The sequence below is a fragment of the Adiantum capillus-veneris genome, chromosome 6 (assembly GCF_014529385.1).
Source record: "Adiantum capillus-veneris isolate H3 chromosome 6, ASM1452938v2, whole genome shotgun sequence".
NCBI lineage: Eukaryota > Viridiplantae > Streptophyta > Polypodiopsida > Polypodiales > Pteridaceae > Adiantum > Adiantum capillus-veneris.
In genome coordinates this window covers 106745223-106889401 of record NC_140936.1, presented here as the reverse complement: position 1 = coordinate 106889401, position 144179 = coordinate 106745223, and the positions used below count along the sequence as shown (strand labels likewise).

The 144179-nt window shown below is 42.7% G+C and overlaps 3 protein-coding genes and 2 pseudogenes across 6 annotated transcripts; 2 read left to right on the top strand and 3 right to left on the bottom strand.

Annotated features, from left to right (window-relative positions):
- Positions 1-20905: 20905 nt before the first annotated feature.
- On the top strand, positions 20906-22536 carry LOC147456040 (uncharacterized; annotated as a pseudogene).
- A 7035-nt stretch (positions 22537-29571) lies between these two features.
- LOC147456039 (uncharacterized) lies at positions 29572-30256 on the bottom strand. Its single transcript, XM_086513796.1, has 2 exons — positions 30173-30256; positions 29572-29898 (listed from the first exon to the last, which is right to left on the bottom strand). Exons 1-2 carry the CDS (start codon positions 30254-30256, stop codon positions 29572-29574), a joined length of 411 nt encoding a protein of 136 aa, XP_086369922.1.
- Positions 30257-30705: 449 nt separating this feature from the next.
- On the bottom strand, positions 30706-31571 carry LOC147456038 (tropinone reductase homolog At5g06060 pseudogene; annotated as a pseudogene).
- A 4243-nt stretch (positions 31572-35814) lies between these two features.
- On the bottom strand, positions 35815-38672 carry LOC147456037 (uncharacterized). Of its 3 annotated transcripts, none has more exons than XM_086514614.1 (10): positions 37851-38672; positions 37673-37772; positions 37402-37553; positions 37222-37317; positions 37073-37135; positions 36924-36992; positions 36734-36836; positions 36544-36615; positions 36368-36456; positions 35815-36248 (listed from the first exon to the last, which is right to left on the bottom strand). In XM_086514614.1, the coding sequence occupies exons 1-10, from the start codon at positions 38121-38123 to the stop codon at positions 36132-36134; spliced, it is 1134 nt and encodes a 377-aa protein (XP_086370740.1). In that variant the 5' UTR covers positions 38124-38672; the 3' UTR covers positions 35815-36131. The 3 variants fall into 3 exon arrangements, with proteins under 3 accessions (XP_086370740.1, XP_086370739.1, XP_086370741.1); XM_086514613.1 differs by having other exon boundaries at positions 35815-36231; positions 37851-38670; XM_086514615.1 differs by having other exon boundaries at positions 35815-36231; positions 37673-37767; positions 37851-38669.
- Positions 38673-80147: 41475 nt separating this feature from the next.
- Positions 80148-132435, top strand: URH2 (uridine-ribohydrolase 2). 2 transcript variants are annotated; one of them, XM_086514611.1, is made up of 9 exons: positions 80150-80306; positions 113474-113589; positions 113759-113818; positions 114294-114479; positions 114596-114700; positions 130718-130814; positions 130900-131007; positions 131195-131330; positions 132029-132435. In XM_086514611.1, exons 1-9 carry the CDS (start codon positions 80264-80266, stop codon positions 132141-132143), a joined length of 966 nt encoding a protein of 321 aa, XP_086370737.1. In that variant the 5' UTR covers positions 80150-80263; the 3' UTR covers positions 132144-132435. The 2 variants fall into 2 exon arrangements, with proteins under 2 accessions (XP_086370738.1, XP_086370737.1); XM_086514612.1 differs by lacking the exon at positions 130900-131007 and having other exon boundaries at positions 80148-80306.
- Positions 132436-144179: the final 11744 nt, after the last annotated feature.

Below are 144179 nucleotides of genomic sequence, written 5' to 3'. Positions count from 1 at the left end.
TATTCACTTATATCATGATCTCAACAATATCTTCAATTATAGACCTACCAAATAAGGTCAAGGTTATGTGGCATGCATGCATGCACCATGGGGAGCTCACTCTTGGAGGTATTCAAAAGAATCATCCAAAGAACGATCTCACAAGGACCTTGTGCAGTGGAAAAAACATTCGGTTTTGCTGAATTTCTAAAGATCACATGCTCCCCGAATTTGAAAAGGTGATACAAATAAAAGTTGTAGCTCGTGAGCTGAACTTTCACCTAAAAGTTTTTCATATTTTTTTGAGCTACGAGCTGTGAGCTATGATTTTATTGGTGGACCCCAGTTTGCCCATGCTATGCAGCCACACTCCCTCTTCCACTTTATCATTTTCCTCTTTCACACACACTCCTCCCTCTCCTTCCCACTCCCAAACCTGCAACTCCCATGTCCTAATTCACCCTCTTCACCATTGCCACATCTCTCACACCTCCATAGCCTTCATCCTCCATTTCTACACCCTATGTGTCCCCCTTTCTCTCTACATATATGTCCATATTACCATACTCTCTTCAACTTTGTAAAGAACTTCAAAAAATCAGCAAAAATCCAAAGATAACCTCTACAAATGAAGGCTTTTATCATGAATTTTCCAAGGTTTGAAGATAACATAGCTTCATCGACACACGCTACTTCGCCATGCTCACCGCTTCTTCTACCGGTGCTGTAAAGAGGTGAATGTCAACTTCTCCAAGCTTCAACCTTGCTTTACAAGCTTATCCCTTCTCTAACTTTTCTCATCATATATCTCACCATTTGGTGAATGATTTTGTAAATATTTTTTAGTGATAATTACTAACTACTAACCACTAACCTTATTGTAAAATGCACCCTCTACTAGAGTAGGCACTCCCAAATTATTCACTCAATCCTCTCTCCTTTCATCCTCAATAATTCTCTTCCCTTGAGCCCACATCCATGTGACTCAAAGGACAATAGAGACCCACCCTCATAAAAAAAATAAAAATATGCATAATCTTTTATTCCTTCAAATAAACTTGATTAGGCATAATCCTAATCGGGGCTTCTAAAACCTATAAATAGAGCCTTTCTCTCCCTTGTAAATCATCACATGATCACACTACACCACACCATTCTCAACACATAACACACCACTCTTCAAGCCTAGTTGTGTAGAGTGTGCATTGTGAGTGCTCTATTCCATCACTACACATAGGTGCATGGAGAAGCTTGAAGTTAGTTATGCCATCTAGAGGAGTGGAGTGATACTATACTCTGCAATCACACTTGTAGCCTACTCTTGTTCATAAATAAGATTCATAGTTTTGGGTGCAATTGTATGCTGCAACTACGACTCTTCTCTCCAAATTGACTTGATAAGTTGGCTCATCAGGTGGTTGAAGGTATATTGTCCTTGAAGTTTGTTGTGCCATTTCATGCTTGGTGGTTTGAGGGCTTGTGGAATTGTTTGCCTAAAAGGTAAATTGTAAGAGGGTGCTCGGTGAGAGGGCTCCCGTGACCCTAAGACAATTTGTGTATTGGCAACAAGGTCAAGTTCTGTGTTGTCTCTCTATTTCTCATCGAGCTTTGTATGCATCTAGTCTTTAAGGCTAAGACTGAGTTGCTCAAGTTGATTTGTGCTCTTTACCTCTCTCTGGCGTGGTGAATGTTTGTGTTTGGTGTGTGTGGCTATCTTGCATTCCCCTCTCTTTGTGCGTTTGAGTACAAGGAGATATCACATGCGTCCTAGTTCGCATCTACAACTAGGTGGTGCCCCTTTTCTTGTCTGGTTTCTGGTTGTGGCTTGTTGTTGTCTCTGATTGTGCTTGCCCCAGTCCCAATTGAGCAGCACGGGAGCCTCGAAGGGTGTTTAGAGGCCGCTCTTCTTGTCCCCGCCCCGAACCGCCTCAGCATCAAGAACAGTCTGCACAAGGGAACTATCTAAAATGACTTCACCTGCAGAAATAAGTTGCACACCAGCAAGGAAAGTGTCCATATCATCTTCCTCATGCATAATTTTCGCCTCGAGCTCTTTACACAGCAATGCAAATTTAGCCTCATTGCGACTTGCATAAAGACCAGCCAGAATATTCCAAGCCTGTTTTGCAAATTTTACTGAACGAATGTGAGGAGTAATGGTGCGCTTCACAGACAACGGAATCAATGCATGAGCCTGCGCATCATTTAGATCCCAAAACGAGCTTGTTCTGCCATAGGCAAAACAACTCTTACAGCAGCAATCTGTACAACAAGACCTGCAACATCCTCAGCATCGCCTACATCCTCAGAACCAGGGCGTACATCAATGTCCTGCACAATATTCCAAACGCCCTTTGACACAAGAACATGTTGCATCATGTAAGCCCACATAGGGTAATTGTCCCCATCCAATCTGTCCTCAATAATAGTAGCAAACATCTTGATCTTTGCTCGTCTCCTTTTCTCAGATGATAGATCTCTCAAACCTCCCTCCCTCCCTCCCCCAATTCTAAGCTCGCAAGCCAAGTATAACCAGGCACTTGCATTTTCCCCAAATTTTGGGATATTCTAATATTGATATAGGATACCAATTTTTTCGATTATGACTATGCTAAAGTAGAGGATGATGAAGACTCTCTGAAGTCCTCAAGTCCAACACTTTCAGCACCCTGCATAGATTATCTGTGTGTGTGTGTGTGTGTGTGTGTGTGTGTGTGTGTGTGTGTGTGTGTGTGTGTGTGTGTGTGTGTGTGTGTGTGTGTGTGTGTGTGTGTGTGTGTGTGTGTGTGTGTGTGTGTGTGTGTGTGTGTGTGTGTGTGTGTGTGAGGCGTGGACAGAGTATCTTGCAGGGATTTTGTACAGAGTAGTGTAGTGGATTTTGCCTCCTTGCTTTGTGTGTGTACGTGTGTGTGGGTGTGTAAAGAAGTGACGGTTGGTTTCGCGTGTAGTGAATCCTTCTGTCATTCATTTGTTGCACTATCCTACCTTGTGGAACTCCTACATTGTGCAAGCCTTTTAAGCACGCCAGTGGTCGAAGATGATTTTCACCTGCATGCGGCCCTTCTGTCAGATTCTCGTGTGAGTGACACTGGTTGTGTCTGTGTACTTACTTTAGCAAGAGGCTCTTTTTGTCAGTGTGTTCAGCAAAGTCCTTGCGAAGAAATCCTTTTATATTAAAAAAAGTATATAAATATATTGATTGGGTGTTAGTCTTGGGTGTTAGTCCAGAGAGTGCTCTAGAAAGTGAAGCGTTGATTAGATATGGCAGAAGAAGCTATATTTAAGTGTAGGAAACAAGTGGATTGAAAGGGCGGTGGTAATGCGTGTGCTAGTCTCCACCCAACCGTGCTATCTTATAGCCTCCCCCTAGCGTACACACTGTCCGGCCGTGCCGGTGGCCTTGCCCATAGGACCCATGTCCTTACATTACCCCCCCCCCCCCCCCCCCCCCCCCCCTTGGAGAATCGTTTTCGTCCTCGAAAATGAATGTAGGAAAACGTTTCTTAAGTGCGGAGACATTCTCCCATGTAGAACCTTCTTCAAGTCTATCTAGCCATTTTACCAACACCTGTCATCTAACATGATGTCTGGTGTGAAGCTCATGAGAATCCAAAATCTTTTCGAACTCATGAGAAATGCTTGGCGGTTCAATAAGGTCAACCAACACACCTGTGTCAATGACATTATCATTCTGTCCTAGCTGTTTTCGTAAACGGCTAACATGGAAAACAGGATGAACTCGTGAGTGCTCTGGAAGAGCTAACTTATAGGCCACTTGACCTATACGTTTGAGAATGGTAAACGGTCCACAATAGCGTGGTGAAAGTTTAGTAACTTTTCCCGTCTTCAGACTTTTTGAATGCTCCAGAACTTTGAGGAAAACATTGTCTCCTTCTTCGAAAGTAGAAAGACGTCGATGCTCATCTGCGTACTTCTTATATGGATCTTGAGCTTTCTTGACATTCTGTCAAGCAACTCAAAGCATGTCAAAATGGTCTTGGAGAAAATCTTTCGCTTGTTGTATCTTCTCCTTAGCCAACCCCACCGTAACGGGTGATCTAGGTTGAAATCCATACAAAAGCATAAATGGACTAAACCCTGTAGTCACATGCTTTGAACTATTATAAGCAAATTCCAATATAGGTAAGTAGTCTTCCCAATTGGTTTGCTTCTTGCTAACGTATGCTCGTAGCATATACTCTAGTACTTGATTAACTCTTTCTGTTTGACCATCCGTTTTTGGATGATCAGTCGTACTTAGATTAAGTTTAGTTTCCAACTTTTGGAACACAGCTCTCAAGAAGTGATTATCGAACTTTCGATCTCTGTCACTATACTAGCTGGAAGACCATAGAGTTTATATATATGCTCTACAAATACCCATGTTAATTCGGTGTTTTAACCGTAGTCTTAGTGGGAATGAATCGACTCATCTTTGTGAGACGATCTACAATTACCCAAATGGCATCATGGCCACGATTTGTAGTAGCTAGTCCTACTACAAAATCCATAGAGATACTCTCCCACTTACCTTGTGGAATCTCTAAAGGATATAAAAGTCCACCTACCTTGAGGCGCTCTGCCTTATTAACTTGGCATTGTTGGCAGTTTAGTACGTACTCTTGAACATCATGATGTAAGTCCGGCCAATAAAATTGCCGTCGAACTAAGGCATACGTCTTACGGATACCTGGATGACCAGCACTTGGACTATCGTGACACTCAAATAAGATTTGGCACCTAGTGTCTGAGTCCTTTGGCACACATACTCTACCTTTGTGAAGTAAGTAGCCATCATCAATGGAAAAATTCTTCCATCGCCTAAGCTCTTCCTGAGTAGGGGTGGAGCTCTGTATGTTGGAGTTTCTATATGCTTGTGCAGAGACATGTTGATCTGGCTGTTCAGAGACATGTGAGTGTGAGATATCCCTTTTTAAAACTGCACTCTACACTTTAGCATATGAGTGATCTTGTGCACACTTGCCACGTAATGACTCCAAAAATTCACTCTTTAGTTCCATGAAATCAAGTGAATTAATATGAGGCATCCGACTTAGTGCATCTGCTACTACATTATATCCCCCCTTGCGATATCGTAGCTTACAATCATAATCTTGAAGGGTTTCTGTCCATCTAGCTTTACGGCCCTTCAAGTGTGTTTGAGTATTAAACCATTTGATACTCTCATGGTCAAAAACTACTTCAAACTTGGCACCATATAAATAGTGTCGCCACTTTCGTAAAGCGTGAATTATGGCATAGAGCTCTCTCTCATAAACAGAATAATTCTATTGAGCTCTATCTAACTTTTTACTTTCAAAGCCTATAGGTCTTCCCTCCTGGAGAAGTATCGCACCAATGGCTTTATCACTAGCATCAGTCTCTACCACAAACGGCTTAAGTGGGTCGATGATTGCTAGGATGGGAGCAGTGGCTATAGCTACCTTGAGATGTTCGAAACTTCGTTTTTGGGCTTCTTCCCAAGAAAAGGTCTTACCTTTTGCTTTAAGTTGATCCGTCATAGGAACAGTGATTTTGGCATAGTCACGGATATACTGTCCATAAAATCTAGCCATGCCTAAAAATATTTGTTAGCTCCTCAACCGTGTTGGGATGTGGCCATCGAAGAATGGCAGCGACCTTGTCGGTGTCCATCTTAATGCCAGAATAAGAGATCACATGACCGAGGTAATGTATCTCTGTTTTTAAGAAATCGCACTTGCTTTGCTTAGCATACAGCACATGAGCTCGTAGCTGTTCAAACACTAATCGTAAGTGTTCTATGTGTTCATCTTCAGTCTTACTGTAAATGAGAATATCATCAAAGAAAACAACAACAAATTTTCCAAGATAGGGACGTAAGACACTATCCATGAGTGTCATAAATGTAGCTGGAGCATTGGTTAGACCAAAAGGCATAACCAAAAATTCAAAATGCCCGAACCGTGTTCTAAAGGTAGTTTTGGAGATATCTTGCAGTAGGATACGTACCTGGTGGTATCCAGAACAAAGATCTATCTTTGTATAGTATCTTGCCTCGTGGACTTGATCAAACAACTCATCCACTCGAGACAGAGGATACTTGTTCTTGATGGTTATCGCATTTAATCCGCTATAATCTACACACATGCGCATAGTACCATCTTTCTTTTTTACCAATAGAATTGGTGATGCCCAAGGCAAAGTGCTAGGTCTAATGAAACCACGAGCAAGGTAGTCAGCCAACTGACTCTCAACCTCCTTGGCTTCTTTAGCACTCATACGATAAGGTGGTTTACTCACCAGTTTAGTGCCTAGCAAGACATCTATGCCATGCTGCACATCACGTGTAGGGGGTAAACTCGGCGGTAAATCACTTGAGAACACATCACTATACTCCGTGAGTAAGTGAGTCATCTTTTGTCGTGCAAAAGGAGAAAGTAAACTAGAGTTATGTTGGGATGGAGAATCTTGTAATTCCTGTAATGTTTGTTTTACAGCAGTTGCACGTTGCTCTATAGAATTAAAATCGAGAGCACTTTGCTCGTTAGATTTGTTAACACTTTGTTATCAGTAAAATTCATTGCACTTCGCATACCATTACTAGAATTCATTGGACTTTGCATACCATTACTAGAATTCATTGCACTTTGCATACCCTTACTAGAATTCGCCGCACTTTTCTCTTGAGAATTCACAAGACTTGGAGACAAACAGTAACACAAAAAGACTTCATCTATTAAATTTGCTTTCTACAAAATAGAAATCTTGGATGTACATATAAGAGGTGCAGATGGTATATTTTTCTCACCAAGCAAAAGCATATGTTAACATTGGCCATAAAGGATAAGAAGTTGTGTTCATAACTAGTGTGCAATGTGTTTCCTAAACCATGCAGCCACTCCCGTCCTAAAACTACATCAGCACGATCCATGTTCATAACTTGGAAGTCAAGGGTCATCGTATGATCTTGAAAAATAACCTCAACCCCTTGAACTACCGTGTCCCATACTTCTTTATCATTCCCAGACATCTACTTCACCACATACTTGTGAGAGCAGGGAGTCTGTGTAAGCTTCAATTTCTTGACTAGCTTATAGTTCAAGAAGTTATGAGTTGCACCATCATCCACTAAAATACGAACACATTGTCCGTTAATAGTGCCATGCATGCAATTCAAATCATGGGGACCAAAGGTGGGCTGCCACATTGAAGCAGGCACACAACACTTGTGCTTTTCTTCCATATGAAGAACCTCTACAGCACAATATTTAAGAGATGAATCTAATGTGAGGCGTTGCACCGTGTGCATGGCCTTTTCTTTGCCTTGCAAAAGTGGACAATCTTTCTTGTTATGTTGGTCCGAAAGACATCTAAAACACAAATTGTGTTTCTTTGCACGCTCAAAATCAGCAGTGCTGAGAGACCCACGCAGAGTATCTCATGATTCTTAGGCTTCTTAGCCTCTTGTGGGCGTGGAGAGGTATATTGTCTCTTGTTCCTCTTGGAACATGTGGGAGATCTACCTCGCCATTGGCTCTTAGCCACATTGCTCTTAGCAAAAGTATTCTTAGATAGGGAACATTTCCTTTCCTCTCTTGGTCATCATCATATCATTGTGCATGACTAATGGCTTCTTCCAAAGTTTTTGGATGTTGGGTCTTGACATGAAGACGATAGTCTTTGTCAAGACCCCTATTAAAACCCCGTATCTTTTGGAATTCATCTAGACCTTTTAATATGATTTCCCGATACTTTGAAAGGTACTGTGTGAGAGAGAGGCCAGACATGCGGCATGCATCCCATGCTAACCAATTCTTATCTTCTTCATTGGAGTCCAAAAACTCTTTGGAGAAAGAAGCTTGAAACGCAGCCCAAGACGGAGGACGAGCATCTATTGGAAATGTCATCCACCACTTATAGGCCTTGCCTTTAAGAGATAGACTTGTTTCACAGCCGTCTTTATATCCGGGGTGTGTCTCAATCTATGAATATCACTCCATTTATGTAAGAACGTATTGACCGCATCCTTGTTGCAATCACGCTCTTCCCCGTGAAACTCAGAAATGGTGATATTCTTGAGTAATGCATTGCTACCTTCTGCATCTTTTGCAGCACTTGTCTCTTGGACTCCTTGAGTTGTGCGAGCTTGGTTCCCTTGAACCGTGCCACTTGTGGCTCCTTGAGTTGTCTGTGAATTCATAAATTTCACAAGTAACTCTATAAGATTGGTAACATTTGCATTGAGTGCAGAGAGGTTTCTTTCAAGTACGCTTTGGCGATGTTCCAAAGTTTTGAAAGAAGCCATATCTACAAGCCCATGATCTCCTAGATCATCATCATCATGCATATTAGTATCAGTAGCACCAGTGGTGCCCTGATTTTAATCTACGTGCTCAAAATCAAATGTGTGTGTAGGTGGATATCCTCACTATCCATGGTAAACACACACTAATGCAAAGAGAGAAAAAGAAACGACAACTTGTACCTTGAGAAATTGAAGTCTTTGTGTTTTGTATGCTCCGCGATTTGCGTTGCATGCGAACCTCGCCTTGTGGGAAGTTGAGCGCTTCACTTGTCGTTCCTTGTAAGAACACCGTTGATGATTCTTCACAAAAACTTGTCGTTTTTGTGAAGGCTTTTCTTCACTTTGAAGCTACCTCCTTGAGGAAAAAAGAATTTTTGGAGGAAAACTTGCCTTCCTCCAAGAAGTGAAAAGGAAGGGTAAAGCTACTTCCTTGAAGTTTGAAGCTTTCCCTTTCCTTCTAGTTTTCCTTTCAACACAAGTAGACTATCTTTCTTTGTTATACACAATAAGGGCCAATAGCTTGATGATAAAGTGTTGGCCTCTTATCCTCATGGGGTGGGTTCAACCCTCCTTCATGCAAGGGTTAAGCGGGCCTTCCTACACGCGCAACCAACAGAAGCCTTCGGAGCCTCGGTGCTGTCAAGTTGACGGTCGAGTTTGCCTTGGTCGCCTACCCTTAGTCGTGCGTCGTGGAGGCCATAGATGGGGCGGCCGCGGTCGGAATGCTTGGGAAGGTCAACAGCCAGCTATCAAAGTGGTTATTCCAATCAGCAGCTCATAGATCTGGTAGCACAGTATGCGTTGAATGCGTTCATCTTGTTCTTCACTGGCAAGATGCCCTCGCCACAGGATGTAGTTCAATGGGTTCATTTCTTGTTGAAAAGACAAGCTGTCCGAGGAGTGTATTTTGGTGCTCGTGGCTTTTATGAGGTGTTACTGACAGACATGGAAGCTCGCTCGCAATTATTGGAAATGTCTCCCTTGCTTTTTAATATGCAAATGACACATGTATTGCCTTGGGCGCTTACTAAAGACTATCAAAGCTTAATTCAACATAGGTGCCCAATTTGGGTGGAAATAGTTGGATTTCCACGAACTTGGAAGCATTTTTTGCCTCTCCTAGCTGCTCAGTTGGGCAAAGTGATATGCCCCCCAAGTTTGGATACTAATTCCAATAGATTTTTTGTGTTGTGGGATATGGATATGCCGACACCATCAAGGATAACGGTCGACTCTGGTGATTCGATGGTAGGCAAAAGGCCATTTAAACTCAAATGGGAAAAATTTGCAGGTGCATGTTTCAATTGTGGAAAATTTGGCCATATGCAGTCTGAATGTCAGGAATCTTTGTTGAAACTACCGCCTTCCACTGTTCCGGCATCTGGAACCCATGTTGCCTCCCCCTCCTCTTCATTTGTGAGACCAAAGATGGGGGATGCTAATGGAAGCATGCAAGCCAAACAAGGGAAAGATCAAAATAAAAGCATGTCTAATGTGCATTCTACTACAAAGACGGATACCAAGGTAAAGCTAAAATGATAGATTCTATTGATGGCTGGCAAACTCCAAAGAAGCCAGTTAAGCCCCGTGTTTCGTCTATTTTAAGAAATTATGTGTCTGCTTTGGATGCAAAAAGTGGTGGATCTTCCACATCTACATCACATAATCATAAGTCACCCGTTGAAGCGGGGACAGAGTGATACACTCATATAAATATGCTCTTCTTGGACCGACATCTGGGTCGTTGCCTCTACATCGAAATCCTCACCAAGGAACGCATATGGAGTCCGCTTCATTGACTGTTAGTATGGAGGCGGATGTGCCCATGGGCAATACCACTTGATGATAATGCCTCATGCTTCTCTTGTAAATAATGTACAGATGCATTCTCCTCTTAGATGCTATACATATAATGTGTGAGGTTTGTGCAACCATGACAAGTGGAAGTTAATTTGGCATTATGTACATACAAATAAAGCAGATATAGTGGTGTTACAAGAGCATAATCAACATGATTTTGTGGGTCAATCTTCGTATTATGCGAGATTTTGGATTGCTTATACTGGTACTGGTTCTTTCTCGGGTGTTTATGCGTCATGAACTACAGCCGATTTTAGCACATAATGATCCGGTAGGGCGTTAGATGGTAGTTCAATGTCTTGTTCAAGGAAATTTCTGGAATTTATTCGTATACTACCTCAGCACAATGAAATCGTCTTTGGCAAGAGTTGGTCAAAATACCCCTGGCATTCGCATGCTTTTTGGGGAGGGGATTTTAATAATGCACCCGCAAACACGGACAACACAACCGGTCATTCGCATACGTTGAGCTCTGAATGCTCTTCTTGGGATGCCATGGTCAGTAATACAGGTGTCCTAGATCTATGGGCCAACACGCACTCTTCAAAGCGGGGTTATACATTTACTCATAATGCTCACTCTGGATATAGAGCACGTTTGGATTGTTGATATGTACTGGGCACTCCGCAATATGATATGTTGGCTTGTGATATGAGGATTGATCGTTCTTTCACCTTATCTGATCATTTTCCTCTTTGGTTCTGGGTCTATTTTGAGGCAGTAGATATAGACTCCTCGCTCCTTTGTAAGCGATTGTTGCATATTAATAATGCGTATCTTTCACCTTCCAACATTTAGAACTTTGATTGAAGCAGTAATTCCTCCACTTGTCTCTCAGATGTTTATTGATGTGGATGTGGCCTGGTATCGCATTGTCATGCATATCCAGGCAGTCATAAAGGATTATGGTTGCAGAAAGATAAGGCGATATGTCAAGCCTTGGGAAGTCTTGCAGATACTTAAAGGCTTACTGGCTCAGAACAAGAGGAATTATGCGTAGCTAAAACCTCATTGATGCGTAATGATAACAGAAAACTTGAAAAATGAAAAATTAGATCTAGGCAATATGCTTTTATGGATAAAGGTTGTTCATCGAAACAATTCTTTAAGTATTTGCATCATTCAAGGACTTCTGCCTCTATCAAAAGGGTTAAAGATGAAATTGTGCAATGGACGACCAAGAAAGGTCAATTGGCGGATTCAATGGTGGATTATTTTCAACGTGATTTTGCCAAGCCTGAAGCCTCCTCGACTAAGTTTTTGCAAGCCAGACAGTTGCTGTTGTCGTATGTACATCCTATATTGACAATGAATGATGTAGAAACCCTTGAGGCGAGTTTTACTGAGGATGAATTGCACAACAATTTGTTGCATCTTGGTCGTTGAAAATCGCTTGGGTGGGACGTGCTTACGGTGGAATTTTTTCTTCACTTTTGGGAATCCCTTAAGCAGCCTCTCCTTTTCATGATAAACCATGCATGGACCGCGCAATCTTTGCCGCAATCGTGGAAAGAAGGACTGGGAAAATTTTTGCCTAAGTAAGCATTGTGTGAATACTTTTCACATTGGCGACGTATTGGCGACCAATAACGCTTATGCCGTTCGTTTACAAGTTGTTGTCAAAATGATAGCTACTCGTGTTGCTGACCATTTGTTTTCCGGCATACATCCGGCTCTGTATGGCTTTATTCCTCGTAGGCAAATTATGGATAATATTGCCAATGCTTTTATTGGAATTGAGTATGCAAAATATACTGGATAAGATGTGCTTATCATGCAGATTGATATAGAGAAACGGTGTTTGACACTATTCACTGGGACTTCATTGCTCAGATCATGACGGCTTTGGGCTTTGGGCCCAGGATGTGCCAAGTAGTCTATTTTCTTTACGAAAACAGTCAATCTGCCGAAATTCTTGACGGTGAGCTGACTCGGTTATGGGATCTTGGTCAATCGGTCAGGCAAGGATGCCCTTTGAGTGCTATGTTGTATGCTATTGCTACACATCCTCTACTGTTGTATTTGGACTCCTTAACAGCATCTGGTCAGCTACATGGACTGCAGCTGCCAGCTCTTGATCATTTTGTGGCACAAGCATAAGCGGATGACTCCATGTTCTGGCCTAAAAATCATCCTGAGGATGTTCGTTGTATAATGGAAGCTCTGCATATTTATGGATTGGCTGCAGGTCTACAAGTGAATTTTTGAAAATCTAAATTGTTGTCGTTGCATCAAATGGATTGGCATGCTCTGTTATGGCCAGGTGAGATAGTGAAGCCTGATCAAATTGTGATACATCTTGGTTATCTGTTGGCTTGGTTGGTTAACAATGCGAAATTGGTTGAGAATAAACTGAGATCTAAATTGCAGTATTAGAAATTGTCTACCTGGCCGCTCCATGTAAAGCTCAGAATAGTGCAATCTATTTTGGTGGCATACATGCAATTTTTCCTTTCGTTGTTGCATTGGCCACCCGTCATCTTCGGGATTTCATGTCTCGGATTCTGGAGCACTTTTGGTCCACTTCCTCTCACAAAAAAGGCTTGTGATTGCTTACGATGGATAAGCTATGTACTCCAAAACATTGTGGTGGTATGAATATCCTTCATTTGTGTTCTCAAGTTACAGCAAGGAAGGCTACTTTGTTGTTGGTGTTGGTTGAGCAAAAACAACCTTGGACGCAGATGCTTGCATTTTTGTGCTCTCATGCGGTTTCTATGCCAGCCTTCAGCCATTGGCAGCCGTCGTATTGGGATGTGGTTTTCGATAAATTTGAAGCTACAATTCCGGGATGTCCCTTTGCTTCTAGTTTAGTGTCGGATTGGAAGGTGGTCACAAAAGAATTGTTGTGGAATGGTAGAGATGAGGTCTATGGAAATTCACTTCGATTGGAGAGTTTGCATTGAAGTAGAGTTTTTGCTCAAACTCTTGTTCAACGCTCCCCTAAACAGGCCTACTTTCTCTCCCACAAAGGAATTGACAAGATAGCAAATGTCATAGATGCTGAAGGACGGGTGCTCTCGTTCAGACAGGCTACTCATACCTTTGGACTTGGGTTACACTACAAACGCATGTGGGACATTATTAAGGAATTGGTCGATTCTATATCTCCCATCCCGTCGCTAGTTGAAGACAATCGAATTTGTGATTGGCTCTATACTGGTTCTTCGCTTGGTTCGGTATCGGCAAAGAAGTGTACTATCATTTGCAGTCGTCCTCTTGGATCTAAGAACACTGTAACAAGGCATGGAATATGAATAAGAGTGTTACTTGGTGGCGGAGTAAAGTTATGAAAGTGTGGCATGCTAAGCTACCTCTCAAGGAGCGATTGTCTATGTGGAGATGTATTGTTGGGGTTCTCCCCACTGGCAAATTACTGCGCTCTAGGAGATTGGCCTCTTCGAGATGCGTTCGCTGTGGTGCAGGCATTGAGGATATATCACATCTTTTGTGGTCCTGTTCTCGTACGCGACAGTTTGTCGATAGCATCTCTTCAACTCTTCGCTCGCGTTTCCCTGGATCACAATTTGGTAAATTTTTTTGGATCTTTGGAGTGCTTTTGCCTTTGCTTCAGCTGTATGCATACTTTTTCGGCTGGGTTAGATTCTGGGTACTATGGACAATGTGAAAAGCACGGAATTCCCTCATGTTTCAACAGATTCAAGTGGAATATGTTTCTTTCTTCAAGATATCTCTTAAACGGTCTCTTCAAGTTGCCTATCACTTGGATGAGCTCCCTATTAGCCATTAACAGCTCTACTTTGATTGTTTCTGAGTTCCAGCATGTAATACTTTCTATGGGTTTTCCTCGCTTTGAGGTTTCCCACTTGTATTTCAATCTGACATTACAAAAAATTTAGTGATAACTACCCAATACTAAGAGCGGCAGTGCTCACGAAGCACCAGGCCAGAGTCCATATGAGCAACAACACGTAACAATGGAAGGGGAGAAGGGGGTGGGAGGAAGCCCGAGGACTTGGCATGCAACACCTCCACCACTGTATCCCAATGGCCAGATGTTCAGGGTGACGTGGGCCCTGCTCCAGATCTTGCACAACCTCATTGGGCAATTTACGGAGGGCTCACAAAGGGGTGCCAAGTCAGCGACGTGGACGTTATTGAGGTTCTGGGAGAGGAGCAGAGGAGGAAGGCTGAGAGCGTTTTGTTGGTGACGAGGGAGTGCTTTAGGAGGTTGAGTGCGAGGGAGACAAGGTCGAAGGACTCTGCCCCCCACCAGAGAGTAGGGCTTAGGGTGGGCAGCTTGGGAAGTTGGGGTCGAGCTCCTGAGTCTTGAGTCTGCAATCAGACAACGAAAATAATGCACTACAGGCAGACACGCGTGCAAAGCCGACCTAGAGCAGCAGATGGCAACAGCCAGCGACAGATGAGGGCGAAGAGAACTGCGTTAGCCATGTTGCAACAAGTCGGAATGCAGGGATGCATGTAGAGGGTTATGGCTCCATCAGGCACGGGCTTATAATCAGGCACATGGTGTACAGTGCAGAGCAAGGGGTTAGCCTTGGGCAGGGGCCCCTTCGTGGGCGTAGTTGGTGCTGCCCAGAATGGAGGTGAGACCGGCTATGGCAGCTCACGGAGAAAAGCACAACAGGGATGAAGAACGGCAATAGGCGTGGGAGGTGTGGTGTCAGATAGTTTTCTGTAGGGGCAAGCAATTCGTCCAGCAGCTACAGTTGCAGGGGCAGTTATGGCATTCCAGAACATGAAGGGGGAGCAGGGAAGCATGCGCGGCGCGCGCACGAGAGAGAGAGAGAGGGGGGGGGGGGGGGGGGGGATATGTATTGAGTGCTAATAGAGGTTTAAGCTTTTGAGAGTATCAAATCTTCTACTCACACGATGGCAAGAAGTTGGATGCTTAAAGAAATTCAATCATAGTTGTCTTTGCGATGAGTTTTTTTTGGCGTGCGGAAGGCCATAGGGTTTGGGCTGCAAAGTTGTTGCAATTTTTTGGCCGTTCGATATATTCACTGGATGAGTGCCACGTGGCTCTAGGTTCATTAAAGGTTGTTTGAGACAACCTGCAACGTCTTTTCTTGCTGCGGCCTGCTCTTGGTGGGTTTTGTCGGTTTTTGCCCTGCTCCTAGCAGAGAAGGCGACGCGTGTAGGAGGTGTCATCCTCCCGTGAAGGTGGGACGCAGCAGGTACATGTGTTTTCGTGCTACTCCTGCCAGAGGACGTGTGCAGTGGTGCGGGTCTTTCACACGGCAGTGTTGTGTGTTCAATGCTGAAGGCAAGCGCTGTCTGGATACTTTTCGAGGTTGTGGATCCGTGTGATTTTAGGGGCGACTGCATTCAATGGCGTCAGCAAGTGTGGCCTCAGGTACTGAATGGCGTTCTTCTTCATTCTCTGTGCCTGAGAGCACGTGTTAGGATGCAATGCTTAGAATATATTAATCCAGATGCTCATTGTAGCTTGTATAAAAGATGAGAAAAACGCAGTGTCGTAAGAAGCCCCTGTCTCAGCCGATCGTCATTATGCTGTGTCGTGGTTTTGTACATGTAGCAGGAATTCTCAAGTTTCTTTTACTGTTCGAGCTTTTGAGCTATCTATCTAGTGGAAAATTCTCTCTGTCCTGCCTCTGTAAATATGCCAGGAAGTCTTTTGTAGATGTAGCGACAAGTCTCAAGTCTTTTTTATTGCTTCAGATTTTGATGTATCTATCTACTGGAAGATTCTGTGTGTCCTGCTTTTGTAAATATGCCAGGAAGTGCTGATCTTTGCTTCGATGTTTAAGCCTTGAGCTATCACTATTTGGCGGAAGATTCTCTTTTCGCTATCCAATTTCTATGTGCTGATATGTTGGAATTCCAAATTTAAGTTCACTTGAGTCACCATATGTGAACGAACGTTTTCTTTTGCCGAACTCTGTTGAAGAGGTTGCTGTTGGTCGTGAGCAGTTGAAATTTGTCGAGCATCTCCTGCGGATTGGTTTGAGGGTTGTGTGTTTTGCTTAAAGTATCTGGATCCTTTATTATCATGGCATCGGATGCTGGTATTGCTGGTGGCGGTGAAGGGAGCGCAAGCAATGCCTCGCCTAGCGGTGGTGAGAGCATGGACTTCTCCGGAGGTTTGTTTCCCTGCTCGCTCAACGGTTTCGTGTACGCTTATGTATGCCGATAATTGTTGATTTGCTTGTGCTATGCTGGTGTTGATTTTGACTGTCAGTCCTAGTTTCTTTTTGCTTGCAAGCGATGCACTCGAAGTGTTTCTTGTGCTGGTGTTCTTGCTAGTCCTGCTTTCTTTCGGCTTGGTGCACCTGATGAGGCAACAAGAGCATGACATGACGAGCCTAATTCTCGGCCTTAGTTGCACTACGAGTTTCAAGTCCTCAATAGACCAAAATATATTACTTGTCTGTACTTGTTATTAATAAAAGTAGTTATGCTACCCTTGTTCCCTAAGCCCTGCAGTATACTGTATATCTCAGTCTTGGCCGGCTCTTGGTTATATGGAATCTTGCAATGAGAGAGAGAGAGAGAGAGAGAGAGAGAGAGAGTTGGACTAATAATCATCTGGCACAGCATCTGTTGCTGCTCTTTGTCATGCCCACTAAAATTGTTTCGAGATTATGTGAAGTTATGTATGTCGATAATTGTTGATTTGCTTGTGCTATGCTGCTGTTGATTTTGACTGTCGGTCCTGGTTTCTTTTCGATTGCGAGCGATGCACTCAAAGTGTTTCTTATGCTGGTGTTCTTGCTGGTCCTGATTTCTTTCGGCTTGGTGCATCTGATGAGGCAACTGAGGATGACATGACGAGCCTAATTCTCGGCCTTAGCTGCACTGCGAGTTTCAAGTCCTCAATAGACCAAAATATATTACTTGCCTGTACTTGTTATTAATAGAAGTAGTTATGCTACCCTTGTTCCCTAAGCCCTGCAGTATAGTGTCGATCTCAGTCTTGGCCGGCTCTTGGTTATATGGAATCTTGCAATGAGAGAGAGAGAGAGAGAGAGAGAGAGAGAGAGAGCTGGACTAATAATCATCTGGCACAGCATCTGTTGTTGCTCTTTGTCATGCCCACTGAAACTGTTTCGAGATTATGTGAAGTTCCTTCAGTCCTTTACCACGGCAGCAGGGGACAACAGAATTTCCAGCGCTTCGGCAATGGCCGAGTGGCGGCTGGCAACGACAGCTGGCTGGACACGTTGCATTATTGTTCCCGCCATTTCAACAATGATGCCCAACTCATCCACCACTGCAATTACACATTCAATCTCAGAATCAACCTTGGATTCGGGAGCCTGAAGCTTGACTTTGACGATGAACTCGAACCGGGTGGCGTTTATAACCATCATTCTGCGCAAGGCCAATGCAATTACACTATAGGGGACATCGGCAAGTAAAGTTGTGAGTAGCATGAGGAGTGAACTTGTCACATGTACATCGACTTTTCCCCCCACTACTCAGCCGCGTCAACTCCTTGACTAAAGGATCAATCATCGTTTCCATGTGCAGACCTTTTGCATGACGCACCCACGGATGTTGCAGTTCCAAAACTAGAACCCTACTTCTTGCTAGCGATTTCTTTGCTTTCTCCTCCCTGCTTGATCTGAAGCTGCTGCAAATTGAGAACATGTCGTCTGTTCTGTAAGTATTGCATGGCTCAGCAAATGCCACCGATGCATCCTGTTCCAGGACAGCATGCTCCGACATTGTCATTGTGTATGACAATGAGTAAGAGAGTGAGAGAGAGAGAGTGTGTGTGTGTGTCTTACGTCTAAAAGTCTGCTAGATCTTGTTTTTTAGGATCCATTCAAATAGATAATCAGAATCAATGTCCAAAATAAGGTATTTAGAACTATATTTCTCAAATTTTGACCTTGGAAATCAAAGGTTGAATTAAATTGAAACCGGGAAATCTACGCTTCAAACTGGGATATGTGAGCATTGATTAACTTGAGTAATGGGGCTCGGTCAGTAAAGGATGCCCTTCATACTTTCTATATTTCTGTTGGGATGGGATGGGTGCAAGCAATGTAGACTCCTTGTCAGCATGGAGACCATTGCAAGGCTGTAGTCATTCACACACCTAACTCCTTGTTGCCATACCATACATGTCATGTGTAGCGTGTCACAAGAAGCACGAGAATTCTCACAGCGTGACTTGCCTCAACATCATGAGCTTCTGTGAGGGGGGCACCGTATACCTGGCTGGGTACGATTCGGGGCAAGGGGCTTAGCAGTAGCATCATGCGCACGCAACAGCTGTCTCATATCCCACAGCCCCACTCTTCTTATGCTCTGGTTATACCTTTTCCGAGCTATCTCTACATGCAACAGCTCACAAGCCTCGGCAAGGCCAGGCTCGGGCATCAGTCCTTCATTAGCTTTTGACTTATGTATCTCTACACATGCTTGCATCTCTCGCTCGCCTGAGGGGAGTGAATCAAGAGGCTCGACCTGACGCTCTTTATGTTCATGCTCGCTTGAGTAACTTGCAATGTTGCTTCCTGGATCGGAGGCCTCCATATATGTTGCCTCTCGAGCAGAGGCTCATGATGTTATACATTGTATGAAAAACATTGAGAGAGAGACTCTGTTTTCTTGGATGAGAAAATTTCTAAATCTTCTTGTGTATGCAACCTGGCGAGGGATTTGAAACGTGACATTTTCCAAGATTAAATAGCTTGTTTGCTTGCTCACCCAAAAAGAAATCATATTCCATGCAAGTTTGTTCGCATCCTTTCAATAAGTTCATTTCCGCGCCTCGTTCTTCCTTTGCTTTTGCGAGTGTGCTGCTTGTAAGATCTTTTTTACTCTCTCTTTGCTTTCCTCAACTAGTCAATGCTATGGTTAATTGGATTCTTGCTTTTCTTTTCCTCTTGCAGAACTGCGTAGGTTCGTTGAGTCTCCTCCATGTCCTGCAGGCAAACGTTCATCGCAGCGGGTGGTGTCAAGCTCTGTCGGGTCGCCGCCAGATCCGGCCTTCGAGGAAATCGCAACTGGGAAGAGGTGTAGGCGTGCGTTGCTTCAAGGAAGCCCTTCTACCGATTCCGTTGGCAGTGCAGGTATCGCCGATGCGTACAATCATTCTTTGTGGAACAGCCTTAACGTGTCTACGGTGTTCTTCGCTACAGTGCATTCTTGAGTGTCGAGTTGCGTTAAGATGGTGCTCTGCTTTTTTTTGCAGGCAAAGGATACTCTCCACTAGGAGAGGAGTGCGCACAAGCACCGTCTTCTTCTCAACAACAACTTCCTTGCCCATCTCGCGAATTAGGGAAAGCTGTAGCCTCATTTTCTGAAGTTGGCCAATCTTCGGCTGCTCAGAATGTCTTGGACAGTGGCAAGCTATTGGACAAAGGGAAAAGCTTGTTAGTCAAGGAAACCTTGCCGCTATTCATGATCAGTGATATAGATGAGGATAGTAAACCTTTTTCCATAGAGGGGAAAATCTTGAATTGGTATGGCACGTACCGTTCCATCTCGTCTGGGCAAAAGAAAAATGCACGTTACTTCAAGTTCGACATCGTCGATGCCGAGTGCATCGACACGATCACGGTCGTCGTTGTGGATTCCTTCATTGAGACCTACACCAAGGAGCTCAAGATCGGCTTGTTCGTCAGGCTTGGCTGTTCTCTTGTGAGGGCTAAAAACCATAACGATGCTGGGTCAGCTTTGTTCTCCTTGCATGTCGATGCGTCGACAACCATTAGACCTTGTGACCCATTCCCTGTTACTTTAGCTTTCTATCCTGAGACCAAGATAAGCACATTTCTTGCTGACGCTGCAATTTCCAAGACTACTAGCCCACGTCCGCCCTTAGCGACACTGGCGTTTGTTGTCTTGCAAAGTCATAATTTCCATCAAAGAAACTACATTTGGGGATTTGGTTGTTGTTGATGGCCCGACCCCAGACGACAAAGCAGTTGTACGTATCAGAAGCATTGGCTCCAGCGTTTTTCTTTTGATATTGACAAACCTTTTGTCATATGTAGGTCGGCTTTGTCAACTCTCGAAAGCAAGACTACGATCGGGTCATGGCCCAGATGGCTAGGGAGGACAATGTTATGTTTGTGGCTAGGAATATTGGCCTCTTTGTTGGCAAGGTGCGCACATTGTCTGTTCTGGATGTCACAAATTTGGCCCCCGTGCGAGGATCACGTTTGAAGGAAGAATTGACCATAGCATTTCATAGACAGTGTGAGACTCTCGGCTACAATAGAGAGGTGACTTTGCATGGTTTGCACTCAACCGGATGAAGTCATCAACACGACGCTCAGATTGGAGGCACAGATTCGAAGCAGCATTGACAAACGTGTTGTGGCGGTTCAAGTGTCAGGATCTATGGTGGATCGTCTTCTGGGCTTGCCAAGGAGCCTCAAGGAGGTGTACATGGAGAGCATTCCAGAGGCGAGGGATATTTTATCGACATCTGTTGTCGAGGGTGTGTTCAAAATTGGCACAAATGGGTCTATGATATCTTTCACTCCTCTGTTGGAAACCTAGATGTTTTGAGAGCATGTATTTGAATAGCTTTTGGCCTTTCACCACGAATAACTATCCTTCCTTACCTAGATCCCTCTACAATTGATGAACTAAATTTTGGCTTGTCCATTGTATATCCCGTTTCAGAACAAAGTCCGTGGTGTCTCTCCATAACTCGCTCTCTACTCTTCCTTCCTCTCCATCTTTTCAACCTTCCAAAGCACAGACTCTCTCTCTCTCTCTCTCTCTCTCTCTCTCTCTCTCTCTCTAACACACGTACATAAACAAACACACAAGTTGACTTAATGTTTACAATCTTTGTGTGTCTTTCCAATGACTCTCTTGGCCGAACACGATGTCGATACCGTTTTCGCGGCACAGTTTCCAAACAATTTAGACATCTTCCTCGTGCTACACCATCTCCAAAACTCAACAGGTGCATCGCATGACCTTAGATCAAATTTTCTCAACGACTTGTTTGAGAGCTTCTTGCATGACAGACATGTTGTCCCGGGTGCATGCCTCTTCTTCCGTAATGATGGGACCACTAGCGCAATGACAGTCACAAAATTCTCGTCTTTGTATTCAACATCCACCAACTCACTTGCCCTTAGCCTCGACATATTAACGGCCTTCGCTCGCTCTGTGACTTGTAGGTTAAATGTGTATTTGAAAATAGATGGAAGCGTGAGAACAATCATCTTGGGGATTCCATCGAAACCATTTCTTGCAAAGGGCATTCTGCTCTCCGAAACAAGCAACGGCATCACATACCTTCCCACCTTCACAACGTGCTCAAACCGTGCACGTGTTCGATGGGAAGAAGATGAGGTGGCCACTTTACATCAACTATCCTTGTTGCATGAGGCTTTGCCAGATATTGAGGTCGTCCACATGTTCCAAGCCAAACACCCACACACGTTGCACACAACCCAAGCCGTGAAATGCAAGCTTTCACGCTTGAAGAACGAGAAGGGCCTGTCGGTGCTCAGATACGACGCACCCATGCCAGGTTGAGCAAGGCAATTAAGAGATACAACAAAATCATCAAGGACAAGCCCATTACACCCTGCGAAAAATGTGGACGCTTGCTGTTCTGCCGCCAGCTAACACGTCAGCTTCTACCTTCAGTTGCGGAATCCACTTCAAGGAAGCGAAGACGCTATGCGGATGTGTACATCTGCAACCAGTGCAAGAAACACTTGACAAGCGATAGCAAGCGCCTGTGGAGCTTGCAAGAGACAGGGTTCAATCCAACGCTTCCCTTTGTGTCATATCTAAACCCCGTAGAGGCACGCTTGGTCTCCATTCGTATTCCCTTCGCCAAGATACGTGAACTCACGTATGATGGTCAGTATGGGCTTAGAGGTAGTATTGTCAATGTGCTTACCAACTTGGAGAAGAGCCAGGCTGTCCTGCCTCGCTTCATTGAGGATGAGGCTTCTGTCCTTGTGGGCATGAAACGAAAACTCAAGTATGATAGATGTTACCTAAGCGGTGTTGTGTGACCCTTGCTCACAATGCGTGCAACCACTACGTTGCTCTCCACACCACTCTACACACGAGAAGGTGTCACCATCAACGACAGGTGGCTTGCACACCTTTCCAGTCTAAGTATGGCTCCTGCAAATACCCTTAACGACAATACGCACGATGTTGAGCTTGAGGATGATCAGACTGATGTCATGCTTCATGGGGTGACAAGTGCGGCAGAGGTTGTCGACTACAGTGGCAAGATTCTTCATGTTTCACCGTTGAGCATCTTCACGGACGAGTATTGCTTCCCGACTCTTTTCTTCGGGTCCCCTAGAAGATATAGGGAGGCCGCGACCAAAGATTATCAAGCGATCGCAAAGTGGGAGCTCCTAAACGTCGATAGAAGATTCGCTCTGGACATCGAGAATTTATTTTTCAAGTCTATCAAGATCATGTCACAACAAGTTGCTTCCTCTGTTTGGGTGTGAATGCGCAAGGGAAAGCTAGGAGGTGCAGTGCTAACCGCAAGGCAGGTTGTAGAAGACACAAACATAGAGAGGCTTCTCAACTCAAGATTAGGCTTTAGAGACTTCGAGGCGCTGCGCACGTCCCCTGACTACAAGGAAAAGATGAAAAAAAATGCCTTCGCAATGATCCAACAACTTGGACCGTCTACATTTTTTGTCACGTTCTCCTCCGCAGAACGAAGATGGAAAGAGCTTCTTGCTGCACTTGAGAAGTTAGTCCCGCTGAGCCAAGAGCCTCACGAGAGTCTGAGCTCATATCAACGTCGCCTCGTTCGTGCCGATCCCATTACAACTCTCGTTTCTACGTCAACAAGTTCAACGCAATGAAACGGTTGTTGCGCACTGATTCCTCCATATGTGGCAAAATATGGGACTTCTTTTTCATCACGGAGTTCCAAAGTCGCGGTAGCCAACATGATCATGGTTTATTGTGGCTAGAAAATGCTCCATCACTCACAACACACTCAGATCAAGATATTGTATTATTTCTAGATACCCACATTAGCACAGATAGATCCATCTTGCCCAATGACCTTTCTGAAGCTTACAAGCACAAGCATCATAAGACTTGCCAAAAGAAGAGCAAAAGTTGCCGTTTTGGATTTCCACGTTTTCCCATGCCATTCACAACTATTATCCGACAAGGAATACTTGAGGCAAACATAGCTAGACAAGGCAAGCTTTACTTGCAACAAATCGAAAAACAACTCAGTCAAATTGATTTACAAAATGCCCCTACGTTTGAAGAATGGCTAGAACAAGTACAACTCTCCATGGAACAGTACTTGCTTGCATTGCAAGCAACTATCTCAATACCCACTATTTTCCTCAAGCGCAAACCAAGAGATATATTCACAAACAACTTCAACAAATCAATGGCTTCACTTTGGAAAGCAAATACAGATATACAGTTCGTGCTAAATGCACATGGAGCTGCGAGCTATTGCACCTCATACATGACAAAAATGGACAATACATTATAGGAGCAATCAAGTCACAAGTTGATCACTGTGTCGCAAACAATGCAACAACGTTGGAGAGACTACGAAATGTTGGTAGCACAATCCTTAAGACACAGCAAATTAGTTCACAGCAAGCTGCTTACATATGTCTCTCGCTTCCATTGCATAGCTCCTCTAGAGAATTCATATACATAAATACTAACCCACGTGAAGAGCGTGCTCTCGTTCTCAAAAAGAACACCCTACAAAAAATGCACCCCGACACAACAGAAATCTTCTCTCCCTCCATCATTGACAAATATGCCTCCAGACCACACTCGTTCTTTGCCATGTGCTTGGCCCAGTTCGCTTCCACAACCAAAAATCCCTCCAGGCCTGATAAGTTGCTGTAGAGGGCACGCATCGTACGATACGTCAGATACAATAAAGCCAAAGACCCTGACAACCACTATAGATAACAATGCCTTCTCTTCTTGCTGTGGTCAAGGCATGAGAATGAGCACCTACCCGACGGTTCATCTTGGATCGATGTCTACACTTCGAACATTGAGACAGTAAAAAACAATGAATCACAGTTCGTTGTCGAACCAGCTCCACTTGATAGACTCGCAGCAGCTATCACAACCTCACGCAACACGAGAAGTGTAAGTTCCTTGAACGATTCCAACAATGCCAGCGTGATGATCAACACCCCATCAAACCAACCAAGGAAGAAACCATTTGCTTTGCATTTTTCCAAACATATTGGCATGACCAATGAGGATTTCCACACATCAATAAAGAAACTAAACCCACAACAGTGACTCATCCTCGATGATGTCATGCTTAAAAAACGCATAGCGCCATCCGAAAAGATACATCTCATCCTCACAGGTGGAGCAGGCACTGGGAAAACATTCACGCTGCTCTTGCTGGTCGAAGCCCTCATTCGTTTCTACACGTATAAGTCGGGCCACAATCCTGACTTTCCTAAGGCACTCCTGATGGCATATACAGGCAAGGCAGAATTCAACATTGGTGGTACAACTATACACTCAGCTTTACATTTGCCTTTGATAACTACGACACACACAAGCCTCAGAGCAGAAAAGCTAGATGTATTGTCCTTACTTTATCAAGATTTGGAGCTTGTAGTGTTTGATGAAGTCTCCTTGATAGGATCAAGTGTCTTCTCATTGGCCGACTCACGTCTTCGTACCATCAAGAGAAAACACGACCAACCTTTTGGTGGCCTAGATGTCATACTTTGTGGTGACCTCTGCCAAGCTAGCCCAGTCAAAGACTCTTCGATATTCACAACCAAGCAACCTCTTCTCGAGGCGGTTGCACCTTCGTACTGGCATGAATTCCTTAAGTGCTACGAATTAACGATGACAATGAGACAAACCGATGGACAGTTTATAGAGGTGCTCAACCGAATGAGAACTGGCTCACACACCAGCAGCGACCTTGCATACATTAACAACTCCTTCCACAGAGAGTTGCCTGCTGACATAACCATATCACACCTATTCTACTCTAACAATGCAAAGGATGAACACGATGAAAAGGTCTTCGCACAATTGCCCGGTGAGCCACACATATTCAAAGCAATTGATAAGCGTGCCGCCTCTTGCAGCAAAACAATAGCAACTCCATTGGATGCCAGACAAACTGCGGGTCTCCAAGCAACATTGTGTCTGAAGCCGGGCCTAGTGGTCGAGCTATGTGCTGGAAATCTGGACATTCCCGAAGGCCTCGTCAACGGTGCAGAAGGCGTCTACAAGCTCTACACTACATTCTCCGACACGACATGCCTCTGGATTCATTTCACCAACCCTAGCATAGGGCAAAAACAAAGGTACGACCACCGTCATCTTTGCAACCCACTCACATTGCCTAGTTGGACGCCAATTCTTCGCATCACACGCGAACTCCAAATTGGCAAGAACTACTTCAACACCCTCACACGCAAGCAATTCCCAGTTCAGCCTGCTGCGGCCCGCACGATTCACCAATCGCAAGGGCTTACACTCAAAACACTAGCTTTCAACCCCAAAGGGATTAGGTCTCACGGCCTCGCATACACTGCTCTCACACAGATTCGTGACACTGCAAATCTATATTTGATGGAGAGCTTGCTGCCCTGCAACATTCACACCGACGCGTCAATCCTCAAAGAGCTCCACAGGTTGAGAACAGAAGCAACTTATTTCCCCGTCCAAAAGCAACTACATCTCCACCAAGATACACATTACATTGTCCAATCACTGAACGTCGTCTCCCTTGCAAAGCATGCAAATGATATCATCCACGAAAAAAGCCTAATGGCCTCCGATGTCCTCTGCCTATAAGAGACTCAACAACATGCGACAACCATTCCAGGCTTCCGCAGCATATCCTCAACACAACTACACGGCATCTCCATTCTGCATAAAGACAACCTAATACCTACACAAATACACATCTGCATCAATCAAACACTTGAAACGATCCATGCAACTTTCCACTGCGCCAACAAGTGCCTAGCGACAGTCATTTCACTCTACAGGGCACCGACATCATCGCTCCCACGGTTCCTGCATAGCATCTCCAATCTTCTTGATTCAACCCGCACCATGCGACCACTAATCATAATGGGAGATTTCAACATTAACGCACTTGAGGAAACCAGCACATATAGAACCCTTTCCAACCTCATTCTCGAGCACGGTCTCCACCAATTGATACACCATCCAACCACAGTACACAACTCTATGCTGGACCACGTATGGGTTAGCAATGACCTGTCACAAACCATGTCCGGCACTAACTACAACTACTGGTCCGACCACTCCACTACATACCTCCTCATCGCCAAAAACTGACCTTCCCTTGCTTTCTGCAGGCCACTATGAGTTCTCACCTTGTTTTTAATGCAGTCTCCACCAACCAATCAACATTTTTTGCCTATCAAAAAATGCTTAGAAATACAACAACTTTTTTTCCTATTTTAGTCGGCAAAAAGAGAGAGCGTCTCTATAGCCTTTGCCCTTTGGGCAGGCCAAAAACGGCCTAAAAATTAAATTGCTTTGCGCTTGGGGCTGAAGATCAAATCCCACTCCCAAACTTTTTCCCTTCCTGGGAACACCAAGAGAATGACAACCCTTCCTAGTGAAGGACTCCTTCGCTAACATGGCCTTTAGTGGGAAGGTGTGCAAAAGATTTGCCGGTAGGCATATGCAGGGCTACAGGTAAAGGAAGGGTTGCTATTTTCAGTGCTCCTTAGTAGGGATGTCCATGAGAGCTTTTGAGGCGAAGAAGGTGTATTGACCCATACAACTTACATCAACTTCTTGCATATATAACCATAGAGTGAGTGCGTTGCTTAGATGATTACTACGTTACTTATCTAAATGCTTTCAAAAACCTGGCACCTCATTGATCCACGTGGTCTAGCTTTTCAAACATGATATTGTCCACATGATGAATATCTTAAGTTTTGGAATGATATTTTCCACATGATGAATATCTTATGTTTTGGAATGCTTTTATTGCATGATATGATATCTTTTCAAACATGATATTTTCCACATGATGAATAATCTTATGTTTTGGAATGCTTGTATTGCATGATATGCCCAACATGGTTGTGACAAGGAAGCATTGTGTTGTTTTCACTGTTGTGGAAAAGGAAGCAATGTGTTATTTTCGTTGGATGTTTAGGAAAAACTCGCTTCAGATACAAGCACGTGGGTGGAGAATTCACATTGAAACTTGAGATTGCTAGTCAAATGCATTGCAGAAAGATGTCATGCTTGGCGGTGTGCTTTGGTCAATATGTATGCCAAATGTGGTGCCCTCACCAAAGCTTGAAATGTTCTGAATATGCATCCTCTCTACAATGACATCACATGTGGAACATGTTTAGTGTAGAATATGTTGGTTGTGGTAAGGAAGCTTTGAGTTATTTTAACTAGTTGGTGATGATGAACATCCTCTTTGGGATGTCATTTCTTGGAGTGCATTGAATGGAGGATATACCCAACATGGCTATGGCAAGATGTTTTAACTAAATGCAAACGGAAGAACTTTTTCCAAATGCAATCACTTACGCTTGCACCTTGAAGACATGTGACCTTACGCAAGGCATCGACATGGGTGAGAGAATTCATGATGAGATTGTTGGTCAAGGACTCTTGGACTAAATGTTGTGACCTTATGCAAGGCATCGACATGGGCGAGAGAATTCATAATGAGATTGTTGGTCAAGGACTTCGGGAGAAAAATGTTATGCTTGGATGTGCTTTGGTCAATATGTATGCCAAATGTGGTACTATCACGAAAGCATAAAAAGTTTTTGATGGGGCATGCTCTTTGGAATGCCATTACTTAGAACATGTTGATTGTAGGGCTTGCCCAAGATGGTTGTGATAGGGAAGCTGTGGGCTATTTTGTTAAGAGTTTTGACATCTCAAGTGAACTGCCCAATGTGATCCCATTATTTATTTTTCCCTTTAGGGATTTATTTCACTTAATTGTCGAAGTCTAGGTAGGGCAATTTACTGAGGTGGCTATACAAGCAACCCTCAGGCCCTATTGTATTGTACATCTGTTATTCATTGCCAAGATTGGTTCGGGAGACTCTCTCTCTCTCTCTCTCTCTCTCTCTCTCTCTCTCTCTCACTCATTTTTTAAAGCAATCACAGCTTGCTGCTCATAATGAGCTGTGTAGCTGTATCCAATCCTGTATCAGAAGCTAGAAAGTCCTCCATCATCCGGTTCCTGATCATAGACCATGGCAGATTGAAACTAGTGTATGTGGAAGTGTTGAACACTGCTAAATGTCAGACTGACCATATAAAGGAAAGCATCCATATTCTCAAAGACAATAAGCAATTTGTCATTGCACTATCAGCATGCTGCAAGACCCAAAGGTAAGCTTAAACTTAGTCACTTCAATTTTCCATGCTTGAAGCCAGCTGTCATACAAGCCGATCCACCAAGAATGCACAATAGGACAGTTCCAAAACAAATGTCTCAAGTCTATCGCATCTTTGGCATGACCCTTTGCCCATATTCTTATTAGCCATCAGCTCCTCTGTAGGTAGTGCTCCTGTCAGCACCCACAAGAACACCTCATGCTTGTGCAAACAATGCATCTACCATAAGGATTTAGTCCTGGTAAGCCACCATTCTCCTGATCTGCTCAATTTCCACATCTTGCTGCATCTCTGGGAGATCCTTGGTTGAGGCAGCAACTGACCATAAAATCTCTTGGTTGAAGAAGTCCATCAATTTGCACTTGTGGTAGGCAAGCTCTAGTCTTTAAACCTGTCTTCCACATTTTGATTGCAGGGCACTGCAAGATTATGAATATGGGCATTGACTTGCCCCCATACTCCTCTGTAGGCACTAGTCAAAAGCTGAAGGTTCTCCTGATAACCCTAAATGAAAGGGGAATATTGTTAGAATCCAGACACTGTTTTATGGTACTCGAGCCCTTCTTATGAAGGGCAAGGGCTTTTTTCCCAATAGCAAGGCAGGGGGTTTCTTAAAGACAAAACTCCAAAACAAATGTTCAGTTCCTAATGAATTGCTTGATATCGAGCTCTCCCAGCCCAAATCAGCCTTGCACAAGCCAATTTCCAAGATTTAATGACCATGTTTGTTGTGTCACCCCCTAGAATCACGGGAACTATTGAGAACAATTTATCCCAAGAATTCATATGCTAAGGGCCATGAACACCACAGACAAGTCCAACATCTCCCACAGAATTCGAGCCCAATATGTATCAGCAGCCAGCATATGTTTAATTAGTGAGGCCCTCTTTGCTAAGACATGTTGCTTTAAGTTCAAACATCCAAGTCCCCCCATTCTTGTTGGCAGAGCAATGAGATCCCAAGCAATCCATGCCTTTTCAGAATTTCCCCAAAAGAATTTCCTAAGAGCAGATTCAAATGTCTGCAAAGATTTAGCACTCCAATCCAGCAAAGGCAAAAAATACATCAAGTAAGGTCCCATTATAGACTGGATCATCCACAATCTGACATGCAAAGGCCATTCTGAACAGTTTCAAGCTGCCAATTTTCCAGTAATTCGATCAAGAACCCAGCCAGTCAACTGTTTCTGGGAGCAATCTAGTCCCATTGGGTAACCAAGATGCTTAAAGATAGTGTCTCGAGAACTCCTTTGCTCCTTCCAAACAATACTAAAGAAGTTGTCAGAATTTACATCAATCAATGAGGAATTTCCCAAATCTAAATGCAGTCCAGTAGCCAGACAAAATAATCCAATATAAGAAAGACATTTAAAGACCTTCAGATTTTGAGCAGCGAGAAAGACCAAGGTGTCATCTGCAAAGCCCAGAGCAGTCAAATGCTCCTGCTTAATCTTCAATCCCTGTAGATTTCCATGCAGGAAGCAAAATAAGAGATGTGTACATACAGCAAATAAGATTGGTACAAAACACCAATATAACACAATTTGATGCAAATATTATATTGCTTTACCTAGGCATGCTCTTGGCGGCGCCGCAGAATTCCCCCCTCCCGTAAGCGTTTTTAAACGATGTGATCGACGGCAACCAATAGAACCCCCACCTTTCTTTCGCGTTTTAAAACGCTGCAGGTTGAGGGCTTTTGATTTCCCCTTGGGCCATTGAAGGGAGTCTTACCATAGCCTGAGCGAGATTTCTCGAGCGAACTAAATCCGAGCAAATATCAAAGCTTTCTTGCATTTCATTCCATATATTGAACATGTGTTTGAGTCAATCTTTGTAGAGAGAGTATGAATAGGAGCCATCAAAAAGTTTCCCAAAGTTAAGTATCCACAATACATATATTTGCCCATTATGGTTGTCTGTCTAGTACTATCTTGCAAGGAAGGGAATAGGTTGCAGAAAACTCTTAGACATCAAGAATGGCATGAGAGAGAATGATACTTCAATGGGAATTGTCCTACTACTATTTTTCTTTATTTATAAAGCATGGAGCTTTTGCCATATTGATGGCTGCCATTCTACTATGAGTTAACCCACACGATGATGCATGGAGATAGAGATAACTGAAGGGTGCAAAAAAATTTACAAAATTACCTACAAAGTGGAATATTTTTAGAAAGTGGCATTGTCATGGTAGCACAATACATCACTCTCTCTCTCTCTCTCTCTCTCTCTCTCTCTCTCTATGGACATTGAATACTCAGCAATCTCAATCATATGTAGAGAAGAAGCCATTTACAGACATATCACCATCGATTGTGATAAATTGACCACTCTGAAATCCTGCAGCGGGGAGACAGAAGAATGCCACTGCAACAGAGGAAACTTTGAATGGTTCTCCAACTCGCCTTAGAGGCGTCCGGCATATAGCTTGCCTTGTTAAGCCCTCGTTTTTAAGCACAAGGGAGCCAAAGTGGTTACTTGAATGCCATCCTTGGCCCACTCATAGGCAAGATTCTTTGCAATATATTTGATTCATATAACCTTTACTTGCAACATATAGAGAACCAAAACGAATTGCAACAACACCAGGCTGCTACTGATGAAACAAAAACAACATTTCCCTTTTCCGATGTTTCTAGAAGAAGATGGGCAGCTGAGCATTTTGGATAGGATGACTGGAAATTCATGGAAATGATCAGAGAAAAATCTTCTGCCGTGTACTCCACAGTAGGTTGTAGGCTTTCTTATATTCATGCCCACATTATTCACCAGAATATTGAGCTTTCCATTGAAGGCTGAGAAAACATCACGAAATAAGGCCTCTATCTGCTCCCGAGATGAAGCATCTTCCTCGGGTGGATCCGTTAACATTTAAACAAGCAGCTTCCCATTCTTCCTCTAATCGTGCACATTTGTACACACTCGCTCCGATACTGGCCAGCTCTTCAACTATTGCCCGTTCCTTTTTTGTTGTTGGCCTCTGATCACTATATTGACTCTGCTCTTGTGAAACCTGCTGAAACCAGTCCGCGCCGGCGCGGAACGGTTCCAGCAGGTTCACCAATCTAGCTCCTTTCTGCTGCACTACTTCAGCTTTATTGCAGGAATCAGCTTCAGCCGACCCATTGCACGACCATCAGACCCCGCAGGTGACCGTGCCGCTAGGTAGAATATGAACAGTGGCAACAGGACCCAGCCCATGGCCATCTTCAAACTTCCAAAAGCACAGCAAGCTTGTGGTATAGTATTCATGAGATTGTGTATCATTATGAGCTTCAGGGGCTGCAGACGCCATCTCCAAAAGTAGAGCTTGGATCAGCCGTGCACCCATTTCCCACTGCTGTGTAGTAGGTGAAGGAAGCGGCGCCTCCTTCTGATGTACAGAAAGATGAGTCGGTTATTAAGGTCATTAAGGTTTAGCATGTGACAAACGTGAAAAAGCATCAAAAGGTACAAGGCCGTTGCGCAGCTGCAGCAAGGCACGTCGCGGCCGGTCAAGCACGGCATGCGGGTTCCAGCAGGTTCACCAATCCAGTTGGTTTTTTTTTTAATATAAAATCACCTACGACGCACACAGAGAAGCCAGGGGACTGCCACCACTTTCAAGACCAAAATAATACTTATTTTTTCAAAAACAGGCAGAGAAAGAGGCACCACAGACAGGCAGATAATTCAATTGTGTGCCTCTTGGGAAAACGATGGCAAGATGGCATGACATTGAGGTGTTGACAACGAATGTTACTACAATGACACCTACAATGTGATGGCGAGCAATGCAAGGGATTTTTTTTTCACGATTAGAGGGACTAGGGCATAGGACCAAATGATCAAATCAAGCTTCCTTCTGGAGGTCCCTGCAAGGCACCTATTCAAGCTTTATTTTAACCTTAAAATTTGCAATTAGAAGGTCTCAACGAATTAAGAGATAGCTTATAAACCAATGTTACACAAGTTGCGAGGGAACTCAAGCGAGACAATAACTTTTGGTAACTAGTAAACTGGAGCTTGCCACAACCCTTTTACCGCCTCTTTGCTTTTAACTTGGACTCCTCCCTAAAATATTGTCTAAGACCTCATGCATGTCAGTAGCTATGTTCATAAATCTAGAAGACAACAATCAGATCCATGATAGCTAGACATGTTAACCTCTCGATCAATTTAGCTTTCTTGTACAAGCACCTGCTAAATTTAAGAAATTAATTTCGTTTTACTCATATTTTCTGCTATAACTATGATTGTATTAATTTCTCTCTCAAGCATAGATATCCAGTTTCCTTCACAAGTATTAACTTCGAAAGGAACACTCTCAATGTGATGCAACAATTTGAAAAGAGATGACAACCTACTATGCTTCCTTGGTTGATTTCTCCTATTTCACGGTCTTGTCTATACAGACATGCCCCAATTTGCACTTGCAAGCTTCCCTTAAAGAATGTTGTTGTCTGTAAATTTGTTTGAGTAAAGTAGACTTTAGAAATTTGTTTTTTTCACAACTAAGCAAAGCAACAACTAATCACCTACCTTTTTCACATGAGCCTCATAGAATGGGCCCTTCTCTTGTGTTCTTAGCAAATCTCAACATGGATTAATTGTCAAGTCTGGTAGCAATCAGTAGAAAAATCATACCTCAAGAATTTCGTTGAGATGGTCATGAGGCAGTTGGGTATGCTTAAGCTCATCATGCATTCAGTGAGCAAATCACTTCATCATTGCCACTACATGTGCGATTGATGTAGTTGCAACGGGTGCATCCACACCTTACTGCTCTCATTTCCTCCATCATTTTAGTGTCGAGCTAGCAAGAAGAAAGGGAGGGCCGCTCAAGGGTGATGCACTATGAAGCTGAGAGAGAGAGAGAGAGAGAGAGAGAGAGAGAGAGCTTGTTTTCGCTTGCTTTAGGAACTTGTTTTTTCTTGCTTACAAAGTGGAGTTGTTTATGCTTTAGGAGGTTCTCGGATAGTATTGTAAGATTATGAGGTTACTTTTTTGCAAAATCTAGGTGCCACGTTTTTGGTGGGCTACTTTGAGAGGAGGTATGCCACATGGAATTGAATTATATATTTATCGAGTATGAAGAGATTGCTTGTGTCTCGAGTATTCAATTTTCATAAGGGTTATAAAATCTCATTTTTTGTCATTTAAGTGTCAGATTTGTGGTAGTAAAAGTAATGTGCATGGCATAATTTTTGTCTTTCACCATTGTTGATCTTGTATCAATTTGCTTAGATTTATCTTGACTCGGTTTTTTTTGCTCGATGATTAGAAACCCCCCATTGAAGGTAACCCCCCCTCTAGTCATCTTGCATTTTTGAAGTGCATTTGCGGAGTTATGTCCCCTACTTATTAGCCACGACGGTGGCCGCCGACAAGTGGGGCAAGTGGTCATCGTCAAGGATTTTGAGTTGGTGGGTTTGAGCGCCCATTGGACATTGGAGGAGACACCCCTCGAGGTGGATTGTCTTGGGCATTTTGATGTGGAAATTCACGGAGCGGAGATCTTCTTTCTTGGAGACTCTTTTAAAGAAGTTTCGAGAGCTTTTGGAGCAGCTTGGAAGATAGATTGTGAAGCCCTCTGTGCAATGTGTCTAGAGCGGCTTGGTGCAAACCTTGCACTCACCTTTGAAGTGAGGACGAGTTTGGGGAACTACTTTGTGATTATTTTGCGGCTTTGTTAAGGCACATGCATTTGGCAAGGAACCAATCAAGCATATCTTAAATACAATGGACGAGTGCACACCAATCCATTATTGTTGGTCAAATTAAGGAGAGAATGTGTTCCACAGTTCATTATCTTGGAGTATTTTGAATGTGATGTGTTCACAGTTCACGAGTGGGGATTCTTGGACTAGTATAGTCTACAATTCAAAGTTTCAAGAAGGCAACTAATGTAGGAACAAAGTTGAGGGTAGAAAAATCAATGGTGTATCCAATAGACAGATCATTTGCTCTGCTGAGGTGTCCATGGTAGCTTCTTCATCAACTTGGTCTCACTATTTATGTCCACTATGAGCAAAAGAGAGAGAGAGAGAGAGAGAGAGAGAGAGAGAGTGCTAGAGTTTAGACATCTCAAGTGAACTTTCGAATGTGATTCCATTATTTATTTTGGCTTTTCACGCTCTCCCCTTGATCTCTACTACACTACCCCATCATCGACTTTTGACATATTTTAGCCGTATGAAGGCCTTGCTCCAAGTGCATTCACTAATGTGCTCCACTAATTGCACATTAAAGGCATGTGGCATTGATCAAGTCTTTCACAAACGCGTGAGAGTTCATGATGAGATTGCGGCTATTGGAGCTTGACAGGGCTTTGATCGATATGTATGCCACCGATGGAATCTTGACAAACATCATTCCCGGGACGTTCTCTTGGAGTGCGTTGATTACAGGATATGCCTAACGTGAATGTGGCAAGGATGTTTTAGAAAGATGCAAAATGAGGATTTCTCGCTACATGAAGTCTCTTGGAGTGCTCTTCTAGGAGTGTGGTGACTGGTGTCCAACAAGGGTTTGCCCAAAAAGCTCTGAACTGTTTTTGCAAGGGCTTACTTTGAAAGCGTTGGACTATTTTTACTGAAAGAAACGAGGCAAACTCCCGAGAACAGTCATTGGCTGCACGATGCATGCAGACCTGACACATGCAAACAGTCAAGTCTGCTAGGTTATAGCATATGTCATTATACTGCACAACACACATTCATTTTCGGGTCGTCAAGAGATTGTTGGTCCGGGGATCTTAAAAGAGATGTTATATAGACTGGCCAAGATGATTGACATACATATGTAGAAAACGGTCCTCTTGGAATGCATGGATCTAGGATACACTAATGGAAGGAGGCTACTATAAATCTTTGGGAAGAACTGCATAACCTCACCGAGGTAGGCAACTTGCATGTCTTTCTTTTCGTGCAAAGAAACAATATTAATAGAAACTATTGTAGAAGTGATCCAGGGCATAACTTTTGTAAACTCTTTCCTTATGGTTCTTATGCAAGATATCAAATAAAAAACAATGGTCTGATGAAACAAACCACTGAGAATCCAACAATGATAAGATTCAACTTGAATTTTCCATTTTTTTCTTTGCAAAAAAAGGTCAGCCTAAGAGGTGGTATGTAAAGGGTATGTGAAGCTCTCAGTCCCTACCTGCAGGTGTCTCATTCCCTTTATCATTGAGTATGAGCGTGTGCGCACACGCGCACATTTTAAAAGTTCCATCAGAAGTTCGTGTTTTTCTTTTCACTTCCACCAGTTCACTAATCAATCCAGGATCACCTCAATTCACATTGTAAGTTTGTACTGCAACATTCCCTTTCCAAACTTAGGTGATCAAATTCCATCCAAATTTAGAGAATAGAAAGCACTGGTGAACATTTTGACTCAAAGATTCCAGTGTAAATGCATCTGGAATTGCTATTATTAGCGTATACGATACATATAGCAAGGCCATGGCTGAGCTCCAGAAAAGAGGATAAAATTCTCAGGTGCTCAGTTCCTTGGAATGAGAAGACTCCCCCCTCTCCCTATCAATATCAACTCATACTCGAAAACTTAGGTAACATCATTGCACCACATGATACACTAAACTTCACAAGCAGAAGCCCACAACCCAAGCCCAATCACTTCTCCACCTTAGGGCGAAACTCAGATACTACTGTTTCCCTCTCCCAGAAACTCTGTGTCCTTTGCCTTAACTTTTCTCTTCGATCATGTATCCGTCGAAGTCCATTTCCCACAACCACAGACGAATAGATGATGTGAGTGATGATGGGAGCAAGTATATTGCCGGTCTGTACATCACAAGCACCTTGTTCAATGTCAGTTCTCAAAAGTTAGAATAGACTGTGCAATGTAGCAATATATGTAATACATGTATTGCCCTTCTACCCTTGCAAATAAGCCTTTACTGAATGTGGAAGCTCTCACCTGTAGCCATTCAAATCCAAGATACAATGCCAACAATGAATCCAAAAGGGGAGAGTATATTCTCCTTAATTGTCGCCTTTCATACCATGCTAGGTCACCAATGATCACAAATAAGAATGAAACACAAACAGGTGGAAAGCCACGTTAACACACTCAACATGTTAAAATCCCAATACCTGCAAAGCTCTTCTTCACTTCCATGGGAGATGAATGATCTCGATGGACACGGGTGATCACATAGGCTGGATCTGATCTCACAAAATAGTAAATTAAAAATAGGTACATAAGGACTAATGGGAGAGTTCAACAAGGCAGAGCTCAAAAGCTAAAGACAAGAGCTTTGCAGCTCTTTAAAACCCAAATTACCTTGAGGAAATGATGTTACAAATAAGATAGAACCAGTAAGAGCGGCAGTCAGCACAGCAGCAAGTCCATGTGCAAACGGGGCAAAGAAAGGAAATACTCCTGTCTGCCATCCCCAAAGCATGAACTTCACAATAAGAAAAATCGAGGGCACATGGCATAACAAACTAACCAACTCTCAGTGATAACTCACCAAAGCTGCAATGCCATCACTTGGTCCACTAAGTTTTCCATCACTCAAAAACATATGCGCAATTCCACCCTGTCAATCACAAGACACTGAGATATCAGTGACAAGGACTCATGGCTGAAAGCTGATGCACATTGTTACCCGACTCTTACCTGAATTGCAATCCTGAAAAACAGCTCCTCTGCAACAGCGTCCATCGTGACTACAAACAGAAGCTAAACACGGAGAGGAACCGAGTCACTTGAATATAAACCTACAATACATGAAAGCATGTAATCCACAGCCAATTGCAACGCCTTACCTGCCAGGGAGACATTCCAACAAAGAATGTCATCAGCTCCTCGTCCTCAACATCGCGGATTGCCCTAGCAGCAGGGGATTTCTTCACCACTTCATCCTGAATAACCACCATAACATGTACTCGGTAAGTGGAAGGATGCATAAAGCTACTACTTCCAAGATCAGAAATGTGCTCACTCACATCTAAAATGAACAGAAGAGCCAACATAGGAGGGATTGCAAAGCCCAACCCTTGCATGGCCACGTCTGGACACATCTCAAATCCCCCAGACTTATCCAACCCAGCAAAATGGCATATGGCCTGTCCTGCTAGGGCCATGACAAGATATACACCTGCATAAAATGTGCCACATGTATCAATCTAGTGCCAACGACTGGTCTCAGACCTTTTGGGAAGATGTACAGTGACAGCAGAAACGAAAGGACTGCCTACTACCACTGCACCAGCTTACCCGCAGCGTAAGTGATCCGCAATCCAGCACCAATCTGCTCCCAGAGGGGATCACTCTCATCAACATCACTCACAGCATTACTACTTAGCCAAGCTCTGCTCTGCCAAATCCATTTCCAATGAGAAAAACAAACAGACAAGCATTGAATGTGAACCCAGAAAAACATTAAGCACCGCACCTGAAATGCGGGGAGGTCTGTTGAGCCAAGCTTTCCAACTTTTGGTCCATCATCAGATGCTCTCCTTTGAAGAGCTGTCACTCGCAATGGATGATATGGTCGGTCACTAGGATACGAGGTATTAGCAGAGCTGGACAAGCCGAAAGTTTCCACACTCGAACCCAAACTATGCCGCATAGAAGAGCATCCCTGGAGACACCTAGATGCAATCACTTCACCCAATGAGGAGACAGCTGCTGCCGTCCTGGATAGTACAAAGGATGCTTGCGCCATAATGGGAATGTGCCCCCTAAGTAAAATTGATACACAGTTGGTAAAGAGATAAATCTCTAAAAGTGGGCAATGGCACAATAATTGTATTGCCGGCGTGCAGTCCTGCAATATGTGCGCAAGTCTGAAGGCATGGCTACATTAAAGACAGGTCGCGCTTTGGGGTGAGTGATGAGGAGAGCGGCAAGGAAAATCAGGCTCTCCACGATGGAAATTCTCAGGGGAAGTATATCAAATTAATCAGAATTAGCGGAGCCCTTTCGCAACTTCACTGCGTGTTTTCCACAGTTGAGGCTCTTCGTTCCGGCACGAAAACTTCTGTATCGAACTCGGGTCCTCTGACAGAGGCCTTTAAACGACTCTGACACAACTTGCTGTTGGGGGAGGCTTTATATTGGAGAAGAAAGAGGTCTCCAGGCAGCTATGGCGCGGCCCCAAAAGCTGCAATGGAAGTAAGTGGCACAAGTGTTGCGTGGAATAGGGACAGTTGTGTGGCTCGCAGCGAGCAACAGAAGTGGGTGTGGAAGACGATATCTGGTGAGTGTGCCCACCTCGCCTATGAAATTGCGATCAGGTTTGAAAATCACTCTCAAAAATATGCGTAATCTCGTAATTGTGCAATCCCCTTATCCTATCTTTCGAATATCTTTGATTCTTTTATTGAGCCCCCCCCCCCCCCCCCCAAAACCCCAAAAAAAAGTTTGCAAAATAGATGGACCATACTGAAGACGTTTACACACTAATGGGAAGGCGCTCGCCCGAGTTTGGGGGTGGCCGGGCGTGCTTTACACACCAGCCTGCCCTGTTTGAAGCAAAAGTTAAATAAACCATCAGCTTATCAGCAAAGCTTTCTCAGCCTATTGGTTGCGTCAGATACCTGACAACCTCGCGACGAGGGATCCACCCCCGCCCAACAATGGGCAGGGAGTTTGGTTGTCCTTCTTTTTGGGCATTGGTCCTTTTGCTCGACGAATCCGCGTTCGCAGGCTGAAATCCACGCGAGGTGTAACCAGCCCGAGTCTCATCAATTGTGGAATAGGTGTTGAGGATATATTTGGGGGTTGTACCAACCATGGAGGTGCTTTTAGGGTAATTAAAGCACACCTCAACTTAGATCCAACCGCAAAATCCACATCTCCCCTTCTTGCTCCAAGCGATGGTATGCACCTACTTCACTAGATGCTTGGTGGGCTCCTCTAGCATTTTTGTTTTCAAAAAGTGGAGCTATATACTATGTATTTAAGAGACCTCTAGGGATGCTCAATGGGCCTATCTCCCATGAGCTCCTCTAGCATGTGTATGAGGATCTCTCTCTCTCTCTCTCTCTCTCTCTCTCTCTCTCTCTCTCTCTCTCTCTCTCTCTCCTTGCTTGGTTGGCCTTGCCAAAGAAGTTTGTTGAGACTGTTTAGTATTGATGTGTTGATGTGATGTTGCGAGTTAGAAACAGTTTGTCTACATATAGTAGATTGTAGTGCAAAGAATTAACTTGGACTACTAACTTGGTAATCAAGCAAGCATCTCATCTAAGTGTGCAAGGCAGAGAACATTGTTTTTTCAAACTAAAGGAAAACCATTTGAGTAGTTAAACTTTGCATCATGCAATAAGGAAATGACACAAGCTATAACCTATATATAGTGCATGTCATAAAGTGCCATACAAAAGTATGGTGGATAGTCAACACTATGTCTCTCCAGAAATTACGAAACAGATCAAGCCGTGCCCTACCCGTAGTCTAGTTGTGCAGTCCAAGTAAACACATAGATATCGAGATTTGGATCCAGATGGCAAACCTTTACAAGTTGTTGACATAGAGTTTTGTTTGCTGGATTGTGGACACTCTATTGTGATTTGCTCATGTTCTTGTGGACTGATCTAACCAGCTCATTTCTCAACCTAGAAATGGAAAGACTTTGTATATGCTCCAATATTGATAGCTTTGACCCTTGGCCACAAGTGGGTGCCTTACCAAATGCATCCTTCTTCCACTTAGCATGTGATACACAGAGAGTCCTACACCATGAAGTTCTTGAGCACAATGCCACTCTGTCATTTCTGGCACAAAATCTTCTGTAGGATGATTCAAATCCTTTGGGATGGAACCAAGCATGGTCCTTGTGATTTCTCTCGCAACCCTCTCTTCTGTTTGGCTAAAGAAAATTGTGTCATTGTAGCACTCTGAAATGAAACCTCTTTTATTCCTACAATTTTCACAGGTGAAACAGCCATGGGGTACCTTGTTTTCCCTCTTAAGAAGGCTAGTTCATCCTCATTGAGCTCAATTTGAAGCTCCTCTTCAACGTCTTCTTCTTGATACAAGGGTCTAGATTCATCAGCATCATCCTTGGTGTATTCCCTCACATCCAAGACTCCTTACATTATTAGCTGCTCTATGAAGAGCCATTTTTATCCTCCTCTATGATGAAAATCATAGAAATCCCTTTGCAACCTATTGATTGTTGATTCATACTAGGGGATAAGATTCCAACTCAAGTTCCTATGGTTGATACCCTTTTGAAGAGCTAGGGCTTTGATCTTCTTAATCCCTCCCTCTCCGATCTTTGCGTTCATCATTAACATCACTGCAATCATATCCGGTGTATCTATGCGTTCGTCGTTGTTTTTACTTGATGCCCTTTTGAAGAGCTCGGGTTTCTATAATCTTGATCCCTCATGCTCCAGTCCCTATATTCATCATCGTCATTGTTGCCAATATAGCCATTGTATCTATCCGTACAATCAACATTCTCTTTGTGATTCCTTCAATCACCATCTATGTGGCTACGATCCCTTCTATATTTATCATCTTTATCATGGCCTCTTCGTTTTTCATACCTACTCTCATGCTTGGTTGGCCTTGTCATGATAGTTAATGTGTGAATCAATGGTAATGCATAAATAGTATTGATACTAGTTAATGTGTAAATATGATACTATGGGTAAATTGAGTGATGAGCTTTTTTCTAAACAAAAAGGAAAAATCAAAATAAACCTAGAAGATTTTTTGAGTGTCTTCTAACCTTATGAGTAATGTCTTCGCTAGAACAAGTTTGTACATCAAAAATCTTGCCTTTGAGGCGCTACAAAAGTAAAAAGGAAAACATCAGTTAAACTTTTTGTACTAAGGAAATTTAAAAAGATATCAAAAGAGTAGGTAGTGCATGGTCTATGTGGGTACCATATCCAAGTATGGTTGAGAGTCAACACAGTTGCTCCCCAAAATATATAAGAAACAAAAGCCATGCCCTAGCCCATTGTCCATTCTTACTATACAAACATGGGGGTATTTAAGAATAAGATGACAAATTTGAATTTATCTCCAATAATTTGGTATGCAAGTTGCTTCGCTTCTCATCTCTCAGGTGAACTCATTCTCTTTAGCGGTGGTCGCTTAAAAGATCCATTTTTATTTTCCTCAATGATGATAATCTTGGAAAGCCCTTTGTGACCTATTGAAGGGTAATTTATAATGGAGGGATTAAATAACTCATTGAAAGAGCTACTTTTCATTGATAGAAGATATTGCCCTATCTTTTGGTTCACATCCCTCACGAAAAGGCTAATTTTATTCCCAATCATTGAAACAACCTTAACCCATACCTCTTTATCTCTTTTGACAAAATCTTTTGCATTAGCAAACATACTTGAGGCAATTTGTGACACATGCACAATCATTTCCTTTCAATCACGAAAGCTCGCAAGTTACCCAAATTAGCAGCCATGATCCATGACACGTGAAACCCTTTGTCGAGAAGCCTGAATGCATATATTAAAGACATGAGGCTTACCAAGTAAACATTGAATTTTTTTTCTCACTCTCATTAGGAATAGAAAGCCCACGAAAGGTAATCTAAATGCTCACTTTTGTGTTTCACCTTGTCTATAGCCTTTCTTTTAGGCAAAAGAGCAGAATGAATGATGTTGTGAGTAAACGTTTGAAGTTGAAGTAGTAATCTCAGTGCCATTCCCTCTCTCATCAAGACAAAAAGCCTAGGGAAGATTGAATTTGATTGTTTACTTTGTGTTTCACCTTGTCTGCAGTCTTACTTTTAGGGGTGATAATAATATGAATGCTAGTGAGTAAACTTTTGACGTAGTCAGGAAGTTCAGTGTCATTCTCTATGTTGTTTCCTACTCGGCTAGTCAATGATGAGCGCTACGAACACTTTGTCAAAATAGTCGATGTTTTCATGTCCATCCCTAGTTGTGGCGATAGCTGCCATAATGGCATCTTTTGGTGTAGTATGGCTTGTAGATGGGGTGCCTGAATGAAAATAGCCATATCAACAAATTCAACATGCTTCTCATGCAATCGCACGTGTCTATGAGGGTGCAAGGGCTGGGTGGGATCACTTGGAATTAGGCCAATGAGGAGATGATGCATGCTTGAAAGGCTAGATCACCTAGTACATTGTGTACAAAGTTGCAAGATTGCGGACGAAAATCAAGTGCATGTTTAGGACCGTGCATTACGTTTCTACTCTGCACAAGTTGTTGTCCACTTTGTTGCATACTTTTCATTTGTTTCTCCATGAGAGTAAGTGCTTGTGTAGGACCGTGCTTTACATGTCTACTCTGCACGAGTTGTTGTCCACTTTGTTGCATACTTTTCACTTCTTGCTCCATGAGAGTAAGCCCTCCACATGCCACATCACTTACTGAAATGGGATGCATCACTCTCACTCTGCAAAAGCAACCCCATGCTATGCATCAAACTTGATAGCTTGACGGGTTCCTTGGGTGATAAGTCTCCAAGTACTAGCAAAAGTCTAGTAAGAATTTGGAAACACATCGAGAATAGTCTGCACAAGTAAAATGTCAGAAATGACTTCGTCTACATAAATGATTTTCTCATTAATTCCAATGAGATTGCTCAACCATAGGCAAAACAACTCTAGTAGCAATAGACCTGCCAGAACCTAGAACATCCTCAACAGATTTTGTATCCATGGAAGAAGGACATACATCAATGCCTTGCACAACATTCCAAATGCCCTTTGATCCACAAGAACATGTGTCATCATGTAAGACCACATTGGGTGTTATCCTAATCCACTTTATCCTTAGCAGAGTGAATATCTTGAAAACATCTGTGTTGTTGTCAATCATGGTGAGTGATTGTACTTGATGTGAAGGCTGCCCCAAAAGAGGAAAGCAAAGCAAGACTAACACGTACTATATAGCACAACCCAAAGAGGACTATAAGAGACGTGTTCTGCAAGAAGTTGCACTGACAAAAATTATACACAAAAGGACAAAATTGCATGCGTAGTACTACTTGTGGTGGAAACGAAGGCCGAAATGAGCTTGAACCAAAATTTTGAGCAAACAAAGCTCTTTGAGCTTACCTAAAGTATTAATCTCATCAAGGCTCACCCAAATTGGAGAAAGTGAGCAGGCAGATGTTGGCAATACTGGTGACTATGCCTGGCAGGATGCAACCTGCTCTGATACCAATTGGTGGAATCATGATTGCAAGGATGCACACACAACTTGTGGAGAAGATGAAGAAGATCAAGGCACACAACAAAGAGTGTATTGCTTCGTGCACAATAGAAAGATAAGTTAGCCCTAGAATGATGGATGTATGTACAATGCATGGGGGGGGGGAATCTCCTAGTGAGGGAAAAAAATACTCGAAAGTCCTAAGTGACATCACTACCACATATATGGTAACACGTGCAAGGTCTAGTTTGCTACCAAACACATTAATGGTGAGTGGTAGACATTAAAAAAAAACTTATTACCTGATAAGTAATGCCAACATTTATTTATCAAATAAATTATTCTCAAGGATTTCTTTCTATGAACAAATAATTACACTCATCCACATCATCACATCAGCAACAACCTTTACTGAAGAGACATGCATGTGACACACAATAAAATGATGTTTATCATTGTAAACAAAAACAAGAGTAAACAAGGAATTTTAATGATTGATAAATTTTGATTTGAAATAATCAACTTTTTTTTGGAAAAACTTACAATGGTGTGTAAATTATATTGACACAACCACAAGCCATGCTCGTAATAACAATCCATGACATGTTCAAAGGATCATAGATACATTGATTGACAAGGGAGCCACCCCACAACAATGGATGAGCCCACACTTTTATCCATGCAAGTCCATCAAAGTGATGCCCATGGTCCCGTTCCATTCCTCAATGTTCATCTCTTTTCCAAGGGCGATGATCGTCCCCCTACTTTCTTGGATTATCTCTGTGAACTTAGGTTTTTCCATGGAGTTCTCAAAGATTCAACAATTCCTTGCCTTGCAAATATGGTTGAAGTAACAAAATCTCACGATTTGTGTTGCAATGAGCAGCTCTTGGCTCTTGAACACCTGTCGTCCCAAGAAAATATCGTTCTTGAAGAATATCCTATTTTTCAGGTCTATTTTATCCTTTCTTCATTCCAAGCATCTATCTGGTCCAATTCCCCTAGAACCTTCACCCCAGTTGGTATGGCTCCCCATAGTACCTTCCATAAGAAGACCTTCATCCCACAATTGATTGTAAATTTGTGTATTTTTTTCGAATCTCACAGTATGTGAAAGGTTATATTAAGAGTAAACCATTACATTAGCACCATGCTCAATTCCAGCCATGGTCACATACATTCCATAGGGAACCGATGACCAGGCTTTTCACCAAGAGCCCCATGAAATAATCAACTTTAAAGAGTATAGCTTTAAAAGACATTAGATCATGAAAGGTTGGGATTGAAGTCTATGGAAAAGACTTGGACATGGAAAAAGGATTAAGGAATTTGGACCTATGACATATCAAAGCCTTGGATAAGATTTACAATCCTATCCTTGTCAACTGCTCTCTCCTGGCTTGAAGCAATGCTTTCGTAGCCAAATGAAGTTGCAAAAAAAGACTGGCTAGCCCAAGTAAACTAAAACAATATATTTTCAAGAATATTCGCTTTTATTTTCATTTGTAGGATTACCTTGGCCTTATTCATTTCTCAATGGCGTCTTTGAACCTTCCACCACTTAGCATGTTAAAAAAATCGTTACATTGCTCCACATTAATTGATGCTGGGTGACATATTGGGTCAAATTGCCATTCATTAATTAATTTTGAAGATTCGATTCCAAATCGAATCTTGAACTTGAACGAAAACTCATTGCAACACATTCTCGCGTGACATGTTCAGACTTGTACGCAGCGGCCTTGCTGCTCCATCTCTGCCTACCTCATTTCGACATGTACGCAGCGGCCCTGCTGCTCGATCTCCGCCTCACCCTATCATCCCAAGCAGGGAAACACACTGCCTCTCAACTCTTCTCGCAGGGCATGCGGTTGCCAAGGGCTGCCGTTGCTCTTTTCACTGCTGCCCAACTCCCTCGCATACCCATCAGCGCTCGCGAACGCAGGGCATTGCCCAAGGGGCTTGCAGTGGGACATCGCATCCCACCCCGCCTGCACCACCCTGAGCTCTTTGGCGTGCTAAACCACCACCTAGCCTCACCCTGCAAATGAGAGAGAGAGAGAGAGAGAGAGAGAAACTCTCCCTCCTACGCAGTTCCCTCGTCCGCCTCACAAAGCGAAATGCAGGCTAGACATAATTTAAAAAAATGATCGTGCGCCGCCCTCCCTCCACACTCCAGCTCCTGCTCCTGACTGCATTTCTCTCTCCTCCACGTGCCCCATTTTTGTTTTTTTCCTTGGTACACATGAGAGCATCTCAACAGATACCCTCTGAATTGACTTGCTGCCAAAATCGTGGCAACATACTTGTATGGCTAAAGTAACAACCTATCAAGAGCCTACCAATAATAAGTTTCGCTATGCAAGTAGACAAAACATGGTTAAGTAAGAAAGAAGCAACACATTCACTTTCCGGGTTAATATACCACATCCACTCACAATTGTGAGTATGCCCCCCCCCTCCCCCCATCGCTCCAAAAAATAAATAAAATCATTCAATACCAAGGTTTTGTATAGTAAAGTGTAACAATGCCTAGCTAGTGTAGAACACTATATATAAAGAATGTGAATCATTATCAAGTTTGTTGCATCTTTTGCCTTAGAAAATAGAAAAATGTTTTCTATAGTAAAGTGTAACAATGCCTAGCTAGTGTAGAACACTATATATAAAGAATGTGAATCATTCTCAAGTTTGTTGCATCTTTTGCCTTAGACAAGTAAAGCAAGTAGACAATTAATAGTACTAATCTATTAAAACAAAGTAGACAATTAATAGTACTAATCTATTAAAACAAAGATTGCTGACACCAAAGCTTAGAAAAAGATCATATGAAGACAAGTGAAAAAATCACAATGGCTTTTTAAAATAATTAATACGTGATAAAATCTGTTGGGATTAAAACTCAAGTGGTCTCTTATACGGATATGATCGTCCGCCCGTTTAACTCATTTATCACTAACTCTTTGTATATACTCATTTATACTTTTGTGCATAATAAGGTAGATAACCTTTCAAATGACTTCTCTGCGTACTGTGTAAGCTCTCTGTGTATCTGTGTGTGTGTGTGTGTGTGTGAGTCGATCCACGCTCCGCTCCGCGACTTCAATTGGTATCAAAGCCAAGTTCAGTGCGGTTTTGCGTAATCGTGCGCGCGTGCACTTTTTGGGCAGATTCTGGATCCGGGGCTTGGAAATTCACACTCAGCGTTCCGGGAGTATTTCCATCAGGTGACGTGGAGTTTTACCCCCCTTTCGAAGCCGTTTATGCCCTCAGAATTTCATTTTGAGCACTACATCAGAAGATAGGTTTCAGCCGCAAAGAAACCCGTCTTGTGTAGATTGGCAAGCAGGAGGTGGTCGGCATCAATATTGGCATCGACATACATCACTCATTCGTCTTCAAAGCATCGTCTACGGACCAGGTACACATATATATCATCAGATATATATATTGCACTCTGCATTGCTACTTCTTGTGCTTGCCAGGTTCCAGGGGAGGTGTGGCCATACGAAGGCTTGACACCACTGGCATGTATTGCAGATTGATGTACTGTGATTGTGGGTCTGCTAGTTGTGAGTCACGCTAGCAGACAGACCGCCGCAGCGGTCATAGGACAATGATTGGTCTATTGTAGGATGTATGCTAGTTATGGGCAGTTTGTTGAGCCATCTGTAAGGGTCGTGTGTAAGGTTTTTTGAAGCCAAGCACTGGGGGCTGGGTTACCCAGTGTGAGGTGGATTAGGTTGCTGGAGTTACCCTCTACACGCATCCTCTTCGACGACTTTTATCCCATAGGATGTATGACTTTGTGTAGACACTGGATTGCATCTTATGCGTCAGGCCGTTGAGGCATTGTTTAGGGTTCAGTCTTGAGACAGAGACAGGTTCTGTGATCGCCGAGACAGGAGACAGTGTATGCTTACAGGATAGCATATTACAGAGATTCTTAGATTTGTCAGTGGTCAGCTATTTATGGTTGTTTTTGAGCTATCTTTTGGTTTCCAAAGCTCAGTTTACAGGGGAGACTCTGTCAAAATTTTTCAAAATACTGACAGTTTCTGAGGAAACGTGTTCAGCTTGTTGTTTACAGCTTGTTTATTGTGTACAGAGGCCAGTTTACAGGAGAAACTCTGCCGAATTTTTCCCAAAAGTAAACTATTTGGCAGATATGGCATCTTCTCAAAGTGAGACTCTTTACAACATAAAGAAGCTGGATGGCACAAAATTTCGATTCTGGAAGAAGCAGATTTGGCAAGTTTTGGTTCAGAAAAAAACAAGTGAAGCCACTGAAGCTCAAAGGGGAGAGACCAGAAGGTATGGCTGAAGATGAGTGGGAAGATCTTGACGAGTTAGCTTGTTCAAAATCATGCTGACACTGGCAAAAAATGTTTACTTCAACGTAGCGGAAGAGACTACAGCGTATGGCGTATGGCAAAAGCTATGTGGTATGTACGAGAAACAAAGTGCTGCTTCTCAGATTTACCGGCTCAAGAAATTGGTGGATTTGAAGATGAAGGAAGAGACAGCCATGTCAAATCATCTCAATGAATTTCACACAATTTTCAGTCAGTTAACAGCACAGGGGATAGTCTTTCCAGATTCAGTGAAGGCTGTGTTTCTCTTAATCACTTTGCCAGACAGTTGGGATACTTTTCGTACAACGTTAAGTAATTCTGTCCCGCCAGAAGGTCTTACAAGTGCCAATGTAGAAGACAGCTTACTCACAGAGGAAGTGAACAGGAAGAACATTGACAAAGGCAAAGGCAATAGTGCTTTGGTCGTTCGAGGGAGACAACAGTCTAAAGAGAAGAAGGGTAAGAAGGCACAAAACCGAAGTAAGTCTCGTGATTCGAAGTCAAAGGATGACATAGAATGCTACCATTGTGGCAAGAAGGGTCACATGCAGCGAGACTGTACGAAGTGGAAACAAGAAAAAGGAAAAACAAAGAAGAGTTCAGTGAAGATTGAAGAGGTGAATGTCACAAGGTCTGGTTCAGACAGTGATTCTGGTATAGCAGCTGGTGACATCTTCCTCACAAGCAATCTTGATTCTATTTTCTTGACTGCAGAGGATGGACATGCTATGAGTGATTGGATTATCAACTCAGGGGCATCTTTACATGTTTCTCCGCACAAAGAGTGGTTTATATCATATGTGGCTACTAAAGATTATGTCAGACTTGGCAATGAGCAGGTTTGTGACATACTTGGAGTGGGAGATGTGCAGTTGAAGTTTCAGAATGGCTCTTCTTTATGGCTCAAGAATGTCAGACATGTTCCAGCAATCCGAAAGAGCTTGATTAGTACAGGGAAGCTGGATGATGCAGGTTATGTGACAGTTTTTGGGAATAGTGCTTGGAAGATCTCCAAAGGTTCGATGGCTGTAGCGCATGGCAGCAAGTCAGGAACTCTATACACTTTACATGTTTCAGAGGTTAAAAACCATGTAATTAATGGATTGAGCAGCGAAGTGTGTCACTGTGGCATCGTAGGCTGGGACATATGTCAAAAAGAGGAATGGAAATACTTTCTCATTATGGTTATTTGCCTGGTTTTTCATTTCAAGATTTCAAGTTTTGTGAGCATTGTGTTTATGGTAAGCAAACAGAGAAACCGCACAGATCAAAGAGGAATCGTAGGGACGAACGGTTAGCTCTTGTGTACAGTGATCTATGTGGACCAATGCCTAGTTTGTCACTAGGGGGAGCAGCATACTTTTGTACCTTTATAGATGACTATTCTCGCAAAGTATGGGTTTACTTCTTGAAGCAGAAGGATGAGGTGCTCAAGGTCTTTAAGACATTCTTGCAGCTTGTAGAGAATCAGAGTTGTCAGAAGCTGAAGTGCTTAAGGACAGACAATGGTGGAGAGTACGTTTCCAAGGCTTTTCAAGACTTTTGTGAAGCAAAAGGGATTAAGCGGGAACTTATTGCACCATATAATCCTTCACAGAATGGGGTTGCAGAACGTATGAATAAGACCATACAAGAGAAGGTCAGAAACATGTTGTCAAATGTTGAGTTGCCTGATGGATTTTGGGCGGAAGCAGTGGCTACAGCAGTCCATTTGATCAACAGGTCTCCTAGTAGGGTTCTAGATAAGAGTGCAGTGGGCGAGATGCTATGGACAGGCAAGGCACCTTCGTATAAGCATCTCAGAGTCTTTGGTTGTGAAGCTTATAGCCATATTCCTAAGGAGTTCAAGAATAAGTTAGAACCAAAGAGCAAGAAGTGTATATTTCTTGGCTACTGAGAATCGGGCGAGATGGGTTACCGGCTTTGGGATCCTGAGTCCAGAAAGCTTATTCGTAGCAATGATGTGCATTTCAATGAAGCCAAGTTTCACACTAAGCCAGAGAAGGCAGAGGAGATTAGAAGAGTTGTCTTCAGGGAAGATGGACCTAGTGCTAGCACATCAAGACAGCATGGTCAAGCTCAGGAACAGCCTATAGTGGCTAGAGAGGCAGAATCAGCTGTGGTGAGACGTTCTGAGCGTGTCTCCAAACCACCTGATTGTTATGTGCCATCTCTAAATTATATCATACTCACATATTGCGGAGAACCATCTTGTTACAAGGAAGCATTACAAGTGGTTGACTCGAAAAAATGGCAGTTGGCCATGTAGTCAGAGATGACAGCTCTGCATCAAAACCAGACATGAAAGCTAGTTAAATTACCACAGGGCAAAAAGGCTCTACCTTGTAAATGGGTTTACAGGTATAAGATCACCGCTCATGATAGTCAGCCAAAGTACAAAGCAAGGCTTGTTGCCAAGGGCTTTAAGCAAGAACAAGGCATTGACTTTGATGAAGTCTTCTCTCCAGTGGTCAAGATGACTACATTGAGATGATTTCTTGCATTGGTTGCTATATTGGATTTGGTGTTGCACCAAATGGATGTCAAGACAGTGTTCTTGCATGGTGATTTAGATGTGGAAATTTACATACAGCAGCCAGAAGGGTTTGTTGAGAAAGGCAAGGAAGATTTGGTATGCCAGTTGTTAAAGAGTCTTTATGGCTTAAAACAATCACCGAGGGCATGGTACCATAAGTTCCACTAGTTTATGCTTTCTCAAGGCTACAAACGTAGTGAGTTCGATCACTGTCTATATACAAAGAAGGCTAAGGATGGCAGTTGACTGATCCTTATTTTGTATGTGGATGACATGTTGATTGCTGGCAAACACTTGGAAGAAATTCCAGCTTTGAAGTCAAAGATGGCAAAATCGTTTGACATGAAAGACATGGGTGAGGCAAGTCATATACTTGATATGCGCATTGAGAGAGACAGATCAAAGAAGTTGGTTTGGTTATCTCAAACAGAATATATTGACAAGGTTTTGCAACGTTTCAATATGGAGAAGGGAAAGGAATTGAGTGTTCCATTGCCACCATATGTGAATCTTAGCAAACAAGATAGTCCTATGTTCGAGGGTTATCTCCCAAAACCTTATTATCCACAAAAGTATAAGTGCCGCCCGCCTAACTCACTTATCACTAACTCTTTGTATATACTCACTTATACTTTTGTGGATAATAAGGTTTTGGGAGATAACCCTTCAAACGAATTCTCTGCGTACTGTGTAAGCTGTGTGTGTGTGTGTGTGTGTGTGTGTGTGTGTGTGTGTGTGTGAGTCGATCCACGCTCCACTCCGCGACTTCAAAATCATTAGATTGAGTTTAAGTAGAATCAGTGTTCAAGAAAGGATTGCCTTAGCTTAGCCTTGAGCCGGTTGAAAATGGAGACTACCTGGTTGTAAACGTGATAAAATCATTAGGTTGAGTTTAAGTAGAATCAGTGTTCAAGAAAGGATTGCCTCAAATTAGCCTTGAGCCGGTTGAAAATGGAGACTACCTGGTTGTAAACGTGATAAAATCATTAGGTTGAGTTTAAGTAGAATCAGTGTTCAAGAAAGGATTGCCTCAGCTTAGCTTTGAGTCGATTGAAAATGGAGACTACCTGGTTGTAAACCATGGTAAAGGGAAGAAAAAATCGTGAAATATGTGAGAAAATAGTTTAAAAATCTTGCAAATTTTAAATTTATGCCAGTATTTCCGGTTTGCTTCTTTGTAGAAAGGAAATTCAGTCGGCCATTTAATAAAATAAACTTTCCTGAATATTGACTAGAACTAAGTTATAGAATGTAAGAAAAGTCAAGCCATGTGAAACTGTGAAATGAAATGTGAAATTAAAAAAACTCATTAATGTGTGTGTGTGTGTATTTATAGAATTTATTAAAATTATGCAAGTGAAGTTTTACTTTAACATTCTAAAAAACAATAGAATGCAAAAAAAATCAAGACATGTCAGGATATGAAATGAAAGTGAAATAAACATTTAAAGTAAGTCTCCATCATGCACTCAAAACAATCAGACTCCCTAACCCAATACAACACTAAGGTTTCTTTTACAAAGCAAAAATTGAATCATTCTCACCTTTGTTGCAAATTCCTTCCTCTCAATTTATGACTTAGTATTCTTTTACTTAGCTATATAGCTCTTTCACCAATGTTGACGACTTGAAAGATTATATGAGGTTGAATATGGTGAAGAAGGTGTTAAAACGGAGCCAAATTGGAGGGAGACAAAAATTTTAATTTGCAACAGAGAATAATAGGGAAGTAAGACTAAAAGGGAGAACCTTTTGTGAAAGTGACATTTCTTTAAAATTAAAAAAAAAGGAATTTTAACGTTTAGCAATCATCAAGTGTCACATACTTTTGATAATGAACACCAAAGCACCAAGGTAAAAATTAAAGATACATTGTGATATTCTTTAATCCAAAAAGTCTCTATCATTTTTGGCTTGTACAAAAAGGTCTTTGAGAGCAAGGGATTAAGGAGTCCATTCATAGGAGTTTGATCCTATGATGCCAGGTATTGAATTAATGAAATTTTCTTTAATATATTACTTTTTGAAAGAGTCATTTAATTTAGGGACCTCATAAGGTCCGTTTCCTTACAATTTCGTATTATTTCTTATGCTTATTAGACCCACCTTTTCTTATGAAAGCATTGAAATATTCTTTTGTTTTAGTTTACCACTATTTCTTTATTTTATTGTTTTAATTTTTATTCTTTTTTATTTCATTTTGTTTTAAAATACCAATGTATGTTTTTCACCTTATTGTTTAAGTGGGGCCCTTTCTAACATGTAGGGAATTTGTGATTATGTGTGTATAATGGACAATACAAAAACACAACAAAAAAGACATATGATTGCAGGCACTCGTTTAGAACTAATTCCCATAACTCTCATCCCCCCTTAACTTCAAGAGGCCTTCGTGACTACTCACCTTGTCTAAAATGCGATCAATATTTTCTCTCTAGCATCTCTTACACGGCAAAAAAGTGACCTCAAACTTCCCTTAATGTAAACCTCTCCTAATGAGAGTTTAAAGTACCATGATCACCTAAGGAAAAGAGAGAACGACAATTACCTTTGAAAGATAAGCACTTCCCCAAAAAATCACTCTCTACATTTATACCCCAAAACCCTCGACAGCTCATGCATATCTTGGTTGAGCAAGAAGTAGCCTATTGTGGTCACTACTAGTTGTAAGGTTAAGTACATGGTAGCTTTCAGAGAAACTATCAAGAGCATTTGGGTTAGATTCCTTCTGAATCAAGTGTTGGCAACAGTTTGCCACCACTATCTTCACTGAAAATCAGCTCTTTAGCAATTGTGAGAAACTTAGTGTTCCATGGCTACACAAAGCACATCAAGGTGCATTATCATGATGTCAAGGAGAGAGTCTGTCAAGGAGAGACTCTCTCTTAGAGAGGTCACCTTAGCTTATGTGCCCACACAAGACAACCCTCTACTAATCTTTTCACAAAGGCTCTAAATCATAAGAAGTTCAAAGATTTTCAAAGCTTTGGGATTACTCCACTTTCTAAATTGATCCTATAGGGTCAAGCTATTTTCTACACATGAGTGTCATCTCATGTTCAATGCATCACTCCCAAGGGGAATTTGTTACCATACTATAGTAGTGATGTGTTCACTCCTAGGGGTCCTAAGTGTGTTTGTACACACTTAGGACCCCTATGACACTTTTTTCCCTCATCACATGCTTGAATGCCCATCATTCTTGGGCAAGCCTTATCTTTGTATTAGCACACTCAATAATACTACTTCATGTGTTATGTGCTCTTAAGCTTCTCCTTCATCTTCTCCATTTTTGTGTGAATTCGTCTAGCAACATTTCCACCATTGATGGAGCTACCTCCCATAGTTCTTACACTTAGGCCATGTTCCTTTATGGTAGTATAGAGAAACACGTGAATTTGAACTCCCTAATTTTTTCCTAGCCCATTTCAACTCTCAAAATGCTCACAAAAAACCATAGAATTCTCCTAATGACCTATAATTCTTACAAGCATGACTTAACATTTTTCTAATATGTGATAGATACTTTTCCCCTTGGGTAGGTTGATGTACATTTGTAACATAGTTTTTTGGTAGATCTAGAATATTGGAGTTGATAATTACACTATGTCCATCCGTTGGAGGCAGTGTTCGGGAAAAGTGTGCCTCAACTTAGCCTTGAACCGATTGCAAAATCAAAGTAGCCGGTTGAGGGGAGGGCAAGAAGGAGAAAATTCCTCTTAAAATACATGAAAAATAGTGTAAATTTGCAAAAATATTGACAAGTATTGTTAAATTTCTGGTTCAGATTTCTCTTGGAGGGATTTTTGTATATTTTTGAAAATGATTTTTCTCGAACACTGATTGGAGGATGATAAGCAAAATAAAAACTCAATTTTGTGCCAAAATATTCAAATAGGCCTTTCTAAAGGAGATCTACTATTTTTATGGCTCTATCACATACAATCCTAAATCAACTTTGACAAGCTTTGTTACTTGAAAATTTGTGAGAAATGAAACGACCATTTGATGGGCTTTTATTGTGTTTCTGATAGGTATGAAATGAGCTTGTTTACTAGCCCCGTTTAATTCATGATGTGAAATATGGACTCAATGAAGTTTTCCTTAATATTTTAATTTGTAAAAGTGTCCTTTCATTTAAGGATTTCATAAAGGTCCATTTCGTTAAATTGTTATATTATTTTCTATGCTTATTAGACCTACCTTTTCTTATAAAAGCATTGAAATAATTTTTGATTTAATTTATCAATTGATCTTTTAATTTTATTTTTTTAATTTATTTTTTATTTTGTTTTCTTTTTAAATGTCAATGTGCGGCTTCACCTTGTTGTTTAAGTGGGACCCTTCGTAACATATATAAGGCATTTGTGATTATGTGTGTATAATGGACAATACAATTTTATATGAAAACAAAACAAAAATGACATGTGATTGTAAGCACTCATTTAAACCCACTCCCCATAACTCTCATCCCCCTTTAACTTTAGCGGGCCTTGGTAACTCCTCGCCTTTATGGTTGATATCTCAATATTGACTTGCTACAATTTTGAGAGTCCAAAAATGAAATTCACTCCAATACTTTTCCGTAGGCTTATTAGAATAGACAAGGTCAACATCATGCACTCAAAAACATATTCTGGAATATATTTCTTCATTGTTGGCTAGTAGAAATAAGTCTCAATAGCATTTTGAGTAGCTACAATGCCATGATTCCTACATAAAGAGGAGCTTGGAACTCATGGTTTTTCTCTCAAATCATGTCACACGTAGTCATGACCCATGAAGAAAATAACCATTTTTAAAGCAAAAAATTATTATTGTGTCTTTGCTATATACAAAGTCCACATTTATACCATATGCATTCATCCTAATGGGTACAATCATCAGGATATGCTAAAAAAACATGTTAAACTTGATCTAGTCAAGAGAGAGTGTCTGCTCCTAAATTGTCATCAATATGGACTAGATAAGGAAAAAATTCCAAGGGCTTTAATTGATTAGTTTATTTCATTTTTGGCCAAGGAGGCCTTAGCAGGGTGGTAGAAAGATGGTAGAGAAAACGTACAAAGCTATCACCATCCAATGGTCACAATCAAAATAACTTTTATTTTTGACATATTTCAAATAAAACTCAAGTCTCACACCATATAATTTTAATAGATGATGATTCACATTACTTGGTCTACGCTACAAAATTTCAATTAATCATCCATGAGATTTGAAGGAATCTTTGAACTTGAAAGCAAAAGAAAATTAATTGTCGTCGTCATCCTCGTTCTTCGAAGCCCATCATTACGTCTGTGTGTGTGTGTTCGTCATTAAACTCACTCTCTCTCTCTTTCTCTCTCTCTCTCTCTCTCTCTGCCTTCGCACACAGCATCTCTATCTCCAACAAGTGAACCTAACAAGCAAGCACAACAACTCAACAGGCAAACCACAACTCAATGATTGGAAAATATGCATATGTCCTACCTCACTGCTCTCGGTCATCATGCCATTTTGGCACTCAAAATGCAACGAAACGTTACGAGGAGGTGTGAAACACCTAAAGCAAAGTTCTACCAAGTTTGGTTGCAATCCGACAAGGTACCAAAATCACGTTCATCATGATCAAGGTCTCGAGAACTACAACAAAACTATCCAGAAAGGTCACTTTATGGTCTAGGAACACTCTCCTATGGTTAAAACTTCAAAAAGTGGTGATTTAAGTACTCAAATTTGAATATTAAGCTCACTAACATGTAGTCATGAACCTCAACAAAACTAACAATTCTTACACTTGAATGAAAGAGCATGGAAAGAGGAACACAATGCAAGTTTTGGAATTGAAAACAGATTCCCCAATCATTAGGTGCGATGGTTACAAGTTGGAGCTTCGTGGTCACTTGAGCATACATACAGTACAGCTCCCTTCTCTTCAAAGGATAAGCCTCCTTTCACATTACTCGGCTATGAGTGAGAGTCATTATCCATCATACATGCTCTTAAAAAGAGCAAACACCACATATATGGTGCCACTTTTGAGGCCCGAATAGAGCATGAAATTCTAAAATGTCTTTCAAGTCAAAATGAATTGAAAGACAAAATAGCTCGGTGGGAAAAAATCCTACAACAAGAGTTTGAGCTTCGAATTTCATTATGATGTGGAAAATACAACGTAGTGGTGGATGTGTTACATTGCATGCCATCCATCAACGAGCTGAGTTTCACAGTCTTCAAGAATGATTTCTTGTATCTGAAATGTGGTTTATGTGAGCATGAATTGTCTTTCACTGAAATCTAGTATGTTGTACACGACCGCACACTTATTTCACAATGTCTTTATCCCTCATTTAAGCAAAATGCTAGTTCAAAGAGACTAGCTGGCATCTCAATGAGAAGAGGAGCAAGTGTTAGTTCACAGACACTAGTCGGCTCTCCTAGGTACGTTAGTGAGCCAGAGTGCTCAAGGGTGGACCATTCACATCCTCTGAGCGCATTGCTTCAAAGGGGGGTGATGAAATTCGGCACAAGGAGAGATTTCACAAGGACAATGAGTACCTTCTCTAAAAGGGTAGAGTTTGTGTCCCTTCTATTGGTGACTTCAGGCACCACATTCTTGTATTAAGTCATGATAGACCAAGTGCACGTTGTGACATATTTTTGCATGGTGTGAGCCATTCCAAAGACTTCAAGAATTTTTGTTTGTGCTTTTGGGACCCTTGACTGTAAATAAAGCATGCTTGTACAAAATGTACAAAGGGAGTGTGTGCCAGCTGTCTCTACGCATGCGGGCCAATTGTGCAGGGTGCATAGTTTTGCTATTTTTTTACATAGAAGTGTCAAGGCTTAAAAGGGTAAATAAGGGCATTAAAAATATGAAGAAAAACTGGAATTTTATCAGCTTGGGGTTGTTAGTGAAGAGGAATATTCAACGGTGAAGAAGAAAGCCTATGTTGTTGCAGCTTGCGATGAAGGGTGTGGGTTTTGATGTAGGAGTGACCCTCTTACCTTGCAAGAGTATGGGGTGGTGAGTTGATAGTGTGTCTCTCATCAATGGGCTGATGAAAGTGGGTGCTTAGCTCTACATATTGACCTCTCTTCATCTTGGTTTGAGGTATGGCAGCTATGTTGTGTGCAGCCCCCCTGTGGTACAACTAGTCGAGGGTAGACTATGTGTTAAGATTCCTTGCTTGTACATTTTCAAAAGGGCAAGTTTTTACCCAATATTTTCATCACTTTCTTATCGGGCTTGATTTGGGTGGATTTTGGTCAAGCTATGTGTATATATGGGAGCGCCTATGGAGTCTCTACTAGCACATGGAAGTGTGTTTGAAAAGAAGTGAAGCCCTTAGTTTTATAAGCAAAAGTACATGTGTTTTCATGTTTTTTTTATCTCATCTTTTTTCTTTGGTTTTATTTCCCTCCTTGTGTCTTTGAGTGCAATGGAGTATAATGAAGCGGTAGAGAGAGAAGCTAATTGAGGCTAGTCGGGCTTGTGTGTAGGTGAGGTTGAGAAAATTTGTGAGTTGAGATCAGCCCTTTTCTTCTTGAGTGAGCTATTCTCTTTGTCCTCTTTCCTTTGTGGTGGTTTGAGATGTTGTAGAGGCCAATCCCCCAATCCTTCACATAAATGGGTTCCCCCATTGAGGAGAAGAGAATGCTTCTCACAAGGTTTTGATATACAGATTGGAATCCATTTGAAGATCAACTCAAGGCCTATGGCAGGAAATGCATATGAAGTCTTCAAAGGTGGGAAAGGTGAAGATGTGGACAAGAAAATTTAAAGATGTGGACAAATTCATTGCATTGAAGAACAATGGGGACAATGGTGCATTCAAGGTACGTCTTGTGAGTTTGCTACTTGAAGATGAAGCATGCGAATGGTATGAAGACAAGCTTGAAGATGATGTAAAGGGAATTTAGAAGCTTCTTTATCATGCCTTGAGAGAAGATTTTGAGAAGGATGGTGATCTTGAGTATTTGTGAAGATAACTAAGCAAGCTGCAACAAGGAGAACATGAAGACATCAATGTACACATGATCAGTTTTGAAGCTTATTGGAGAAGCTTTATAAAGGGACTTGAAGAGATCAAGTGCCCCCTGATTTCTTGAAGAAAGTTAGGTTTGTGATTCTCTTGCATTAAAGCATTAGAGATAAGATGGAGCTCAAGGACCCAGGGACCTATAATGAGGCAGTTAAGGTTGCTAAAGAGCAATGGAGAAAGAAGGCGAGAAGACATGAGATGACAAATAGGGAAAGAGAAGCAAATGTACATCAAAGGGATTCTTATGTACCAATGAATAATGTGGTTGAGCCTTTGCCTTTAGATATGCATGTTTAAAGGGAAATCCAAGTGGAAGCTCCAAGAATGGACAATAGAGGATAGGAAGCCCTTCACCATGACATCCAAAGATTGATAGAGCAAATAGGCAACCTCAACCTAGCTATGCAAACCATGCACCAAGAAGTAAGGAGACCTCAAGGAGAGCGGCCTCAAAGGAAAAGAGGTGATAATGTAATGTGTTACAATTGTGGGGAGAGAGGCATATATCAATTAATTGCAATCAACCAAGGAGAGAACCACGAGGTATATATCCTATCATACAAAGGTAACTAGGTAATGAAAGTAATGTCAATGGAAATGTGCAACCACTTCAAGGCGAAGGACATGAACAACAACAGGGACAAAATCAAGCTCAAGTGCCTCCACAATTCAATGGCTAATTATTGTCCACACATATTATCCATTCATTACCCTTTTTTGGAACTATAAACCACAAGGGAAACCTCACTCTGCATCATCCACAAGGTAAATAAAATCAGGCCCTTCGCAAAAGGAAACAGAGAAAGACCCTTTTCTTTAGACTAAACATGAGCAAACATCTTTTGAGGATGTTAAGGAAAAGCTATCTACATTACCTTTGATGATGCCTCCTTGTTGGGATGAAATGTTTTACTTGAGCTTGAGTGTGGGTGAGCATGCTATTAGTGCCATATTGATGCAAAAAGGAAGAAAATAGTATTCTATGAGTCCAGTTTACTACATAAGTAAGGTGAAGAATGATGTCAAAAGATCTTGGCATGAGATCAAACAATTGGTTTGGGCTTTGGTATATACAACAAAAATGTTGAAATCTTATCTTATTTGTAAGCCTTTTGTGCTATTGACATCATGTAGTTTATTGCCTCATACACTAAGGTATCCTAAGGATAGTCTTGAATTGCAAAAGTGGATACTTAGCTTGCAGCAATTTGACATGAGCTTTACGAAAGAAGATAGTGTGAGAGAAATTATGGAGGATATGCTCACTTTTAACGAGATTCATGCAAAGAGTGAGTTAAAGAAAGATTTGGAAAAGAAGATAGTACCAAGACCAACTATGCATGCAGAGCTTCAAGATGTAGAAGGAACCTTAAATTTTGATAGGGTTTTTAAAAGAATCATTAACAAGGGCACTATTGGTTATTTATTTACATATAAAAAATGGCATTGAATGTTGGTTTGGAAGCCGAGAAGTGGATGTAAAGAGAAATAATGAGGCTGAATATGCAAGCCTCTATTTGGGCTTGGAAGAATGTGCCAAAATGCATGTAAGGCGGCTTCTAATCAGGCAAGTGCCCCAAAATATGAATGTAAGAGCTCATGAGTTGGTAGAACAAGTGTTCACAAAGGATGTGCATGCATTGAGAATTAGAGAGCAAGGATATCTTGGAAGGGAGTCCCTTTATGAATAAGAGCATGTGTTGTAAATGGGCTTCTCAACAAAGGCATGCAATCACACAAAGAGCTATGAGATATGTCTTTATTGAAGAGCACATGTATCACAAGGGGACTTATGGTTTTTATGAGAAGAGTGCTCTACCATGATGAAATTTTTTATTACTTAAAAGCATGTCATGAGGAGATATGTGGAGATTCTTTTGAGTGGAAATTTCAAGGAGGAAAGTGAATGATCATCTTATGTGGCCAAGTATGAATAGAGATGTTGTGCATTGGTGCAGGAGCTATCATGAATGCCAAATGTATCAAAAGTAAAAGTTGATGTCTGAGCCTGTGAGCCATATTGTAAGTTGTGAACCTTTTGAAAAGTGGGTTGCAGGTCCTCTTCCAAGCACCAAGAATGGGAAGCACTACATACTTAGTGCAGTTGATTACATGACAAGATGGCTAGATGACAAGGATAGTAGAGGGGCTACAAGCAAAGATATATGCAAGTTTATCTTTGATTGCATATGTTATAGATTTGGAGTGCCATTAATGCTTGTAAAGTGATCAAGGAAAAGGAATTAGAAATGATCTTATCACTGAATTGGTGAAGACATTGGAGATCAAACAGAGGTATGCTACCCCTTATCATCCACAATGCAATGGGTTGGTAGAGGCATTCGATGGTGTTTTACAAAAGATATTGTTCAAGATTGTGGAAGAGCACTCAAAAGATTAGGATATGTGTTTAAAGAGTGCATTGTGGGCATGTAGAGTGACTCAAAAGTCAACCACAGGGTTCACTCTATTTCATTTAATTTATGGAGAAGAATGTGTTATGCTGGTTAATTTGATGCTTCCTTCATTGGAGTTCATTTTGAAGAATAGTTTGTTTGAGGAGGGGCATGTAAAGGAGAGAGTAGCATCTATGCATAGCCTCTTGTTGGATAGGGAAAGTGCTATTAGACACTATGAGGACTTGGGAAGAAGAAAGGCTGATGTATTCAATGAAAAGATAAATGCAAAAGGGCTATGTAAGAGCATGTTGGTTGAGGTAAAATAGTGCTTTGGACAACACCTTTCAAACAAAGTTCAAGGCAAAGTGGGAAGGTCAGTGAAGAAGCCCTTGGTTTTATATGAAAAATTGCAGATATTTTCATGTTTTTCTCACCTTTTTTTCTTGGTTATATTTCCCCCTTGTGTCTTTGAGCGCAATGGACTATAATGGGAGTTGAAGCGGTAGAGAGAGAAGCTAGTCGAGGCTAGTTGGGCTTGTGTGTAGGTGAGGCTGAGAAAATTTGTGAGTTGAGATCAGGCATGTTCTTTTTGAATGTGCTATTCTCTTTTTCCTCTTTTCTTTGTGGTGGTTTGAGGTGTTGTAGAGGCTAAGCCCCTGATCCTTCATAAAATCATCTCAAGATATAGAGAGCACTAGTTAGTAGGTAGATTTATTCGCCTATTTTGTTCCAAAACATTCAAACCTTTATGATGCAATGCAAAAGCGTCAGGTCAATAAACATGAACGCCTTAAAGTTGGAGGGTTTCTCCATCCTTTGGGATATTTTTCAAGGGAAATGAAAAAGCATTTTCATGGATTTCATCTCACAAGATTTCCTAAAATAAAAGAAAATGATTCAGTTTGGGTAGGTGGATAGGTTGAGTAAAATGGAAAAAATCATAACTACTCGAGAGGATGTGAAAATGCATGAAACTAGCTAAGTTATTTGTTGAACATCTCTAAAAGCTATATGGCTTACCTGCAAATATAGTGTCAGATAGGAGATAGAAAATTCTACATTCACTTATGGAGGGAAATCTTCAAAAAGTTAAGACACTGCTTTGAGTATGAGTACAATTGATCATCCATAGTCTGATGGTCAAGGTGTGTAGTGAGGTTCATAGAGCAATGGAGAGCTTCAATTGGAGTTAATCTTGAGGAGAATGCAACAAGCTTGAGGAGGGAAAGGAGGTTCAACTCTCTGTTGCAAGAGATTTTTGGGTGGGAAAAGTGACATTGAAGAAAGAGATGAAATTTGCAAGGTGGAGTGAAGAGAAGTGAAAGGAAGGAGAGAGAGAGAGAGAGAGGGAGGGAGGGATGACCGTCACGTTTTTGAAGGGACTTCCTTCTAGAAGAGAGGGGGAAGAAACTGGTAGCCACTAGAGAGAGAAAGGATTGGTTTTTACCCCAACTTTTTAGGGAAAAGTTCAATTTTTTTATTTTATAAGAGATTTTCTTTTTATATTTTTTAAAAAGAGTATCTATGCCTACAAGTTTGACCACTCACTTTTAGGCCCTGCCATACCCACCATGTGGTTTATCTTTTCAAACCACATGATATTCACCCATTTGCCCATTCTAGAATCTCATTTTTAATCCCAAAAGCAAATAAAGAGGCCCCTTCCTAATGACGGTCATGAGCGATATAAGGAAAAGAAAATTTGTTTGAACCCATTCAAGCCAGTATTCATGTCTAAAAAGGCCAACTTCTAAGACATATTGTTTCTAGAAATGGTATTGAAATGGTTGAAGATAAAATCAAGTGTTCTTAGCAAGCCATAGCATCGACAAATGTATCTAAATTGAGTTTATTCTTGGGATATGTCAACTTTTATTGTCAATTCATTCGTATGTTTGCACTGAAGGCCCTTCCATTGTATAAATTGACCCATAAGGGAAAGCATTTCATCTAGACCTAGGAATGTGAGGCAAGTTTCCAGTACTTGAAGAAGGCCATCAACAAGAAACCAATCCTTCGTCAAACTAGTCTAGGATGATGTTCTTGATGGAGTTAAATATTTTTCACAAGCCAAGCAAGACTCACTGTGGTGCTGATTTTCTATCAAGAAGTATAGAAGGCATCTCAGCCAAATCGATGCGAGACAATCTGGTAGATGTTGAACTATTTTAGAATACAACAACAGAAGGGCCACACCCAGAGTGGCAGGACATTTATGATTTCCTTCAGTTTGGGGGATTTCCAGAGGATTGATTGGATTTCTAGAGGACTGGTCCCAAGAAAATAAGAAGGCACTGATACTCAAGAGTCTAAAGTTTACCATCATTGGAGGTTCTCTGTATATACAAGGCATTGATGGGGTACTTTGGAGGTATGTGCCTATGCAAGGGAGAATTCAAGTGATCACAAGATCTCACAGTGGGAGTTCAAGAGGTCATTTTTCCACTGATGTCACTTACAAGAAAATTTTGCAAGCAAGGTTATGGTGGTAGAGTATGGTGGATGATGTAAGGCAATTTTGTAAGACTTGTGATATTTGTCTACAAAGGCCAACAAGAGAAAACATGACGCCTCTAACTCCCATACAATCATTAGGGGTGTTTATGAAATGGGGATTAGACCTCATGGATCCATTCAAGAAGTTGACTCCCAAGAAGAAAAAATTACATTGTAATGGCAACATGCTATGTCACTAAATAGGTTGAGTCCAAAGCACTATCTAAGAACACTAATTAGTCAAGAACATGGTTCTTGTATGAGCATGTTATCTGTAGATTTGGTTGTGTGATTGAGATCATTTCAAATCAAGGGACTCATTTCGTCAACGAGACCATTTAGAAATTGGTAGAAATCTTATGGATCAAGTGCTAAAAATCAACTCTGTACTATCCTAGATGCAATGGACAAGCCAAAAGTAGCAATAAGACGATCAAGTCCATACTAACAAAGATTGTTCAAAAAGAGGCTCATCATCGGGACGACAAGCTTCAAACAGCATTGTGGGTATACAAAAATGCTCACAAGGTCACAAATGGAATGACTCCGTTCATAATGATTTATAGGAAAGATGCAGTCATACCCATGGAATTTTCAATTCCCAGTCTAAGGATGGCCATTGAACATGACATGGATTTTAATACAAATCTAAAGAACGGGCTGGATGAATTGCGAAAGCTGGATGAAATCAGAAAAAGGGCTATTCTAGTGCAGGAAGTAGTCCAATGAAGAAGGAAACAGTGGCATGATAGCAAGATAAGGTTTAAGAATTCAAAAAGGGGGGATTTAGTTTTACTCTATCAGTCACAAACCTAGGCCCAAAGAAGCCTAATGTGAAGGTTGGATGGTAAGGTCCATATGAAGTTGATTGTGTCTTCTCCAATGGAAGGTAAGGCTTAAGGATTTATCAGGATTATTGTTTCCAGGGATCTATAATGGAGCTAGAATCAAGCTATGTTATTCCAGATCAGCAAACGAATCCCCAATTCTAGCACCCCACAACATGGTAAATTCAGAATCACATGAGGAACCTCTAGACTTATTCATATCATGTGAGAAGTATTGGCAGTAGAAGAAAGTCAAAAACCAGTAGAATTGTTGGGGATCATTTCAATTTAGGGTCGGATCAAGGAGGAATCGAAGGAGTCTGAATTGCATAATGGTAATTGGTAAGACATTAATGATCAAATCCTTTTGGGAATCTTGCCAATAACCATGACATTGAGTGACCAATGCATGTGCGCCACATCAGAGGCTGAAGAAGCATGGTGCATTCATGTCTCAAATTAGAATAACTATGCAACGAGTGCACGATCCATCTTTGGTCCTCAGCGTCTTGCACAACTTGCACCCTATACCCTCGTCTTCATCATCATTGTCCACATCACTCATTGACCGTGCATCGCCATCCCTTTCATCGCCTACAATGTTTGCTACAAAATCAAAGACTCTTGAGTGCTCCTGTTTTGACTTGTTATCCTCATCAAGTGAATTTTCTTTCTCTATACAATATATTTTGTAGGGTTTAGAGATGGGGAAGAACAAACAATCGTTGTTTCATGCCATGCAAGGGGAAATTGATGCTAAAGTTTTTGGAGCTTGAAGAGTGGCTACATCCAATCAAACAAGAATGTTATGTACCACACCATAAGATAGGGAAGTATGTATTCCAGGTGAATGAGAGGAAGTTACTCACATTGTGGGGCATGGAGGTGGTGCTTGAGGTCACCAAAATTAGTTTTGATGTAGGGATTATCCAGCAGGCCGTGGATGCATTCAACCCAGACACTGGTGCAATTGAGATCAATGGGTTACAAGAGCAACAACCACAACACTGGCAGCCATGTTCGACCACAACACTGGCAGCCATGTTCGACTAACGAAGGTGCATCCATGTTCGACTGACGAAGTAAGTGCATTTCTAAAACAAGACAACCAGGCAAAGAAAAAATGAAAGACTGGAGGGCAAGGTATCTCAATGTCAACTCAAGAATATAGACTAGCATATAGTTTTGTAGTGGAGGCTATTGGTCTGAAAAACAATGCGACATTTGTTTCAGAGAAACTTTTCAGCATGTTATTAGCAAGGATCAAAGATCTCAAAAATGATATTAGCCTCTCCAGTTTCTTGCATAATAGACTAATGCAGCAAACTACCAAGGTCAAAACTTGGAATCCGTTCAAAGCGTGGTATGCATAGCAAATTTTTTATTGGGCCACTTATATTTCACCTATGTGAATGCTACTACGGCTCAGTGTGGAGGGAACTCATGAGAATCAGAGCACTGAACATGAGACACAAGAGGGCTAGGCATTTGACTTGGATTTGGTCACAACTTGTTCAAAAAGGACAGTAGAATATTCAGAGGCAGACACATTTTAGGGTTCAAGCCAGCTGGTCAGACAACCATCACATTGAGCATACTAATGTTATGTATTCTTTTGATCATATAGGACAATAAGGAGTAGTGAGTTATTTCAATCCTCACTAAGAGCTCCACAAACACGTTGTGTCTGCTCTTATTCTCTCTCACACTCCACATGCATCGGGCACTCTTCAAGTGGTATCAGAGCTGAAGGTTGTAGCGCTACTCCTCTCTTGATGTTTTTCTCTTCTCAACGAGCTTCACATCGGCAACATATCGAAACTCAGAGATTCCATAGCTATGGAGGCATTGTGAGCTCTATGCATTGAGCTCACGCATCAAAGTGGCAGGGGACTAAACACCACAAGTCACAAGAGGTGAGAGATTAAGATTTCTATGAGCTGTGTGTGTGTGTGTGTGTGTGTGTGTGTGTGTGTGTGAGAGAGAGAGAGAGAGAGAGAGAGAGAGAGAGAGAGAGAGAAGCAGGTTTCTCAGTTTAAGGTTGATTGAAAGTAGATCATTGTTTTTCTTATAACTTGAGTTACAAAACTTGGATTCAAATTTTTAAAAAATCAAAATAGAGATCTCTTTGAGGTCTATGACTTTGTAGAAGAGCTTGTCAGTTGATTTGTAGTGTAGGTGTGTCTAAAATTGAAAGCACAAAAACAGTTTCTCAAGACAAATTGTGCATTCGAACTGAGTAAGAGGAGAGAGAGAGAGTGTAGAGAGAGAGATAGAGATAGCTTCATCCCAACTTCAACATTGAGGGCCTTGAGGACACACATACACTCTTGGCATCACCAAGTTCTCCCCTTGGTATTCGGTGAGTTCTCCTCTCGGTATCGGATGTACTTACACACACTCCAATTTTCAACATCGACAACCAGCTTTTGCTGCTTGCAACATCGTATTCTCCTCCAACATCAATGTGCATGGGTGAGGTGCCTTCCCATAATGACACTTGGCACTCGGATCAACATTGGCATCGACCTCGGTGACATGGACTACATGTTTTCACATGCTCCCGCCATTGTAGAGAGCGACATAGGGAGATAGGTAATAGATTTCCATTGGTAGCAATTCCATGCAGTTTTGAGAGAATTCTTGGATTGCCATATGAATTCTTGGCATTGATGTATTCTATATGTGGTTTTAAAGATTGATTTTATCTGATTGATTATACATAGCCACTGAAGACTTCTCAGAGACAGCTCTTAGACACAATTTTCCATGCATAAGGACAGTCACATGTTTTCTTGACATAGTAGATTTGTAAGCATCTTTTGATAGTGATAGCCATTACATTTTGAGTGAGAATTTGGATGCATATGATTATGTGCAGCTAGCACTTGAGAGTGGTTGTGCTCTGTTGAGAGCATTTTAATCCCCACAGGGAAGTTGGTTATGTGATTTTTCTTTCATACTCATTGGCGCATGTTTGCGTGTGTGCCCTATGGTTTTGCAATTACATTTTGGATGTTTGTTGTGTTGCGAACACTACCATTGTACGTCATTGTGGGCCAATTTTGGCTAGTATTGACAGTCTCAACCATTTTTTGAGACTTGGTCCAAAAGAAGCCTTTCTGAGACTATGGCTATTTGTGTCTCCATAACATTTTGTAAGGGTTGTTGTGTGAGGTTTTTTTAAAGCCGAGCATTGGGGCCGGGTTACCCACTGTGAGGTTGATTAGGTTGCTTGAGATCCCCATATGTGGCCTCGCTATAGGATATGTATAGATAGATATAGGTGCTTTGACACCAAGTTGGTATTCATTTGACAGTTTCTTTCAGCTATTTATGAGATTTTATGGCTTGTCAACACTCTTTGTAGGTTGATGCATTGTTTTTGGCTCAGTTTTGCTTGAGATTTTGATCTTTGTACAAAGGAGACTCTACTTGATTTTTTTGCAAGTCCTCTAGTTTGCCTATAGCACTCTTTTGCATTCACCTTACAGTGATTTTGTTAAGTTTCTTTTCGAGATTTTAATCTTTGTTCAAAGGAGACTGCCAAAAATTTTGCAAAAAAATTCCATAATTCTTAGTCTCATCCTCTCGCATTTGCTCTTGTCAGTCATGGCTAGATCTTCTAAGAAAGAAGAGTATTATATCAAGAAGTTTAATGGCACAAACTTCACGATATGGAAGTAGCATATGCTTGATGTCTTGGCCAATAAGGGCCTTGCAACGCCATTGAAAGAGTGTAAAGATGGTGCTTATATTGATGATGATCAGTGGGAGGATATTGATGCTCGTGCTATGGCGACCATTCCCTAGCACTTTAGTGAGTCTATTTTCTTTATGATTATGGACAAGACTACTACAAAGGAATTATGGGAGTCATTATGCTCATCTTGAGGTGGCAAGAATGCCTCAGATAAAGCTTTTTTCATGAAAAAGCTCATGTGTTTGAACATGAAAGAAGGTAGCATTGTCAATTCACACTTAAATGAGTTCAATAGCTTGTCTACACAACTTACATCAGAGGGGCTTAGTTTTGATTATGAAATGAAATCCATTTTCTTTCTATGTTATTTGCCTACACGGGATACGTTTAACATTGCAATTAGTAATTCTGCCCCAAAAGGAACACTTGTTTTCAGTGATGTTACTAGTGCTTTGCTCACGGAAGGGATTTGATGTTAGTCTCTTGAAACTAGTGGGCATGGTTATGTGTAAATGGCTAGTGGAAGTAACCAGAGGAACAATCAAAGTCAGAGAGGTCATAGTCACAGTCGTCGCGGTCGTTCTCAAGGTCGCAAGAATATACGTAGCAAGAGTTGTGGACGTGATGCAAGCAAACATTGAATGCTACCATTGTCATGAGAAAGGACACATGAAAATGGATTACCGTTTGTTGCAAAGATAGAAGGTAAATCCATTTTCATAAGTCGTGCACCTCCTAAGAGCAATGTGAAGATAGAGGAGCTCAATGTCATTGAGTTTGTGCATGTTGATGCTGTTATTGACATGCCATAGCCATTATATGTACTAGTCTTCACTTCTGATTGGCTCTTGATGAATGCTATGCATAGAATTGGATTATTAACTCAGGTGCCAATTTTCATGTTACTCCTCACAAGGAGTGGTTCTCCAATTATGCTTCTATACATGGTTCAGTTAAGCTGGGTGATTCTCATCAGCTTGAGATAGGTGGCATTGGAGATGTGAAATTGTGTATGCACAACAACACTAAGTTCATGTTGCGAGGTGTTAGACATGTGCCAAAGCTAAGTAAATGCTTGACGACGGAAGACGGCTCCGACAATTATCCCCGGTTTTAGACTTTGACGGTCATCTCCAATTTCAGCTTCGACATCACATATCAACACATATGACTCTGAGGGACCATCCCAGAGAGGAGGTTTTTCATTGAACGCACACAGCTCTTGGATAGCGTTTCCAATGAGGTAGTAGTTGCCAGTTTCTTAGCGGTTTCGCTCACAGGTTGTAGTGCGGCTTGTGTGGAGCACTAGAGAGAAGTTTTTTGCACAGTTTTGTGCAGTTTCAGGCTATGTATGCTTATGTGGATACAGCTTGACCTAGGTATAGCTCGCAGGTAGCAGATTTAGAGGTTTACAAGTGTTTTTGGACAGGTACATGTCCATAGAGCCACTCGGTCAGGAGTGAGCCAGTTTGTCAAGCTTTTGGTAGTGTATGTAGACCATTTGAGGATCTGTAGAGCGCACACAGCTCTTGGATAGCGTTTCCAATGAGGTAGTAGTTGCCAGTTTCTTAGCGGTTTTGCTCACAGGTTGTAGTGCAGCTTGTGTGGAGCACTAGAGAGAAGTTTTTTGCACAGTTTCGTGCAGTTTCATGCTATGTATGCTTATGTTGATATAGCTTGAGCTAGGTATAGCTCGCAGGTAGCAGATTTAGAGGTTTACAGGTGTTTTTGGACAGGTACATGTCCATAGAGCCACTCGTTCAGGAGTGAGCCAGTTTGTCAAGCTTTTGGCAGCGTATGTAGACCATTTACTGAGACACTACGTGTCTAGTTTTCATGCGATTTGGTGAGCTTTTTTGAGTTTTTGCTCAGTTTCCAAGGGAAACTCTGCTGGATTTTTTCCAGATTCTTGCCATGGTTTGCATGTATTCACAGTTTACTCTCTAATGGTTTAGTGGTCGAGTTCACTCCCACTATGGCAGTTATCTGCAGTTTTTTGGCTTGCGGTTTGCCTTGAGTTTTGACTCATTTTGCAAAGGAAATTCTATTCATTTTTCCCCGTCTTCTCGCCATAAAAGTTCGTAGTGTTATGCCATCTCGTAAAGTGGTCAATATATTCCCACTTTGACAGTGATCAAGTGCTTACTCTCACTTTGACAGGTTTTGTCAGTTTGGACACAATTTGGTGTTCTTGTACCCACTCTTGTAGGAGTGAGGATTGTGATTGTGTATGCTCGTGTGGCTACAAATAGACAGTCAAAGATTTCACAGGTTTTTGCAGATATTTTGTAGGCAGTTTCTCTCGTGGGATGCATTTTGAGCTAGTTTGCTCTCTACTTGCGTATATGGTTATGCGCTTTATGCTCAGTTGAACAGTTTCTCCTAGTTTATGCTTGCAGAGTTTGAAGATTGTGGAGTTGCTTTTAGGCATATGTGGGTGTCAGTTATGCGATTGATCATGCTTTTGAGCATTGTGTAGTGGTCGAGTTACCTCCCACTTTGTTGCTAGTTGGCATGGTTTATGGTTGAGATTGTACTTGAGGTTTTGCTCAGCTTACATGGCAGATTCTATCAAATTTTTCCCAGATTTCTCGCCATACTTTGGTTCTTAGCCATACATTTATGGTATGCTCATAGTGGTTACAAGTTTCCTTTGATTTTTCTTCATGTTCTCACATCGACACATATTCTGAGCGTGAAACTATAGCATGCAGGTTAAAGATTTTCACTATTGAGCTATTGGTTTGTTGACATTTTGGCGTTCACTTATGGCAGCAGACATGTGTGACATTGAGAGACGGCGGTCTCGTACTTGCCGATACTTGCGTTGTTGGCATTGCGGTCACACAGGGCACATTAGACGCCGTTGTTTCAGACGTATGAGACAGCAGCGGAGATGTATGCGTAGTGCAGAAACGGCTTTGACAGATGTTAGAGTGGTAGTTCCAGTGGCAGTCTATGCTAGTGATGGTGATGTCATGCTTGCCTCAAGTGTACCTCTTGCAGATTTGTCTATGGATAACATACTTTCTCCATAGTGGTTACTAGATAGCAATGCAATTTTCCATGTCACACCATGTCGTGAGTGGTTTAGCACATTTTCTAGTGGGAGACCTGGTTGTGTGCACTTGGCCGATGGTTTGGCGTTTGACATAGAGGGTGCAGGAGATGTCTGTTTGTCATTGCCCAGTGGTGTGTCATACACGCTACGACATGTGCGCTACGTTCCTCAGCTGAGACAAATCTTGATCTCAGTGAGATAGTTGGCAGCTTTTGGTTGTCAGGTACTGCTTAGAGAGCAGTCTTTCCAGATGCATTGCGGTTCATTAGTGATTGCCAAAGGAGCCCGCAGTGGCCTGGTATATCATATGCATGTGTATGAGGTTCGTGATGGCGTAGTCTCAATTTTGTTTAGCATGCTTTGAGCGAGAGGAAACGTGTCTTTTTTGCCAGTGATCTCCATCATGCTCAGGAGACGGAGCATTTAGCTGTGCAGGACATGCTAGTAGACTCTATAGAGACAGAGATAGAGTGGCACTGCTCTAGTGAGACACAACAAGTGTTGTCAGATTTTGTGTAGGTAGAGGTAGAGCATGTCTGCTCCCTAGAGACACAGACAGAGTTGACAAATATGGATTTCTTTGACATGCTCATGTTACAAGCTGATGAGTTGGTTCTAGGATGCACACTTTTGTCTATGGGTGAGAGGGATGTAGCTTCCCCAGTGTCCGTGTTGACACATCTATATGCGATGGGTAGTCCCGAGGATGCAGCTTTTGCAAATAGCGCAGGGGAGGTGAGTACAGCCACTCTTGTGCAGATTTTGTCAGCGTTCGGGCGTCTCATGTTCGACTTGTTACTGTCAAGGCCCGACCTAGCAGCCGCAGCAGGGATTGTCAACGGTTCGGTGGCTGACACTAGCATGACGCTTTGTGGAGCTTTGTAGACCATACAGAGTTGTCTGCGGGATTTATATGCAGGCTCTAGCGTGGGTATGCACACTAGCCTACCACCAGAGTCAATACGACTGCGTGTAGATCGACAAAGTGAGCCAATGGGCGTAGGTTCAGAGAGTCTATCACCTAGTTTCTTGTACATACTAGTAGTTTAGCTAGTAGGCCTCACTTATCGGTGCATCGCCTTTAAGTGGGAGATTGTTGGGGTAAAGGCGCTATGCTTTTTGCCTGTCCAAACGTCCAGTGTCCGACCGCCCACCCACATGTGTACATATCCTTATTTTTCATTACATATGAGAATAAGGAGCTCCTCATCTTTAGTCTTGTGATGCTGCTCCACCCACACCGCACCGTGCAAACATCTGCGCACATAGGCACTCATCAATGTGGACATGCAAGAAGCCTAATTATGACAGATTACATGTGTTTGGGTGGTGTGAGGCATTCTCACAATTGGAGAATAGAAAGAAGTTGGATCTTCATTGGCTATGGTGCAGACGAAGAAATGGGTTATCGTCTCTAGTATCGAGAATCTCAAAGAGTTCTTCGCAGCTCACAAGTGATTTTTAATGATCAAAGATCCATAGACAGCCTATGCAAGAGGTTGAGTATTGTAAAGTGAGATTCAAGGGTGTAGCCTCAAGTCAAGTTACCCCAATAGCTTAGTCTACTTGTGATGTACCTACCACTAGTAGTGCTCTAGAGAGAGCTATTGATGCTCGTGAGAGAGCAAAGTCCAGCAATCAGACAGTGAGAAGATCTACATGTGTATCTCATGGCCCTGAGCAATTTCAGCCAGGATTAGAGTATCTATTTGTCACTGACTGCGAAGGGCCTACCTGCTACCAAGAGGCTATTGAAATGGAAGATAGCATGAAGTGAAATCAATCAATGCAATCTAAGTATAGCTCAATTATGGCAAATGAGACTTAGGAATTGATAGAGTTTTTAAAGGGCAAAAAAGCCTTGCCTTGCAAATGGGTGTGAAAAGTATACAATAGAAGATCTTGAGCCTAAGTACAAAGCTAGATTGATTGCTAAGGGATTCAAGTAGAAGAAAGGCATGGATTTTGATGAGATTTTCTCTCCAGTAGTCAAGATGACTATATTGCATCTTGTGCTTGGACTATAGCCACAGAGGATATAGAACTTGTGAAGACAACTTTCCTTCACAGGGATCTTGATGAAGATGTCTACACGAATCAACCAGAGGGTTTGAAAGGATCCAAGAAGATCACTGATTGTATGCTCAAAAGTTAAAAATTGATTCGCTTATCATCATCAGAGCAAGTTGTGGCCTCCCAGGCATAGTTGTCAGGATCACCAACACCTGCCTGCTGACTTTTTGCAACTTGGGTAAGTTCAACGAGCTTGTTGTGCTAAAATTTTGGTTCGGGCTCCTTTCGACCTCTGTTTCCATTACAAGCAGTACTGCACAAGCAATTTTATCCTTTTGTGCATAATTTTTGTCAGTGCAATTTTCTACAGAACAGGTCCGTTACACTCTTCTTTGGATTGTGCTACATAACACATGTTGATCCTACTTTGTTTTTCCACTTTTCCGATAGCTTTCACATCAAGTGTAGTCACTTGCCATGGCTGACAACAACAGGGACGTTTTCAAGATATTTATTGTTGAGGATAAACTAGATGGGGATAACTACCTAATGTGGGCTTACATGATGACCCATGTTCTTGTGTCAAAGGGCGTTTGGAATGTTATGCAAGGCATTGATGTACGTCTGCCTTCTGTGGATACAAGCTCTATTGAGGATGTTGCAAGTTCTCGCTGGTCTATTGCTAGAGTTGTTTTGCCTACGTTTAAGCACTCTTGTTGGAATGTTAGAGATGTGGAGTCTCATGTATTGATTACATTATCTGTGAAGCGCACTATTACTCCTCACATACACTCATCACGTTTGCTTAGAAAAATCAGTAAAACTGACTTGAGATACTCTGGTTGGTGGTCTTTATGCAAGTCGCAATGAGGCTAAATCGCATTGTTGCATAAAGAGCTGGAGTCAAATATTATGCAAGAGGAAGATGACAAGGACACTTTCCTTGTTGGTATCAACAAGGTTATTAATGAGCAACTCATTTTTGCAGGCAAAGTCATTTCTAGCAATTCACTTGTGCAGATTGTTCTTGATGCATTGCCAGTTTCTGGTCAGACTATTGCTAGTACTTGGAGTCTTATGACCCAAGGAAACCCTCAAGTTGTCAAATTTGATGCATTATGCACATTGTTGTTGCAAGAGTCACTTTCAAGAAAGAACATGGCTAAACAATGTGCAATTGAATAGGCTTTTGTTGCTTCTCAAAGAAAAGGTGATAATAGTAATACAACTACTTCTCATGGTTCGTTAGTGAGTAGCAAATCACATGTTTCTAATGCTTCTGCTAGCAACACCTCGTCTAGGAATTCTAGTGAAAAAGGCAAAAAGAAGATGTGTTGCCATTATTGCAAGGCTAATGATCACTTGATAAGGCAGTGTCCTAAATTGAAGGCAAAAGAGGCCAAGAAGAAAGAGGTTGGTTCCACTACAAGTGTAGCTATTATAGAATCTTTTGGGAATGGAGATTGTGACGTGAATGCATAGTGGGCATTTAGTGTAGAGTGTACTTATGATCCTTATGTACATGATGCATGTATGTCAGTTGATGCAGATTCATATGTGTGGTACTTTGATAGTGGTGTTACAAAGCACATTACTTCACATAGTGACTTGTTTATCTTTCTCGATGTTGTCCCTTATGGGAATATAGTCACATGTGCCAACAATGCCTCTTATATGGTTCAAGGAATTGGAAGGATTGTGCTAACCGCTATGAATGGCAGTTCTTTCATACTTGTTGATGTGCTCTATGTACCAGGATAAAAAAGAACCTTTTATATGTATCTCCACTTGCAAGACTTGGCCTCATTGTATCTCCACTTGCAAGACTTGTACCAGGATAAAAAAGAACCTTTTATATGTATCTCCACTTGCAAGACTTGGCCTCATTGTCATATTTATGGATGACCGATGTACAGTTCATCATCTAGTTGTGGTAATGAAATAGTTGCATCTGGCATTTTGTGTCGTGGGTTGTATAAGCTCACTTTGTATGACAAGTGTGGGTAGAATTTTGCAAATGCAATTGTGGATTCAAAGGTTGTTTCAGATGCAAAACTTTGGCACAGACGTTTTGGGCATCTAGATTTTGTCAGTTTGTAGCGTTTGCAAAAATCTGATATGGTTACTTCTTTGTCGCCTCTTGACGCACCTTCTAAGCATGTTTGTGAAGCTTGTATTTTGGGTAAGATATAGCGTTTACATTCTCCAAAGGATGGTTCAGTAAGGGCTACATGCAGTTGCAACTTGTGTATAGTGATATTTGTGAACCTATGCAAACTCCATCCTCAGGCAATTACCTATAATTTGTGACTTTCATTGATGATTACTCCATGCATGCATGGCTGTATCCGCTTAAAGCTAAGGCCGAAGTGTTCACGTGCTTCAAGAAATTTTTGGCTATGGATAAAAATGTCTCTAACTGTACTATGGGCACCCTCCATTCAGATCAAGGGGGGAGTATCTGTCTCATGAGTTTAATGCATTTCTAGCTAATTGTGAGATAAAACACCAATGTACAATATTGTTGTACCATCCATAAACAAAACATATCTTAGTTTCACGAGATGTTGTGTTTGTGCAAGATTATTTAGCCTTTGTAATCATGTACAAGAGACAATAATGTAAGCACACATGACATTTATGACACTATGTTACATCTTTTTAATGATGGAAACTTGAATGTAAATTCTAATGAGGCAAATGTACAACCTATGGGGGTTTCTGAAAATGCTACGGATCAGCCTATTACTGATGCAGATGTACATGATGTACTTTATGTGGAAAGGGCTAAGAACGAGGAGGCTAGAGGTATGCCAAAATGGCTGGTGCATACTTTGTGTGATAATAAATTGCATACACCCATGTCCAGTTGTACTCGTTCATTTTCTCACCATGCAACTCATGCATTAGATTGTTATGATTTGGTTGTTTCTAGTTTATGTGATGAGGAGGAATCTCTTTCTTTTGATGACACACAAAATTCAAAAAATTGAATGGCTACAATGCAATCAGAATATGATGCACCAATAGAAAAGGACACAGGAACTTTATGTGATTTGACTCCTGGGAAAAAGGCCATTGGCATGAAGTGGGTTTACAAGTTGAAACATAATCTGGATAGTGAGATTGATCGCTACATGGCTAGACTTGTTGCAAAAGGTTATGCACAACAGAAAGGTGATGAGTATGAAGAGACTTTGCTCCCACTCGTCGTATGACTAATATTTGCTTTCTATGTGCATTGACAGGTCATTTTGGATGGAATGTACATCAATCAAAAATTGTTATTGCTTCCTTGAATGGTGATATATTTGAGGTAGCATATGTAACTCAACCTCGTGGTTTTGTAAAGAAAGGACAAGAAGATAAAGTGTGCAAATGTAAGAAATCTTTGTATGAATTGAAGCAGTCTCTTCATACTAGTAAAGAATCCAACTATTGCTAGTAAATTACATGTGGTTACCTCATTATATGCCTCTATAAAGAGAATACAAGCCAAAATGATAAAGGTATTGACTTTAAAATGTAACATGTGTGGCGTCAAGTTTGGTTTTTTTAAACTTGGAGGTGAGAAACTATACCAAACCTTATATATAAGTTGGGGATTCTAATTTTAGTAACTACATGTCATATAAGTGTAGAAAAGGAGGTCATTTTTACTTCACATGAGTCGTAAACAAGAGGTTTTCAACACTCTCCACTTGTTGGTGGAATGTCCTTCTCTATAGAGAGTTAATTCCCTGCCATGAGAAGTCCGTTGTCACGTGATGAGTCAAGGTTCATACAGATGACAACCCTACCGATGCTCTCACAAAGAGCCTACCCTCATAGTGGTTTGCACATTGCATAGAGATGGGGGTGTTGGGTGAAGCCACTTAGATGCTTTGCACTTGTACAGGTTGTACATACATAGGCCACTTGAGCCACATTGGCCTTGACGTGGGAGATTGTTATGATTCAGTCCAACTAGCCAGACACCCATCACACGAACCACACTAACTTTATCTATTGTTTTCCCCTTTTAAACTCTTTCCCTCTCTCGCTTCTCAACTCACTACAACAACTTGCCAAGAAATCTCAATCTCCGGAATATTCCTTTTCACCGGAATATTATGGTCGGACGGTGGCCGGAGAGTGGTTGGAAAACGATCGGATGGTTGGCCGCTGGCCGGTAGTCAATGGCCGATGGCCGAATTCAAAAGCGTACTTGTCTTCTCAAGGGTGGCCACACATGGGCAGATTGGAGGGTCCGATTGGGACCTGAATCAGGTGAAAAAGACTTTTCAGAGCAATCTCTTGCTCCCTTAGGCTCATTCTAGTTTTTGGCCCCCTGCTACTATTGGTGTTGTTCTCCAGAAACATCTTTACTTTCTGATCCAAAACTCGTCTCGCAATCTCCATTTTGACCAACATGGTTGATTTCCACTATAATATCCTTCGTGCAACTATATATTGGTCGATTACCCATCATATTTCCAGTTGGAGTGCCAAAATCTGAAGGTTCATAATGGATGGCTATTGAAGTTGAGGACTAACCACAACATAATCAACAAGAATCAAATATTTTGATACCTCGCTCCAACAACTGAATGGTGTTGGGATGAGGGGGTAACTGATAAGTGTGTTGTTGATGATAACTTATCATTTGCCATTAATGTACCATTCGTGTGGCCCCCACATAGAGCATCTAGAATCGCTCTAAATCCAAATAAGCATCATCATCAAGCAAGTGTTCTTGTATCTGCTTAGCCTTCGGCTTCCTTAGACGCTTGTTTAGACTCAAAAATTCAGTAGAGTTATCCAAATCAGTGTCTAAATTTAGGCCTACAAGAATACTCTTGCCTTTCCTTGGTCTCAGAGCCTCTTGAGCTTGGACTCTTGCTGAGTCTATTGCTGAGTTTAATCAGACTGTGTCTGGTCCATCTAGTTTTGAGTCTGACCCTCAGCTTGCCCACTTGTTTCTTGGCTTCTTGTGTATTGCCAGTTTGTTGGCCACCAGTTGTCGAACCAGGTGCTGGAGGAGGGGGTTGTCCACCACCACCACCATCATCCTTGCGATTGCTTGTGCTCCTTGTCTTCATCTTCATCTTCTTCTTCATCCTCTTGGTTCTTCAGATGATCATCATTGCTTGGTTGACTAATGTGGTAGTGTATTGTTCAAACTTCTCATCCGAATTAAATTGAATTGACCCACTAAGTTTTGCAAGTCTTCTAAATTCAATGATAGATTACCTTCTGGGTCAGATATGGGGTCAAATATGTCCACCAAAGGTTGATAGATATATTTATCCATAATATATTGTTTGAGGGTTTTCTAAACAGCCTGAAGCTTATAGCAACTCTTTTCTGATTGAATAGAACCCTTAGTGCATTGTTTGCTTTGAGCCCTTCTTTTTTCTCTTCCTCCAAAACTAAGTTATGGGAACTTAGCTTATCCAGCTTCTTTTGTTGAATATTCATGATTTGTTCATCTCTCTCTTGCTCAATCTGATGTTGCAAAATAAGATCTTTCAGGCACATTGTTTCCTTTTTGTACTCTTCAACTTGGGTTCTCGCTTGCTTCAGTTCTTCATGCAGACTAGTTAACTCAAAATTTGAAATAGAACCCTATTTTGTATGCATAGTCTCCAATTGAGTAGCATAAATGTAAACACAATCCTAAATGCTAAAGCAACCTAACGCACTCGCTATTTAACTTCAAGCAACATGAAGGGTAGTGGCTCAAGGAGTAAATCCAAGAATGTGTCTGAGCATGGATAATCAAAATCGATTAGCGATGCTTATTAGAGAGAGCAGGATCATAGAGAGGTGATTAAGAGATGATAAGCAGATTAATAGGCCTAGGTCTGAACCATTGGCTCTACCACTTGTAAGACTCGATTAAGGTGGATAATGATTAGTCGCATTCATAATTAGAGTAATAAGTTAATATGCTAATTTAATAACTGACGTAAGAAACACAAGTGCAAAATACCAAAAATAAGTAGATTGATAAGATTCAAGAGGGATTTTTACAAGTTAAGCATTATGGCCTTATATAGGCTTAAAAAAGGAAGATGACATTAAATGCTGGAAAATGATATTCATCACGTGGAAAAAATGTCAAATAGCATGTGATTATAAAAAACCATATGTTTAGGGTCTATGTAGTCGAATGCATGCATGCACATATGGGTGCATGCTTAATATGCTTGGCTTTTAGGGTTTTGTCACATGTCGAGTATAAGCTAAAGGCTTATCCCCACAATGGAGAGTGCTTTATCATTGTTAATCGAAATTGTTTTGCTATTAAATCAATTGAAAGTACAAATTGTCAAAGATTCCTCTAAATTTTTTTTAAATTTTTTACCAAAATACCCCTATAATTTGTGGAAATTCCTAAAATATCCCTCAATAAAAACTTCCCAATATACCCTTGCATCATTTTGGGATGGATTTACCCCAATTTTTATAACGATTGAGATCTATCTTTTATCGCTTTAGACAAAATTATCTACTAATGAGCTCACAAATAGAGGCATTTGTGTTAAAAAATGATGAACAATTTCATCTGAAGAGCCCTCAATACCATCTAAAATTCTAGTTCTATCATCTTCTATTGAGGAGAAGCAATCTTTGTATGAAAAGTTGAAAAAAAAAATTGTTTCATATTTGTGAGGTTAATTAGGGATAAAACTTTTGGCAAAATTGTAGGGTATTTTGGAAATTTAGGCCAAATATGAGAGGTACATTGGGAATTTTTGAAATTTGAGGGGTATTTCAAAAATTTCCACAAATTACAGGGGCATTTTGCTAATTTTTTCAAAAAAATAAAACCCAAGATGTGGGTGTACTACTATTGTGAAGGTGTGCCATTGGGTTTTATTTTTATTTGAGATGTCATCATTAGGTCTCCCCAATCTCGAAAAAATAAGAGCCTTTCAAAACATCAAATGAGAATACTTGAAGGCAGAGTTTAGGAATGAAAACACCCATGGAAGCGAAAAGTCAAAAGACTTTATGTGTTTATATAAAGAAAGATGGTCTAGTCCACATTACTACATTTGTGGTTTTCTTTTAGCAATTTTCTTCTCTTTAAAGTGTTCTTGCACTATGTAAGAGGTGAATATATTTATTTGAAGCTTAGGAAAGCTATACAATGGGCATCAAAAAGCATTCCTACTACGTTTTTATTTGAGACGTCAGCAATAAGCATCGAAAAAGCATTTCTACTACGTTTTGCGGTATCTAGTGGAAAAAGCACTCGACTTCCTTGGAGAAGTATTGCCCAACAAGAGGCTTCAATGGCGAAGACGAAGCTTATTATCGACACAGATCCCGGCATCGGTTGGTTCTGTGTGTGTGTGTGTGTGTAGAGAGAGAGAGAGAGAGAGAGAGAGAGAGTAGAAGGGTGTTTTCTTCTAGAGGAAACTTGTGCAGTCTTCCCCCCAAATTGCTGTATTACTGCGCCTGAAGAAAGTCCCCCACTAATAACAAGTAAAGTACATTTCATAAGACTAGATGTTCAGCTTGCAAAAAAATTATCTGCGACAAAGCTTGAAGAAAGCAAAGCAATCACCAACATCTTAATGAAAAATGTCATCAGTATGACTACAATATCCAATGTCTTATTGTGGTAACATTAACAATAGTATGGCAGGCACCTCAAATACTTCAAAAAGAAAACACATGAACGAGTGTAAAGAGAGGTTGAGATTCGGTCTCTTTTTGTGAAGATCATACTGAAATGGTGGTAATCTCTCCATCTTTGACATACAACCTCTCTGCTATAGCACGTGTTTGCTCATCGCTCCAACTCTATGAATGAACCCCATTGTTTGAACGGTATTGGAGACCTACAACCTTATCTTAATGATGCGCGACGAGATTAAGCCGCCGAAGGCTACGAACCGATCTCTTTCTTCCAATGTTAGGTGCAGTGGAAGAGAATAAGGATTTTGCTCGGATCTAGTACTCCGCATACAAACACAAGGGACACTTTACTTCCCTTGAAAGAATTGAACTGAATTGAATGATAGAGAGAGACGAGTAGAGAGAGAAAAGAGACGACATATGGATGTTGGGTCCCAACCCTAAAGGGCCCCCTTGCTCTGTTGCCAGAGCAAGTACTTTCTTTATTCTTGCACAAATGCTACTACAATGACTGGATGCTGATGCTGAGGGGTACTGATGTTGTGGTACTCGATGACGACTATGTCGACGACGACGATGATGTCGACGACGACGATGGAGATTGTGACGATGACAATGATGATGTCGTTGTCAAGTTCGGGATCTGCTACGATGGCGACGAAGTTGTCGTCATCAAGATAGGGATCTGTGATGACGATGATGATGTCGACAACGACGATGGTGTTGACAACGACGGCGTCAAGGTTGAAAACTGAAAATGCTAGAGGCTCTGCTACAATTTACAACTGTTGGCGATGCTACTACTGATTGCAATTACCGGGTCGTGCAAGGGTTGAAATGCAAAAACGCTGGCTGATCTGGCCAGAAATTGCAAAACGTTGGATGAGGTCTGGTGAATCTGGAAATGCTAGGTTGATCTGGGTCGTGATGGAAAATCCGGTGAGGATCTGCAACGGGAGTTGAAGGTTCTTGCGAGGCTAAGGGCTGAAACTAAAAACGTTGTTCTCCTTGCTGAAAACGCTGGTCTTCTTGATCTTGAGAAAATGCTCGGGCTCCCGAGGTGCTGCGTGATTGCTGGGTGCCTGGCTCCTTGTGTCCCTGCTTCTTCTGCTTCTACCGAGTGCCCAATGGGTTTCATTTATAGAAATTATATGTTGGGTAGGGAAAGCTTCCAACAAACTTACAAAAAGAATTCCAAAAGTCACTTATAAATAAATGACTTATAAGAGGTGTTTCGCGCGGTAAATACCTGCATGATGAAATGCTGTCCTGTGCAAGAGAGGGTAATGCAATTGTGACCGGCCTGGGCATGCACGTCCTCCTAGAGGCTCATAAAGCGCCAGGCTCAATCCTAAGCTAGGCCGTGACTGATGCTAGACCATGGCAGAAGCATGTCCAGGTGGCGCAAGTGAAGTGCGCACATGACATCCCCCCCCCCCCGTTAAAAGTGAGGCATAGCTGCTGAACTTCTATCTGTACTTCCGATGCTGACTGATGAATGCTTTTGATGTTGTGGATACACAAACTGATGCAGATTCCTCCGAAACCAAGGATTGATGGTGCTGCGAGTACCACTGGCGATGCAAACACCGTGTAAGGGTCACTGTCCAACCTTACTACGATTGCCAAATATCAGCCTAGGCTCTATACCAAATAGTGCTCACTTTGCCTGTTGTAGCAAGTTCTGTTCCTCGAACACCGACTGTGGTGAAAACATTACCGGTGCTGTAACAGACTTGGACACTCCAAGTCAAGAATCAATCATGATAGCACTAAATAACCACTTCAAAACAATTCATAGATCACAATAGATTTGCACTGGCCCGACGGAGTTCCGTGCCTAGAGATATTGGCCCCAAAGACTGGCGCCCCTTTTGGTATTTCTTTATGTATTAATCAGATCATAGTACAAGAGAGCGGTTAGGGTTTCACTCTCAGACTCTGCGTCCAGATGCTCTGCAGAGTGTGTCCAAACCGCTTATTTAAAGTTTACAAGGGTTGCCAAAAGCCCAAAAGTTTCAAATAAAAAAAAAGCCTCAAAGCAAAGACTCCTTTTTCTCTTTATCAAACTCACTTGAGTTTTAAAAATAAAGCAAACTCTTTCTCTCTCTTCTCAAATTGCGTGGGAAATGCAATTGACGCAAAAGTAATTGTCTAGGATTAGGGTTAGGGTTTAGGAAAGTTTTTGGGGTTAGGGTTAGGGTTTTTGACAGATTTTAGGGTTTGCAGGTTTTAGGGTTAGGGTTTGCAGAATTAGGGTTTTCAGCAGCTCGCAGACACATCATCACTTTGTGACATACCCCCCTCTTGAAAGCATTGTAATCGCCCTCGATTACGTCTGCAAAACAGACAGAGGCCATAAACCGTCTTAGCAGACACTGACTGTTAGTACCTACGTACTAGGAACACACATCTAGCACATGTACCAATCAACAGTCACATCACACGACATCACATGACATCACAGGACATCACATGACATTCAACATTCATTCGGATCTTAGACCATGACTTATCGGCAATGTAGCTAGCAATCGCATCTAGATCCAATCAGGACCTCATCGATGTCCGATTTACTAACCCCTATTGCAACCATGTCTATTCGAGATCAATCAGACCAAAATGCTGCAGCCATTTGGTCTATCAGTTCCTGCACTTAAAAGAAGTCAAGAACAAATCAATATCATAATCAGGAATTCCATTTCATAAAGTCATCCAGCAGAATACTATCAGCTCGCAGTATCTCTGAAGCTCCAAGAGACATAAGTGACTTTAGTATCAAAATCAAGGCATCTGTTGACAAAGGAGCGGAGTGACTCCCCTCTTGTGCATCCCACTGCACCTGATCTCTGGCCAAGCTGAATTCTGGGTTCCATTTGGAGTAGACTATGCTAAACCAAAAGCATCGAGGTAAAGTTTCACAATCCGAGGAGTATCTGCTAGGTCCTCCTCCTCCATCCACTTCGCATCTAATGGAGGATAGTTCTTGAACTTAACCAAGAACCGCCTTCGGACTTTACCTTTCTTCGTATCCTTATGTGCCAAAATCTGTTCATGAACAAGGATCTCCTCGTTTTCTTTCACTTCGGGTTGCTCATCAGGCTCCCCATCATCAGGCACATCACCTTTAAAAGGTTTCAAGAGACTCACATGAAATGCATTGTGAATCCTCCAAGTATCAGGCAATTTCAGTCGGCAGGAGACATCATTTATCTTTTCAGAGATCTGGAAAGGTCAGTAGTATCGCATACTAAGCTTTGGAAAAAAAAAGCCTCTCCTTTCCCTTTTTCTTTCTCAGGTGTGCCTTCTCAAAACGTAAGAGCACCCAATCATCCTCCAATTTCAAGTCGCGACGATGGCGATCCACTGCCTTTTTCTGTCGTTCTTGAGACTTCTGCAAAGTCTCACGAACCTTGGCAAAAGCCGTATCTAAGTCTCGCGTATATTCATCCGCTTCAAAGATCTTATCTTTCGTGCTTAGGAAGGGTGGAACCTTCGCAGCACCTTCAACAATCTCAAATGGAGCCTTCCCCGTCGAAGAGTGTATCATGTTATTGTAGGAAAATTCCACCAAAGGTAGGTACTTTTCCCATTGCGTCTTCTAATCAGAGATATAAGACTTCAATAAATCTAGAACCACTGAATTTGCAATCTCAAATTGCCCATCAGTCTGCGGGTGGAAAGATGACGAGAACTGCAACCGCGTGTCAATGTTCTCCCTAATTGCCTTCCAAAATAAACTCGTAAATCTGGGGTCTCTGTTGGAGACAATCGTCTCAGGCATGCCATGTAATCTGAAGATCTGGGCCACAAACAGTCTCGCTAAATGATACGGCTTGATTGTTTTCTTCACTGGAATGAAATGAGCCTGTTTGCTAAATCTGTCATTAACAGTCTAGATACCATCGTGACCACTCTATGTTCTTGGGAGATCAAAAATGAAATCCATTGCAATACTTTCCCAGGGACGGGTGGGTATGGTAAAGGCTGTAACAATCCCTGTGCTTTATGCCTATCAAACTTGACCTTCTGGCATACTAAGCAATTGCGCACAAACTCTTCCACATCCTTCTTGAGTCTCGGTCAAAAGAAGTATCTCTCTACCCCTTTCATGATGGTAGCAATGCCGCGGTGACCCGTAAAAGGTGGACAGTGGCATTTAGTCATAACCTTTCCCTCAATGGTTGTGTAACGCATAACATGGTTTTTCTCATCAAGTAGCCATCCCGAATGGAATATCCCGCTACTGTCTCCCCATCTCGTATCCGTATGAAAACGTCTGCAAAATCTGTATCTGTGGCATACTGGTCGACCATATCCTCGAAGCTCCTATGATGTATCGCGGAAATAACCAGAACCAACGGCTTCCGAGACAAAGCATCTGCCACCACATTCTTCTGTCCCTGCACATGGACAATTTGGAAGTGAAATTGTGACAAGATGTTCGCCCACCGCATCTGCTTTTCCGAAAGCTGCTTCTATGACAAGAAGTAGCGCAAACTCCGATGGTCTGTAAAGACAGTAAAATCCGCACCGAGTAGGTAATGCCGCCACTGAGTAAGAGGATAACCACCAAAAGCTCTTTCTCATATATCTGTGCTGTCATCTCCGGCCTTGAGAACAATCGGCTCTCGTAAGCAATGACATGGCCTTCTTGCATTAAGACCGCACCCAGACTACGACCGCAAGCATCACAATATACTTCAAATGACTTCTGCAAGTCGGACAAAGTCAAAATTGGTCCTGTAGTCAATTTCTCTTTCAATGTCTGAAGGGCAGTCACCTCTGGGGATCCCCACGAGAAAGGGACTCCTTTCTGTGTCAAGATATGCAAAGGGGAAGCAATCTCTGCAAACTTTCGAATGAACCGCGTGTAGTACTAACACAGTCCCAAGAAGCTTCTAACTTCATGGACATTCTTCAGATCGGGCCAATCACGGATAGTCTCTATCTTGGCCGGATCCATTTGCACCCCTGCTGCTGAGACAATGTGTCCCAAAAAGTGTATCTCTAAAGCAGATGATCTCTGTGTTTTGCCTCATTCTTGGAGAAAACAATGATATCGTCAAAGAAAATGCCAACAAATAGCCTGTACTCTTACTCTTGAAAAATCGTGTCCATCATCTGGTTCAATGTTGCAGGAGCATTGGTTAAGCGAAAAGGCATCACCAAAAACTCAAATAACCCAAAAGTCGTCCGAAAAGCTGTCTTGTAGACGTCTCCCGGCGTGATTCTGATATGATGATATCCACTCTTCAAATCAATCCTGCTAAAGCACGAGGATCCCTATAATCTCTCGAGTTGTTCTTGATGGTGATTTTGTTGAGAGCTCTATAATCGATGCATATTCTCCAAGATCCGTCTTTCTTCCAAACCATTAACACTGGAGAGAAGTATGGTGAAGTACTAGGTTGGACAAGACACTTTTCCAAGAGGTCTTTCACTTGGTTCATAATCTCTCCATTCTGTGCTTGGCTCACACGGTAAGATGGCCGTTTCGGTGGTGTGCTTCCAGGTATCAGATCAATGGTATGATCTTCAGGCCCTCTAAAAAGCAATCGGCATGAGTGTGGAGAAAAATCTTGGCGTTCTTTTGTTCAGGTCAAAACATATTCGACCTTTATCCATCGTTCAGTTCTCTCCCAAAAGAATGAGTAAAGAAACTGAAGTTCATCAAGTACAATCTCTGAGCCCTTCATTTGTCAAAGTCGCTTTCTCGGCCCGGCAGTCAACCACGGCGTAGTTCTTGTGGAGCCAAGGGATCTCGAGTAGAAAGTCACTCACGTGCCCTGAACACCCCTGTCATTGCAAACGAAGTTTGCCAATGCTCCGTGTAATGGCAACATCCCATCGAGGTGCCACTCGAACTACCTCCGCCTATGACCTTAGCCTGTCGGGTTCCAAATCGAGCCGCCAATTCCAAGTGAAAAGAAGTTGGCCTTGGCTCCTTCAAAAGAGCTTACTGATCCTCACTTTGCGCCAAAAAACGGCAAAGTTTGTACTTTGATTCATTTGATTCGGTTCAGGTCCCACGCCATGTGGTACCAGTTCTGCTTTTTGTCTGCCTTTTCTGCCACGTCTCTCAGCTGCTTTAGAACTTTCTGGCCTTTCTTCATCTTGTTCATTCGGTGTCTTGCTAGGGTACTTCGCGGAGATATGTCCATGTTCCCCGCATCCAAAGCACTTCCCGTCCCTGATGAAGCGAGCTCTCTCCTCAGGAATAAGCTTGGGTCGTGCATCCTTCTTTTCTGGGTTGCTTTTTCTCTTTCTACTTTCATTCGCTGAAGTCTGTTCGTCTCGTTGTGTCATGACCTCCTCGGTGGGCTAGGTCAGACTGCCAGAGTGAATGACAAAACCCCGCTTCGCATGACTCATCAACTCCTGAATAGAAGCTGACTTCTGTTCCAAGCAGTGATCTCGGATGTCTGTAGGTAGACCCAAGGTAAACCGCTCAATCTATTCTCTGAACGAGATCTTCTTGAATGAAGAGTGGGTAGAAAAGAGCTCGAGAATCTCCCACAGTAAGCATCCACTGTATCTCTCTTGGTCATCCGATGATGGTTACAAGCAGCTCGTATATCGCGTTCATACTCTTGCATCAACCAAGAAGAAATAAAAAGCTTCTTAAATTTCAGCCATTTAACTGGCGCAGTCTTGTTTAAAAGAAGCGTGGACCACCAAGTTCGAGCATTCCCCGTAAAATAAGAGGCAACTCTCCGAATATTGGAGTGCTCTGAGTAGCGTCCTCCCGCAAAAGCGATGTCAAACTGCTGTATAAAAGGCAAAGCCTTCGAAGCATCTTTGTATCGTGAACAATTGTCAAATTTGATCGACTGTCCACCTTCCTTAAACTCTCGGACTTTCTTGCTTTTATCTTCTAGAAAGTCATACTAGTTGGCTTTATAAAAATTCTTCTTGTTCGCATAAAATTTTCCGTCATCGGAGTCTGAACTGTCTGTAGACGAGTCCTCTGTAGAACTGTCACTCATTGGGCGAGATTTAGACTTCTTTGCTTTTTTCTTGCCCTTTCCGAAGCGTTGTTTCTTGCTTCGCTTTTTGCCTTTTTTGTCTTCTTCGCTCGAATCTGAAGAGCTAGAAGAACTGTTAGAAGAAGAAGAAGAAGAACTGGGTACTTCTTCAAATCGAACACACTTCTTCTGTTTCTTTGCTTTGTCAAATGTCGACTGACGACCCAAATAACCCGGGAAGTCAGTGCCTTCTTCTGCTTTTTGCCGTGCTTTTTAGCTTTATTCTGCGCGTCAAAAAGCTGAGCAATCCGTGCATCAACCACCTCTTTTAATTCCTTCTCTGAATATTGCTTGTGAGCAGAAGGTTTCTTGAGAGCAGGTTTCGGGGGTGGTGTTGTGGTTTTCTGCCCCACTGCTCGTGCACTTCCTGAAAAGAAGCTCGCTCATATATTTTGCCAATTTCGGGTCCTTCGGAAAACTAAGCATCATCTTTGTTGCATCGCCGATCAATTGACGACGCTTCATCTCTCTTTGCTCTGCCTGAGTAGGCCGAGGCGGGCCGTACTCTCTACCGGAATCTTCGTTGTGATCCGTGCCCGCATCTCCGGATGCAGAGGGGGTCGACTGATCCTTGCGTGAAGCCATAGGTGCCGCGGAAAAAAAATTGGGGATCGGATTTCCCGTAGAAGAGAAATCGGCCGTGCTTTGATACCATTGTAACAGACTTGGACACTCCAAAGTTAAGAATCAATCACGATAGCACCAAATAACCACTTCAAAACAATTCATAGATCAGAATAGATTTGCATTGGCCCGGCGGAGTTCTGTGCCTAGAGATATTGGCCCCAAAGACTGGCGCCCCTTTCGGTATTTCTTTATGTATTAATCAGATCATAGTACAAGAGAGCAGTTAGGGTTTCATTCTCAGACTCTGCGTCCAGATGCTCTGCTGAGTGTGTGCCCAAACCGCTTATTTCAAGTTTACAAGGGTTGCCAAAAGCAGAGCCCCAAAAGCTTCAGATCATAAAAAAGCCTCAAAGCAAAGACTCCTTTCTCTTTATCCAACTCACTTGAGTTTTTAAAAATAAAGCAAACTCTTTCTCTCTCTTCTCAAATTGCGATGGAAAAGCAATTGACGCAAAAGCAACTGCCAACGTAATTTTCGGATTTTCAGCCTGCTGCTAGGGTTAGGGTTAGGGTTAGGTTTCTGGCAGATTTTAGGGTTTGCAGGTTTTAGGGTTAGGGTTTGCAGAATTAGGCTTTTTAGCAGCTCGGCTCCCGGGCAGACACGTCATCACTTTGTGACAGGTGCGGATGGACTGAGGTTTGGTTCTAGAGTCCTGGGCAAAGGTTCAATGACGAGGGAAATGGATGCACACTATATGCGAATGCGAATGCAGAAGAGGTTAAGGATCCTGTCTGCAACTCCTTCCATTTCCGCATACAAAGCTAGGAGATCTTGGTGTTCAAGATCTGGGTTTTCGTGTATTCGATGTCGATCTTCCTTCAAGACATGGCAATGAAGATGGGATCTGGCAAGTCCATGGTCGGGACTCAAACTGGGAGAGGTTCCTTGGGTTCTTGGGTTGTTGATGGTTCTTCTTGGGTTCGTGGGATTCTTGGTACTTGATGATTCTCCCCTTGAGTTCGCGAAGCCGCAGCACGCATGGAGCTCTGATACCAATGTCAGGTGCAGCGGATGTCACGTGCACATCTAACCCTATGTGCATGTGGACAAGCTACTTCAAGTCCAGGGTTTAGGTCAGCTTAGGAAGTGTTCTAGCAGCAGACCGTGCATGTCCAGTCTCTTAGAGTAGTTGCATATCCTTTGGTTGCACACAACATGATCATCAGCATGACATTTAGTACCCATCATGAGCATTTTACAGTGCACAGAACCCATTTTCCCAATTTATCCATTTTTCACTTATTATTTAATAAGTGACTTTTGTTGGAAAACTGGGTAGGGCAATTTTGCTAAGTCAATATATAAGAAAACCTAGCGCTAGCACTTTCTGGCAAATCATCATGCAAATCATCATGCTTGTCAGTGTCATCCAAATCATCATGCTTATCATTGTCATTCAAATCATCATGCAAGTCATTGTCGATCAAATCATCATCATGCTTTACACAATCATGCAAATCCTATGTATCATGCTTTGGAGAAGAAGAGAGTGAGAGAGTCTCCTTTTCCCGAATCTCTTGCATCGGTGCCTGCACTTGAGAAAAAAGTCGCAAGAACTCTTGCATGCGTCGCTCGCTCTGTTCTTGTCTTGCCTTTCTTTCTGCTTCTCTTTCTGCTGTGTCTTCTGCGTGTCTGCGTTTCATTTCTACCATTCTTTTTGCATTTCTTGCTTCGCGTTCTAAATTCTGTTTCAAAAACAATTGCTCCAAAGCCTCTATAGGAGTTAGTGCAATCCTTGATGTAGATGGGAAAGGGGGAGGGTCGGAAAAACCTACTGGTGAGGAAAATTCTTCTTCGCCTCTCTCATGCTCATCACCTCCAAGCGAAGTATCCATTCCGCTTCGAGTGATGACCATCCACTGAAGTCTTGGGTTCTTGTGGGGTCTTGTGGTCTTGGGTTCTTGAGGGTCTTGAGGTTTTCTTTCGCTTGCAATCTGTGTCATGTGACACATCCAGCCCTATGTGTCCGTGGACAAGCTACAGTATGATCAGGGTTTAGTCAGTCCACTCAGTCTAGATTAGAAGTGATCTGGCACTTTTGTGAGTCTATTCGTAGACCGTGCATGCCCAGTCACTTAGTATAGATGCTTATCCTCTGGTTGCACACAGCATGATCATCAGTATTCCCATCAGAATCCATCAGATTCAATCAGGGGAATTTTCGAGTGCATTTAGCCTATTTTCCCTATTTCACTTATTATTTTTAAGTGACTTCCCAACAAAAGTAGGTAGGGCAATTTTGCTAAGTTAATATATAAGCAAACCCAAGTTAGCACTTTCTGGCAGAAGAGGCAGCAGGAGCACATGCTCAACAGGCACCTTCTCAGCAGAACCCCAGCACTTGGCGTTTTTGGATCTCCCAACCTCGCCATATACATCAGCCCCTAGCGTTTTCTAGCGCCAGGCCATCTCTCCACTTTGGCGTTTTTCCCCACCTGTAGCCATCGCCAATAAGCCAGCACGCACCATCAGTGTTTTGGGATCGCCAGGCATTTGCAGATTCAGCGGTTTAGACCTCAGCGTTTTCAGCCGTTGAAAGCAGCAGCAAAAACGCAGCTTGATCAGGCCAGATCCTCAGCGTTTTTCCTCACCATATGACCCTCGACAAATCAGGAATTTTCAGCCATGAAAACGCAGCCAAAACAGTCATTTTCAGCCACCGAAACAGTCTCGAAAATCAGCAAATAGAAGACCACAGATTTCAGCCATCAAGTCGTCGTCGTCATCGGCATAGTCCAAGTTGCATCAGTCCATTGCATACGCATTGTACCACTTTGTGCAATCAAAAAGTAGACCACTCTCGCCGACGTCTCTGGTGTCGTATCTCTCTTCTCTCTCTATCTCTCAGTCTCATACACTCGCATGCACAGTGTCCATTCACTTTGTTTGTGATCATCGCACTTTCCATTAAGAACGGAAGCCTCTCCCTTCCATAGAAACTAAAAGGAACCCTTGAGCACAGTTCGGAGCATTCATCTTGAGCAAAGCGCAAACATTCATTCCGCTGCACCTAACAATTTGTGTTTGAGAAGCATCTTCTCTTCACCCGAGTTCTACTCTTTTCCGCGGGCGCACCCCTTGTCGGCCTTGCACTCACACCAAGGTTGCTTTTTCCCACCTCACGTCAAGTGGCCGGCCGCTAAGTGCATGGTCCGCTCTCAATGAATGAAAAGAGGCACAAGGGGAGGCTGGACAAGCCCTTCTTTCCTGGGATTCTTGTCACTCTTCAAAAACACGATTAGGAATCGACATGCCCAAGCGAACTTGGGTTCTCGTGCGACCGCAACAAGCAAAAAAAGATCTTGTGATTCTTGTGGTTCTTTCCTTGAGTGATACAGAACACTGCCAAAGCTCTGATACCAATGTTAGGTGCAACGGAATGATTGTTTGCGCTTTGCTCAAGATGAGTGCTCCGAACTGTGCTCAAGGTTCCTTTTGTTCTTATGGAAGGGAGAGCCTTCCGTTCTTAATGAGAGAATGCTATGATCACAAACAAAGTGAATGGGTACTGTGCGTGCAAGTGTATGAGATTGAGAGATAGAGAGAGAAGAGAGATACGACACCAGAGACGTTGTAAAACCCTTCTCCGAAGGCCCCACTCTCGTCGGCGAGAGTGGTCTACTTATGATTGCACAATCTGGTACAAATGGTATGCATGAGACTGATGCAAGTCTAGGCTATGTCGACGATGACGACGGTGATGACGAAGTCGACCTAAGGGCTGAAATCTGCAATCTTTCTACTGTTGTCCAAAAACGCTATGGGCTGAAATCTGCTAATCTTCTATCTGTTGAATTCTGACTCTATGTCGGTGACGATGTCGATGGCGACGATGCGACGACGACGCGCTGACAAGGCAGATGCTGAAATGTGCGTTTTCCGGGCTGAAACTGTAAACCTTGCGGCGAGGAACTGTTGCGGAAAGGTGAGATATGCGAGGTTCGGGACTTGATCTGCGATGTCTAAAGGCTGAAAACTGAAAACGCTGGTGGTACTTGACTTTCCGTCACAATGATCTGCAAAAACACTGAGGTGGTGCTGCAAATAAAAAACGCTAGGGACTGAAATTGGTCTTTCTGTCGCCGTGGTTCTGCAAATGTAAAAACGCTAGGCTGATCTGCTATGGTCTTGTCGCCAGGGATCTGCAAGAGCAAAACGCTGGCTGATCTGCGGTGGTCTTGCCAAGCTGTTGTGAAGCAAAACCGCTAGAAGTCCTTGGGTTTTGCTGAGAAGTTGCCTGTTGAGCAAGGTGCTCCTGCTGCCTCTTCTGCCATTTAGTGCTAACTTGGGTTTGCTTATATACAAACTTAGCAACATTGCCCTACCTACTTTTGTTGGAAAGTCACTTAAATTAATAAGTGAAAAAATGTCAAAAATAGAGAAAATAGGCTAAATGCACTAGAAAAATCCCCTAATTGATTCTAATGGATTCTGATGGGAATACTGATGATCATGCTGTGCGCAACCAAAGGATATGCATCTATGCTAAGTGATTGGGCATGCACGGTCTACGAATAGACTCACAAAAAGTGCAAGATCACTTCTAATCTAAACTGACTAGACTGACTGAACCCTGTTATGCTGTAGTTTGTCCATGGACACATAGATTCCCAGTGTGAGGATTAGTGGTGCTAATCCTATAATTAAGACTTAAAACTTCGTACTTAAGATCAAACTGAGACTCAAGAGACTGAATGTGTGTTTGATTGATTGAATGAATGCTTGAAAATTGAGTACAATAGGCTCCTTATGTAGGAGACGAAGAGACACAAATGAAAAGACATGTCTCATGGTGAGAGACACGACTTTAGACACATCCTTTCGGCGAAGAGCTGCAACCATTGGGCGAAGAGTCGCAACCGTAGAGCGAAGGAGTGTGACCAGTCGTCGAAGGAGTGTGGCTTTTGGGGAAGAGGCATGTCTCTTGAGCGAAGGGTCGTGACCATCCAAAGTCAACAACGTAGGGGTCCTCCTTGGCATGGCACTTCGCATATCGGCAACTAGGAGTGGATGTAATACTGTAACAAAGTCACAATCGTGACATTCCCTCCCGTTTAAAATGAGAGCCTCGGTTAAAGAAATGACTTTTGATGTTGATAGAATTCTGGAAAAACATTGAATGTTTGAAAATCTTCAGTCTTTGAGTTATCTGAAACCTTTGTCTTGAACCTTTGCTTCTTGCGAAACCTTTTTGCTTTGATTGCTAAATCTTATGTCATTGCATTGTTCAATGACCTTTTAGAGGAATCTGGCATAATTAGGTTGATTGCAACAAGAGATTGATCTTCAAAATCCTTCATGTAATATAAGATAACTACGAAACATTTGGTGAAGAGGAAATCTTCTCAAGGCACTCTTCTGATGGGGTAACTTCAACTTTATGAATCAAGGCACTCTTCTGATGGGGTAACTTCAACTTTATGAATCACTGGAGAGGATTTTAGAGTGAGTGCAATCATCTCCCAATAACAAATCCCAAAAATTTTCAGAATCATCTTCAGATAATGTCACTTCATGACTTGCAATTGGCATATCATCATCCAACAAAGAATTAAAGAAAGCATAATCATCTTCTGACTTAGAATTTGCAGCTATGTCCTTATCTTTGTCTGGTAAAGAAGTATCACTTGGAAAAACTTCTTGCTTGAAATCATCTTGGTCTTCATCAATTGATTCAAGAGAAGTTAATGAACTTAAAAATTCATCAATTATAATTTCTACATCCGCATTGAAAATCATATTCGTTGTATAATCCACTGTTTCATGTTGTTTGACTAGTACACGTGAGGCTTGAATTGCTCGTTCTATATGGTAAAGCCGGTGTAAAATCAGTTCACGTCCATCTTTGAACAAATTGATAGTATGTCCTCGAAAGCTAATGGCTCGATCATTTTGGAATAACCAATGCTGATTAAGAATCATGTTGTAATAAGATAAAGGTATGACCTCAAAATCTAGTTGATCTGCATAATTTAGATTACCGAACTGCAACTATCGAACTGTCTGATCACAAGTCAAAATTGATCCATCTGCTAACTCCACATCGTATAAGTGAGATGTCTTCTGAGTTGGTAAGCCAAGCTGTTAAACTATCTGAGTGCTAACGAAGTTATTCGAGCATCGGCTGTCCACCAAAACATTGATGGAGCGACCATTGAGAGTTCCGAGAAGGCTCAAAACTTGCTTTGAAAGAGGCTCCAAAATTGAAGAACCACAGGGAGGATGCTTCATAAGAATAGCCGTATCCACCGAGACACGAATTGTATTGATCCCAAATTTTCCTTTATCTTGAGCAAAAGCTGGTTGTTCTGAATTTGATGATTTTCCGCGTTGGAATTTCTTCTCAAATTAGACCGATTTGGTCTCTTTGGACATTGATACCATCTATGGTCACCAACGTAAATTTTACATAATCCATCTTTCTTTGTTCGAAGAAGCATTTGTAACAGACTTGGATACTCCAAGTCAAGAATTAACCGCGACAGCACTAAATAACCACTTCAAAACAGTTCACAATACAATTTAATTCGACATTGGCTCGGCGGAGTTCCGTGCCTAGAGATATTGGCCCCGAAGACTGGTGTCCCTTTCGGCATTTCTTTTTGTATTAATTTGAGTTCAAAGTACAAGAGTGCGGGCAGGCGCTCACACTCAGACTCTACGTCCAGATGCTCTGAGTTGTGAGAGGCCAACCCGCGTATTTAAAGGTTACAAGGGATGCCAAAAGCAGAGTCCCAAAAGCTGAAAATCAAAAGCTCAAAAGCTTTGTAAAAATAAAGCAGGAATTTCTCTTTTTCTCTCTCTCTCTCTCTTGCTAAAATCTCTCTCTTGCTAAAATAAAGCAAAGATGCTCTCTCTCTCTCTCTCTCTCTCTCTCTCTCTCTCTCTCTCTCTCTCTCTCTAACATAAAGCAAAGAGACTTTTTTTTTCTCTCTCCCATCAATTGCGTAGAAAAAGAAGTTCCAAAAAGCTACCAAAAACTGCCAAAAATTCCGCTGCGCTTTGCGGGCTGCCACGTCAGCAAGTGTACGGAAATTCTGCATTTCACAGGCTGCCACGTGTCATTTTTGCAGTTAGGGTTAGGGTTTCCAGCAGCGGGTAGCCACGTCATCACTTTGTGACATACCCCCCTCTTGAAAGCATTGTAATCGCCCTCGATTACGCCTGCAAAACAGACAGAGACCATAAACCATCTTAGCAGATACTGATTGTTAGTACCTACTTACTAGGAAAACACATCTAGCACATATACCAATCAACAGTCACATCACAGGACATCACTAGACATCACAGGACATCATAGGACATCACATGACATTCAACATTCATTTGGATCTTAGACCATGATTTATCGGCAATGTAGCTAGCAATCGCATCTAGATCCAGTCGGGACCTCATAGACGTCCAATTGACTAACCCCTATTGCAACCATGTCTATTCGAGATCAATTAGACCAAAATGCTGCAGTCATTTCGTCTATCAGTTCCTGCACTTGAAAACAAGTCAAGAACAAATCAATTTCATATTTAGGAATTCCATTTCATAAAGTCATACAACAGAATACTGTCAGCTCTCAAGCTCAAAGAGACATCAGTGACTCTAGTATTCTAAAAATCAAGGTATCTGTTGACAAAGGAGCGGAGTATCTCCCCTCTTGTGCATCCCACTGCACCAGATCTCCGTCCAAGCTGAATTCTGGGCTCCATTTGGAAATAGACTATTCTAAACCAAAAGCTTCGAGGTAAAGTTTCACAATCCGAGGAGTATCTACTAGGTCCTCCTCCTCCATCCACTTTGCATCCAATGCAGGTTAGTTCTTGAATTTAACCAAGAACCGCCTTCACACTTTACCCTTATTCTTTGTGTCCTTATGTGCCAAAATCTGTTCAGGAACAAGGATCTTCTCGTTTTCCTCCACTTCCGGTTGCTCATCGGGCTCCCCATCTTCAGGCACATCACCTTTGAAAGGTTTCAAGAGACTCACATGAAATGCATTGTGAATCCTCCAAGTGTCAGGCAGTTTCAGTCGGAAGGAGACATCATTGATCTTTTCAGAGATCTAGAAAGGTCCATAGTATCTTACACTAAGCTTTGGAAAAAGCCTCTCCTTTTCCTTTTTCTTTCTCAGGCGTGCCTTCTTAAAACGTAAGAGCACCCAATCATCCTCCTTCAAATTCAAATCGCGACGATGGTGATTCGTTGCCTTTTTCTGTTGTTCTTGAGATTTCTGCAAAGCCTCGTGGACCTTGCCAAAAGCCGTGTCTAAGTCACGCGTATACTCATCCGCTTCAAAAATCTTATCTTTCGTGCTTAGGAAGGGTGGAACCTTCGTAGCACCTTCAACAATCTCAAATGGCGCCTTCCCCGTCGAAGAGTGTATCATGTTATTGTAGGCAAATTCCACCAAAGGTAGATATTTTTCCCATTGAGTCTTCTGATCTGAGATGTAAGACTTCAATAAATCTAAAACCATTGAATTGGCAATCTCAGATTGCCCGTCAGTCTGCGGGTGGAAAGATGACGAGAACTGCAACCGTGTGCCAATGTTCTCCCAAATTGCCTTCCAAAACAAACTCGTAAATCTGGGGTCCCTGTTGGAGACAATCGTCTCAGGCATGCCGTGTAATCTGAAAATTTGGGCCACAAACAGTCTCGCTAAGTGATCGAGCTTGACTGTTTTCTTCACTTGAATGAAATGAGCCTGCTTGCTAAATCTGTCAATAACAGTCCAGATACCATCGAGACCACTCTGTGTTCTCGGGAGATCAAAAATGAAATCCATTGCAATATTTTCCCAGGGGCGGGTGGGTATGGGCAAAGACTGTAACAATCCCTGTGCTTTATGCCTGTCAAACTTAATCTTTTTGCATACCAAGCAACTGCACACAAACTCTTCCACATCCTTCTTGAGTCTCGGCCAAAACAAGTATCTCTCTACCCCTTTCATGGTGGTAGCAATGCCGTGGTGACCCGTAAAAGGTGGACAGTGGCATTCAGTCATAACCTTTTCCCTCAACGACTGTGTAACGGACAACATGGTTTTCCTCATCAAGTAGCTATCCCGAATGGAATATCCCACTACACTCTCCCCATCCCGTATCCGTGTGAACGTATGCAAAATCTGGATCTGTGGCATACTGGTCGACCATATCCTGGAAGCTCCTATGATGTATTGCCGAAATAGCCAGAACCAACTGCTTCCAAGACAAAGCATCTACCACCAAATTCTTCTGTCCCTGAACATGGACAATCTGGAAGTGAAACTGTGACAAGATGTTCGCCCACCGCATCTGCTTTTCCGATTGCTGCGTCTGTGACAAGAAGTAGCTCAAACTCTGATGGTCTGTAAAGACAGTAAAATCCGCTCCGAGTACGTAGTGCCGCCACTGAGTAAGAGCATGGATAACTGCCAAAAGCTCTTTCTCCTAAATCTGTGCCGTCAATTCCGGCCTTGAGAACAATCGGCTCTCGTAAGCAATGACATGGCCCTCTTGCATTAAGACCGCACCTAGACTACGACCACAAGCATCACAATATACTTCAAATGACTTCTGCAAGTCCTGCAAAGTCAAAACTGGTCCCGTAGTCAATTTCTCTTTCAAAGTATGAAAGGGAGTCACCTCTGTGGATCCCCACGAGAAAGGGACTCCTTTCTGTTTCAAGATATGCAAAGGGGAAGCACCTCTGCAAACTTTTGAATGAACCGCCTGTAGTAAGAACACAGTGCCAAGAAGCTTCTAACTTCATGGACATTCTTCAAATCGGGCCAATCACGGATAGTTTCTATCTTGGCCAGATCCATTTGCACTCGTGTTGCTGACACAATGTGTCCCAAAAAGTGTATCTGTGGTAGGAAAAAATTCACTTTTCTTTGCATTAATCACTAACTTGTGATCTCGTAATGCCTAAAAGACCTGAAGCAGATGATCTCTATGTTCTGCCTCATTCTTGGAGAAAACAATGATATCGTCAAAGAAAGTGCCAAATAGCCTGTACTCTTGAAAAATCCTATTCATCATCCGGTTAAATGTCGCAGGAGCACTGGTTAAGCCAAAAGGCATCACCAAAAACTCAAATAACCCAAAAGTCGTCCGAAAGGCTATCTTGTAGGCATCTTCTGGCGCTATTTTGATATGATGATATCCACTCTTCAAACCAATCTTGCTAAAACATGAGGATCCCTGTAATCTGTCGAGTATATCATCGATCCTAGGAATTGGAAATTTGTTCTTGATGGTGATTTTGTTAGAGAGCTCTATAATGATTGCACATTCTCCAAGATCAGTCTTTCTTCAAAACCAACAACACTGGAGAGCCATACGGTGAAGGACTAGGCTGGACAAGACAATTTTCTAAAAGGTCTTTCATTTGGTTCAAAATCTCTTCGTTCTGTGCTCGGCTCACACGGTAAGGTGGCCGTTTCGGTGGCGTGCTTCCAGGAATTAGATCAATGGTATGATCTTCAGGACGAGCAGATGGTAACTCGTCTGGCAGGCCCTCTAAGAAGCAATCGGCATGAGAGTGGAGAAAATCTTAGCGTTCTTTATCAAGTTCAGACATATTTGTCCTATCCTCATCATTTAACTCTTTCATAAAGATCGAGTAAACAAACAGACTAGATTTCATTAATTTAGAAATGGCCGAAGCCGATACAATAGGGATAGACTCGCCCTTCAGTTTAATGTCAAGTACAATGGTTCTGCCCTTCTTTGTAGTCAATGTCACTTTCCTCGCCCGATAGTGGACCACGGCGTTGTTCTTGTGGTACCAGGGAATTCCCAAGAGAACATCACAACCTTCCAAAGGCATTATGTAACAGTCCTTATGCCCCAAATACCCCTGACAATGCAACCGAACTTTGCCAATGACAGGGGTGTAATGGTTAAGTCCTTGCCGAGTGCCGCTAGAACTGCCTTCGCAAGTGGTCCCATCCGATCGGGAGTGATCTCGAGCCGCGCCGCCAATTCCGGTGAAATGAAGCTGGCCTTGGCTCCTCCATCAAAGAAGATCAGGGCCTCTTGGTCTTTCACTTTGCCCCAAGCTCGGCAAAGTTCTGTACTCTCGTCCATCATGTTGAAATCGGTACCCACACAATCTGGAACCAGTCCTGTTTTCATCTTGCCTTTTCTTCCACATTCCTCAGCTGCTCTCGAACTCTCAGGCCTTTCGTCATCCTTGTCATTCTGTTCTTTCTGTGCCTTTTTAGGGCACTTCGCGGAGATATGTCCTATTCCTTGCATCCAAAGCACTTCCCCTCCCTGAAGAAGCGAGCCCACTCTTGATGAGTAAGCTTGGGTCGCGCATCTTTCTTTTCTAGGTCGCTCTTTCTCTTTCTACTTTCATTTGTCGAAGTCTGTTCAGCTCTTTGTGTCATGATCTCATCGGTGGGATAAGTCAGACTGCCAGAGTGGATGGCAAAACCCCGTTTTGCATGACTCATCAACTTCTTTCCAAGCAGTGATCTCGTATCTCTGTAGGTAGACCCAAGGTAAACCGCTCAACTGTTCCTTGAACGAGATCTTCTTAAATGAAGAGGCTGGTAGAAAAGAGCTCCAGAATCTCTCGCAATAAGTGTCTACTGTATCTTTCTTGGTCATCCGAAGATGGTTCCAAGCAGTTCGTATATCACGTTCATACTCTCGAGTCAACCAAGAAGAAAGAAAAAGCCTCTTGAATTTCAGCCATTTAACTGGCGCAGTCTTGCTTAATAGAAGCGTGGACCACCAAGTTCGAGCATTCCCCTTAAAGTAAGAGGCAGCTCTCCGAATCTTAGAGTGCTCTGAGTAACGTCCTCCCGTGAAAGCGATGTCAAACTGCTGTACAAAAGACAAAGCCTTTGAAGCATCTCTATATCCCGAAAAAGTGTCAAATTTAATTGACAGTCCACCTTTAAACTCTTGGACTTTCTTGCTTTTGTCTTCCAGAAAGTCATACTGGTTGGCTTTGTAAAAATTCTTCTTCTTTGCATAAAAGTTGCTGTCATCACAGTGTGAACTTTCTAGAAACGAGTCCACTGTAGAACTGTCACTCTCGGGGTGAGATTTAGACTTCTTTGCCTTTTTCTTGCCCTTTTCGACGTTGTTTCTTGCTTCGCTTTTTGCTTTTTTGGTCTTCTTCGCTCGAATCAGATGAGCTAGAAGAACTGTCATAAGAAGAAGAAGAAGAAGAACTGGGTACTCCTTCAAAGCGAACACGCTTCTTCTGTTTCTTTGCCTTTTGAAATGTCGACTGACGACCCAAATAACTCGGGAAGTCGGTGCCTTTCTTCTGCTTTTTGCCGTGCTTTTTAGCTTTGTTCTGCGCGTCAAAAGGCTGAGCAATTCATGCATCAACCACCTCTTCTAATTCCTTCTCTGTATATTTCTTGTGAGCAGAAGGTTTCTTGAGAGCGGGTTTTGGGGGTGGTGTTGTGGTTTTCTGCCACTGCGCATACACTTCCTGGAAAGAAGTCTCGCTCATATATTTTGCAAATTTTGGGTCCTTCGGAAAATTGAGCATCATCTTTGTTGCATCACCGATCAATTGACAACGCTCCATCTCTTGACGCTCCGCCTGAGAAGGCCGAGGCAGGCCATACTCCTTGCCGGAATCTTCGTTGTGATCCCTTCCCGCATCTCCGGATGCAAAGGGAGTCGACTGATCCTTGCCTGAAGCAATAGGTGCCGCGGAAAAAAATCTGGGATCGGATTTCCCGTAGAAGAGAAATCGGCCGTGCTCTAATACCACTGTAACAGACTTGGACACTCCAAGTCAAGAATCAACCGCGACAACACCAAATAACCACTTCAAAACAGTTCACAGTTCACAATTCACAATTTGATTCGACACTAGCCCGGTGGAGTTCCGTGCTTAGAGATATTGGCCCCAAAGACTGGCGCCCCTTTCGGTATTTCTTTTTGTACTAATCTGAGTTCAAAGTACAAGAGTGCGGGCAGGTCCTCACACTCACTCTGCGTCCAGATGCTCTGAGTTGTGAGAGGCCAACCCGCGTATTTAAAGGTTACAAGGGATGCCAAAAGCAGAGCCCCAAAAGCTGAAAATCAAAAGCTCAAAAGCTTTGTAAAAATAAAGCAGGAATCTCTCTCTCTCTCTCTCTCTCTCTCTCTCTCTCTCTCTCGCTAAAATAAAGCAAAGAGGCTTTCTCTCTCTTTCTCTCTCTCTCTCTCTCTCTCGCTAAAATAAAGCAAAGAGACTTTTTTTTTCTCTCTCCCATCAATTGCGTAGAAAAAGCAGTTCCAAAACGCTGCCAAAAAGTGCTGAAAATTCCGCCACGTTTTGCGGGCTGCCACGTCAGCAAGTGTACGGAAATTCTGCATTTGACGGGCTGCCACGTGTCATTTTTGTAGTTAGGGTTAGGGTTTTTGCAATTAGGGTTTCCAGCAGCGGGTAGCCACGTCATCACTTTGTGACAGCATTTGACAAAGAGCCTTGCTGAATATTGGAACGCCGATCTTGAGAAAAATCACGTCCTTTACCACGATCAAGTGGAGGAACATTTGAAGAAGATCTGCTTTGAGATTGTCGATCTTGAGAATATAACCTTCAAGTTGAATAAGGCTCCGTTGCTTGCCGTCTGAACTGAGATTGTTGCTGTTGACTATGGCTATAGCTTTCTCTGCGACCGCGTTGTGATCGCCAAGACGCTCCACATATGCAATTGCAGCATCCAAGGTGGTAGGGTTGTATTTGTGTACATCGTCCTTCGGGGTTGGTTCAAGCCCGTCAATGGAATTGTAGTTTATCAGAGGGGCTGAGATTCTCTATCTCCAGAGTTTCTCTGAAACTCTATGATATACGTGGCCAAGGAACCTATTTGGCTCAAGCGGCGAAGAGAGGACCGGGCATGAAAATCTGCATTGGCAGGTTCGAACGCCTTGCGAATAGCACGCTGGAATTTATCCCAAGAAGGTGTGTGTTTATCATCAGCAACCCGTCGTTGCCACCAAAGAAATGTTGTGTCCTTGAGCAGAGAACTAGCAAGTGCAACTTTTTTACTCTCGATCAAATTTGTGTTTGATAAGTAAACCTCCATTTTGAACAGCCATTGGTCCAGTACGCGCTTGTCACGGCGACCATTATAAGGCTCACACAGTTTAACATCCAGTTTCTTCTTTTGTGCAGCATTAAAATTTTTATAAAGTAATTGAAGTTCGCGATTGTCTACCTCATCTGTTGGATCTGGTGCTTTGCGTTCGTCCATTGAAGCTTCGGAAGGTGTTCTGAGAAGTTGTAGGACGACTCCGAGAAGTGTTTTGCGTCTGCATGTGATCCAATCGAGTGTGAAGTATGCGAGGCTTGTGGAAAGTGTGGCCATCTGCTCCTTGATAAGAGTAAGGGCATCCTTTGATTGACCTTCTCCATCGTGTGATGTCGGCATGGTTGTTTCTCAAAGAGAATAATGAAGAGAATAGGAACTGGACCAGGTACGGGAGTAGAATCTGTTTCTTGAATAGGTTATGGGACTGGTTCAGGTTCTGGGGTAGGGGAGTCGAGAATTATGATAATCTCCAGCTCAGGCTCGGGCTCTCGAGTGTTTGGAATGACAATGACCTCCCGTGCAGGGAGAGAATTCTCCAGTAGTTCTTCTTTGGGAGCTTCGTCTATATACACGATATACGGAACAGACACGTCCAAGAATTCGTGATTTGCCATCGCACACGCAAGATGGTGCTTGTTGAGGGGCTAGCGCTGGAGGAATGGGTAGGAGCAGCGTGCGTGAGGAAAGAACGTTGGCTGCTTTGTTTTCGTAAGTTATAATATTAGGGGTTGACCGGCCACTTAATTCATAAAAGCGTTTTAATTGAATTCTGTAGCGCTGGTGGCTGTTTACGTAAAAAAAGACCAGAAAAGCGTTCTCCAGCGATTCAGCCAGCGAGGAGTTCTTCTACGAAGGGGTGTGTGAAACTTTCAGCAAAGCAGCGATTTCAGCATGCAGCGTTTCAGCCAGCACCTCAACGATTCAGCCCAGCATGCGCAGAAAGGCTGCGCTAGGGGTCATGTGTAAGGTGCAACAGAAGTGAATGTTGAACTTTGCTCAAGATGAGTGCTCCGAACTGTGCTCAAGGGTTCCTTTTACTTACGGAAGGGAGAGCCTTCCGTTCCTTTAGTGAGAGAGTGCAATGGACACAAACAAAGTGGTGAACACTGTGAATGAAGGTGCTAAGAGTGAGAGATAGAGAGAGAAGAGAATACTACACTAGAATGTTGTCAAACCCTCCTCCGAAGGCCCCACTCTCTATGGCGAGAGTGGTCTACTATTGATTGCACAAATCTGTACAATGCTTTGGACTTGCCGACGATGTCGATGACGATGAGGACGACGAGATGGGCTAAAATCTGAAAACGCTAATGGCTGAAATCTGCAAATCTTTATCTGCTGAATTCTGACTCTATGTCGGTGATGATGTCGATGACGACGATGCAACGACGACGTGCTGAAAACGCAGATGCTGAATTCTGCGTTTTCCGGGCTGAATCTGCAAATTGCGCTGGATTTGACCATGCGGCGAGGATCTGCTGCGGGAAGGTGAGATCTGCGAGGTTCGGACTTCTTCTGCGGTAACTGACTGCTGATAACTGAAAACGCTGGTCCTTCTTGAGGTTTTGTTGCGATAGATCTGCAAAACATTGAATGTCCAACTGCTCCAAAAACGCTAGGGCTGAATTTTGTTGTCACTGTGGATTCTGCTAACGCTAGGGCTGATCTGCTGTGGGAATTTGCTAACGCTAGAGATGACCTGCTGCTTCTTGTTGTCACAAGGCTGATCTGCTGTGCAAAAACTCCAGGGACTGATCTTGTCCAAAAACGCTAGGCCTTGCCAGAGCGAAAATGCTAGGTTTGCTGATGGAGTGAGTCTTGCTGAGAAGTTGCGTGTTGAGCAAGGGTGCTCCTGTTGCCTCTTCTGTCAGAAATTGCTAGCTCTAGTTTGCTTATATATTATCTTAGCAAAATTTCCCTACCTAGTTCCCAACAACTTAAAAATAATAAGTGAAAAATGTCAAAAATAGGGAAAATAGATTTATGCACTCTAAAAATGCTCCTGATGGGTTCTAACTGTTATCTGATGGTCGTGCTGTGTGCAACCAGAGGATATGCATCTAATCTAAGTGTCTGGACATGCACGGTCTGCGAACAGACTCACAAAAGTGCCAGATCACGTCCTATTCTAACTGAACTGAATCCATATCATGAAGTAGCTTGTCCACGGACACATAGGGTTGGATGTGTCACGTGAAATCCCCTCCTTTTCAAAGTGAGGTATTGGTACCAAATTGTATGGCGTCGAGGGAGATTGCCAACAGATTCTGGAATCTTGGAAAGGACTCTTCGTCGGCCCACTCTGATGCATGGGTCATGGGATACTTGAACTTCATAAAGGTTTGCAACGCTTGCTTCTTTGGGCCGCGCCGAAAGCGACACAAAGTCATCTGTGGTTCCTTCAATGCTTCAACTTCATCTAGAGTCATGCGTCTTCCTTCTTCAAGAATCTCCGAGGATGAAAACCACTTCCAACACAAACACATAAACATACCCATTCCATGTTAAGTGACTGGAAAAATTATAGTCTTCTTCAAAGACTGTGCATGCAATGTAGATGAACAAAGTGACGGAGTGCCAAACTGTCGCAAACAATGGGGTCGAATCTCGACTTTCTGATCTAAATCTATCAACTGTGGCAAAACACAATGGAAATGCCTATACTTGATGCTCAATCCTTCTTGTGCTCTTTCGGAAATTGTGTCATGCCAAGGAAGAGACATGGAATGTAAATTCGTTGAATGCAAATATTTCATCTTTTCATGAATCATCCGCATACATCTGTATTCATTCATGAGTGAATCGTGCTCATCGTACAATATGGCATGCCTATGAAAAGGGATCACATAAGGACGCTGACTAAAATACAAGAAACAATCACGAATAAAACACTCGAACAATGAGTGCTGACTAATCATGCGAACACATAGTACTTCCTGTGGGGGTTCTTTGGACCTAGGCTCGAGAGCCAAGATCGGTTCTTCGTGATTGATCGAATCTGCAATGAGGTTAGCTTCACTAGAAAAAGTATCAACTAACACATCATCCTTGTGAGCAATCACATTATCTTTATCTTTCAAATCATCATGCTTGTGAGAAATCACATCTTGATCATGCAAATCATCATGCTCGTGAGAAATCACATCTTGATCATCATGCAAATCCTGTGTGTCATGCTTTGGAAAAGAAGACGGAGCCTGAGAGAGTCTCCGTCTCTTGAATCTCTTGCATCTGTGCCTGCACATGAGAAAAGAGTTGCGCAACAACTCTTGCATGTGTCGGTCTTTCATTGCTTGTCTTGCTTTGTTCTCGCAATCAAATTTTGCTCCTCTTTTGTCGCATTCACGTGCTATGGCTGCCATTCTTTCTTCCTACTTACGATCAATTTCTGCTTTTTTTTGCTTTGCGTTCTAACTTCCTTGCTTCGCGTTCTAACTTGCTGTCCATAAACATCTGCTCCAACTCCTCCATAGGAGTTAGTGCAATCCTTGGCGTAGATGGGGAAGGGTTGGAAAAACTTTCTGGTGAGGATAACTCTTCTTTGCCACTCCCATGCTCACCACCTCCAAGCGAAGTATCCATTCTGCTTCGAGTGATGAGCACTGATGACCATCCACTGAAGTCTTGGGTTCCTAAGTTCACGAGGAACTTGGGTTCTTAGGTTCTTGAGGTTCTTGAGTCCTTGAGGTTCTTGAGGTTCTTCTTTCGCTTGCAATCTTTGTTAGAGAAGGATATATGCAAAGGGGAAGCAACCCCTGCAAACTTTCGAATGAACCGCCTGTAGTACGAACACAGTCCCAAGAAGCTTCGAACTTCATGGACATTCTTCAAATCGGGCCAATCAAGGATAGTCTCTATCTTGGCCGGATCCATTTGCACTCCTGCTGTTGAGACAATATGTTCCAAAAAGTGTATCTCTGGTAGGAAAAATTCACTTTTCTTTGCATTAATCGCTAACTTGTGATGTCGTAATGCCTGAAAGACCTGAAGCAGATGATCTTTGTGTTCTGCCTCATTCTTGAAGAAAACAATGATATTGTCAAAGAAAGTGCCAACAAATAGCTTGTACTCTCGAAAAATCCTGTCCATCATCTGGTTAAATGTCGCAAGAGCATTGGTTTAAGTCAAACGGCATCACCAAAAACTCAAATAACCCAAAAGTCCTCCGAAAAGCTATCTTGTAGACGTCTCCCGGCACAATTCTGATCTGATGATATCCACTCTTCAAATCAATCCTACTAAAGCACGAGGATCCCTGTAATCTGTCGAGTATATCATCGATCCTAGGAATTGGAAATCTGTTCTTGATGGTGATTTTGTTGAGAGCTCTATAATCGATGCACATTCTCCAAGATCAGTCTTTCTTCAAAACCAACAACATTGGAGAGCAATACGGTGAAGTTCTAGGCCGGACAAGATCCTTTTCCAAGAGGTCTTTCACTTGGTTCATAATCTCTTCATTCTGTGCTCGGCTCACACGGTAAGGTGGACCGTTCGGTGGTGTGCTTCCAAGTATCAGATCAATGGTATGATCCTCAGGCCCTCTAAAAAGCAATCGGTATGAGTGTGGAGAAAAATCTTGGCGTTCTTTTATTCAGGTCAAAACATATTCAACCTTTATCCATCGTTCAGTTCTCTCCCAAAAGAATGAGTAAAGAAAGTGAAGTTCATCAAGTACAATCTCTGAGCCCTTCATTTGTCAAAGTCGCTTTCTCGGCCCGGTAGTCAACCATCTTACGGAACCAAGGAATTTCGAGTAGAACGTCACTCGCATGCCCTGAACACCCCTGTCATTGCAAACGAAGTTTGCCAATGCTTGGTGTAATGGCAACATCCCGTCCGGGTGCCAGTCGAAGTACCTCTGCTTGTGGCCTCAGCCTGTCGGGCGTAGTTCCAAATCGAGCCGCCAATTCCAAGTGAAAAGAAGTTGGCCTTGGCTCCTCCAAAAGAGCTTCCCGATCCTTCACTTTGCCCCAAAAGCGACAAAGTTTGTACTTTCATTCATTTGATTTGGTTCAGGTCCCACGCCATGTGGTACCAGTTCTGCTTTTTATCTGCCTTTTCTGCCACGTCTCTTAGCTGCTTTAGAACTTTCTTTCCTTTCTTCATCTTGTTCATTCGGTGCCTTGCTAGGGTACTTCGCGGAGATATGTCCATGTTCCCCGCATCCAAAGCACTTCCCCTCCCTGATGAAGCAAGCTCTCTCCTCAGGATTAAGCTTGGGTTGTGCATCCTTTTCTGAGTTGCTTTTTCTCTTTCTACTTTCATTCGCTGAAGTCTGTTCGGCTCGTTGTGTCATGACCTCCTTGGTGGGCTAGGTCAAACTGCCAGAGTGAATGACAAAACCCCGCTTCGCATGACTCATCAACTCCTGAATAGAAGCTGACTTCTGTTCCAAGCAGTGATCTCGGATGTCTGTAGGTAGACCCAGGGTAAACCGCTCAATCTATTCTCTGAACGAGATCTTCTTGAATGAAGAGGCGGGTAGAAAAGAGCTCCAGAATCTCCCAGAGTAAGCATCCACTGTATCTCTCTTCGTCATCTGACGATGGTTCCAAGCAACTCGTATATCCCGTTCATACTCTTGCGTCAGCCAAGAAGAAATAAAAAGCTTCTTAAATTTCAGCCATTTAACTGGCGCAGTCTTGTTTAAAAGAAGCGTGGACCACCAAGTTCGAGCATTCCCCTTAAAATAAGAGGCAGCTCTCCGAATCTTGGAGTGCTCTGAATAGCGTCCTCCCGCGAAAGCGATGTCAAACTGTTGTATAAAAGACAAAGCCTTCGAAGCATCTTTATATCTTGAGAAAGTGTCAAATTTGATTGATTGTCCACCTTCCTTAAACTCTCGGACTTTCTTGCTTTTATCTTCCAGAAAGTCATACTGGTTGGCTTTATAAAAATTCTTCTTGTTCGCTTAAAAGTTGCCATCATCAGAGTCTGAACTATCTGTAGACGAGTCCTCTGTAGAACTGTCACTCGCTGGGCGAGATTTAGACTTCTTTGCCTTTTTCCTTCCCTTTCCGAAGCGTTGTTTCTTGCTTCGCTTTTTGCCTTTTTTATCTTCTTTGCTCGAATCTGAAGAGCTAGAAGAACTGTCAGAAGAAGAAGAAGAAGAAGAAGAAGAAGAGCTGGGTACTCCTTCAAATCAAACACACTTCTTCTGTTTCTTTGCCTTATCAAATATCGACTGACGACCCAAATATCCAGGGATGTCGGTGCCTTTCTTTTGCTTTTTGCCGTTCTTTTTGGCTTTGTTTTGCGCGTCAAAAAGCTGAGCAATCCGTGCATCAACCACCTCTTCTAATTCCTTCTCTGAATATTGCTTGTGAGCAGAAGGTTTCTTGAGAGCGGGTTTCGGTGGTGGTTTTGTGGTATTCTGCCACTGCTTGTGCACTTCCGGAAAAGAAGTCTCGCTCATATATTTTGCCAATTTCAGGACCCTTCGCAAAACTGAGCATCATCTTTGTTGCATCGCTGATCAATTGACGACGCTTCCATCTCTCGTTGCTCCGCCTGAGTAGGCCGAGGCGGGCCATACTCTGTGCCGGAATCTTCGTTGTGATCCGTGCCCGCATCTCCGGATGCAAAGGGAGTCGATTGATCCTTGCGTGAAGCCATAGGTGCCACGGAAAAAAATTTGGGGATCCGATTTCCCGTAGAAGAGAAATCGGCCGTGCTCTGATACCACTGTAACAGACTTGGACACTCCAAGTCAAGAATCAATCACGACAGCACCAAATAACCACTTCAAAACAATTCACAGTTCACAATAGATTTGCACTGGCCGGGCGGAGTTCCGTGCCTAGAGATATTGGCCCCAAAGACTGGCACCCCTTTCGGTATTTTTTTATGTATTAATCAGTGTTCAAAGTACAAGAGTGGTTTGGTTCTCACTCTCAGACTCTACGTCCAGATGCTCTACAGAGTGGGAGCCCAAACCACTTATTTAAAGTTTACAAGGGATGCCAAAAGCAGAGCCCCAAAAGCTTCAAATCAAAAGCCTAAAAATAAAAGCAAAGGCTCTTTAACTCACAAGCTCTCTTGAGCTTTTAAAAATAAAGCAAAAGGGATTCTCTCTCTCTCTCTCTCTCTCTCTCTCTCTCTCTCTCTCTCTCTCTCTCTCTCTCTCTCTCTCTGTGTGTGTGTGTGTGTGTGATAATTACGTTGAGAAAAAGCATCAGCTGGATTTTCGTAAATCACGCCGCAAAAAGCAGGATTCTGTCGTACGGTGCCATGTGTCATGTCAGCGCTTTTTTCGGGACCTACCCTGCTGTCATTAGGGTTAGGGTTAGGGTTTTTGCAATTTTAGGGTTTCTAGCAGATTTTAGGGTTTGCAGGTTTTAGGGTTAGGATTTCCAGAAATTAGGGTTTCAGCAGTTAGTGTTTCTGGCAGAAATTAGGGTTAGGGTTTCTGCTCTTGGGCAACCACATCATCACTCTGTGACATTTGCTCTTTTCCGCGGGCGTACCCCTTGGTGGCCTTGCGCTCACACCAAGGTTGCTTTTTCCCACCTCACGTTGATTGGCCGGCCGCTAAGTGCACAGTCCGCTCTCAATGAGTGAAAAGAGTCGCAAGAGGTTTCCTGTCACTCTTCAATGGGTTACGTGCGACCGCAAAGCAAAAAAAATTATGTGGTTCTTGTGGTTCTTTCCTTGAGTGATATAGAACACTGCCAAAGCTCTGATACCAATGTAAGGTGCAGCGGAAGTGAATGTTGAACTTTGCTCAAGATGAGTGCTCCGAACTGTGCTCAAGGGTTCCTTTTACTTACGGAAGGGAGAGCCTTCCGTTCCTTTAGTGAGAGAGTGCAATGCACACAAACAAAGCGGTGAACACTGTGAATGAAGGTGCTGAGAGTGAGAGATAGAGAGAGAAGAGAATACGACACCAGAATGTTGTCAAACCCTCCTCCGAAGGCCCCACTCTCTATGGCGAGAGCGGTCTACTATTGATTGCACAAATCTCTACAATGCTTTGGACTTGCCGACGATGAGGACGACGACGAGACGGGCTGAAATCTGAAAACGCTAATGGCTGAAATCTGCAAATCTTTATCTGCTGAATTCTTACTCTATGTCGGAGATGATGTCGATGACAACGATGCAACGACGACGCACTGAAAACGCAGATGTCGAAATCTGCTTTTTCCGGGCCGAATCTGCAAACTGTGTTGGATCTTTCGTGCGGCGAGGATCGGCTGCGGGAAGGTGAGATCTGCGAGGTTCGGACTTCTTCTGCGGTAACTGACTGCTGATAACTGAAAACGCTGGTCCTTCTTGAGGTTTTGTCGCGATAGATCTGCAAAACGTTGAATGTCCTACTGCTCCAAAAACGCTAGGGCTGAATTCTGTTGTCGTTGTGGATTTTGCTAACGCTAGGGCTGATCTGCTGTGGGAATCTGCTAACGCTAGAGATGATCTGCTACTTCTTGTTGTTGCCGGGCTGATCTGCTGTGCAAAAACGCCAGGGGCTGATCTTGTCCAAAAACGCTAGGTTTGCTGATGGAGCAGGTCTTGCTGAGAAGCTGCCTGTTGAGCAAGGGTGCTCTTGCTGCCTCTTCTGCCAGAAAGTGCTAGCTCTAGTTTGCTTATATATTATCTTAGCAAAATTGCCCTACCTAGTTCCCAACAAAAGTCACTAAGGATAATAAGTTAAAAATGTCAAAAATAGGGAAAATAGGTCTATGCACTATAAAAATGCTATTGATGGGTTTTGACTATTATCTGATTGTCATGCTGTGTGCAACCAGAGGATATGCATCTAATCTACGTGTTTGGACATGCACGGTCTGCGAACAGACTCACAAAGTGCCAGATCACTTCCTATTCTAACTGAACTGAACCCATATCATGAAGTAGCTTGTTCACTGACACACAGGGTTGGATGTGTCACGTGACATCATGTCTCTTGGGGAAGGGTGCGAGTGTGGAAGCTGCTTGCTGTGTGTCCTTTCGCATGAAGGGGTGTGAGGGCGGGCTCGAAGGGTTACCACCCAAGGGATTGGGAATGCCCAAAGTCACCAGCAAGAAATTATCCGAAATTCACCGGTATGCCCACACATAGCTATATTGTTGTCCTTTTATATCTATAATTGGAACAACAATAGAAAAATTCAAGTACCTCATATGCTCGAATGCATGTGTGTACCACACCTTTCTTCTGCTTCCATACAACTCTGGGAGGGGGGGGGAGAGGGTAGCGGCGAGAGTGAGAGGCTCACAATCTTCGGGTCTCGAGAAAAAAATTTGCTATGATACCACTGTGAGGATTAGTGGTGCTAATCCTATAATTAAGACTTAAAACTTCATACTTAAGATCAAACTAAGACTCAAGAGACTGAATGTGTGTTTGATTACTTGAATGAATGCTTGAAAATTGAGTACAATAGGCTCCTTATATAGGACACGGAGAGAGACAAATGAAAAGACACGTCTCATGGCGAAGAGACATGACTTCGGACGTAAAGACACATCCTTTCGGCGAAGAGCTGCAGCCATTGGGCGAAGAGTCGCAACCGTAGAGTGAAAAGGTGTGACCAGTCGTCGAAGGAGTGTGGCTTTTGGCGAAGAGGCATGTCTCTTGAGTGAAGGGTCATGACCATCCAAAGTCAACAGCGTAGGGATCCTCCTTGGCATGGCACTTCGCATATCTGCAACTAGGAGTGGATGTAATACTGTAACATAGTCACAACACCCAGTCATGATATATCATATGTCACAAATACATAAATCACCGCAAATACAAAAAAAGTGGTCCATAATCATAATCTACTAGGAACAACACCAACATGCTCAAGGCTCAAGCATCTGAGTCATGAGAATCATCCCCTTCCTCGTCCTCCAGCTTCTCTTGATTGTCCTCACTAGATGCAGAGGTCTACAGGACCTTCCCATACAACATCACCATCTACCACCCATTTTAGGGGTCCCCAAAAATCGAAGGGAAGAAACTTCGTTTTTGCCAGTCCATTTCTTCTAGAAATTGCCGCTCCGTTTCTTGCGACTATGGAGGTGACATGTCACAAGCGTAGAGAACAAGGGCATATTTGGAGGAATTGCCTGAAGCAGTCGGCTCGAGATTCGGAGTTCAGTGAGGCGGCTACTGTTGCACCTCTTTTGGCTTTCACACACTTGGTTTACCTACCATCATCTTCACTAGGCACTCATAAAGACTTGCAGATGGTAACACTCTTATTAGATTTCTTTCTCAACACCAGGCTCAGGCGGTTTCTCCTACTTCCTTGCCAGAGCCTAGAGGACCTATCAAGTGACCAGTCTTTGGAGGTGGTGTGGCAGACGAGTCAAAGGTTGTTCATCCTTGTGATACTCGGTCATGGGACACATGTTTATTGGCTTCTGGCTTTGTGAGCTGGACTTTGGAGCAGGTTGGCTCGACTAGTTCTCAAAAGGAGTGCGGCTAATGTGCTCAGGCAAAATGTGTCAGCCTTGACATGTTTCCTTTCGAGATCTGGAGTTTTGGTGTGAAACGTTTCACCCCGCTCAACTTTGGGAGGCATAATATAAAATCAAGGGGCATTGAAGTCCACGTGTCATGTGGGTGCTTCAACCCCACTTGAAAAGTTTCAGGAGTTTCAAGGTTTCATCCTTGCCGAAACATGTTTCAACCTTCATGCAACCATGCTACTGAGACCTTCAGCAAATGTCAGGAGGGAAGAGTTCTCTTAGAGAGGATAATATGTTTTACAAAATTAGCATAGTTGTCATGAGTATTTCTAATTTTGGTGGAAGTCACTATAGTTTGTGATAAGCTTTGTCATGTTTGGTGGCCGAACTATAGGAAGCATGGCTACCCTTGCTTCCAAGTAGGTTACATATTTATAAAGCGAAAACAGTTTAAAATGGTCTCGAAAACTTGAAGCTTTGATGGTCATTTATAAACTTGAAACATTGCTGGAAATGTAGGCTTCCTTGTTCTGAAGCTTGGAGGGTTTAGATGCTGACCATTCTTCATCCACCAAAGATATACATCCGCTCTGTATTAGTACAACTAGATATTTTCCATTCTGATTCTAAGAATGCGGATGTCATTTACATTGTTGAGATTTGTTTTCACTGTAGACTTTGCTAGTATTATTGGTGGCTGAGAGGTCCACTTACCTTCAAGATCCAGACAATTGAACTGGTTTCCTTTTTTGTGGCTTGCTAGATGATGCAATGGCAATCTTAATGGCATTTCATTCCCCTGAAGTTGAGATTATTGGACTCACTACTATTTTTGGTAATGTTCCAACAAGTTTGGCAACGCATAATGCTTTACATCTGGTATGCTAAAAATTGTCACTTGTCCATTTATGCTGAAAAATGATTCATAAAAGCACATGCTCTTGACAACACTAGGCAGGGTAGCTAAATTGATGGAAACTTCAAAAGAAATTTTATTTTCTAGGTGTACATGATATTAGGTTGTCTGACTTCAATCAACGTTTTCCAGCTTGAAGTGATCGGAAGAGAGGATGTTCCTGTTGCTCAGGGCTGCACTATGTCCTTGAAGGTATGAAAACAGTAGCCTACGTGTAGTATTGTAGTTGCATGTTCAATTTGATGTTACCTGAATCTTATATTCTGGCATTGATAGTTATTACACAAAAGCTTTGGTTTGCATTGTGCAAAAAGGGATTATGGCAGCACGTCTTTCAGGTGGTCATAAAACGTCGATTTTTTTCATATGATATACAGCCATGGATGGTATGGCTGTTGCCTTCAGATGGTAGTGTGTATAGGAAGAGTGAATGGCTCTTTCACAGAGGTTTTGTGAGGTTTCTCTAAATTTCACAGATCGTGCACATTTCTACCACGCCTTTAATGCAGCAAAAATGGCTTGATCATGACCTCCCTACCATCTCATGCTTGGCATTGTCCTTGAGCTGTTTTGAGTGGATTTAATCCTTTAAAAACATCAAACAAGTTTAAACTAAGTAGGAAGTGGGTGTTTATAAGCTAAGGGTATGCTCCTTTTGCTGATGTAGAATGTTCCAAAAGTGCGGATAGCTGATTTTGTACATGGGAAAGATGGCCTTGGGAATACAAATCCGTCTCCGCCTAAGAGGAAAGCACTAGATTTAAGTGCAAAAGAGTTTCTTTTAAAGATGATAAATACTTTTCCAGGAGAAGTGACAGTGGTTGCTTTAGGTCCTCTTACAAATATTGCAATGGTATGGCAATTCTTCTTTGCATATTTGAGTTAATTGAACAATAATGTGGCTTGAAGATTTCCCCCCCCCTTTTTTTTTGGAAAATAATTAAGCTTGATTTTGTATGAAATGTTCAGGCTATCAGGGCAGATCCAATGTTTGCAAAAAATGTAAAGCAAATTGTGGTTTTGGGTGGTGCTTTCTTTGTTAATGGTAATGTCAATCCAGCCTCTGAAGCAAATGTAAGTACTATTTTCTATCTTGAGCTTAACGGGATGAATAGCACTCTTGTTTGCATTTTCACCATAAAAAAGTTTTGGTTAGCCACAACAGCAGACCGCTTGAGTTGCTATACGAGCTTGAACATAGTAAATTCACAATTTAAATGCCACCAGATTCCTAAGTGATATCTTCGGCAACAAAGTGGCTTAGAATAACATTTTTAGGATGGAATTGGACATGGCTTAAGGCCACTTTTAAAGCTTCACAAACTCTATGTTGAATAATGATGCCTTAGTGCCAAGTCCAGGGCCTCATCTTCCCGGTAAGGTATGTACATAACTACGACCGTGGCAGTTGTTTCACTCATATGACACTATGTACATTGTAGCATTTGGTCCCACATCAAAAAGCATAAAGAGTGAGGTGACCATTTAAATTCACATTGTCATAGCTGTTGTCCAAGCTATGCATGATAAAGGTGATAATCTTATTCTTCCTATTTGGACAAGCAGCGAAGTTGAGGTCACATATTGTCAAGTTTGGATCTTTGTACTTCTTTGGCTATTTTTAGCCTCTTCTTTGTAGGTTTGTAGTAGTATTCATTTCTAATATTTAGCTTACATTAGGTCTTAAGGATTTGTTCCTTTAGAAGTTGTCGTGTGGAGACTGATTTCTAGGATTAAGTCTTTGAGATGTCGTATCCTTTTTTGTTTAAAGTTGAGTACTTGTTTCAAGTTTTAGCCGAGTAAGCGGCTTCAACTTATTTTGCGTATACCTTTTCTAAAAATTCTTTTCAAGTAAATAATGGTTTGTTTTATCTAATTTTGTTTAGTAGCAATCAAAGCGTTTTTTTTTCTGCCTTTTGTCTCTTGCTTTTGTAGTTTTGCGAGTGTTGTATCCCCTCTTATAATTCATGAGTTCAGACTATTCTGAACATATGAAGGTATATTTAAATTCACATTGTAAACGTGCCGCAACATGACACCGCAACATGCGTCATTTAGAGGTTTCTAATTACAACATCCACATGAATACTCCCCCCCAAGATCCAGACTCGAGCCATGAGTTGTTTTGATCTTTCAATCACAGTTTTCCGTTGAATACTCCTCATCACAGACCAATGTCCGAACCATGAGTTATTCGTAGTTCACAATACAATTGAAAACAACATCAAAACGAGAGATCAAACAATCTCAATCGGCACCAAGACAAGTTCAAAACAAATAAATTCTATTTCAAACAATCCTACCAACAGTATTTGCAAACAAAGTTCAAAAGTGTCTAAATACAAATTAAACTAAAAATCATTGTGGGTTCGTCTTGGTCAGTCGAACTCGAAGTATGATTGACTTGTCATTCTGCACCAAATTGATGGTTCGGATTTGGATTTGAATGGTAGCATCGTTCTTGTTGTGTCACCTCATGCCCAAAAGTGCATCGCAATTCCCTAACCTCATGATGGATTGACGAAATTCTCAGTGGCTTTGGTAGAGCTTGAACCTTGGCCCTTGAAAGCTTGTGTGCATTGTGAAGGTAAGGGGTGGGGGGAGGGGCATTTAATAAGGGGAGGTTGTAACAAACTTGGACACCCCAAGTCAAGATTCTAGCGCAACACAACAAAGATTCACTTCAAAACAGTACACAAAGGCGACACGGCCCGGCGTAGTTCCGTGCCCAGAGGTATTGGCCCCAAAGACTGGCGCCCCTTTAGGTATTTCTTGTTATATTAATCTATGTTCAAAGTACAAGAGACTCTCAAACTCTACGTCCAGATGCTCGAAGTAATGAGGCCCAACCCAGTTATTTATTGATACAAGGGATGCCCAAAAGCAAAGCCCCAAAATCTTTTAACTCAAAAGCAAAGTTCCCAAAAGCTGTAGTGCTAAAAACAACCAGTGTAGTTTGCGGAATTCCGTACTGTCAGGCCACATCAGCAATCAGCGCTTTTTGCGGTAGTCCGTACGCTGCCAACGTAAATCACAGCCGTCTGTACAATAGCCACGTCAACAAAATCTTACGCTTTATTTTTTAAGCCTAGTGCCCCTTTTTGGCCCCTCGGCAGTTGTCCATAAGTTGGAACAACTTTATAATCATGCCACGTCATCAGTTTGTGACATACCCCTCTCTTGAAAGAATTGTAATTACCCTCGATTACGCCTGCAAAACAGACAAAGGCCATTAGTAGACACTGATTGTTAGTACCGATGCACTAGACACAACACATCTAGCACTTGTACAAATCGACAGTCACATCACTGGACATCACTTGACATCACAGGACATCACGTGACAAATCACATTCAAATTCATTCCAAATCTTAGACCATGATTAATCGGCAACGTATTTAGTAATCGCATCTAGATCCAATTGGGACCTCACAGATGCCCGATTAACTAATCCTTATTGCAATCATGTCTATAGAGATATATGAGACCGAAATGTTGCAGTCATTTTATCTTTCAGTTCCTGCACTCAAACAAGTCAAATACAAATCAATCATTTTCATTTTTGGGAATTCCAGTTCATAAAGTTAATCAACAAAATACTGTTAGCCCATCAGTATCCCTGAAACCCAAAGGGACATCAATGACTCTATATCAAAATTGAGGTAATCTGTTGACAAAGGAGCGGAGTGACTCCCCTCTTGTGCAAGCCCACTGCACTAGATTCACCCATGCTGAAATCGAGGTTCTATCAGAGTAGAGCTAAACCGAATGCTTCAAGGTAAAGTTCCAAAATCTGAGGAGTATTTGCTAGGTCCTCCTCCTCCATCCACTTCGCATCCAATGCAGGATAGTTCTTGAATTTAACCAAGAACCTCCTTATCGCTTTACCTTTAATCTTTCTATCCTTGTGTGCCAATATCTATTTTGGAACGAGTATCTCCTCCCTTTCCTCCACTTCAGGTTGCTCATCTGGCTCCCCATCATTGGGCACATCGCTTTTAAAAGGCTTCAAGAGACCCACATGAAAAGCATTGTGAATCTTCCAAGTATCGGGCAGCTTCAGTCTAAAGGAGACATCATTTATCTTTTCTTTTATCTGGAAAGTATCTCATGCTAAGCTTTGGAAAAAGCGGCTCCTTTCCCTTTTTCTTTCTTAGGCTTCTCAAAATGTAAAAGCACCCAATCGTCTCCCCTTAATTTCAAATCGCGACGGTGTCGATCTGCTGCCTTCTTGTGTCTTTCCTGAGATTTCGTTAAAGCCTCCCGGACCTTTGCAAAAGCAGTGTCCAAGTCCCTCGTGTACTGGTTGGCTTCAAAAATCTTATCTTTCGTGCTAAGAAAGGGTGGAACCTTCGTAGCACCTTCAATAATCTCAAATGGCGCCTTCCTCGTCGAAGTGTGGATCGTGTTATTGTAGGCAAATTCCACCAAGGGCAAATTTTTTTCCCATTCAGTCTTTTGATTAGAAATGTAAGACTTCAATAAATCCAGCACTGCAATCTCAGATTGCCCATCTATCTCTGCGGGTGGAAAGATGACGAGAACTGCAACCGTGTGCCAATGTTCTCCCAAATAGCCTTCCAAAACAAACTCGTGAATCAGGGATCTCTGTCGGAGACTATTGTCTCAGGCATGCTATGTAATCTGAAAATTTGTGAAATGAACAGTCTCGCTAAATGATCCGGCTTGACTGTTTTCTTCATTGGAATGCAGTAAGCTTGCTTGCTAAATCTGTCGATGACAATCCAAATGCCATCATGCCCACTCTGTATCTTTGGGAGATCAAAACTGAAATCCATAGCAATACTTTCCCAGGGGCGGGTGGGAACAGGTAAAGGCTGTAATAATCCCTGTGCTTTATGCCTCTCAAACTTGACCTTTTGGCATACCAAGCAACTGCGTACAAAGTCGTCCACATCCTTCTTGAGTCTCGACCAAAAGAAGTAACGCTCCACACCTTTCAAGATGGTGTCAATGCCGCGGTGACCCGTAAAAGGTGGACAATGGCATTCAGTTAGAACCTTTTCTCTCAACGGCTGTAGCTATCCCGTATGGAATATCCGGCTACTACCTCCCCATTCTGTATTCGAGTGAATACATCAGAAAAATCCGGATCTGTGGTGTATTGATCGACCATGTCCTCGAAGCTTCTACGATGAATTGCGGAAATAGCCAAGACTAACTGCTTCCAGGACAAAGCATCTGCCACCAAGTTCTTCTGTCCCTGTACATGGACAATCTGGAAGTGAAATTGCGACAAGATGTTAGCCCACCGCATATGCTTTTCCGAAAGCTCCTTCTGTGACAAAAAGTGGTAACTTTGATGATCAGTAAAGACCATAAAATCGACTCCGAGTAGGTAATGCCGCCACTGAGTAAGAGCATGGATAATCGCCAAAAGCTCTTCTCATAAATCTGTGTTGTCGATTCTGGCCTTGAAAACAATCGGCTCTGCAATGACATGGCCTTCTTGCATTAAGACCGTACCCAGACTACGACCACAAGCATCACAATATACTTCGAATGGCTTTTGCAAATCCGGCAAAGTCAATATTGGTCTTGTAGTTAATTTCTCTTTCAATGTCTGAGGCAGTCACCTCTGTGGGTCCCCATGAAAAAGGGACTCCTTTCTATGTCAGAATGTGCAAAGGGGAAGTGACCTCCGCAAACTTCCGAATGAACCGCCGGTGGTAAGAACATAAGCCCAAGAAGCTTCTAACTTCATGAACATTCTTCAAATCGGGCCAATCACGTATAGTGTCAATCTTGGCCGGGTCCATCTGTACTGTTGCTAAGACGCCGTGTTCCAAAAAGTATACCTCCGGTAAGAAAAATTCACTCTTCTTGGCATTGATAACTAACTTGTGATCTCGCAATGCCTGAAACACCTGTAGCAGTTGGTGTCCATGTTCTGCCTCATCCTTGGAGAAGACTATAATGTCATCAAAGAAAGTGCCGACAAACGATCTGTACTCTCTGAAAATCCTATCCATCATTCGGTTGAAAGTTGTTGGAGCATTGGTAAGGCCAAAAGGCATCACCAAAAATTCATATAAACCGAAGCTCGTCCGAAAGGCTGCCTTGTAGACATATCCCGGTGCGATTCTAATCTAATGATATCCGCTTTTCAAATCAATCCTACAGAAACAAGAGGATCCCTGTAGTCGGTCAAGAATATCATCGATCCTTGGAATCGGAAATCTGTTCTTGATGGTGATTTTATTGAGAGCTCTGTAATCAATGCACATTCTCCAAGATCCGTCTTTCTTTATAACCTATAACACCGGAGAGCAGTAGGTGAAGTACTTGGCTGGATAAGACCCTTTTCCAAAAGGTCTTTCACTTGGTTCATAATCTCTTCATTCTTGGCTTGGCTAACACGGTAAGGTGGCCGGTTCAGTGGTGTGCTTCCAGGTATCAAATCAATAGTGTGATCCTCAGGACGAGATGGTGGCAACTCGCTTGGCAGGCCCTCAAAAAAGCAATCGGCATGAGTGTGGAGAAAATCCTGGCATTCTTTATCAAGTTCAGACATATTCGTCTGGTGTTCATCATTTAACTCTTTCAAATAGATCGAGTAAACAAATAGAGTGGATTTCATTAATTTGGAAACGGCTGAAGCCGATACAATAGGGACAGACTCGCCCTTCAGTTTTATATCAAGTACAATTTTACGACCCTTTTCATTTGTCAAAGTCAATTTCTTCGCCCGACCACGGCGTTGTTCTTATGGTACCAAGGGACTCCTAGGAGGACGTCACAACCTTCCAAGGGCATTATCTAAAAGTCCTCGTGCCCCAAATACCCCTTACAATGCAACCGAAGTTTGCCAATGACAGGTGTAATGGCTATGTCCCGTCTGGGTGCCGCTAGAACTGCCTCTGCTGGTGGTCCCATCCTATCAGGTGTAATCTCGAGCCGTGCCGCCAATTCAGGTGAAACTGGCCTTGGCTCCTCCATCAAAGAAAATCAGGGCTTCTTTATCTTTCACTTTGCCCCAAGCTCGGCAAAGTTCTGTACTTTGAACCAATCCTGCTTTCATCTTGCCTTTTCTGCCACGTTCCTTTGCTGCTCTCGAACTCTCTGGCCTATCTTCATGTTGTTCTTGCTGTGCCTTTTTGGGGCCATGTTCCCCGCATCCAAAACACTTCCCTTCTTTGATGTAACTGGCCCTCTCTCGAAGAGTGAGCCGAGGTCGTGTATCCTTGTCTTTCTTTTCTTGGAAACTCTTTTTCTTTCTACTTTCATTGTGAGAGGTCTGTTGGGTTCTCTGAGTCAAGATCTCATCAATGGGGTAGGTCAAATTTCTCGAATTTATCGCAAAACACCCTGTTTCGCATTACCCATCAATTCTTGAATAGAATTTGATTTTTGTTCCAAGCAGTAGTCTCGAATCTCTGTAGGGAGTCCGCAGCAAAACCGCTCAATTTGTTCCTTAAACGAGACCTTCTTAAATGAAGAGGTTGGTATAAAAGAGTTCCAAAATGTCTCGCAATAAGCTTCCAAAGAATCTCCCTTGGTCATCCGAAGATGATTCCAAGCAGTTCATATATCTCGTTCGTACTCCCTAGTAAGCCAAGAAGAAATAAAGAGCCTTTTGAATTTCAACCATTTAATTGGAGCTTCCTTCCTCAGTAGAAGAGTGGACCACCATGTTCGAGCATGTCCCTTGAAGAAAGATGTAGCCCTCCTAATCTTGGAGTGTTTTGCGTAATGTACTCCAGAGAAAGCTATGTCAAACTGCTGAATGAAGGCCAAAGCCCTTGGAGCATCTCGGAACCCAGAAAAGGATTCAAACTTAATCGACTGTCCACCTTCTTTGAATTCTTTAACTTTCTTGCTCTTGTCTTCGAGAAAGTCATATTGGTTGGCTTTGTAAAAATGCTTCTTCTTTGCATAAAACATGTGATCGTCGGAGTCCGAACTGTTTGAGGATGACTCCTTTGTAGAACTGTCAGAAACTGGCGAAATCTGGGCTTCTTTGCCTTTTTCTTGCCCTTTCTGAAGCTTTGCTTTTTGCTTCGTTTTCTGTCTTCCTTGCTCGAGTCAGAAGAGCTAGAAGAACTGTCAGAGGAAGAAGAAGAAGAAGAACTGGGTAGTCCTTCAAATCGTACACGCTTCTTTTGCTTTCTTGCCGATGCAAAAGAAGATTGACGACCCAAATAACCCGAGAAGTCAGTACCCTTCTTGTGCTTTTTTTTCTCTTGCTTTTTGGATTTGTTGTCTGCGTCCAAAAGCCGTCTAATCTGTGTCTGAACCACCTCTTGTAATTCTTGCTCTGTAAACATCCTCGGAGAAGGAGGTTTCTTGATTTCCGGTTTGATGGGGGGCTCTGTGGCTTTCTGCCACTAGGTGTGCACTTCTGCGATGGATTGCTGAGACAAAAATTTTGCAAATTTCGGATCCTTGGCAATTTCTAATCATCTGCTTTGTGCACTCGTCAACCTGCTGTTGACGTTCCATCTCTTCAAGTTCGTACTGAGTAGGCCGAGGAGGCCTGTACTCTTCCTCTGTTTGATCATTAAAATCTTCTTCGTGATCTCCTCCCGCATTCGCAGATGCAGAAGAAGTCGACTGATTCTTGTTGGAATCCATAAGTGTCGCAAGAAAAGGATTGGATTTCCCGGTAGAAGAGAAATTGGTCATGCTCTGATACCATTGTAACAAACTTGGACACCCCACACCCCAAGTCAAGATTCTGCCGCGACACAACAGAGATTCACTTCAAAACAATTCACAAAGACGACACGGCCCGGCATAGTTCCGTGCCTAGAGGTATTGGCCCCAAAGATTGGCGCCCCTTTCGGTATTTCGTCTGTGTTTAAAGTACAAGAGAGTCAACAGGCGCTTACTCTCAACTCTGCGTCCAGATGCTCTGAGTAATGAGGCCCAACCCACTTATTTATTGGTACAAGGGATGCGCAAAAGCAAAGCCCCAAAATCTTTTAACTCAAAAGCAAAGTTCCCAAAAGCTGTAGTGCTAAAAACAGCCAGCGTAATTTGTGGAATTCCGTAGTGTCAGGCCATGTCAGCAGTCAGTGCTTTTTGCGGCAGTCCGTACGGCTGTCAGCATAAATCACGGCCGTCTGTACAGCAGCCACATCAGCAAAATCTTACGCTTTATTTTTTTTAAAGCCTAGTGCCCCTTCTTGGCCCCTCAGCAGTTGTCCATAAGTTGGAACAACTTTATAATCACGCCACGTCATAAGTTTGTGACAGAGGCTCACAAGATAAATCACCCAAATCTGAAAATCTGCCCATTCGGGGCCTGCTTTCCAGTATCACATGCCTGTCCTGAACGGCTGGCCTTTCCAGGCCATGAGCACTCCCCGGAATGCCGTTCCGGCATTCCTTGGCCGTGAGATGCCGTTCCCCGGTAACTGCCATGATGGTCCACTGAGGGTCCCCGAATCTAAACTCCGTAAAGCATAGTTGAAGCCACTAGAGTGTCAAAAAGCTAGAGCTTTGTTCGAGGTTTTTGAAACTGAACCTGCGAACACATCCTCTCCAATCCCCCAAGGCTGCATAAGCTCTCGTCAGTCTAGTCTCCGTTGCTCTCCTCAAAGAAAACACTGGTCCACTGAACACTACCCCAAGATAGGTGTATGCATCTGTATACTCCATTGTCTCCTGGCCATATGTAAATGACCCACTAAGGTGTGGTGTTAAACACCATAACCTTGGTTTCCCCAGGTTAACACACACACACAGAGATCAAATCTTCGGGAAGATACCTAGGCGACCTTTGCATGTCAGACTTAGAATCTTGCAGACAATACTTGTCCCCTATGTGTTGTATTACTTACCTCTTTTGAACTGGACTGAGAAGTCTTTACAGCCACTTAAGTCTGCTCTCTCAAGGTTTTTGTGGGGGGAAAAAAATGCATCATCTGCTCCTATTGCATGGCATCATGTAGCTCTCCCTACAACCCATGGAGGGTTGGGGATCTTGGATTTGGCTCAGCACTCTCATGCCAGAAGATGTACCTTCTTAAAACATATGCTCTTCTTAGACACTGATTGGGTTGTATGTATGTGAAAACTCATCGAACGCTTAGTTGTCTACTTCTGTGGGACTTGGCAAATGTCTACTTGATAAGCTTATGTCTGCTGCTCCTATAAAAACAGAGTTTCAGTATTCTCAGATGCTCGTGGATTCATGGAAACTAGTGGCTGGTACTCTCGTTTGGCAGGGTAGGGTTAGATATACTGGCAACTCACTTGGAATTGAAAATGACTTCCGGAGCTTTGTGTTCAAAGAACCTCCTTTTTGCTTGGGAAAAAAGCCTTTCTATGTTTAAAAAAGGTGTTGGGCAAATTAGTCATCTCCTCGACTCTAACAGAACAATTAAATTGTTCTCTACAGCTCAAGGCAGTACAGATTGGGCAATGGTTTTAGAATTCCATGGGAGCCGCTTTGTGCACAAGTGGATGGCTTGCAAGTCCCAAATACCACATTGGAAGTAGATAGGTTCAGAGACTGGACATTACTGACACATCAGCCAACCGGTGGACCTCTAAGACACATAAGTTTTACAGCTTTTTGCTTCCAGATCCCTCTATTCAGGACAGATGTAATAAGCAATGGTTGATGCATCAACAGCAGGACTGGTGGCTTCATGTACTGCAGGACATCTGGTGGCTGCCCATTCCATTCAAAATGAAGGTTTTTTTGTGGAGGGTCACTGTCGGAGCTTTGCCGACATCAGTTTTGCAAGCGAGAAAGGGCTTGGTTCAGGGAAATGTACTTATTGTGATAGATGAGAGACTATTAGACATATGTTATGGAGTTGTAAACAGGTGATTGAATGGTGAAATTGGTTTTAACACTGGTGGAATGTAACATGGGGTGTTAAATTCACTAAATACACTGCTACATTTGGGCTCTTTAAGACTTTGGATGCAGCTCCAAGATTTTGTGTGCACTCATTTAGAGCTTGGTTCTTGTGGTATATATGGAATACTAGAAACTGCTCGCTTTGATAAATGTACGGCCTCCCCATCTCTTATTCCCTCCGCATTAGTTCATGTCACGAGATGGGCACCACGTGCCAACGAAAAAGAACAGACTGAACAGACTTTTAGCACTTCAAGAACAATTGAACTGAAAGAGATGCATGACACACGAGACGGGGAGTGGCGAAATTCCACCCCAAGAGAGCACTGGCCCCAAACCTTGGCTCCCCTTTCGGTATTTCTTTGTATTGCTTGAACTCAGTACAACGCCAGTACTCCAGACTCTACACCTCCACGCAGGAGTGCGCCATCGATTGAGCCCTTTGCACATATTTAAAGGCCCTTGGCCTATAAAAAGCAATGTACATGGAAAGCTTCAATTCTGAAAGCATTTGGCCCAAAGGAACATGCTGAAAATCAGCCAGCGTGATTTTAGGAAATCCGTACACTTGCCACGTCAGCAACGTAAAACAGGGAAATCCGTACAGTCTGTCATGTGGCCCTGCAGTGCAAAACGCAAGCGTCCATATAGCTGCCACGTCATCATGCTACTCTTAAGTTGGTGGGAACTCTTCTTTAAAAGTAGGCCATTCGGCCAAACTTTGCAAGTTGGTGAAACTTCGTCTACTCTTCTGTTGCTTCTAGGGTTTAGGCTTCTCCACCAGGATCTGCAGGTTGACTCCGTTCCTCAATGTCTTGACACGTCAGCAGTTTGTGACAGTTAATACTAAGGTTTTAGAGGATGTTCTTACTATACCAGACCCTCAGCTTAGAGATCGATGTATGCTCATCCTGAGCAAGCCACGTCATCATGCTACTCTAAGTTGGTGGGAACTCTTATTTAAAAGTAGGCCACTCGGCCAAACTTTACAAGTTGGTGAAACTTCTTCTACTCTTCTGTTGCTTCTAGGGTTTAGGCTTCTCCACCAGGATCTGCAGGTTGACTCCGTGCTTCAATGTCTTGACACGTCAACAGTTTGTGATAGTTAATACTAAGGTCTTGGAGGATGTTCTTACTATACTAGACCCTCAGCTTAGAGATCGATGTATGCTCATCCTGAGCAAGATGTAAATAAACCCCCATATTATAATATAAGATTTTCCCCCCAATAAGAGAGAGAGAGAGAGAGAGAGAGAGAGAGAGAGAGAGAGAAATGAAATGTTATATTAGCGTCTCCAAAAGGCCAAAATGACCTATGAGACCAAAAAGTTACAATTGGTGAATTTGATACCATGTTTGAGTACGGAAAGTACAAAGTTACAAAGAACTAACACTAAAACACTAAGGAAAAAGGAAATAGAGGGGGGGGGGGGGGGGGGGGGGGGGGGGGGGGTTGTTTGTGGGTTCAGATGAAATCTCTCATCGGTCGCTGTCGGATCTCATCGACCTCCTCCATGGTCAGTACTCTGGTTGGGCGTCTTGCATGTCGAGCTAGAGTGATCTGTATCTTCTGTTAGCCTTCATCGGTAGTGGGAGACCCCCCGAGGTCGTGGGCGTCTGGATCTGCCAAGCTTAGTGGCTCGGTCAAGCAGCGTACCTCTAGTATGAGTAGGCTCTGAGATCTGCTATAATGACTGCTCCGTTGGCTCTCCTCTTGCTGGTGTAAAGAAATCTGTGATTCGTCTTTGAGATTGTCTTTCCCCTGATGTCCTCAGCAAGCTCTCCCTATGTCTGTGCTGCTCTAGCAGGAACAATCCGAGACACCTCTGATCCTTGTATCTCATGACTCTAGAAAAAGGTCCGAAACCTTCTCTGAATAGGCAGTGAAAGCGGCCGCATATCTCATAGTATGCCGGGCAGTGACATGTGTAGTGCAACTCCGTCTCTGGCTCTTAGTTACATAGGTGATATATCCTGGCCCCTCCGGCACCCCTCAAAATCGGCCAGTCTCGATCTGGAGCTAATATGAGGATGTGCGTATCTGTCCAATAGCGCATCTTATCTCATGAGATAAGTGTGTATCCATGTATGCAGGCCTAGTCACAAAGCCGTCCTCCGTGAGTCGGAGAAGATGCTCTCTGTAGAAGGCCATCCTCGTGCCCATCTCCTGTGTCGGCTGTATCCATGTGCTCATGGTATCTAGCTGAATCAGATCCTGACGTGTGAGTCTGGTGATCTCTGTCCGTGTGAGAGACAGGGAGGGTGCATCCAAGGAGTATTGAAGCGGAGGTAATCTATCCATGTTGAGACCATGCGACTGAAACCATGCTGTCATCTGTCCATACCGACATGCTGTATCACCTTGTAGAGCTAGTTGTCGAGATGACTCTAGGGCAAGCCGAGCGTATCTGTCCCTGGGGAGATCCCATAGACCGTGCATAAAGGATATTGATCTAGTCAATGCCTCCACCACGAGGGGGGGGGGGATGGGGGGGCGAGGGGCGGGCTAGCTTGGCTCGGATAATCTCATGTGGTACTGAGGCCATAGCCTGAATCATCCGAGCGATCATAGAGACCAGAGGCCTCTCCATACATCTCCATCCATCTATGTTGCCAGACCTCCCATGGTGGTCTAGTGAGGGTCCCCACACCTGAACTCCATAGAGCATAGCTGGAGTCACTAGAGTGTCAAAAAGCCAAAGCTTTGTTCGTGGTTCCTGAAATTGAACCTATGAGCACATCCTCTCCAGTCCTCCCAAAGCTGCATATGCTTTCGTCAGTCTAGTCTCTGATGCTCTCCTTAGTGAAAACACCGGTCCACCGAAGACTACCCCAAGATAAGTATATGCATCTGTGTACTCCACAGTCTCCTGGCCATACGTAAATGTGGGTGCCGACCTCCTGACCCACTGTGGTGTGGTGTTGAACACCATAACCTTGGTTTTCCCTAGATTGACAGACAATCCACTGTCACGAGCAAATGTATGCAGAGCATCCAAATGACGTTGCATCCCCTCTGGAGAGTCAGAAATCAGCACAATATCATCAGCATATAGTAACAGCGGAATCCATGTCCCTGCTAGCTGAGCCCCCCTGTCCCCTGACGCTCTACATAGTCCAAAAACTCATCCACATACATCCCAAAAAGAGTCGGGGATAGGGGGCATCCCTGCTTTACTCCAATAGTGGAGTGGACCATGTCAGACATTCCCTCAATGGTGCATACCCGCCCCATCACTGTCTTGTATAGAGCCAGAATACCCCATATCAGCTCTGTAGGCACACCCATGTCCTGTAGTTTGCGTATAAGTCTGGCTCTCGGCACTGTGTCAAAAGCTTTGCGGAAATCCACAAAGCTACAATAGATCCTCTTGCCATGGTGTCTACCCTCCTCAATAATAGCTCTGAGTGTCAGAATCTGGTCAAGAGTGGAGAAACCTCTCCTGAAACCTGCTTGCCCCGGTGCTCTTATGCCCTCTCGCTCTGCCCATCTACTCAGCTCCTGCTCAAGAATGGATGCATATAACCTAGCTAATGTGTGACCAACCATGATGGTGCGATAATTCGCGGGAATCATGGGATCTCCTGACTTGAAAATAGGCACTGTCGTAGACATACTCCAAGTCTCCGGGAAGCCTTCATACATGGCTCGATTAAACATCATAGACAGGAGCTCTGCAAAGATATCTCTGGCATGGATGAAGTGCTCTGCTACCAGACCATCATGATCATGTGCTCTCCTTGTCTTCATCCTGTCAATGGCTTTCCTTACCCTCTCAGCAGTAAAGAAAGAACATGTCTACGGGCATGTCTCTAGTGGGTCCGGCGGAGGTGGTTGCCCTGATGCTGTGTAGAGAGCCCTGATGCTGTGTAGAGAGATGTGGCATATTTCCCCCATGTCTCAGTGGAGGTGACCGTTGGTGGTGGTGAATACTCTTTGAAGAGCCTCATGCTTCGCCTGAGTCCTGACTTATAAATAACTGATACAGATCCCGCTCTAGCTGAGATAGATAAGCTCTTTTCTTTCGTCGCACTAGGCGGCGAAAGATAATCCGTGGCTGTCTATCTGTGGTAATACCCATGAGCACTTCCCTCTGTAATTTGATCCTCGTCTCTCTACACTCCTCATCATACCAACTGTTCAGGGGCATGCTTCCAGATTGTCTCTGTGTGGGCTGGCTATGGGGATATGCCTCTGATGCTGCATAGAGGAGCGTCTCTGTCAGTTCTGAGTGACTTCATCTAGTGGCCGTCCCGGCTCCTGGGTGCATAGCTGCCTGTATATCTCATCCATATACACAGAATCCGTGTCCCTCATGAAGGTATACCGAGTGTGTGTGGGGACCTCTCCTAATGGAGTTGTGCTGAACTGAAAGGTCAGGGTGAAAGACAAGATAGCATGATCAACTGCTACTCCAACTGGCCTAGTACCCACTATGAAATCCTGAAAGAATGGAATGAGACCTGGTTGGGCCATAACATAATCCACTGTGCTGGCACCATGTCGGTGTGGAAAGCAAGTAAAACGTCCAGCTGTAGAAAATCTTTGTAGGCCATTCACAATGGCCAATCTATGTGCGGTTCCCATATCTATCAGGTATCTGCCATATTCAGTGTATTCCTCATCTTGTGATAGTCTGGATAGACCCATCTCTGTGAAGTCCAGCTCCCTAAGCATCTCCTCGGAAGTATCATAAAATATTGTCTGGTGGTGAGCAGTCCTAGCATTGAAATCCCCTAGTATGATAATGTCACCATCCTTGGAAAACTCCCATATGTCATTATCCAAAATAGCAAAGAGGGATTGTCCTCTAGGTGATGCATATACTGAAGTACTAAGAGGAAAGTAACAAATAGAAATGTAGAGGTATCTGCCCGTCTCTGCCCTGAGCCTCACCCACATGTACCTAGCTTGTTCATCCTTGCGTGCTATATGTATCAGTGGCTGCAACTCCTCCTTGAATAGAACTGCCACTCCCCCTGAGCCCCGCCCTCAATGCTCCAATCTGGTCTCCTGTCTGCAGGCTGTCTCCCATCTATATCCGCTCACCTGTGGCATGGATTGCCCAGGTGCTTGATGCGTCTCAGAGTAGAAAATGATGTCTCTCCCCGTGAAGCTATCCTCAAAGGCCCCTACATCAAGGCGGAGTGACCCATTACAATTCCAGGTTGCCATCTTTAGTGTGGTCCCATAGGTCTCACACCGTCATGCGGGGCGTCTTTCCAATATCACCACCTTTCCATCCTTGTAAAAAGCAATCTTCCCCTTTTCCCTTGCTGCTCTAATTTCCGGCATTACTTCTTGCATATGAGCAATCTGCGAGAGAGAGAGAGGTCATCTCCAAGAAAGATGCCAGTCTTCTTTAGAGTCGGTCTCGTCTTCAAAAAGTCCTTCGCTTTCATGGAGGGGAAGCGGAGAATGAGTGCCCTTTCCTTCAAGGTTTCTCCGTTGTTCCCACTTTTTTTTTTGTTGTTCCCACTTTTCTTAGTGCCCACTCTCCAAGCCCTCGTATCCGTCTGCTCGTTGAGAGAGAGAGAGAGAGAGAGAGAGAGAGATGAAATGTGATATTAACGTCTTCAAAAGGCCAAAATGACCTATGAGACCAAAAGGGTGAATCTAATACCAGGTCTGGGTACAAAAAGTACAAAGAGAGAGAGAGATCCCATGACTTAGTGTTGGAAAATTTGTATTTCCTGCAAATGGTTTAGGTCAGTATGGTCACATTGAAGATCATCACCACCAAAGCTAGCCTATAATGCAATCTGGCATGGTTACTTGATTTCTGTTCTAGGATTGAGTTATCCTTTGTCTTGTGTTGTGTAGCTTGACGTGCTTTTTACTCTGACATGTATAATGGCTATGGGTCCTTTTTAATTGAATGTATGTGGGTGCGTGTGGTTGCATGTGTGCATGCACTTGCCTGCATGTGTGGTGTGCATCTGCATGATGGTGTGCTCTTGTATATGTGTGCACATGCACTTATAGTTCACATGGTGCATGTATCCATGCATACATGAATGTGTGTGTGCATGTGCGCAATGTAAGTGCACGTCTGCTGCATTGTGCACACACATGCACATGTAGATGCCTTGACCTGCATACATGTCTATACTGCATTTACGCATGCTTACATGTGGTATGTATGTATTTGTGTGGGTATTTACACACCTAGCATGCTTGTCCTTCTACAATGTGTGTATAATAATGTGTCAAGCTGCATTGTTCAATTAGTGAATGCTAACTTCTACTCAGATTTTGGGAGATCCAGAGGCTGCAGATATAGTGTTCACTTCAGGTGCAGATATTTTGGTAGTTGGAATCAACATAACACATCAAGTTGTAATGACTGGTACTCCTTGCTCTTTTCGTGCGTGATTGAACGGTCAATGCTGCATTCCTCCATCCTTTCATGAAAGTTTGATGCGTTTTTGTAGATGATCATTTGAAACAGCTGGGGCAAAGTGAAAGTGCATTTGCAAAGTATGTGTATGAAATTTCTCATTTCTACTTCGATTATCATCATGAAGCATATGACATGAAAGGTCAGTAGTATTAGTATCAACAACGAATCTAAATTACAAGCTGTGTCAAATTGTCCAACGACATGACATAGAAATGCATGATTTGGATAAGGTCTATGTTTCAATGTCTTTAGATTCTATTTTTATTTCTGCAGATTGGAAAGGCTTATTTATATTAAATCTGACTCGATTCTTCTTTTTCATGCAGGCGTATACCTTCATGATCCTACCGCACTTGCAGCAGCTGTGGATCCATTACTGTTTACTTTTGCAGAAGGTGTAGTGAGGGTTCAGGTTGACGGCATTAGCAAGGGAATGACCATATTCAACAACACAGGAAAACGGTATTTGCATGTTCTAGCTCATAGTAGCTCCTGATGCTGTCCTTCAGGGGCTGCATGTCCCTGAGGGACTCGACTCGCAACTTGGCACTGGGGAGGGGAGAGCACATTGTAAGCACAAGGATCATAGAGCCATACATTGGAGCACACCATTAGTTATAATCTCCTCGCACATGTGTGCGTGTGTAAGTTTAAAATCCTTGGTCTGGTTTAAATGGCCATCCATGTGCGGGTAACGAAGGTCAGGCTTTTAGTACACGGACACTGAGAAGTCTAAACGTACTTGCACTTTCACGTGTCAATATTCAGTAATGGTAGTATGGCATTTAAGGCTACTTAAGTTCTGAATTACGCCGAAGATCAAAAGCCTTTTACTGAAAGAGTAAAGCTCTGATCATGGAGTACACATTCTATCATGAGGTGACAGAAATAAAGAGGCTGAAGTTATGTCTTTCTTGACTCCTTGAATTGCAACGTGACCCTGAGTGCACATAAGTTTGCAGCTCTATTACAGTCTTTCAGATGACCACATTTAACCCCTCCTTGTTCATCAGATAGGTCGCACAATGCGCCCGTTACTTTGCTATCACTCCAAAAAAATGCTGCTTGTTCCGGAGACCCTGAATAGAACTGTTTTCCCTTTTCTCTAGAGTTGTACTTTAGCTATGAGTTTGATGTTGCTCTCTGTAACTTATGTGCAGGTGGGGAGAAGTCACAGAATGGTGTAACAAGCCAAGTGTGAAGGTGGCAGTCACAGTTGATGCTAATCAAATAACAGATATGCTTATGGAGCGGCTGCTAACAGATGTAAAATAGTAGTTCTACATTTTCCTGTCAAAAGATACATTGAGCCATTTAATTTTCCTAAATACTCAAGGAGGCCTTCTGCAGCTTTTCATCTTTGTACTCATAAAAACTTGGTGCCATACAAAAATCAATAATTTTTCCGCTTCCAATGGCACTTAGGCTATCCTTTGCTCAGTATAAAGCTTGTATGTGTTTGGTTTTACATCAACAAGTTCACAAGGTGCAAGATTGGCAGGAGAAAGGGTCCATCCACTATGTCAATATAGATATATGGTAATAAGAGCTTGCTTCGTTCAGGATCCATTTGCACCACATTCTCTGAAATCCTTGATGATGGACAAAGTGGTCGCACACGCACACCTGGGCACGCGCGCACACACATGACTTTTACTTGATGAGCTCTCTTCTCATGGCTCATTTACCTGTAATCTTTGCTTTACCTCTTCTCATGATTTTTCCTTTGAATGGCCCCATATATCCAACCTATCTTAAACTCTATAAGAGGTGTTTGTATGCAGTTGAAACCACCCCTTTTGACTCTTACACCTACCACTCATTGGGCTTGGAAAGGCAGTTATGCCTTCCTCGTCACGGTGCTCCTCTGCTTGATCTGCAGCGTGAGGAATGTCCCCACGTTTTCTTACCATCACGATGCCCCTCTGCTTGGTTTGCAGCACGAGGATTGTCCCCACGTCACTGCAACTCAAGGCTTCACACTTTCCCCTACAACATATAGAACAATGAGTAGTGAGGTATTCCAATCCTCATTGAGAGCTCCACCAACACGCTATGTCTGCTCTTCTTCTCTCTCGCACTTCGCACTCTTCAACACATCAGTGCAAGAGGTGAGAAAACAGAAAATGAAAAAATTGCTGGCATGGTTTAAGGCTAAGCAGAAGCCAGCGGAGTCGGCTAATTTGAAGAAGACACAATCTAAAGTTGATCAGACCGAGGGGACTTCAACTAACAAAACTATTGAATTGCTTGGTACACCTCCTGAAACTACCGAATGATTTTATCACTTTCTTATTGTTTTGAAAAGCCACCGTGACCCTTTAACTTGTTCAAAAAAGCACAAGGGCCTCACACCTTCTGGTTCCACAACCTTAAGCCTCACACCCCTTTGACATAGCCCAAGTTCCCATCATCCTTTGGCTTCGTATTTGGTGCCACTAGACAATTAGGACCCTATTTATGTCGTAGTAGAGCATCCGAAAGTTTCGTGGTCTTCAAGCACTCAAACACAATTTAATTCTCTTATAAAAAATTAATTTTTAAAAAAAGATCAGACATTACAAAGCTTTTCTTCCCATCAAAGTCTCGGCCTTCTTTGCTTGCAAGGGGATAACATAGCTTTACTTTTGTACAAGCCATTGTGTATGTAAATTTGAGTCATCAAAACTCCTACAAAAAAGTGCAACCACTATACTATGCATGTTATATCTAATCTCGAGATTGTAAAGGGTTATAGGCATTGCCCCAATATCTATTGTCAGACCACCCCATAACCCAAAAACCAACTTTAAGAAGAAGAAGAAGAAGAAGAAGGGAATGCCAAAAATATCTATTATGAGCATGTGTTATAGTGGGTTTAGACACTTCTCCAAACCCAAAGTCTCGAGGTAAGACCTATCTTCTTGTATCAGATTCCATCTTTATGAGCCCCATCGATGTAACCCATGTTAGACTCCCTTGATTATAATCCATGCACTTCGTGTAAACTTTAGCTTACGAGGGCCTCTGTTGAGGTAAGCCTTTAGCTTACACTCGACATGCGACCAACCCCTAAAAGCTGGACACTTCTCCAAACCCAAAGTCTGGAGGTAAGACCTATCTTCTTGTATCAGATTCCATCTTTATGAGCCCCATCGATGTAACCCATGTTAGACTCCCTTGATTATAATCCATGCACTTCGTGTAAACTTTAGCTTACGAGGGCCTCTGTTGAGGTAAGCCTTTAGCTTACACTCGACATGCGACCAACCCCTAAAAGCTAAGCATACTAAGCATGCACACATATGTGCATGCATGTATCCCACTACATAGATTTCCCTAAACGTATAGGCACATGCTACCTGGTATAGGCACATACTATTTGACCTTTTTTCCACGTGATGAATATCACTTTCCAACCACCTTCATTTTTTTAGCCTATATAAGGCCATAATGCTTAACTTGTAAAAATCCCTCTTGAATCTTATCAATCTACTTATTTTTGGTATTTTGCACATGTGTTGCTTACGTCAATTATTAGATTAGCATATTAACTTAATGCTCTAATTATGAATGCGACTAATCATTATCCACCCTAATCAAGTCTTACATCCACGAGCACTTTGGAATCAAGTTTTGGCTCATGGGGGTTACATGTGTTGTACACTCAAGCCATCGTTTTTGAGTCCTCAAGGATCCCCCATAGACGAACGTCGTTAAAGGGTCTATTATCTACCACTTCTGACAGTTGTTGGTGGCGCACGCTCCAACTAGGTATGTACAGTCCATTTAGAAGGTGATTCAAGGATGTGGGGGTGGATGAGGAATCCCCTAGTGAAAAACCTTTCATAAAGGATCATTGCAATTGAATCTTGTATCGTATCCTCCATCGCCTCAGCTTGTGCCAGCCTAGTTCTTGCCAAGTGGGGCTTGACTAGTTGGTGGTGTGGATGTGCGTGCAGCCATTCTAGTGAGAGAAAATAAAAATAGTAGAAGGGCCAATTATGTACAAAGGACACAGGAATGTGTTCATGAACTAGAGAGTTCCAAAATTCAAATGCATTGTTTAAAAGTGTCATCGAAATTTGATAAGGATTCAATCGGGATTTTAAGGGACAAAAACGGGATATTTGCGAGTCCAAAAGAGTCTGAAACGAATCTTAAAAGCTTTTGAAAGTGGATAGTATGGCTAACCAAAACGTGGGAATGGGAACCAAAGTGTTATTATCCATACACGCCAACTTAAAGCTATGTGGAGATAAGGGATGTAGTCCACAAGCCTCCCGTGCAAGATGGAGTGCAGAGCACGGAATGCGTGTGTGCAGTGCAGTGTGTGCATGCGGAAAGGGGACAAGGAGAGAGTGCAAGGTGCTATGTGGATGGAGCAAGTTTCAAAGTGAACTACCCCTTATTCTCTATATATGTATAAGAATAAGGTAAGTGGGCGGCCGAACATTACACGTCGTTCGGTTCGGGTAAAGGCACGACGCCTTTACCCCAACAAACTCCCACTTAAAGGCGAATGTGCCAATAAGTGGGTCCTACTAGCTAAACTACTAGTATGTACAAGAAAACGGTGTCAGGAGTTTTTTGGAGCAAGGGATTGCGCGTATGTACATATACATGCATGGTGCATCAAATAAAAAATTGCCCATTTTTCAGAGCCAGGTGGTTACGTGGGGCCCACATGTGTACAGGTAGGACAGGGTGTACATAGTGCATCGATTTTCACTATTACCAGTACCACTGTGTTTTTTCTATAATAAAGAGGAGTTGTTAGCGCGTAAAAATTCTCGAGGAAGCTATCCATGGGCCGACGACATGAGGTAAGCAGGTGCATCAGATGGCATCTAGTGGCGTCAGGAGGCCGAACGGGGTCAATATTTGCACGTGGATGAATACGGACACAACGTGGGTGTTTTCTTGTGAGAGTTATGCAGAAAGGTCATCATTAGGACCACTTTTTGGGGCCACTTCACGTGGTTGGGAGACACATTATTGAAAAGAAATGAGTGCCAGGTGTGCGGATGATGCAAAAAGGTGACAACTATGCACTGCGAGGTCAGTTTTTGGCCTGTTCGGGGTCCGTTTGAGGTCATCTAAAAGGCCAAGGGTGCCCAACTAATAAAGCTAAGTGTGGGAACTGAAAAAACTGAGAGAAGACCAGAAAAAACATGGAGAAGAGAGGAGGAACAACCGTAGGTGTGTTTTTTGGGTTTTTGGAGCCTGTTTTGGTCGTAAACTGCTCATCCGATGTCGGATTTAAGCACTTTGACATTGTAGACTAGGGTTTTGGGCCGTTTCGGACCCGATGGCGCTGTCTATTTTTCCAAATTACTCACTCTTTTTCTTTTGTTTTGGCTGTGTAAGTTTCTCCTATGAGCGAAGCTTCTGCTCCAATTTGTGATTGTATCTGGTATCTTTTACCCATATTGTGTGATCTATTTGCCCCATTGGTGTTGGCCCAAGCTCAATTGTATCTAAACATAAAAAATTCTCCTCTTTTGAGCTGAGTTTTTTGGGTGTGTGTGTGTGTGTCTGTGTGGAGTGGGCAAGTGGATAGTCTCTCTCCTCTCACTCCAGAGGTGTGTTCCTTGTCTCGGCCAGGTGTGTTGTGTAAGCCGAGTGGTGCCCCATAGTGTGTGTGTGTGTGTGTGTGTGTGTATCATTCCAAGAGTGTGTGTCGGGTCGTTATAGAGACGCTATGTGTGTTTTCATCCCGCTCACATTCTTTTGGCGCCCTCACGGAGGATCTTCTTTGAGTACCTTCTGCTTCGAGCTTCAAGCTTCGAGATTCGGGATTACAGGTTGCAGGTTGCAGGTTGCAGGTTGCAGGTTGCAGATTACAGGTTACAGGTTACAGGGCAGGGACAGGTACAGGTGATTCACACAGGTAGAGGTAGCTGGAGTACAGTGATATACTAGCATTGGTGTCACTTGCAGTTGTTGTGGGTATGCATCACTTGGCGCCTGTTTGAGCGCATTGTCTATTGGATTGTACGTTACTTGTGGAAACTTCCATGGTACGCCTTTGTGGAGCCATATATGGTTTTATTTGGCAGTCCCAGCCATTTCTGAGACTTGGTCTGGAAGATAGTCATTTATGAGACTTGACTATACGCGATTTGCATATTAGCCTTCGTGTGAGGGTCGATAGCGTGAGGTTTTATTGAGCTGGGGGATTCTCAAATGTGGAGATCCTTTCGGTGATACAGGTAGCTGGAGCACCCTTTTCGTGACCTCGCCATAGGCTATGTGCTAGTGAGTGCTATTTGATGCTCGGGTTCTATTGTTGACAGTTTATGCATACATATACAGTCTATATTTTGGGTTCCTACTGCTCTACTTCTGGGGAAACTCTGCCAAAATTTTTCCGATTTGTGATGGCTGGTTTTTTGGTCTTTTGAGCCATTTATGCTATGATACTGCTGAAATTTTGACAAAATCAGAGGATAAGTCAGGTGTGCCTTCTTGGGAGCTGCATGGTTGGCTTTAATGGATGATCAAAATGGCCCTCAATTCACTCCATTTCATTTAACTCAAAGAATCCACATAAATGTTCATGTGTCCAGGAAGATTTTTTTCCAGCAGCGCATAGTCTTTATGTTCGGGCCAAGAAGATTACGAGAGATCTTGGAATTTCCTTTGCCTTTTGAAATTCGAATTTATCAACTATGAAAACTCATTTGATGTGCATGTGTTTGTCCTTATCTAAAGTTGAGTTCCATTGAAGTTTCTGGGAATTGAGTCAGTAAAAGTTTTGGGTTCTTGCACGTGTGTTCAAAGGGGTTCTCAAAGCATTGTAACTTGGGTAGCCATGGCTTTCTCCTATCCGGAGTTTCATGGAAGAAGTGATGAAGATGTGGAAGATTTTTTGGAAAAGATGGAGGTTGCCTGCATTAGCAACCAGATTCATGACCCTGCGTAGATGTTACGTCTTCTCCAAATTTGTTTGAAGAGTGATGCACAAGTCTGGTCCAAAACATTTGAAGAGGAGTTGTGTGTAGCGGATCCACCTGTAAGATTGAGTTGGGACAATCTAAGGCATGGGTTGGAAGTGGAGTTTGTGAAGATAGAAGATCCTAACAAAGTGTGGCAAGAAGTACAAGGTTTGGTGCAAAAAGAAGGTAAACCAATAGATGCGTACATACGTAAGTTCTCATTGGCATGGGAGCGGATGTGCAAGGCCTTAACACCACAGGTACCCCCGCCTGACATGATGAAGAAGGAGAGGTTCTTGGCTGGTCTTTGGGAGAATATACGTTGGAGAGTGGAGCTAAAGAAGCCTAAGACATATGAAGATGCACTAGAGGTAGCAAGGAACAAAGAGTGGAAGTTGAGGAAAATGAGCCAATTAGGGGTGGAGTCTTTGCCCATGAGGTCTGAATTTCAGCCTATAGAGTCTTTACAAGGTCGCATGTCAGGGGTTCATCATGAACCAGTGGTTCCTGTTACTACTCAGGTTATGCCAGCAGTGGTCACTACATCGGTGCAAGATGATGGGCTAAGGCAAGACATGAGGCAAGTGGTAGATTTGATGAAGAATCTCAGTCTAAACATGCTAGGTCAAGTGGGAAATAATCGAGGTCGAGAGAGGTTTGCAAATCAGCCAGGAGGTGAAGAAAGGCCTAGGAATGGTGTTGGACAAAGCAATGGTAGGTTTTGGAGGCAGACACCCACATGTTACAATTGTGGAGAGTTGGGTCACATCAGTCCGCAATGTGATAAGCCACCAAGGATGGGGGGAGACATGTATCCATTGCCAAGACAGGTGTTAACTAGGTCAAATGATTATGGCATCGAAATTAAGGGAGATGAAGGAACCAGTGGATTAACCCAAGAGGAAAAGGGAAAGACAAAAGTGCTAAGTGTAGTCACCTTGGAGAAGGCATTAAAGCTAGAGGATACATTAGTGATGCCTATTGGGAAGAGGACGACAGAGGATAAGGAAGGAAGAAGTGCCCCAGGTCCTAGTAAGAAGAAAGGAAAGAGCCATGAAGGCGAGGATGTCAAGGCCAAGAGGAAAAGGAGATCTCGTCGAAAGTTTCATGTTTCAGATTTTCCACTAGGGGATGGGCAATTAAGCTATGACTTGAAGGAGGATCTGATGAGCAGGAAGGCAGATGTTACTTTTGGGCAGCTTATAGAGATGGTGCCTAAGCTAAAGCGAAAGTGGAAGAGGATGGTTAACCCAATGGAGAAAGAGCCAGAGAAAGGTTCAGTAAAGGTGTTGGCAATGGATGAGCTACCAGACATTTGTCCAATAGTAGATGTGTGGCATAAAAGGTAAAATTTGGGACAAGGTTATGTGGATGGCGGAGCCCAAATATGCGTCATAACACACTCATGCGTTGAGAAGATGGGTCTCACAGTGGCTGGGGTGTCAGGTTTTCAGATCAGATTGGCAAACCATCAAAAAGTAAAATGCTTGGGTGTTGTAAAGAGCTTAGAAGTGGAGGCATATGATGCAAAGGCAGTGGTTGATTTTCATGTGATGCCAGCAGGGTTGGGAGCATATCCTATTATACTGGGCAGACCATGGTTACGTGCAGTGGGAGCTGTTCAAGATTGGCGACATGGTACGATTAGCCTCTATGGAAAGACAGGTACCAAGAAGCTTTATAATATGGACACAAGGAAACTATTAGAGGAGCTTTATAAAGATGAGGATGAGTCTACTGATGAAGACTATTCCATGGTGACAGATGAGGACAGTGATAACACTACCAGCAGTGATGAGGATGCTGATGTTGCATTTCTTTTGATGGATAAAGAAATCCAGGAGTCTCGTTTAGTTGCATTTGCGAATGAAGTTGAAGATGAAAGTGAAGGGCCTTATGAAGTGATTGAAGGGCTGATGCAAACCAAGGTTGAATTGTCACTTGGGCCAACACCAATGGGGAAAATAGCTCACACAATATGGGTAAAAGATACCAGATACAATCACAAATTGGAGCAGAAGCTTCGCTCATAGGAGAAAATTACACAGCCAAAACATTAGAAAATGAGTGAGGAATTTGGCAAAATGGACAGCTCCATCGCGTCCGGAACGGCCCAAAACCACAATAGACAATGTCAAAGTGCTCAAATCCGATATCGGATGAGCAGTTTACGACCAAAACAGGCTCCAAAAACGCCAAAAACACACCTGCGGCTATTCCTCCTCTCTTCTCCACGTTTTTTCTGGTCTTCTCTCAGTTTTTTCAGTTCCCACACTTAGCTTTATTATTTGGGCACCCTTGGCCTTTTAGATGACCTCAAACGGACCCCGAACAGGCCAAAAACTGACCTCGCAGTGCATAGTTGTCACCTTTTTGCATCATCCGCACACCTGGCACTCATTTCTTTTCAATAATGCGTCTCGCAACCATGTGAAGTGGCCCCAAAAAGTGGTCCTAATGATGACCTTTCTGCATAACTCTCACAAGAAAACACCCACGTTGTGTCCGTATTCATCCACGTGCAAATATTGACCCCGTTAGGCCTCCTGATGCCACTAGATGCCATCTGATGCACTTGCTTACCTCATGTTGTCGGCCCGTGGATAGCTTCCTCGAGAAGTTTTACACGCTAACAACTCCTCTTTATTATAGAAAAAACACAGTGGTACTGGTAATAGTGAAAATCGATGCACTATGTACACCCTGTCCTACCTGTACACATGTGGGCCCCACGTAACCACTTGGCTCTGAAAAATGGGCAATTCTTTATTTGATGCACCATGCATGTATATGTACATATGCGCAATCCCTTGCTCCAAAAAACTCCTGACATAATTTGCCCATCCCCTAGCCTGCTAGATCATCAGCAGCAGCAAAAAGAGATATGAGACTCGCCGCATCACAGGTCTCCTCATCCCTCACCAACACTGCTTGATCCACAGACAGCTCATCTTGCTCCACCATCATCAATAAAACACTCCACTACCTTGAAAGGGACTTCCCACTTAATTTGAAACTTCTTTTGGAAGGTGTTGTCCAGCTTACTATTGTAGCGCAAAACCAAGTCATGTTTCTTGATACCCTTACTTTTGACCTTTTCATTTATCTTTGCCAAAGCCTTATCCTGCATCTGCCCATAATGCTCCAATGCGCTCATCCTATCCAACTGAACCTCTTGTAACTGTAAGAGCCTCTCTTTGAATGCATCACTAGGCGGCCCAAGCAACTTCTCTAACATCTTGACCGCAGGTAACTCTACCTCCACAGGAAATAGTGCTTCCTTTCCATACACCAAATGAAATGGAGTAAACCCTGTACCTGTCTTCACCGAAGTACGGTAAGCCCATAATGCACTAGGCAATTCCAAATCCCAATTCTTTTCTTGGTGCTCTGTCACTTTAGAAAGAATTTGTACCAACTCACCATTGAATCTTTCATTTAAGCCATTACACTGCGGGTAATAAGGAGTGGTATGCTGGTGCCTAAGCTTCATCTTTGCGCATAAGAAGCCTAGCAGTTTAGCTCTAAATCCTGGCCCCTTATCTGAAAGTAGCTCTAATGGCACCCCAAACTTGCAACATATTTCATCATACACAAATTTTGCCACATCCTTTGCAGTGATCTGTTTTACTGGTATAGCCTCTGCCCATTTAGAGAGATAGTCCACTGCCATCAAGATATAGCTTTTGCCCCTGCTTGTGATAGGTAACGGGCCTATTGCATCAATCCCCCACTTTTCAAACACATCAAACGCCATAATGGTTTTTCGTAGCTCTGGCTTCAACACTCTCTTCCCAAATGCTTGACACCTATTGCAAGACCTACACCAATGGTGAACATCCTTGTGTAAACCAGGCCATACATACCCCTCTTGCAAAATCTTATGCAAGGTGATCTTTAGAGCAAAATGGCCACCACATGCGCCTTCATGATTCTCTTCCAACACTCTGTAAAGCTCCTCCCACCAAGGTACACGTCTCAACACGAGATCAGCCCCTTTCATGTATAAGACATCACCAATCAATTTGTACATGTATGCTCTACGCACAAAGCCATACTTCTTAGACTTCTGAATCTCCTTTGGAATGATTCCTGTTAGCAAAAACTCCTCTTCTTGAGCCAAACTTTCCCGGCCATGATAAAGAGGTAAAGTGGTCCTCAACACAAATAGCTCCCCAATCATGCCTTGAGCTGCTTCATGTGCCTCTCCATTTAGAGCACGTTCAATGTGTCTGATGCTCCATGCTTCGAACTTTTTTAACAGGACTTTAATTCTGAAGCACATTTCCTTCAATGAGGTGTTCTTGCTCTTCCACACACCCAGCACTTGCTTCACCACTAACAAGGCATCACCTTTTATGCTCAACCTTCGAACCCCATGCTTCAAACAAATGTGTAATCCGGCTTCCAGAGTAGCATATTCAGCCTCATTGTTACTATGAGCATCCAATTTGAACCCTCTCTTGCATACTAGCTTCCCCTCTGGATCATAAAGTGCTATACCCCTTGAAGCTGCATCATGGCTCTTTCTGTATGAAGCATCAAAGAACAACACATGTGCATTGCTGATCTGTGGCACTTCTTCAACTACCTTTCTCACCACCTCTTCCTTAACAATAAGGGGAATCTCCTTGTAGGTCAACAAATCAGCTAGGGTAGCCCTTGTACTATCTTCCACTAGAAAAGAGAACTCAAACTCTTGCAGCTCAATTACCCATTTCTTCACCACATTTGACATGTTAGTACCATTAATTAACTGTGGCAAAAAGGCATAACTCGTCAAGAAAACAAAAGGTCGTGGTAGCAAGTAATGATGAAATCGTCGACAAGCAAATATTACACTGGCCATCACTAGCTCTACTTCCGAGAGCTTTCTCCGCTACCAACTTCACTCGGCTTGCACAATACACTGGCCTCATTTAATGGCTGCCCTTCCCCTTTTGCAATAGCATGGCTCCAATGGCATCATCCCCTACTGATGGATTTACATAAAACACTTTCTCCCAATCAGGAGCCTGCATGGCTGACAACCCCCTTAACACCTCTTTCACGTCTTGAAACACTTCTTCACACTTGTCATCCCATTGCAATGGATCATGCTTTGCCACTTTCTGTAATAGATAAAGAAGCTGCGAAGACAATGGAATAAACCGTGCCATGTACTTCACTTTGTGTGTAAAAGTTGCCAATTGCTTCGTACTCGTAGGTGATGGAAGAAGAATAATAGACTTAACCTTATCTGGATCAGCCTCAATGCCATTTTCTGACACCATATGGCCCAATAACTTCACCCTTGGCTGTGCTAGATGACATTTCTTTGGATTTAGTTGTCCTCCACATTCATTATATCGAGCCAATACCATCTGCAGCTTCTCATAATGTTCAACCCTACTGCTGCAGACACAAAAGTCATCCATGAAAGCTTTAACACAACTACCAATGAATGGTTCCAATACCCAATTTGCTCTCTCTTGATAGAAAGATGGTCCATTTGACAACCCAAATGGCAATACTGTGTAACAATAGCAGCCCCATGGCGTAATAAAAGTTGTCTTTGTGTGGTCTTTAAGAGCAATCTTCAATTGAAAATAGCGTGAAAAACCATCACACACATTGTACCTCTCATAACCAGCCACTGAATCCAAGATCTGATCGATGAATGGAAGAGGATATGGGTTCTTCTTAGTGGCTGCATTTAAGGGCTTAAAATCTACACAAATCCTCCACTTCCCATCCTTCTTTGGACTGACTACTACTGGACTCACCCATTCTGTGGTCTCTACTGGAACTATGAACCCTGCCTTCAATAACTTGTCCACCTCTACCCGCAAGGCTTCCATTTGCTCTTGACCCATCCTTCTTAGCCTTTGCCGTACTGGATTAGCACCTTCTATCAACTCTATATGCATCTCTTCGCCCTTGAACCCTTTGATCTCTTCATATGAAGTAATAAACAAATCAGGAAAACTAGCCAGCATTTGCAAATATATCTCCTTCTCCATAGTTGAGAGGTCTCCATTGATCATTTGTGTCATCAATTCCTGCTTCTTTGACAATTCAACCTTGGTTTGCATCAACCCTTCAATCACTTCATAAGGCCCTTCACTTTCATCTTCAATTTCATTCGCAAATGCAACTAAACCAGACTCCTGGATTTCTTTATCCATCAAAAGAAATGCAACATCAGCATCCTCATCACTGCTGGTAGTGTTATCACTGTCCTCATCTGTCACCGAGGAATAGTCTTCATCACTAGACTCATCCTCATCTTCATAAAGCTCCTCTAATCGTTTCCTTGTGTCCATTTGAGCACTTTGACATTGTAGACTGGGGTTTTGGGCCGTTCCGGACGCGATGGCGCTGTCCATTTTGCCAAATTCCTCACTCTTTT

Coding starts and splice junctions, on each gene's coding strand:
- LOC147456039 (XM_086513796.1), bottom strand. CDS start 30,256: ATGTTCAATATATGGAATGAAATGCAAGAAAGCTTTGATATTTGCTCG. Junction 29,899..30,172: donor GAAATCTCGCTCAGGCTATG/GTAAGACTCCCT, acceptor GGAAATCTACAG/GGATTGAAGATTAAGCAGGA.
- URH2 (XM_086514611.1), top strand. CDS start 80,264: ATGGCGAAGACGAAGCTTATTATCGACACAGATCCCGGCATCG. Junction 80,307..113,473: donor CGACACAGATCCCGGCATCG/GTTGGTTCTGTG, acceptor GTGGCTTGCTAG/ATGATGCAATGGCAATCTTA. Junction 113,590..113,758: donor CGCATAATGCTTTACATCTG/GTATGCTAAAAA, acceptor AACGTTTTCCAG/CTTGAAGTGATCGGAAGAGA.
- LOC147456037 (XM_086514613.1), bottom strand. CDS start 38,123: ATGGCGCAAGCATCCTTTGTACTATCCAGGACGGCAGCAGCTGTCTCC. Junction 37,136..37,221: donor TTGGAATGTCTCCCTGGCAG/GTAAGGCGTTGC, acceptor CTCCGTGTTTAG/CTTCTGTTTGTAGTCACGAT. Junction 36,993..37,072: donor TTTTCAGGATTGCAATTCAG/GTAAGAGTCGGG, acceptor TGTGATTGACAG/GGTGGAATTGCGCATATGTT.